This window comes from Lepidochelys olivacea (assembly GCF_965140295.1).
Source record: "Lepidochelys olivacea isolate rLepOli2 genome assembly, chromosome: 2".
In the NCBI taxonomy this organism is placed as follows: Eukaryota; Metazoa; Chordata; order Testudines; family Cheloniidae; genus Lepidochelys; species Lepidochelys olivacea.
This window is the reverse complement of record NC_140412.1, coordinates 125,625,655-125,769,833: the sequence shown is the minus strand read 5'-3', so window position 1 is coordinate 125,769,833 and position 144,179 is coordinate 125,625,655.

The following is a 144,179-nucleotide window of genomic DNA, read 5'->3' as shown; positions in this document are numbered from 1 at the left end:
ATAATTGAACCAGGGCAGTGCTGGATAAGCTGCATCAGTCAACACCTAGGATCTGCAGGAATGGTTTTGCTAGTAGCATTTGTAAAAAGAAAAGGAGTATTTGTGGCAACTTAGAGACTAACAAATTTATTAGAGCATAAGCTTTCCTGAGCTACAGCTCACTTCATTTGTTTCCTTCGATCCTGAGGTCAAAGCCTCACCCTTCATTAAAGAAGCAAGGTAAAAGCATTGTCATTTCAATAGCTTTCCCTATGATAAGTGTCTTCTTTTTCCAGACCTACATCCTTCAAAACAAAGAGCTCCACATGTACTTATTATTCACTGTATGAAGAAGGGGCCTTGCAGGTTGGTTCCACATTGGAGGAGAATTCAGTAATGTGAAGCTGGGAATCTTCATAGTGTAACTTTTATTTATACCTATTCTTGAACTCAAGTGGTCACAAACAACCCCTCTTTCAGGGATCTTAACTGAAATGCCACAAGGAGCAACTCTGACTCAAGAATTGATTCTAAAAAAGAAAGGTTAATGAACAGAGCAAAATGTCCTGCCGCTTGTAACCTCTCCCCCAAAGATACTTCTATGTTTCAAAACTAACAGCAGTATTGCTCTTCTTTAAAAACTATTCACTACTCACATGCTAAGAAAAATAAGTTGTAAGACATTGTGTATAAGTGCACCATCTGGCGACTCCTGCCAGAACAAAACCTAGATGGATAAGAGTAATATGCTGATGGAGTTGCCTTTGGAATGCAGCACAAGACAGATTAACTGGTTCACCGACCATTATAACACTTTGCATGAGTAGGATTCTTGGCTTTGGTGTGCTGGCTAACTTGGTTAATTATTTTCTAACTATATAAAATCCTTCCTACAGAATCTATTGGATATTAGTATTGTTTATTATGCAATTTGTGTCTTAAAACATTGTGCACTGTTCCAGAGTTGCCTTATTTTACAAATGTGAATTTATTTCCCTGGTGGAGAACCCTCTGTAAAGTTCATGTATTGTTTTGCTAATGTGTGAAGAGTTTTTTGAAAAGCTTTTTTTAAAAAAAGAAAAAAAAAGTAAGATATGGGTGGTCCCGCAGTTTTTGTTTGAAACACAGAATTTCTCATCAGTTCATCTTGAAGATGTGAAGGATTGCAAATTGTATTCTCATAAAATGCAATATCATGAAAGATGCTCCTCTGACTCCCTGCAGTCTAGGAATGGGAGAACCTGGAGATATTTTGTGTTGACTAAAATCTGTAGAGCATTTATTAAGTTTGGATTTCATTAATCTGTTTAGAGTTGAGCAAAATATTTTCTAATGTTTTTAAGGAATTATTATTTTTCTTTCTTTGTAGTTTAGGCATCATAGCCAGTAATGCATATTCTGTAACTGAAATTCAAGTAGCAATTCTGATGATACACAAAATGGAATAGAACAAGCTAATACTCCCTTTGTTCTTTTAGCTCTGCAGTGCTAAAACAAGTAAAAAGCAGTAGAAATCTATTTTACATTGACTTGAGCAGATATAATCCAAGCAGTAGATCTATTGACTCAGTGCCATTTTTTCATGGTCACTTTTCTGATTATTATGGTTAAGTATAGACACAGATAAAAGGCATTATTGAACACAAGAGGATACATTGAACTCCATAAAACTTGTGTCAGGGTTCCTTCCCCACTCTGAACTCTAGGGTACAAATGTGGGGACCGTCATGAAAGACCCCCTAAGCTTATTTCTACTAGCTTAGGTTAAAACTTCTCCAAGGCACAAAGTCTTTTGCCGTTGGATTAGATAAACGCTGCCACCACCAAGTGATTTAACAAACAATCAGGGAAAGGACCACTTGGAGTTCCTATTTCCCCAAAATATCCCCCCAAACCCTTACACCCCCTTTCCTGGAGAGGCTTGAGAATAAACAAGATGAGCACAAACCAGCCTTGGATTTTTAAGACCCAAAAAAACCCAATCAGATTCTTAAAAAACACAACTTTATTAGAACAAAAAAAGATAAGAGCACAACTCTAAGATCAGAATGGAAGATAATCTTACAGGCAGTCAGATTCAAAACACAGAGAATGCCTCTAGGCAAAACCTTAAGTTACAAACAGACACAAAACCAGGAATACACATTTCCTCCAGCACAGCGAATTTTACAAGCCAAAACAAAGAAGACCTAACACATTTTCTAGATGAAAAAAGAAAAGGAGTACTTGTGGCACCTTAGAGACTAACCAATTTATTTGAGCATGAGCTTTCGTGAGCTACAGCTCACTTCATCGGATGCATACCGTGGAAACTGCAGAAGACATTATATACACAGAGACCATGAAACAATACCTCCTCCCACCCCACTCTCCTGCTCGTAATAGCTTATCTAAAGTGATCATCAAGTTGGGCCATTTCCAGCACAAATCCAGGTTTTCTCACCCTCCGCCCCCCCCCCCCCACACAAACTCACTCTCCTGCTGGTAATAGCCCATCCAAAGTGACCACTCTCTTTAAAATGTGTATGATAATCAAGGTGGGCCATTTCCAGCACAAATCCAGGTTTTCTCACCCCCGGCCCCACACACACACACAAACTCACTCTCCTGCTGGCAATAGCTCATCCAAACCGACCACTCTCATTACAATGTGCATGATAATCAAGGTGGGCATGATAATCAAGGTGGGCCATTTCCAGCATAAATCCAAGTTTAACCAGAACATCGGGGGGGGGGGGGAGGTAGAAAAAAACAAGGGGAAATAGGCTATCTTGCATAATGACTTAGCCACTCCCAGTCTCTATTTAAGCCTAAATTAATAGTATCCAATTTGCAAATGAATTCCAATTCAGCAGTTTCTCGCTGGAGTCTGGATTTGAAGTTTTTTTGTTGTAAGATAGAGACCTTCATGTCTGTGATTGCATGACCAGAGAGATTGAAGTGTTCTCCGACTGGTTTATGAATGTTATAATTCTTGACATCTGATTTGTGTCCATTTATTCTTTTACGTAGAGATTGTCCAGTTTGACCAATGCACATGGCAGAGGGGCATTGCTGGCACATGATGGCATATATCACATTGGTGGATGTGCAGGTGAACGAGCCTCTGATAGTGTGGCTGATGTTATTAGGCCCTTTGATGGTGTCCCTGAATAGATATGTGGGCACAGTTGGCAACGGGCTTTGTTGCAAGGATAGGTTCCTGGGTTAGTGGTTCTGTTGTAAGGAGAGTGGTCAGTTTGGATGAGCTATTGCCAGCAGGAGAGTGAGTCTGTGTGTGGTGGGGGGTGAGAAAACCTGGATTTGTGCTGGAAATGGCCCATCTTGATTATCATCCCCATTGTAGGGAGAGTGGTCGCTTTGGATAAGCTATTACCAGCAGGAGAGTGAGTTTTTGTGTGTGTGTTTTTTTGAAAAAAAGGAGGTGTGGGGGGGTGAGAAAACCTGTATTTGTGCTGGAAATGGCCCATCTTGATTTTCATACACATTGTGAGGAGAGTGGTCACTTTGGATAAGCTATTACCAGCAGGAGAGTGAGTTTGTGTGTGTGGTTTTTGGAGGGGGTGTGGGGGGGGTGAGAAAACATGGATTTGTGCTGGAAATGGCCCACCTTGATTATCATACACATTTTAAAGAGAGTGGTCACTTTGGATGGGCTATTACCAGCAAACCTGGATTTGTGCTGGAAATGGCCCAACTTGATGATCACTTTAGATAAGCTATTAACAGCAGGAGAGTGGGGTGGGAGGAGGTATTGTTTCATGGTCTCTGTGTATATAATGTCTTCTGCAGTTTCCACGGTATGCATCCGATGAAGTGAGCTGTAGCTCACGAAAGCTCATGCTCAAATAAATTGGTTAGTCTCTAAGGTGCCACAAGTACTCCTTTTCTTTTTGCGAATACAGACTAACACGGCTGTTACTCTGAAACCTGTCATTTTCTAGATGGATTACTTACTAACTTTACAGGAGTTGAAGGGCTTTCATCCTTGATCTGTTCCCGGCAAAGGTATCACACAGACAGACAAAATCTCCACCCTTCCTCCTCCAGATTTGAAAGTATCTTATCCACTCATTGGTCATTTTGGGTCAGGTGCCAGCCAGGTTACCTGAGCTTCTTAACCCTTTACAGGTAAAAGGACTTTGCCTCTGGCCAGGAGGGATTTTGTAGCAGAAGGTTATCCTTCCCTTTATGACAACTTGTATGCAGTTTTCTTTGATAAACTATAATCCCCAGTTAGCCTCTGGAAATCAAAATGTGATACATTTAAAACCCTACCATTGCAATAACCTGCATTTTAACTGATATGTTTGGTTCATAGTGGCTTTTACTTTACCCTGAAAACAGCTTGTGTTATTGTTAATTAAGTCCTCAGTTCGTTTGCTAATGAAAGGGTGTCAGAAATGTATGTAGTTTGTTTACAATTTAATTAAAGTAAATGTTTATTAATGTATTCAGACAATTTACTACAGTTAAAGCACAATCAGCATGGGATAATGCAAAACAAACAGACAGATTTAAGAGAGAGAAAAAAAATACCAAAGGAAAAAAAATATAAAGAAATAATGAGCAATTCAATTAACACAGTAAGCTAAGTTCTACTCTCACTCACTGGAATTATCCTGGATTTACCCTGATGTGGCTTAGATCACAGTCTGGCCACATTTCAAGTTCTGACCTCACTTCTCCCCTAGAAGAGAAGTTATCTCTTCATCACTCCTCCTCCTCCCAAGTACCCTGTTTGAGGTTAGCTCTTAGGTTTGATAGAAGGGTGTCAGAGTCTTTATCACCAGCAGGAGAGTGAATTTGTGTGGGGGGGTGGAGGGTGAGAAAACCTGGATTTGTGCTGGAAATCACTTTAGATAAGCTATTACCAGCAGGACAGTGGGGTGGGAATAGGTATTGTTTCATATTCTCTGTGTATATATAAAGCCTGCTGCAGTTTCCACGATATGCATCTGAGGAAGTGAGCTGTAGCTCACGAAAGCTTATGCTCTAATAAATTGGTTAGTCTCTAAGGTGCCACAAGTCCTCCTTTTCTTTTTGCGAATACAGACTAACACGGCTGCTACTCTGAAAAGAGTCTTTACTGACAGTTTAAGTTTAGTGATATCCTCCCTCCCCCCCCCCCCCCCCGGGGCAGTTACAAACAGTAACAAAAAGCTCCCTGGTTATGGGCCTGATGCAAGTCCCACTGAAGTAAATGGGAAGAGTCTCACTGACTTCACTGGGCTTTAAATGAAGCCCTGTTAGCTTAGGTCCAGATTCAGCATGGTACTTAAGCATGAGAAGTACTGTAAAAATCAGTGTGACTGCTGATTGCATCCAAGGTTACATTTAAGCATGTGCTTTAATTACCTTGCTGAATTACTTTCATAGCCTTTCAGTTTTAGGGCCCGAGTCTGCACCCATTCAAGTGAATGGCAAAAACTACCAGTGATGTTTGAAGAGGCATAGGATCAAATGCAGTAGAGCTATCTCTAGGTAGAAATTTCAAATCCACAAATACAAGACTTTTCTTTCTAAAGGTTTTAGACCGCAAATCTTGTTTCTTTATTATAATAAAAAGGGGGAGAAAAAGTCATAGAGTAGAAAGAAACTTGGGTGCTAAAGCCAAAGAAAGAAAAAGCTCCAGTTAATTTCTTTTCCAAAGGCCATGCAACAGGACCAAATTCTGATCTCATTTATATTTACTTGCTAAAGCCTGATCAAGGGGCCTGATCAAAAGCCCCATAGTTTTTTTTCCTTTGACTTCAATGAGCTTTTGGTCAGGTCCAAAATGAATAAATGGCCAGTATTATTTTTTTTAAAATATGAAGGTCAGGATTTGGGTTTGGGGTTTGTTTGTTTTTTTTTTGAGGAGGGTTGGGGTTTTTTAAGTCTCTTACACTTAATCCCTTGGTGTGTTGTTGTATTGTAGGTAAAATCCTACAAATAGTAGGACATAATGGAGATTTCACTCAGGCTCTATGCATTTAAAAACACAGAAGAATATTTATCAAAGTGTAAAATGTAATGATAACCAATTAGTTGTAGAAATTTATGTCACACTGTTATCAAGACCTATTTACATAGATATATTTGAGATGGTAGAAACCTATTAGGTGAATTAGTCTAGAACCCCCTGTATTCCAGTGTGGATTGTTCCCTGAAGTGCTTTAGCCAGGGTATTTTAGATCTCCCAAGCGATGAATTGCTTCACTCGGCTCTCATGCTGACAGAACATGTTTTGAGATGGGTGCTTTAAATCATCTTGTTGACATCATTGTAATTCCCCTTTTCTAATTGAAGACTTTTTAGAAAATAATGCTTTGTAGACACATGAAAGTTCAAAGAAAAAGTTTGGCCCATCTATTCCATCCCATTTCCAATTGGTGTAATAACCCTGCTCTTCTGTGCTCATGAAAATTAGTAATATAATTGATTTAAAACAGGAATATTGTGGGCAGATACTGTGTAGACTTCTTTAATGTTCTGCCAGTATATTTCAATCCTTACCTTCTAGTCTTCTGTTATTCTGGGGTTGGCCGTTTCTGGATCAGAAACAATGAGTAATGTTATTTTGAGATGTACTTTTAATGGAGCATTAAAATAAGACCATCAGAGCCATTTCCACAAATCCAATGAACATTTGACTCCATGTCATTATCATCATTAGAGCTAGTCAAATAATTAAAACAAATATTGAATGAATTATTTTATTTAATGAGGAAAATAGCTGAATTGCATAGTCATCAAATAATATTAACCCTGCTTTAGTCATTATCCTCATAATGTTATTATCCTTATTTATTGAGTGCTGTCAATGTGCACAGACCTGTATAAAATAGAGGAAGGGAATGTCTCCCATCCCCAGAGCCGGATTTACATCTTACATGCCCCTAGGCACTGCATCTTCAGCCCGCCGCTCCTCCCCCCCGCCAATAGCTGACCTTCATGTTTTCTCTAAAAAAATGAAATATAAATGATAATTTTAAATACTGTAGAACCTCAAAGATATGAACACCAGAGTTACAGACTTATCGGCCAACTGGACAACCTGTGGAACCAGAAATCTTAAGTCAGGCAACAGTGCAGACAAAAAAGAAAAAGGAAATACTATACTGCCTCAGGGCTTTCGCCATGGAGGGTTGGGGCTGCAGCTACAGCAATGCGGGGAGGGGCGGGGGAGGTCAGGGCTCCTGTCTTCTGACCCTCAAGAGCACCAGGACTCGGGGCTTTAGATGGGGTGAGCACTGGGGTTCAGGGCTTCAGTCCCTCAGCTCTGTTTCTGCCTCCAGCCCCTTAGCAGGCTCTGGGGCTCGGGGCTTTAGCTACGAGGGAAGTGCTGGTTTCAGCGCCAGCACTCCCCCCATAGCTAAAACCCTGAGACGTTTCCCCCACTGAAGTAGGGACCAGAGCCTGTGGGGAGCCCCGAGTCCCAGTTCCCGCCATGGGGCTGAAGCCAGGAGTGGAGCTGTGGGGCTGAAGCCCTAAGGCCTGGCATTCCCTGCGAGGTTGAAACTGGGAGCCGATGCCCCAACCCTAGCACTCCCCATAGGTCTAAAGCACTGAGCTCCAGTGCTCCCATAGTGCAGGAGCCCAGAGCCTCCCACCTGGAGTCCTAGTGCCCTGCGAGTCAGAAGCCCTGACTTCCCGTCCCCTGCCCGGAGCCTTGACCCCCTTTCCCCGACCTGCAGCTGCAGCTCCAAGCCCCATGTGGCTGAACTCTGTAACCTCTTCTTCAGAGTTATGGAACATTTCAGAGTTATGGACAACCTCTATTCCTGAGGTTTCCATAACTCTGAGATTCTATTATATTAATATTTAACATTTAACCCACTTTTAGGTGCCTCTAGAATGCCGGCACCCCTAAGCACATGCCTAGTGTGCCTAATTAGAAATCCGGCCCTGCCCATCCCACAGAGTTTACTTTCTAAAACAGACATTTTCAAATAAGAAAAAGCTAGTCCTCTAACTCAATACATACCTCTAGTGCTGGATGTGAGAATTGAAAGAGGCAGCTAATCTGAACTATCATTGTCCACTCACAGAGGATCGTTGGAAATTTCCCCCAAATCCTTGGAAATCATCCAGCAGCATTTAGGTTTGACTATAAGCAACTGAAGAAATTAGCATGCCTGAAATTGTTTAGGAATCTACTCTAGAACAAGAGAGGTCTTGTATGTATTCCTTCTTTCTTGATGAGCAGAATCACAGAGAGAGAGAGAAATGATTCTCAGCCACACTGCTCTTGATTTTGTTAAACTGAATGACCATATATTTAGAAAAATGCAATATAAAATTGTTCGGACTACAGTGAGCATGAATCCCTGTAAGATGAATTTATAGAAGTGTTTCAATCACTCTTCATTTTTCTGTAGTAATTGTGTCAAGATAGATTTCAAGACAAAGTGCAGCTGCTTTAAAATATGTTCCTTGAATCACCACTCCCTGTGCAAATTGTGTGTGTGTGTGTTTGTGAAACTATAATGGCAATTTGACAAATAGATTCTTCTGTCACATTCACATGTTCCCTGGCATTCTTCTGCACAAATAAAAAGAAAAAAATGAGTAAATGTCATCATTTCTCTCTTGGTCTTTATAGTGAGAATTTGAAGAGAAATCCCAGAGTAGCACTGGATATCAATAGATTGATTAGAAAGGGGGTGGAAATGTCATATTCATGTTAGTGATATAGGCTTTAAACAGTTGAAGGTTAGGTCCTGATCTCAGACACATAGCATATATGGTTGTGAATCCAAATAAGGAAAATACACCTTTAGGATGAGAAATGTATACTTGATACTAGAATCTCTTTCAGGATTTAGAAAAATGCTCTGTTCAGTTTTCTTCCTTATTAACATCATACACTCTCATATTGAACCTCCTTTCCAGTACTATAAGGTAGAGCATAAGCACTTTAGAATATATTAGAAGAAAAGACCACATCATGTACAGTGTACTTTTCAAAGGATACAAATGCCCTGTCGTTGCTATTAATTTCTGATACTTTCCTCTACATTACAGTTTAATAAGGCCTGTAAGTGCCTCACAAAAAATGTTTTCCCAGGTCAGTTTGGAGCATGGTGTTTCTCTCTCACTTTCCTTTTGTTCTCCATATTGCCTTGACTTAGTATTACCTTTATAGGAGAGAATTAGAGCCTGTCACTAAAGGCAACAGTAAGTGTGTAATTTAATATTAAAATAGGAATTAAAACAAACAGGTCCAAAGATGGAGGTTAAACTAATTCAGACCATACATAGGTAGTGTACTGTTCTTCATAGCTTCATTGTGCTCTTGTATTACAGAACAAATAAGACATTTGTATGCTCAGGGTTAAGACTATTGTTGCATTAACACAGTACATGTAAAAAGCAATGCCCTCAAATTCATCATCTTCAATCCAGTAAGCATAGTAACCTTTGATTTATTATGATGATCAATCTAGAACAAAAGGTATCTATGAAAATTCAATATTCTATGAATGCTGCTTTCAATGTGTGTTTATAAATATCCAATGACAACTGCCTCTCCTTTGCAAAGCTAAGATATAATACAGTTCTCTCACTCTTCCCTAAGATAATAGAAGTATGTATAAAATAGTCTTAGCAATACAAAGTAGCTTGATGCAGATCAGAATCGATATCTGAGGTCATTTCCCCCCCTACCTCTTTGCCAAAGTAAGATATTTAGTTAGAGCATATGTCACCCATATTAAGGAAAGAAAGAGGGGAAAAATAATTTAATTAATTTAGTTATTTAATGCCAGTGACTATCTTTAAAGCAGAAATTAATTCCTTTCACTTGAAATTGAGCTTTGCTAAGGTGTTCTGCATTTGTTCCTTTTTTGTCTATTGTACTCACCCGGTAAGTTGTTTTTTTATATATATTTCATGTCAGTGAAGTGGAAGGTAGAATTGTGTGAAAAGTTTAGGTAGGTGAATAGACCTTACCGCTTGGCTTCCCATCCCAAAATGTTACCATGGAAACCATTAAATTCTGGATTTCCACCAATTACATTAAAAACATCCACTCTTTGCTGGCTTATTTTCAGGGCTCTGCTAGAAATAAGGACGTTTCCAGTACACACAATCCTTTATTTTGGCACAAATTAAACTCAATCAGCAGTGCACATGAAGAATGATGGGGAAGAATGGTCAATGGGTAAATTACACTTGCTGTAACCCATTGTCCTGAGCTCAGCCCTATACATTTGGGTCAACAAGTTGCTAAATCACAGTAGAACAACTTTGAAAAGAAGGGATTTCTTTTTGAGCTGCTACTCAAAAATTTCTGAGCCCAGGAAAGTAGAAACCCCTTTAAACTTTTCTATATATCCCAAATCCATTTTTATCCCCAGTACTAAAACCCTCCACTTCCTTCCCACTCTCCCACAATGGAAGCAAAGACATTTTTAGGAGAAACTTTGCACCAGAAGTATCATATCCATCCTCCTTCCCCAGAAGACTCTCTCCTGATATTAAATTCTTGAATATTTTGTTGTTGTGCTTTCTTTAGAAAGTTTGCCTTCGTTAGGAAAGTAAGATGGTGGTGATATAGAGTGACTTGCTGATTGTTATCTAAATTGGTGATGGATGAGGTCCGATAATTGGGCAAAAGTTCAGATCCTTAGGAACAGATCCTTATAAAACCTCTTAAGTCTGCACAACATGGCTAGAAATCTCAGCCAAAAAAAAAAAATCTTCTTGAAACAATTTTGATCTTTTTTTTTTTCTGGTTGGTCCAGAGATAGCTGAAGAATATGCTGTTTTGGTATTAAGCACTTCTAACTCCAAACAGAACAAGAAATGCAGAAACACAACTAAAATGTAACAGTCCTACTTGTGTGTGCTTATTTTTTCCAAACTAGTTTACCTATTGCTGATCTGAATCCATCTTTTCCAGTTGCTTGAGACCTAATCTTCTGAAATGAAAAGCGGTGAAGGAGACTAGATCTATGGAAACATTGTTAAAAAGAAATTGGTGGAAGTGGGAAAACTAACTGCAACCCAACCCCAGATTAAATTTTTTTTCTTCCCCCCCCCCCCCTTTCACATACACTAGAGAGCTCAAGAGGCAGCAGAAGGAAAGAAGCATAAAGTCATTGGCAATACCCCCAAACCACAGGATCAGGTACATCTATAGCATTTCCCTCAATTTCTACATTTACTGGAATCCTTGTAGTAATCGACGAACACAGGATCAGACTTTTCCAAATAACAGTGGCTGGGAATGGAAGGAAAAGAGGCACCAATGACTAATGATCAAGGGTGAAATTCTGTTCCCATTGGGGTCAGTGGCAAACCTCCCAATCCAAATCATCTGTCCATCTATGAACCCAACCCAAGTCCCTAATGTAAACAGCCATGAAGTTTACATATGTGTTTGGACTTTGTGACCCAGGCCCCAATCTATTTCTAAAAAGCAGTGATCACTGACGATTACAGTGACATAGCCAGGGTTGTATGGCTTTTTTTTTTTTTAAAGATTTCCTATGACTGGTTAGAACTGTGTGGAACCCAGAAGTTTCAGCTCAAACTTGGTGCTAAACTTTTTGTATACTTCAGTATCCAATGAGTTTTGTTTGAGTTCCAGGTTCTGGATTTCATATGAAAAAAAAAAAGATGATTTTCAACCCGAACCATAAATCAGCCCAAGTTTACTTGAAAATAAGTCCCAGTCAGCAAATATCAGTACACATTTATGCAAACCTGGCCTGTGATTTAGGTTAGCAATGTAAGTTTTGCAGTTGTATTGCTGGATCAGTTCTTCAATGAGCTATGGTGACTCTGTATCTGATCTTCCAGATCAGAAGTGTAATGATTTAGACAAAGGTGCTAACAAGTAGTCTTTACTGAGGCCTTGATTTGGCAAAACATATAAGCCCATATTTAACTTTAAACAGAATTTAGGCAATTTAATTTGGAAGATTAAGTGGATTCAAGCATGTACTTAAGTGCTATTCTGACCCAAATACCAAGAGACTTCACACTGGTATTATGGTGATGGTAGCAATGGTTACAGTTAAGGTTGCCCAACATTTTCCATGATAAACCCCTGTTTTCAATTGCTTATAACTTTTGCCAAACAGTTCAGGTAGAAGTGTTTTGGAAAATTTCAGCAAAAATGGTTCAGAACAGTGCTAGGGAAAAAAATACGTTGCTTTGCTCATGTTACAAAAGAACAGGGAAAAGGAAATCTTACAAGTTTTTAATTGAGGATCTCTAGCTTTCTCTGGCTTTGAACCAGAAACTTGAAAGTTGGCAGTGAGGTCACTGTGATGTTAGGGATGGGCCTTTTATTGTTCTCCTGAATATCTGCCTAAATTTTGGCCAGGTTATTTCCTTTTGCACATGCTCAGTATAGACTTATTTGTGTTTGGCAACATTCTCTGAAGATTCCATCATCACTGTGGATGCTTTATCCCAGGGCTGGAGGGGATAAGAGGGAATTCCCTTGCAGTTGCTCCTCCCAGTAGCCATGGGCAGTTGTTACATACGGCACAGAAACTGAGAGCAGAGAGACAGTCTCACTTGTGTTTTCAGTGCTTCCCTTTCTAGGGTCAAGCAGCAAGGAGGAGGAGGAGAAAACAGCCATGCTGTAATTCAGATGGGTGAGGAGCAAGTCTTGGAGTGCTAGTGAGGGGAAAATTGGGACACAAGGCTGAGGAGATGGGGGAGTAAAAGAGAAGACAGGGACAAGGAATGGGGAGGGGTGAAAGTTGGGCGGGGGGGAGGGACTGGGATTGATACGAGCCAAGGGAGTAGTAAAAGCTGATGGGACTGGAATGAGGACCACCTGGAAGGACTAGTGGGACAAGGAGATATGGGTAGAAGGGTCTGTAATTACTAAAGCACACTCCCCTCAGAACCTGGAATGGAACCCAGAATGCCTGAGTCTCAACATTCCTCTACTGTCAGCAAATAGTGTGAAACCCACAGGCAAAATGTGTGCTTTATCTCCCTCTATTGGCTGGTCCAACTAGAGAATGACAATCTATGACTGCTGTGAATTACTCTGTTAGTTCAGTGGCAGAGGTCTGTGCTGTGGATTTGAAACTTACAACCCTGCTAATGAACCATGTGGAAGTCGATAGAATCCACACCACATTTTGGGTATTTTTTTTCCAGTTTGCTTTTTTTAAAAGCCTAGGAAATTACAGATACAAAACTACATTAATCAAATATTAAGATTACAAAGATGAGCACTCAAAAGCTAGGACATGTTAGAATTTAGGTTGCATTCAGCCCAACTATGCATACATATTATGATACATTAATTACATGTTCACACACTATTTTTATCCACAGGATGGATGGTGCTCAAAGCTGTGTAGTTAATGCAGCTGTTCCCTGCTTCATGTATTGGAGAAGCTGGAAGGTGTGTAGTGAATGAGGCAGGGAACCACTTGAAGAGAAAGGATGGTCTCATGTTTAAAGGAGTTGAATGTCACTCAAGTACTGAATTCTATCACTGACTTTGCTGCAGAGACTATATGTGATTCTGGGAAAGTCACTTAAATCAAATATTTCACAGGTGGTCCCTTGTTTTCTGGGTACCTGGCTTGATATCTTGGTTCCTGATTTGTAGAAGTGCTGAGCAATCATAACTGAAACTGAAGTCAGTGGGAGCTATGCTCTGAACAAATAAAGTTCTATAAAATGCTACACTCCCTAAAAAATAAAATAAAAGGACATGTGGCATCTCAAATTGGGGCCCCAAAATTAATGGGGCACTTTAACATTAATATCTCTGTTCCTCATTTTCCCGTCTGTAAAATGGAAATAATAATACTATCTTAGAGAAGTGTTGGGAAGATAAATTCATAATATTTGTGAAGCACTGAGCTATTACAGTGATGAATACCATAGAAAAGCCCATGAACAAATTAATAATTCTGTATTCAGAGCAAGACTTGAGTTGTGTAAAGTAAATAAAGCATGGACCATGAATTGAATGATAAGGCTAAAATGAAATTTTGAAGAGCTGCTCATTAAGTGAGCACTGTCCATTGTATGCATGGAATGAAGCAGGGGTCTTGTGGAAAAATGGGACGTGATCAACTAATTAAAGGTTGTATGACAATTTAACTTTTGAGTGCTGACCCTTGCAAACGTAATGTTCTTTTAATGTAGTTGTTTGTACGTAATATGTATGAAGGCTGAGCACTCTGTCATGCAAGTACATTAAGAACCATGGGCCAAATTTTGACTTCAGGGGACACTCCAAGGGAGTTCAATGAAAGCCAAGTTTGTTCATCTGAGATCAGAATTTGGTCCTAAAGTTCTACAATGCTGTGCTGAGGTGTGCAAAATAAAAATAAGTACACAACAAGCTCAATCCTTCCTTCCAAACAAATTCCCTGACTATAAATAAATAAATAAAAAATTATGCCAGTGACCAACCTGACTCTGCTAATTTTACTGTATGTTGCAGTACATTTGACCAGCTTTCATCTGCTTTGAAGTGCAAACCTCAAAAAGATTTGGAGTTAGGTTTCAGTTTGAAGAGGCATCCAAGAAAGACCAACAGGTGCTTGTGTTAGAGATTTTAAAGTAAAATTGAAACATTTAAAGCCACTCTGCAAGTAAGTCTCATGAAAAAAGACATGGAAAAAATGACAAAGAAAATTAATTTCAAACCAAAGCAACAAGTACAGCATGATCCTCCAAAACTAGCCAGACAATTATTGCACTTTCACAAAAAACACCAATGTAGTGATATAAAAAGTGTCGGTGGCAAATAATATATTCATAAATTATTACTGTGCAGTATATAATGAAGTTGAGTGGAAGTCGTTTACAATGCAAGAGTAATTGAGTAATAAAATATTTAAATATAGAAGGATGAGGGAGAAAGGAAAAAAATAAAAGCACTTTTAGTTTAACAAGAATTCTACAGTTCATGGAGATTGTGTTCTTTGCCCTCATAATCAAGGTGGTCAATACCTACTCTTCAAAAAATGAAACCTTTATCCATTGCCCTTTTCAGACAATGTGAATCTGTTAAAATAATTCCAGCACGACAGGATTTTTTCAGTTAAATAACTCACAGTAATAAGAATTATTGTGGAAAATCAAGAAATAGTTTTAACTGATCTAACTGATTTTGCTGTCCAGGGATGACCTTAACACCTGGGGGAGAGATTTTTAATTATTGAGAAACAATTCATAATGTGGTGGGATGTTCTATTTGCTGTGCATCAGGCATCTACAAATATATCTGTTATGTTAAAGCGCAGAACTACCTACTGCAGTACACAGGGAAAGAGAGAAGGGAGGTGAACTTAAATGGGCTCCTCCCACAAAAACAACAGGCTCTCTTAACAGAGAGGTAGCAGAGGAGCCTGGATTCCATTTTCACCCGCACTCAACAGCTTCATGGCCAGGCACCCACCTGTTTATAGATTCATAGATATTAAGGTCAGAAGGGACCATTATGATCATCTAGTCTGACCTCCTGCACAGCGCAGGCCACAGAATCTCACCCACCCATTCCTGCGATAAACCTCTCACCTATGTCTGAGCTATTGAAGTCCTCAAATCATGGTTTAAAGACTTCAAGGAGCTGAGAATCCTCCAGCAAGTGACCCGTGCCCCATGCTACAGAGGAAGGCGAAAAACCTCCAGGGCCTCTTCCAATCTGCCCTGGAGGAAAATTCCTTCCTGACCCCAAATATGGTGGTAAGCTGAACCCTGAATATATGGGCAAGATTCACCAGCCAGGTTTCAGAGCAACAGCCGTGTTAGTCTGTATTCGCAAAAAGAAAAGGAGTACTTGTGGCACCTTAGAGACTAACCAATTTATTTGAGCATAAGCTTTCGTGAGCTACAGCTCACTTCATCAGATGCATACTGTGGAAAGTATAGAAGATCTTTTTATACACACAAAGCATGAAAAAATGGGTGTTTACCACTACAAAAGGTTTTCTCCCCCCCCCCCACCCCACTCTCGTGGTGGTAATAGCTTATCTAAAGTGATCACTCTCCTTACAATAAGAAAAGGAGTACTTGTGGCACCTTATGTGTATGATAATCAAGTTGGGCCATTTTCAGCACAAATCCAGGTTTTCTTCCCACCCCCCACAAACCCACTCTCCTGTTGGTAATAGCTTATCTAAAGTGATCACTCTCCTTACAATGTGTAAGGAGAGTGATCACTTTAGATAAGCTATTACCAACAGGAGAGTGGGGTGGGGGGAGAGAAAACCTTTTGTAGTGGTAAACACCCATTTTTTCATGCTTTGTGTGTATAAAAAGATCTTCTATACTTTCCACAGTATGCATCCGATGAAGTGAGCTGTAGCTCACGAAAGCTTATGCTCAAATAAATTGGTTAATCTCTAAGGTGCCACAAGTACTCCTTTTCTATTCACCAGCCAGATACCCTCAAAGAATTCTCTGTAGTAACTCAGATTCCACCCCATCTAACATCCCATCACAGGCCATTGGGCCCATTTACCATGAATATTTAAAGATCAATTAATTGCCAAAATCATGTTATATCATCACACCATCTCCTCCATAAACTTATCGAGATTAATATTAAAGCCAGATAGGTTTTTTGCCCCCCACTGCTTCCCTTGGAAGGCTATTCCAAAACTTCACTCCTCTGATGGTTAGAAACCTTCGTCTAATTTCAAGTCTAAACTTCCCAATGACCAGTTTACATTCATTTGTTCTTGTGTTCACATTGGTACTGAGCTTAAATAATTCCTCTCCCTCTCCAGTATTTATCCCTCGGATATATTTAGAGAGAGCAATCATATCTCCCCTCAACCTTCTTTTGGTTAGGCTAAACAAACCAAGCTCCTTGAGTTTCCTTTCATAAGACAGGTTTTCCATGCCTCGGGTCATCCTAGTAGCTCTTCTCTGTACTCACCCTCTGTTTAGCATGAATGCAGCACAGGCTTTGGAAATGCACATACTAGAAAGGAAAAGGAGGTCTTGTGGCACCTTAGAGACTAACAAATGTATTTGAGCATAAGCTTTCGTGAGCTACAGCTCACCTCATCGGATGCATTCAATGGAAAATACAGTGGGGAGATTTATATACATAGAGAACATGAAACAATGTGTGTTACCATACACACTGTTAACACACTCACTTAAGGTGAGCTGTTACCAGCAGGAGAGCGGGGGGGGGGGAAGGGAAAGTGATCACTCTCGTTACAGTGTGTATGGTAACACCTATTGTTTCATGTTCTCTATGCATATACATCTCCACACTGTATTTTCCACTGAATGCATCCGATGAGGTGAGCTGTAGCTCACGAAAGCTTATGCTCAAATAAATGTTTTAGTCTCCAAGGTGCCACAAGTACTCCTTTTCTTTTTGAGAATACAGACTAACACGACGGCTACTCTGAAACCTGTCATACTAGAAAGGGTGGTGCAGTGGTTAGGGTGCTGCCCTAGGACTTTAGAGACTTGTGTTTAAGTCTTTTCTCTGCAACAGACTTCCTGTCTGGCATTGGGCAAGTCACTGAGTCCTTCTGCCTCAGCTCCCATCTATAAAATGGGATAATAGTACTACCCTACCAGAGGTGGATGCTGTGAGGCTAAAGATTATAAGGCATTCAGATGCTATGCTAATGGGGGTATATAAACATTTAGATAGTTAAATTAATCCTAGCAATATATTCTCTCCCCTCCCACTGGAATATTCTGAGTTTTATGCTGACATTTGTACTGAATACATAGCTCTGCTCTGGCTATGTGGAGAAGAGTCATACACATGAAGCCATACATGGAATCTTCAAATCCCTACCCATAATCCTGTTTAAAGAGGGCCCAGCTGACAACATTGGAAATTTTGCCATTGACTTCAACAAAAGAAGGATTGTACCCAAAAGTACCAATCCTGCAACCACTTAAACATATGTATAACATTATATGCATGAGTAATCTCACCCATTTTTATTACGCTACTCGTGAGTAAAACTATGCATGTACAGAAGAGTTTTCATGATCAGGGTCTTAGTCCTTTATTGTAGTTAAAATACTGGTCCCAATCTGGCTGTCATGTTGAAATCTATGCAAGCACCCTAATCTGACACCAACCAAAAAGGGGAACATGCCAGTTTTTAGTTGATGCTGATTCCTATAACACTGCTAGTCTTGCTTAATACAAGATATATATATTTTAAGTACAATATGTAAAAGTTTTAATCTTGGTTTTATTGAAAGACTCTTTCCTTCTCCCATACACAAAATTGCCAGTTTGTGTCTACCATATGTGTAATCATAACTGTCTGTTTACAGTCACCTTCTGTCTACCCCGTTTTGTGCCTGCTGATTTTTGTCATATTCATAATAGCAGCCTTGGATTAAATCTTCTATTATTTTGAGCTTTTTGTTTCTTCCCAGGAAATGTACTGGCAGGAGTGGAACCATTAAAAGTTTCTAGCGACAAAGAGTTAGTATAATTTGAATTCCATTTCAAAGTTCTCCTAATGATTTGATACTCCTAATGATTAGAGGGGTGTGTAGTACAAAGGAGGTGTTTTCCAATTATTACATTATAGCTTCATTGTCTTCAGTAATTCATTGTTGTCTTTTGGAGGTACTAGGTCAGGTGTTAACTTCGTTTTAGCTCTGTTTTTTTAGTAGTAATTTTGCAAATTACACTTTGGAGGAGTGCTTTCTCTGAGCTAACAAATAATACAGGAGGAGTATAAAGCAAGATACCTACCAAGCATATGAAGTATTTTAATGGGCGTAGCATGTTTCACAACTAGTATCGAAAGGTAAAGCTGGTGACAATGAAAAACAAAAATCCCAAGCCTCCGTCGTCATAAAACAATTCATTAAAATAATTAGAGCATGAAAGAATTTTGGTATCTTGTGAAAATGGACACATCTCCATTCTAAGCTGAACACTTAAACTGGGGAAGACAGCTTTTCTGTGTGGAACTTGACTTCTGTATTGATAGCCAATCCATTTAAAAAATGAGAAAGGAGTCAGCTTCTAAGTCCCTGATTCAGCAAGATATGTAAGCACATGCCTAACTTGAAGCACATGTTTAGTCCCATAGTAGTCAATGGGACTTCTCATTTGTTTAAATTGGACATATAAGTATCTTGCTAAATCAGGACCCAAAATACTAAATTTGTATGATTTCCCTTCACAATTATTACCATGTGAAGAGTGAGGGGTTTTGTTTTGGTTTGGTTTTTACAGGGTACTGAAAGCTTTTTGATCTGTGGGAAAATTTTGTCATTTTCATCAGTGAAAATGAATTCTGGCCTATCATAGCAAGATGGCATTTTTTGCCTAAAATAAATGTCTTTTTTTAAATTAATTCAAAGGAAAAATGTATTTCATTTTCTCATGAATCCACACAAATATTATTTGATGCCAGTGTTCCCTGCATGTGTTAGGTCATTCAATTCTATTGGACTTAAAACCTTCTTGGCACATTTTATATCGGACTGTTATAACTTTTTTATAATTAAAATTCTTAAGGAAGTAGACCATGTAAATTTTCAAATAATCCTGCAGGGATGGTTCAGAACTCACTTTTATACACAGAAACACACTCTGAGTATTTTCTTTATAAATTGTTCTAAATAAGTAATCACAGGAAATACATGCACTATGGATTTCTTTCCTGGAAAATATATTTTATGAAGACAAGAACAATGTATCAATCTACCTTCTTTGTATAATTTGCTGCATCGTATCTGTTCTTGCATGTATACTACCTATTAACCTTGCTCATTACTGTTTGTTTTTCTGCATTTGCATTTTATACAAAGTTGAAGCATATAGATATGTAGATACAGCTAATAGGTAAGTAGTTGACAGGTCCTCAGACTTTCCTGCTTTGAGCGGGGGGTTGGACTAGACGACCTCCTGAGGTCCCTTCCAACCCTGATATTCTATGATTCTATGCTTCTATGACTGCCTGTATCTTCCAGGCAATGAAGCTAGTATTGGAAAGGAGTAAGACAAAGCGCAGTTGAAAGGATAATTTCCCTTAGAAGGAAAGCATCTTCCAAAAGTTGGAAGCCCTCAGTTACAGGACTCCAAATAGTACTTTATTCATTTCTTACATTTGTATTTTTATTGGCACTGCCCTCATTTGCACCTTCAGTTCCGTGCAGTTGGATGGAACTGGATAATTTTGGTGACAAGTAATAAAATAAAGAGCCTTTTATCTCTGGAGAACAGGCATATATATGCCCTTCTATCATACGTGGACGTGATTTTAACAGGTGACCTAAGATAAAAGTCTTTATTATCTGAGCCATTAAGTTCATGTACAGCCTGTCTGTGTAACACTAATCTAGTTCTGAGGATTTTTTATCACTATAGCCTATAAGCAGGTCCACTTTCTCAGACTGTATGTCTACACTGCAATTAGAAACCCTTGGCTGGCCTGTGCCAGCTGACTCAGGCTTTCCGGACTTGGGCTAAGGAGCTATGTAAACATTCGTGTTCAGGCTGCAGCCTGAGCTCTGGGATCCTCCCAGCTCACAGAGTCCTAGAGACTGGGCTCCAGCCCAAGCCTGAATGTCTACATCGCAATTAAACAACCCTAAAGTCCAAGCCGCATGAGCCAGCCACTGTTTCTTATCTGCCGTATAGACATACTTTCTGACAGAAAAAGTGGGCCTGCTTATAGACTACAGTGACGAAAAAATCTTTGTAACACAAATCTAGTTCTACAGACGAGCTATGCAGGAAACTGATGGCTCAGATAATTAAGCCTTTTACCTCCATGTTTGAGAATAGACAGCATCTACTGTCATTCATTCCTCCTGAGTTTTATTTCATCACAATACCCTCTTCCTCAACGGGAAGTTCAAGACAGCCTGTCCAGAGATTGGCCTTTTCTACCATGTTCCTATATATCTAAAGTAAAATCTCCAATAGCGCTGAAGTCAATGAGATTTAGGTGCTTTAAAAATGTTACCCAGTGTCTAAAAACATTTTGTCTCTCATTCATCTTAATTCTACAGAAAGATGTCTGTTAAAATGAAGGTCTACTTTAGCCCCAAATCCATAAGATTCTTGAGTCATTTGCATGAGGTCTAGGATGGCTTCTCACATTGCACTCACATAATTGTTGAATAGTTCATTAGCTGTCAAATCCTCCCTAGGCTAAAAGCTTCAAGTAAGTTCCCTTCATTAATCTCTTCTCTTTTAAGCTCCTAAAATTTATTTCCCATGAATACAGTACATACACACACAAAGCATTTAATAGCTTCCACATTGTGGGGGCAGGTCTAGGTAGCCCTCTGCTGGAGGCAACCCTTTAACCTGCTTCAAAAGGATGAAGGAGTTACCTGCAGGAGTACTATCACTTAACAGAACTCTAACCACTCAGACTAGAGTATTCCAGCAACTCTCCCTCTTCCTCCTCCACACCAGAAGTCCACAATATCCAACCAGAACCCAGGTAAATGTTCGTTCTAACAACCCCACACTCTGCAATCAATGCACCATGAAATTCCCAATAATGCAAGTTCTTAGACAGACTGCAACATCCATTGTGCCAAATAATCAAAACCCTACTATATTATTGGCTTATCTGAAAAAGTACTCAATCGGCTTTTATATCCTTCTGTTACCTGTCCCTTAACTCCAGCTTTTTTAGGAGTTGATCTGAACAGAACCACGGAACCTTTTGAGGTTGACTCATCTCAGATGGATACCGTGCTCAATGAATGTTTGCCCAGGTACGTTTCATACCTTTAGGATATCCCTAGAAATATACATATATCATTATGAAAGTGCACTTTATTCTATGGAAATGTGAATATCTTGATATTTGGGAAATCTGGATATCTTGGTCTTTTTCAATGTTTTAATATGATTTATTTTGCCTCTAGAATCCATTTGTTGGGCACAAATAAAACGAGATCTCTTTTTCTCCCAGTATAACCACCATCCAAATACTGAGACATCTTCAGATCACAAGATCTTGCATAATTCTGGCCACATCACTAGCTCCCTCCCTGAGACATTTTTAGATGCGTGGAAAACAAACACTAATACTAAACCCAAACACCGCTAGCTATGACTAACCTAACTGACCATTGAATGTTGTCAGTTCTCCATACTGATGCAGATGAAAGAGTTATCTAATTAGAAAGCTAAATAAAGAACTGTGTGGTTTGACTGTGGAAGTCTGAGGTGGTTCAGCACTATAGGAAATGCCTTTCAGATTTTAAAATGAGGGTCATGCCACAACCATTTACCCTCAAGGATTTCCTGCTAGTGTAACTTTACCTTTTCAGGGAAATCAATAGACTTTCTTCCTGTTGTACCCTTGGGGGCAGCAGTTTTAGGAAGAAATCACTTGAGACACAGAGAGCTGTAAACCTTAAAAGCAGCCATTTATTGCCACACACTGAACTGACCAAACCAGCCAAAACTGGCTGGGCTATCCCCTAATAATCTAACTCAGTTGCCATAGCAACAACAAGATTCTATTACCACAACAACCAAATACACAACATATTCCTCCCCCCTTAATAAGAACATCCCCTAAATAAAACAAACACTAAACTAGAAAAGGAGGGTAGACTGCCTCTCTTCCCGGTTAAACCCCAGGGATTATTTTGCCCCATACTTGTGGGGTCATCCTAGCTAAAGATCCAGCCATTGAAGAGGCCTTCTGTCTCTAGATGGATGATAGCGGACTTCTGGTGGTGTTGCACCCAAAAGTGTCTTGGGTGCAGGCCTGACGATGAGCTCAGGGTTCATAGCTCTAATGGGTGAGGATGTGGTATCAGCTCATTCCGGGCAGGAGGAATCTCAGCCGCTGGCAGTAATGGAGGGGGAAAGTCAGGAACAGGTAACTCTTGATTCGGTGTCTCGCCGGAAGCGGTGAAGTCAGGCAACTCAACTGAAGATGTGTCCGGAGGACTGGTATGACCTGGCAACAGCTGATCTACATGTCGCCGCCAGGTAAGATCCTCTGCAGATCCTCCTATGTAGGTCCTGTTTGAGCGATGACCGTGGCAGGGACACATTTAGCTCCAAAAGTATAATTTTGAGCCAAAATGGTCTGTCCCGGGCTAAAGGTTCGGTCCTTTGCTCTGGGTGGATACCTGATGACTTGATCTTGCTGCTGACGTTGCACAAATTGTCAAGGTTCAGAAGGTTTCAGCAAATCAAAGCAACTGTGCAGCTGTCGTCCCATCATTAGAAAGGCTGGGGATGCTTGGTCGTAGCATGAGGTGTTTCTGTAGGATAGTAAGAAGGTGTCCAGACACTTTTGAATGGATAATTGTCCCCTTGCTGATTTCAGAGCTTGTTTCATTGTCTGCCCAAATCTTTCAGCTAATCCAGTGGTGGATGGATGATATGGTGCTGAACTGATGTGGTGTATACCATTTGCCTTTATAAAAATTTGAAACTCCTGAGAGACGAACTGTGGTCTGTTGTCACTCACAAGTTGTTCTGGCAGATCGAAACAACTAAAGAGTCCCTGTAGTTTTTGGAGAGTATTTTCTGCAGTAGTGGACTGCATTATAGAGAAAAGGAATACTTGTGGCACCTTAGAGACTAACCAATTTATTTGAGCATAAGCTTTTGTGAGCTACAGCTCACTTCATTGGATGCATACTGTGGAAAGTGTAGAAGATCTTTTTATACACACAAAGCATGAAAAAATATCTCCCCACACCCCACTTTCCTGCTGGTAATAGCTAATCTAAAGTGACCACTCTCCTTACAATGTGTATGATAATCAAGGTGGGCCATTTCCAGCACAAATCCAGGGTTTAACAAGAACGTCTGGGCGGTGGGGGTAGGAAAAAATAAGGGGAAATAGGTTACCTTGTATAATGACTTAGCCACTCCCAGTCTCTATTCAAGCCTAAGTTCATTGTATCCAGTTTGCAAATGAATTCCAATTCAGCAGTCTCTCGCTGGAGTATGGATTTGAAGTTTTTTTGTTGTAATATTGCAACTTTCATGTCTGTAATCACGTGACCAGAGAGATTGAAGTGTTCTCCAACTGGTTATGAATGTTATAATTCTTGACATCTGATTTGTGTCCATTTATTCTTTTACGTAGAGACTGTCCAGTTTGACCAATGTACATGGCAGAGGGGCATTGCTGGCACATGATGGCATATATCACATTGGTGGATGTGCAGGTGAACGAGCCTCTGATAGTGTGGCTGATGTGATTAGGCCCTGTGATGGTGTCCCCTGAATAGATATGTGGGCACAGTTGGCAACGGGCTTTGTTGCAAGGATAGGTTCCTGGGTTAGTAGATCTGTTGTGTGGTATGTGGTTGCTGGTGAGTATTTGCTTCAGGTTGGGGGGCTGTCTGTAGGCAAGGACTGGCCTGTCTCCCAAGATTTGTGAGAGTGTTGGGTCATCCTTCAGGATAGGTTGTAGATCCTTAATAATGCGTTGGAGGGGTTTTAGTTGGGGGCTGAAGGTGACGGCTAGTGGCGTTCTGTTATTTTCTTTGTTAGGCCTGTCCTGTAGTAGGTGACTTCTGGGAACTCTTCTGGCTCTATCAATCTGTTTCTTCACTTCCGCAAGTGGGTATTGTAGTTGTAAGAATGCTTGATAGAGATCTTGTAGGTGTTTGTCTCTGTCTGAGGGGTTGGAGCAAATGCGGTTGTATCGTAGAGCTTGGCTGTAGACAATGGATCGTGTGGTGTGGTCAGGGTGAAAGCTGGGGGCATGTAGGTAGGAATAGGGGTCATTAGGTTTCCGGTATAGGGTGGTGTTTATGTGACCATCATTTATTAGCACTGTAGTGTCCAGGAAGTGGATCTCTTGTGTGGACTGGACCAGGCTGAGGTTGATGGTGGGATGGAAATTGTTGAAATCATGGTGGAATTCCTCAAGGGCTTCTTTTCCATGGGTCCAGATGATGAAGATGTCATCAATATAGTGCAAGTAGAGTAGGGGCGTTAGGGGACGAGAGCTGAGGAAGCGTTGTTCTAAGTCAGCCATAAAAATGTTGGCATACTGTGGGGCCACGCGGGTACCCATAGCAGTGCCACTGATTTGAAGGTATACATTGTCCCCAAATGTAAAATAGTTATGGGGAGAGTGGGTTTGTGTGTGGGAGGGGAGAGAAAACCTGGATTTGTGCTGGAAATGGCCCAACTTGATTATCATACACTTTGTAAGGAGAGTGATCACTTTAGATAAGCTATTACCAGCAGGAGAGTGGTGTGGGGGGAGGTATTTTTTTCATGCTTTGTGTGTATAAAAAGATCTTCTACACTTTCCACAGTATGAATCCAATGAAGTGAGCTGTAGCTCATGAAAGCTTATGCTCAAATAAATTGGTTAGTCTCTAAGGTGCCACAAGTACTCCTTTTCTTTTTGCGAATACAAACTAACACGGCTGTTACTCTGAAACCTGCATTATAGAGACTTCTGGCCATTTAGAATGGGAATCTACCACCACCAAGAACATGCTTCCTTCAAGTGGGCCAGCGAAGTCAACGTGAATACGTTGCCATGGGTTTTCAGGCCAACCCCATGGGTGTAGGGGTGCCCACTGGGGTGCATTCCTCACACCCTGACATGACATACAATCTCTTGCCTTCTCTTCAATAGCACTGTCCAATCCAGGCCACCAAAAATAGCTTTGTACAATTTCCTTCAGGTGCACTATTCCACAATGACCAGAAGGTAGCTGTTCTAACATCTGTGATCTCACGGGTGGTGGGATAATGACACATCTCCCCCACAACAAACTACCATATTGGATCAATAACTCTGTCCTCCTGGACATGTAAGTAACAAGGTTTGGTGATACCAGAGAGGTATGTTGAGATTTTCCATGCATCACCAGGTCCATAACTTGGGACAATACTGGGTCAACGCGAGTTGCCTTCTTTACCTGAGTAGCAGTGATGGGTGTATGGGTGTATCTACCTGTTCAAAGTAAAAAAAATTCCTTCTGGGCAATATCTTGATGTTTGACTGGCAAAGGCAACCTTGAGAGACCATCTGCATTGCCGTGCAGAGTGGATTTCCGATATTTGATTTCATATGTGTGCGCAAAAAGCAACAATTCCCAATGTTGCACATGACTAGCAGCTAATGGGGGAATGCCTGTGTGGGGTTCAAATACTGAAGTCAGAGGTTGATGGTCTGTAAGAGTAAACTTCCATCCGAACAGGTACTGATGAAACTTCCGAATACGGAAAATGATTCCCAATGCCTCACGTTCAATATGAGCATAGTTAGTTTCTGCTTTGCTTAAAATGTGTGAAGCAAAAGCAATAGGTCTCTCTTCTCCCAAAGGCATAATGTGTGACACAACTGCTCCCACTCCATAAGGAGAGGCATCGCAGGCCAACTGCAGAGGTAAGGATGAATCAAAGTGCAACAGAACTTCAGAATTTAGCAATGTACCCTTAGCTTTGTTAAATTCAACATCACAGGCTTCAGTCCACTTACAGGCCTTGTTCTGCCAAGATGTTTGTATAGTTCAATAGTCCTAGAAACGAGCGAAGGTGGCTAACATTTCGAGGAGGGGGAGCCTCCACAATAGCCTTAACTTTTGCAGGGGCCTTACAAAGACCCATGGCATGAATGATGTGTCCCAAATATTCAACAGAGGGCTGGAAGAATTCACACTTGTCTTTACAGACTCATAGGCCATACGCTTCCAGTCTTTGTAGGGTAGCCTCCAAATTCTTTAGGTGATCCTCCTCATTCCTTCCAGTGACCAGGATGTTGTCCAGATAGCACTGAACTCCTGGCAAGCCACACAAGATCTGATCCATAGCCCTCTGGAGCAGATATTATTCCGAAGGGTAGGCGACAGAATCGATAAAGCCCTTTATGCATCACAATAGTCAACAGCTCTTGGGACTTTTCATCAACATGCATCTGTAAATACGCTTGACTCATATCAATCTTACTGAACTTTTGTCCCCCTGCCAGGCCCGCAAAGAGGTCATTGATGCGGGGAAGCGGGTATTGCTCTGCATACAACACTGGGCTGACAGTGACTTTAAAATCACCACAAATCTGGTGGAAGCCATCTTTCTTCACTATTGTAATGATAGGAGTTGCCCCTGGGCTATGGGTAAGTGGTATTAGGACTCCATTTGTGACCAGACTCTCCAGGTCTGCTTCAACTTTCGGCCTGATGGCATATGGCACTATTCTGGCTTTCAGGTACTTTGGTGGGCTGTCAGGTTAAATGTTCAATGTCACAGTGATTCCCTTCATACTTCCCAGATCCTCTCCAAAAACAGCAGCATGTTTCCTTAGTATAGAGGTCAGGCCGGTTTCTTCTTTAGTCACTCGGTGCACTTCTGCCCAGTTCAGCTGGATCTTCCTAAGCCAAGACCTACCCATTAAGGCTGGGTAATCACCTCTCACCACAAACAGTGGCAATTTAGCAGCCTGTCCATTGAGCTCCACCTTAACATCAATAGTGCCCAACATGGGCACAGCTTCTCCCGTGTATGTCTTCAGAACAGTTTTTGTTGCCTGAAGCGGAAGATGCTGTAGTTTTTCTTTATACACAGTTTCAGAGACCAGCGAGACAGCTGCACAGGTGTCCAGTTCCATGCGCATAGGTTTGCCATCCAACAACGGGGTTACCCAATATTCATGTGAGCCCACTGCTAAAGACAAAACATGCAGTGGCTCTTCTTCTTGTGATGAGGTGTCTCCTTGGTCATCCTGGGTCTGCTCTAGAGTATGCAGATTTCTCTTTTAGGTCAGCCAGACCACAGGCCTCTTTTTCTTTTGTTTACAGGCACACTCAATGTGTCCCTTTTTGCCACAGTGTCGACATACCAGGTCCTTACCCCAGCATTCTGATGCCCAGTGACCCGACTTACCAGAGCGGTGACATTCCTGATTCCGCACAGTTTTGTGCGTAGGTTCTTGTGACAACTTATGCACCTCCTTTGTAGCCAGTTCCATGGAGACCACACTATCAGCAGCCTTCTGTAAGGTAAGCTGAGCCTCTGTCAATAGGCACCTCCGTATCGCTTCACTGTGTGGGTCACACACACTAACCTGTCACTTAGGGCGTCATTTAACATCTCCTTAAATTCACAGTATTCCACAAGCTTTTTCAAAGTTGCTACAAATTATACAACTGATTCATCTTCTTTTTGGTCTCTTTTGTGGAACCTATATCTTTCAGCAATTTGGAGAAAGATGGGACCCCAGGATTTCCACAATATCGCTGTAAGATTTGATCTCAGGCTTAACAGGGTGCAGTAAGCTGCATAGCAGGGAGTTGGTCTTAGCCCCTACAACACTTAAGAATTTTGGCACCTTCTTCTCTTCTGTAATGTCATTTGCAATAACAAAAAGCTCAAAACACTCAGTATATATGTGCCATTGCACTATAGTCTCCTCAAAAGGTTCCAGTGGCCCGGTAAGTACAACCATGGTTTTAGTTTCAGTTTGCACAGTCAGTGCAAACAAGCCAGTTCTCACCCCCTTCCAACAGCAAAAAGGTTTTTTTTTGTTTGTTTTTTGTTTGTTTGTTTGTACCTTGACTTCTACTTCCTTTTGTTGCTGGGGCAGCACAGGCATCCCACCCTCATTGCCACTTTGTTGTATCCTTGGGGGCAGCAGTTTTAGGAAGAAATCACTTGAGATACAGAGAGCTGTAAACCTTAAAAGCAGCCATTTATTGCCCCACACTGAACTGACCAAACCAGCCAAAACTGGCTGGGCTATCCCCTAATAATCTAACTCAGTTGCCATAGCAACAACAAGATTCTATGACCACAACAACCAAATACACAACACTTCCTACAGACAATCCATTCCTGTGAAGACTATAGGGTTTGTGCCATTCATTTTAGCTGCGGTGTCTGAAACCATAAACTGGATTATTTTGGTAGCTATAAAACAACATGCTGGGTGAAGTGCAGTTTGGAAGTAGTGCAGTCCTGTAAAGGTCTTTGCCCCTTCCCTCCCCTCTCTCTCTGTCTTTTGGGAAAGTAAAGTGGAATCAAGACATCAAAATATCTCCAGGCTTTTCAAGAACTCTTTCTATGTTTACTACCTGTGCCCTCTGTAAAATTCCCTCTCCAATCCATTTTTAACTTACTAAGCAAACAAATCCAGTAAGAAACTGTGTTCAGCTAAATCTCTAAATGAAAACATCTGTTTTAGGAAAATTCATCCTTGGGTATTTTATCTTGTCTTTCAACTTTAAAAACTAATTGGCTCTTAATGATTTCTGTGGGTAAATATACTTTGTTAAGTGGTCTCTGTTCACTGGCATATAGACCTGGGTGAATGCTACAAGAAATATGTGTGAACATGCTCTACATTTTCAAACAAATTTTCTTTGACTACGTTTATAGCCCTTTTGTGCTGACTTGCCATGAATATTTTAGCAAATGGGCTTACACTCAGACAATACACTGAAATCATGAATTTTAAGTAGGGCTGTTGATGAATCACAGTTAACACACACAATTAACTCAAAAAAGTTAATCGTGATTTAAAAAATTAATCACGATTAATCACAGTTTTATTTGCACGGTTAAACAACAGAACGCCAATTGAAATTTATTAAATATTTTGGATGTTTTTTCTACATTTTCAAATATATTTATTTCAATTACAACACAGAATACAAAGTGTACAGTAGTCACTTTATATTATTATTTTTATTACAAATATTTGTTCAGTAAAAATGATAAACAAAATAAATAGTATTTTTCAATTCACCTCATACAGATACTGTAGTGCAATCTCTTTATCATGAAAGTGCAATTTACAAATGTAGATTACTATTTTTTGCTACATAACTGCACTCAAAAACTAAACAATGTAAAACTTTAGCGCTTAAAAGTCCACTCAGTCCTACTTCTTGTTCAGCCAACCTCTAAGATAAACAAGTGTGTTTATGTTTATAGGAGATAATGCTGCCTGCTACTTATTTACAATGTCACTTGAAAGTGAGAACAGGCATTTGCATGGCACTTTTCTAGCCAGCATTGCAAGGTATTTATGTGCCTTATGTGCTAAACATTCGTATGGCCCTTCATGTTTCACCCACCGTTTCAGAAGACATGCTTCCATGCTGATGACACTCTTTTAAAAACATGTGTTAATTAAATTTGTGACTGACCTATTTGGGGGAGAAGTGTATGTCTCCTACTCTGTGTTTTATTTGCATTCTGCCATGTATTTCATGTTATAGCAGTCTCAGATGATGATCCAGCACTTGTGTTCATTTTAAGAACACTTTCACTGCAGTTGTGGACATGCTTTCAGATGTCTTAAAAGAGCAACACTCTGAAGTGGAAACTACAGAACCTAAGCCACCAAAAAAGAAAAATCAACCTTCTGCTGGTGGCATCTGACTCAGATGATGAAAATGAACGTGTGTCGGTCCCCAGTGGCTTTGGATCATTATCAAGCAGAACCCATCATCACCATGGACACAAATCCTCTGGAATGGTGGTTGAAGCATGAAGGAATATATTAATCTTTAGTTCATCTGTCATGTAAATATCTTGCAACACCAGCAACAACAGTGCCATGCTAATGCCTGGTCTCACTTTCAGGTGACATTGTAAATAAGACGTGGGCAGAATTATCTCCTGTAAATGTAAACAAACTTGTTTATCTGAGTGATTGGCTGAAAAAGAAGTAGGACTCAGTGGACTTGTAAATGCTAAAGTTTTACATTGTTTTATTTTTGAGTGCAGTTTTTTTTTGTACATAATTCTACATTTGTAAGTTCAACTTTCAGGATAAAGAGATTGCTCTAAAGTACTTGTATTAGGTGAACTGAAAAATACTGTTTCTTTTGTTTTTACAGTGTGAATATTTGTAATAAAAAATAAATATAGTGAGCATTTTACACTTTGTATTATGTGTTATAATTTAAATCAATATATTTGAAAATATGGCAAACATCCAAAAATACTTCAATAAATGGTATTCTACTGTTTAATAGTGCAATTAATCTTGCTTCATTTTTAATTGCTTGACAGTCCTAATTTTAAGCAAATATTGCATAAAGATTAATTAAAGTAAGGCCTCAGACCTGCAAACCTTCCTCTAAACGAATCCTCCTGATGTTAACCTTCCTCTAAACGAATCCTCCTGAGCTACCAGACAGTTTCTCTGGCAAGATCAGGGTCTACATTTGAATTTGTAATCTTTTGATTTCAAGGACCACTGTGAAGATTTAGTCTTACCTCCTGCATAACACAAGCTCTAGGACTTCTCTGAATTAATTCCTATTTGAGCTAGAGCGTAGCTTTTAGAAATACATCCAATCTTGATTTAACATTCACCTTGATGGAGAATCCACTAGAATGGTTGGTTATTTTTTCCAATAATTAATTACCCTCACTGCTAAAGATTTGAACCTTATTTCTAGTCTGAATTTATCTAGCTTTAACTTACAGCCATTGGAATCTAGTTTTGTCTACTGGATTGAAGATCCCTCTTGTCACATTTTTGTTCCCCTGGGTAGGTACTTGATCAAGTCCCCCCTTAGTTGTCTTTGTTAAGATAACTAGATTGAGATCCTTGAATCTATCATTATAAAATAAATTTTCCAACCCTTTAACCATTCTTGTTTTTCTTCTATGAACCCTCTTGAATTTAACTGTCTTCTTGAATTGTGGACAAGAATGGACACAGTATTCCAGCAGTGACTTGGTACACCGATACCAAATACAGAGGTAAAAAAAACTTCTTTGCTCCTACTCAAGGTTCCCTTGATTGTGCATCCACATTAGTGCTTTTGGCCACAGCATTACCCTGAGAGTTCATGTTCAGCTGATTATCCACCATGACCACGAAACCTTTTTCAAACCTTTTTCTGCTTCTCAGGATAGAGTCATCCATTCTGTAAGTATGGCCTACATCCTTTGTTCCCAGATGTATACGTTTACATTTAGCCATATAAAAGCACATGTTGATTGCTTGTGCCAACCTTACTATGTGATCCAGTCTGCTTTGTATCAGCAACTTGTCCTCTTCATTATTTGCCACTCCCCAAGTATTTGTGAAATCTGCAAACTTTATCAATATTTTATTCCAGGTCATTGATAAAAATGTTGAATAGCATAGGGCTAAAAATCAATTCCTGTGGGGCCTCAATAAAAAGACATCCACTCAATGATGATTTACAGTTTACAGTTACTTTTTCAGACCTGTCAGTTAGCCAGTTTTTAATCCATCTAATGTATGCCATGTGAATAGTGAATCATTCTATTTTTTTATCAAAATTTTATGTGGTGCGAAGTCAAATACCTTACAGAAGTCTAAGTATATTAAATCAGAATTGTTACCTTTATCAACAAAATTTGTAATGTCATTTTAAAAAATCAAGTTAGTTTGGTAGAATATATTTTCCATAAGTGCATATTGACTGGCATTAAGCATACAACCCTCCTTGAATTCTTTACTAATTGACTCTCATGTAGCAGTCATTTCACTATTTTTCATAGGATCAATGTCAGGTTGATAGGCCTATAATTTTCTGGGTTGTCCCACTTACCCTTTTAAAATATTGGCTTTCTTCCAGTGTTCTGTAACTTCCTTTGTGTTACAAGGCTTATTGAAAATCAATATAAACAGTCCAGCAAGCTCCCCAGCCATCTCTTTTAAAACTCTTGGATGCACATTATCAAGAACTGCTGATTTTAAAATATCTAACTTTAGTGTCTATTCTTTAACATCTTCCTGAGGTACTAGTAGAATGGAAAAAGAATTATCATCATATGATATCACTATGTGACCTTTTTGCCCCCATATACAGAACAGAAATATTTATTGATTTCTTCTGCCTATTCTGTATTGTTGCTGAAATTTCTGCCATTTCCATCTAGTAATGGACTTGTACCATTGTTAGGATTCTTTTAGCTCCTAATATACTTAAAAATCTCCTTCTTATTCTTGTTAACAGCTGGATATAGATTTCTCCTTTATGTCCTTTTACTTCCTTTATCAATTTTCTACAATTCCTAGCTTCTGATTTATATCCACTATTATCAAATTCCCCTCCCCTCTATTTGTTGTATATTGGTTTTGGTTTTAATAGCTGCCTTCGCTTCCTATCTAAGCCAGGGTTGTTGTTGTCTGTTTGTTTGTTTGTTTAAACCAACGTCGCCTGCTGTCTCAATTTTCAGATTGTGGCTTTTAGGGCATCCAGTAAAATATTATTAAACAGCTACCAATTACTATTCAAATGTTTCTGTTTAAATTCTTTCTCCTAACCAATTTGTCTCATAACAGTTTTCAGCTTTGTGAATCATGAATAATTGTACTACACCCCTGATTTTAAGACTTATATTTTACTCAAGTGGAGAAAAGAAACATATCATTTGAACTATGTGTCCACTTAAAAAAATCTATTTTTTTAATATTTAAGGCAATAGGGGAGAATTATTTTAAATTATATTAGCAATGGTACCATGCTTCAAGGAAACACAAAAAAAAACAGATTGTGACACACTGAGGGCATAATCTAGACTGATGATCAGCTGTGTCACCTCAGCTCTCTGACCTGGGGTACATTTTTATACTGATTCACTGTGAGAACTACTACTTCTAGTCTGCTCTCACACAGCCTCCAAGCATGTAAGTTACTCCAATTTATATTGTATGACTGCTGCAGCCAGCCATTCTTGAATTACACTACAGAATGACACTAAACTTCCAGACCCAGATCTTCCCCAGAAACAGCTTGTACTTCCCAGTGATCTCCTGAACAAGACAAGCTCATATAAATCCGTTATTTGATTAATAGAAAATAATATGCACAAATCCTGTTATCCCAAGTGAAGTTTCCCAACATTTTAATCCAAACACACTGGTTTAGATAAAACAATAAACAAGTTTATTAACTACAAAGACAGAGATCTGAAGTGAATACAAGTAATAAGGCATAAAAGTCAGAATTGGTCACAAGAAAAATAAAAGTAAAACATTAGTAATGTCTAACTTAACAAACTAGAGTGAGTTCAAAGCAAGGTCTTTCTCACCACATGTTTCAGTAGCCTTAGTGGTTCAACTTCTTTTAGTCAGGATTCCTCTCCCAGTCTAATGCTGCTTCCTTTGTTCTTCAGGTGTTATAGATGCTATAGCCAGAGAGAAAGGGAGGAATTATTTGCATCTGCCCTCCTTTCTTTTTGTTCTTTCCCTTCTTTGCGATGCATTGCCAGCTGAAGTCCAGGATACAAAAAGTCTGTGTGAACAGGAACCTCCAGCTGATTCTTGTCTCTGAGGATCTGGTTTGGCTGCTCCACAGACTTGGAATATGTCTTAGTAACACCATACAGTGGAATCATATAATTTTATGTACTATGTTGTCATACATATTTTATTAAGACAGTATTGACCAGTGAATTATGAGTTTTCAAATGATACTGCACAAGACATACTTGTATAAAGATTATCATAACTCTGTTCAGGGGTAAATACAGGGGCACAGACCATCGTATGGATGGCATAGGAAGTCAAATGTATTGGAGGAAGTGGTGTATTTCTGTATGTTGCATATTTATATTCAGAAATATTGGGACAAGCATCAGAACACCAATTCTATAATGATAAATGACAACTGCTTGGTGAATCCTTGGGTTTCCAATTGACAATACAGATTTTGAAATGCATAGACTATGTTGAATATAGACTTATTTATTACCATTACAATTCCAGTAACTGGACATTGAATTGTAAGTGTGATGCTGGCAGACCAGTGCTTTAGATCTCAGCCGAGTACTTACAAATTCAGTGCTGGAAACCAGTCCAGTGCACCTATGTGTTAGTATGGTTAAGCTGGGTATTGGACTTACACAGTGTGTTTAGATTTTTTGAAATCCTTGTAAATTGCTGCATGCATTGATCTCACTTATTATTTCTTTATCACATGCAATAAGGTAATATTTAAGTTTTTGTTTTGTATCTGTAAAAAATGTTTATGCTGAAACTGTGAACCCAGACAGAAGGGATCATCTCCTACCCATTGAATAGGCCTATAAAAATTAATTGGGCCATTGTGGAACATCACAATATAGAACACCCTGAAGAGGCTATGTGTTAAAGGGCTCATCCCACCAACTTGAATTCTGGAAGAAAAATAAAAATCATTGACAAGAAAATATTTAGTCTTTCTTGCAGTTTGGACTCTCACAAGACTGGACCTATGAAACAGAAGCAGAGATCCATATGATCAGCCTGGGTTAGTCCTAAAAGATGTTCAAAGCTGACAAATTACTACAACTCTGTCACATTTTAAAACCATAGACTGTAACTCATTTGTGTATATATCTTTGCTTGCTTTAACCTCGTAATAACTCTATCATTTATTTTCTTAGTTAATAAATCCTTATAAAGTTTACTATGGGATTTGTCTACAAACATATTTAGTGTGAGATCTAAGGTACAAATTGACCTGGGGTAAGTAACTTGTCCTTTGGGACTAGGAGTAACCTGAATATTTTGTGATCTTTGGCAACCATCTATCACTAAGACTAGCTTGCCTGGGTGGCAAGATAGACTAGAATGCCTCAGGGAGATTGTCGGTAACTGCATGGTAAGACTGTACGGTGCTTTAGGTGTTCACATTTGTTACTGGGTTGGTGAAATCTAATTATAGAACATACAGCCAGTGTGGAGTTTCTGCTCTGCTTTTTTGACAATCTGTCCTGAAGCTGGCACTCACGATCATGAGCCACTCCAGACAGTATGACCGTAAGATCTTTGGGGCAATGCATGTTGTTTATTATGTGTTTGTACAGTGTCCACAACAATGGGGCCAAACCTTGTTGTGGCTTTTAGGTGCTGCCATAATACAAATTTTATTATAATAATTAAAAAAGGGAAATATTCCTCACTATAGACAGTTGGTATAATAAAATCTGGGAGACTATGGTGATGGATAAATTGGCTCACTAAATAAGGACACAAATATCTGGATTCATCATAGTTTTGTAATCTTATACTTTAGATTTGTAAAAAATTGGGTTAGCAACTAGAGACTTACTGTCTCCATTGAACTCAATAGGAGTTTTGCCATTGACTGAAAAGGGACCAGGATTTTACCCCATGTTGATAGAGGTGTTGGTATAATAGAAAAGTCCTCAGTCATGATGGGGGGGCATCTGGCTGCTCTCAAAATATGAATATTAATAGTTGCAAAGTGTCTTTCATGTACTGGGTTTTCAGAAACAGAGCAGTCACCTGTAATAAAACCATAGAACTCTCAATATTTTTTGAATATTAAACTTTTAAATGTAGACATGGTCCTCCTTGCAGATTTGTAAGATAAATAATGAAGGACTAGAAAAAAAAAGAAGAAATTGGAACACTCAAGGGTGGAAAAGAAGTGCAAAAGATGAGACACTGAAATGCAAAGAAGTAATCTAGATTCATGTAATGGTAATCCTTATATTCGTATGTTGGATAATACCCTTAGATGTGAATTCATGTATAATGGATACAATATGTACCTGGTTCTAAAGATCTTAGAGAGATTGAGATTTTCAAAAGAGCCTATGTCAGTTAGGTACCTAGCTCCCATTAAAATCCCAATAAAAGTTAGGGACCTAACTTTCATAGATGCCTTTGGAAAATCCAGGACTTGAGACCTCTATGATAAAATTGGAAATCCTCTCTTCTCCGTGAGATATTATCACAGTTGTGGTCCGTGGAGACACCAGAACTGAAGATCCATTAGTATAAAAGAAAGGGGTCATTCTCTGCTAGAGCCCTGCCTCTTTGCGGCTCGCTTTACCCTCAGTCTGTAACAACCACGTTTCTTAACCTTCAGATCACACTGCATATCTTATCTTCTGTCCCTGGCCTATAAGGAGTTGGGAGATGGGTGAGGCAAGGGAATAATAGGAGGAGACTTACGGTGATTTTATTGGTGTAGTTTATTTAATTTATTATATTTATGTTGCTGCTGCTATATCGTGATCTCTGGGTAATGGGGGAGGGATTCTGTTTGTCATTAAGTGTACTATAAGAGAATGTCAAGCGTTCCCAGAGCTTAGGATGGACACATTTGTTTAATGTATTAGAAATCTGAATAAATACATATAGCTGAGGCCTGGCCTGACATGAATAATTAACACATGGAGGGAGGCCTCATTTCTTGGAGGATAGGATTAGGGAGGGAAACAGATCATTAGGCTGAAGTAAATGGGTCAGTAGGCTAAAAAGACAGAATGTCTGAGCCAGCTAAGTTAAAAGGGAGAACACCCAGGGAACCCTTTACTAACAATGGACAAGATAAGTTAGGAATGTAAAGAGGAGGTCAAGCATGGACAGAACATGCTGCACAGGGCCTGATTCCTTCAAAGCTAAGCCAACAATGTGTGATGTAATGTATAGTAAATGTATTGAGAGGTGTAAATATATATGAAGAGAGAGGGTTTCTGTGTAACTTTGGAAGTATGGTACACCTTATACCCACCCCCCACACTTGAGTCTGATCCGCTCAGCATAGTGTTGCTATACGCCGGATAAAGGAACCTGAGTGATGAAATCTGGAGTCTGAGCATTTTGGATTCCAGAGAACTGGATGAAGTGTTCTCTCAGACCTGGAGAAGGTATTTTGGATAAACTGAGTGGAAAAGCTCTCGGAGGGAATCCCAACAATAACTGAAAGAAAAATAAAAAATCATAAATTCATTATTCTACATAAATGGCCCCAAACATTACAGTATCACTCATATAGAACTTTATTATTACTGCAGAATATTTGTTTAATAATGTCATTTTCCCCCTTCTTATACAGCAGAATGAAATGTATAATGCCAGATCTCCTTTAAAGCTCATAATCACTCTATACATGAGGTATTGGAATGCAACAAAATCTGATACTTGGAAAATTGACTTTCTCTGGAACTGAGCTCCGAAACATCACCACAATGTACTAGGTACAGTATATTGCAGTCTTTGCACAAAATGTTCTGGTAGTTACAGGGCTGGCTCTAGGTTTTTTGCTGCCCCAAGCAGGGGAAAGGAAAAAAACAAAAACAAAACCTGCCAATACGCCACTGGTAGAGAGAACAGGAACATCGGAGGGAGCCGCGGGAAACAATGGAGAGGGGCTGCCGCCGAATTGCCACTGGGGCTGCTGCCGGAGTGCCACCCCAAGAACAGCCAGAGTGCTGCCCCTTTAGCAGCTCCACCCCAGGCACCAGCTTGCTTAGCTGGTGCCTGGAGCCAGCCCTGGGTAGTTACATGTGGTAGAGTGATCTCTTTATCTGTGCCTTCCATTAGGTTTGTGGATGGGATTCTTGTTAAACAAAAACACTTTGAGCAAGATTGAAAGCAAAGAAATCTCTGTTTGAGCTCATTCCAGCTCCCAGGATTAGTTGAGATTTAGTTTTATTACCTTTTCAATCAGTCTCTTTTTATTTCTCTTTCTAGTGCATGTTTACATTCCTTTTCCAGTTTTCTGTTTTCATTGACCCCTAGCCACTCTTAATTTTCCCTCTGTCTACATTCCTTTTTGACTCATCATCTCCTATTCAAGTCTAACATTTTACTTAATGGACTTATCCATCCTCTCCTTCCCTCCCTTAGGTGTTTCACTTTCTTCATGGTTCAGAACTTGCTTCCTGTCACTGCTTTACTGATGCTTAAACTTAGTCTCTTTCTCCCTTTAAATAGTTCTACATTCTCACAGTTGTTTGCTCCAGGCTTTTCCTCTTTAAATATTGTTCTTGAAGGCATGATTGAAGCTGTCATCTCCATGTGGCTTGAGATACCCATTAGTAGAAGCAGAAAAGGTTATGTCTGAGTAGTCAAAGAGACAAGATAATTAAACAGAAAAGAAATAGAATGGTGGAAATAATGAAGTTAACTAAGTAGCTCTGTCATTAATCAGCTTTGTGTAATAAACAAATGCTATGAGACTAGACCTCAACATCTAGATGGCTAATTTTGACTACGGTTATATAAATCCAGCTAGCAGAAAAAGACTATTTTTTCCCCACAGGATTTTTTAAATTGTTTTTGTTTGTATTCTTCAAAATCTCCTGTGAATGTTTTCATTTTCTTTTTTTGGTTGAAAAACTGAAACCAAAACCTTTTTGTTTGTTTTTGTTTTTAGTTCCTATGGGGTTTTTCCCTTTGTTTACAAAAATGGTAAGTTTAATTAAAAATGGAAATTTTCTGTGAAAATTTGCATTTTCTGAAAAAAAAAACATTTTTGTTAAAAACTGCTTTTCAGTGAAAATATTTTGACCAGCTCTAAATACAAAAATAATATCTAGATCTCTAATTTGTCCAAATGGTCACTGTAAATTGTAATATTTCATGTCCTTAAGAGTAACTTCAAAGAAAATCCCTTTGCGGTACTTATGCAGTTTCTAAAGAACACTTTATATTTGAGCACTAGGGTTACTCCAAGGACAAAGTAGTTGAAAAGGTCTAGGGAAGGCTATGGATATGCTACTTCTACAATTTCTGCTTTATGATACATTGGTCACCTGGTTATGATTTAACTTTTTCTGTCTGATGTTTCCACATTGCTGAGTTTGCTGGTGGAAAGTTTCTGCTCCACAGTTCCCTTGCCAAAACCCTAGAGCCAACATTTCCAAATGTGGGTACCTAAAGCAAGGCTCATAAATCTAGATTTAGGCTCCCAAATAAGTGGTTAATTCTCAAAGGTGAAGAACATCCAGTAGTTCCCAGCTGACTTATCTGGGATTTGTGGGTGCTGAGCACTTCTGAAATGTCCTCGTCCCAGTTTCTCAGGGTATGTCAACAGTTTCACAGCTACAATGCTGCAGCTATGCCACTGCATATGCATATGCATCCCACTGGATGGGATTTTTCCATTGCTGTAGTTAATCCACCCCCTCGAGAGGCAGTAGCTAGGTCAATAGAAGAATTCTTCTTTTGATGTAGCTACATCTACTGTGGAGAGTGGGGGGTTAGATCAGCCTATGTGACACAGGGAATGAAATTTTGCAAAGCCATGTAGCTAGCTCAACTTAAGTTTTAGGTGTAGACCAGGCCTCTGATACAAATTATTCTATTTTAAAATGCTATGCATGTGTAGGTGTGAGATCAGATTAAAATTCTAGTGTCTGTCATTCCTTTCTTTGTGGTACAGTAATGTTTTCTTCTAGATAGATTTCACTATAGTTTCATTGCATGCTTATTGAATAACCTTCTCTAAATTACTGGCTGGTTGTTGGCTTATTTAATTACTATTCTGAAAGACATTTTAGTGCTTGGCATTAACATTGTAAATAGCAGAAACACTGAATTGTGTGATATTGTATATCACTTGCATCCCAGAATTGTAATTATGGTATAATGTGGAGGATTTGCAACTCAGGTGGTCAGGTAATAAAAGCACATTTGTTCACAACACAAAAGCTTAATTCTCTGGCTCACTTTGTTCTGTATTTAAAAGAAATAATTGAGAAGCTTCATGTTCTTGCTGATCTCTCTGAATAAATATTAGGCATACATTTGTTAGTTAGGAGAATGGATTGCCTTCCTGGATGCAGGATGGGGGAAGGCTGTCTGGTCAACAATAAGAAAAAAAAGAAAAACAACAAAACACCATGTTTGGATTTCTTTCAAACATTATTTTACATACTAGTGAATGTATGTAAAAGACATGTTTACAACAGTCAGATATCAAGAAAAACAAGGAGAATTCAATCTCTGCAAGCAAGTTATCATAGCAGTAATTACTTTGAACTGTACATAGCACCTTTCACTTACAGATCTCAGATCACTATACTAACTTTTCCAGTATCATCCACATTAGAATTGGAACAAACACATTCAGATTATACTGTGTCATCCCTTATCTAACACTGCAGGGTAGGTTAGTTTTAAGCACAAGAAAACATTGAGAAAAAAGGCTTCCCCATCTTAAAAAAAATAAATAAAAGAAGCTAGCTCTTGGCACAGAGAGTATTTTAATATATTTCTGACTAACTGTAACATCTAACTAGAGTCAAACTAGATTAGGCAGAACCATATTTAAAAATAGTTTATGCTAGAAAGTTGGTGAAACTTATTTAAAACCCAGTCCTCAAAAAAGCAGCCTTGTGGCTGTCTTCAGGTGCATGCACAAGGGGATGCGGAGGGGGGGGTGGAGAGAAGGGACACAAGCCCAGCCAAAAAGTGGTGGGGGCACAGAGCTCCTCTGGCCCCAGGGCTGGGGCAGGGAAAGAGAGAGAGCTCCGGGGGCCAGAGCAATTCTATGCCCCAGCCATAGCCAAGTACTTGTGGATACATTTATTCAGATGGCTCCAAGGCACATGAATTTTCTTTGAAATGGTGAGTATACTGGTGTTTGTTTCTATGCCTATTCTATATGTGCATGTATTGATACAGTTCAGTGTGTATAATATGTGTGTGTTTAACGTGCCTCCAAAAGCAGTCAAATTTAAATTCCTACACACATCCCTGGTGGTCTTCCACAGTACCTGTGTGTGACAGGTTCAGTCAAAGAGACCCCCTTGGGACTGTCACCTGATGTGCTGAAACTACCGCTGAGTCCATTTTCTTTGATGGCTTGGGACTCCAGAACCCAGTCTTGTTGAGCCAGACATGCTAGCCTGCTGCAACACAGACACAGGGTCTGATCCATGCCCCAAAGCTGCAGACTTAACTTCAAACAGCTCAGCAAGAACTTCCAGCACCCAGACACCCAGCTCCCAATGGGATCCAAACCCCAAATAAATCCATTTTACTCTGTATAAAGCTTATACAGGGTAAACTCATAAATTGTCCCCCCTCTATAACACTGATAGAGAGATATGCACAGCTGTTTGCTTCCCCAGGTATTAATCATTTACTCTGAGTTAATTAATAAACAAAAGTGAGTTTATTAAGTATAAAAAGTAGGATTTAAGTGGTTTCAAGTAATAACAGAACAAAGTCAGTTACCAAGCAAAATAAAACAAAACATACAAGTCTAAGCCTAATACATTAAGAAACTGAATACAGGTAAATCTCACCCTCAGAGATGTTCCAATAAGCTTCTTTCACAGATTAGACCCTTCCTAGTCTGGGACCAATCCATTTCCCTGGTACAGTCCTTGTTAGTTCCAGCTCAGGTGGTAACTAGGGGATTTCTCATTATTGGCAGCCCCCTTTGTTCTGTTCCACCCCCTTTTATAACTTTGGCCCAAGGCGGGAATTGTTTATGTCTCCGGGTCCCTACCCCTCCTTCTAAATGGAAAAGCACCAGGTTTAAGATGGATTCCAGTATCATGTGATGTGGTCACATGTTACTGTAAGACCTCATTCTTTATTACCCATGTCACATACACAGGAAGGCTTGCAGGTAAATAAACCTATTCACAACCAGTTGTCCTAGTCAATGGGAGCCATCAAGATCCTAAGCCACCATTAATGGCCCACACTTTGCATAATTACAGTAGGACCTCAGAATAGTACTTCATATGTCTAGTTGCAGATACAAGAGTGATACATTCATATAAATAGTATGAATATATTCAGTAGGTTATAACCTTTGTAATGATACCTTACACGAGACCTTTTGCATAAAGCATATTCCAGCTGCATCATATTCACATTCATAAAGTATATGGAGTGCAACGTCGCACTGTGCAAAGGAAATCCTCCTCACTTTATGCAGCTTTGGCTGTCTTCCATAACATTCAGAACAAAAAGCCTGAAGAATGGATGAGGAGCTCACCTTGGTTTATTGTGGACAAAGAAGCTGGAAGATAGAAAGTGGTTGAAATTTGGATTCCAAAGTACAGACCTCTACTACAGAAGTCAAACAAGTAACATTAATAGTTGGTAGCAGTAGTAGATTCGTATCTTCTGCGTGGATAGTCCATGGGAGGGGAACACCACACACACTTAAGCAGTATGTAAAATGTTCATAAAAACTCAGCTCCATATGTTTTCATTTCCTTTTCTGTTCAGCTGTTGATAGAAATTAGTGTAAGCTTTGTACTTGACTGTAGCTGCATCACAGTGTGTGGTTACTAAACTACTATTTTATGCCCAACATTTTTGCTAATGGGTGCTCAGTAGGTTATCCAATATTTATTTATTTATTTATTTGCAGCTGTCTTTTTCTAGTTAGCCAAACAATCTAAGTAGCGTGTAATAAAGTCTTTTGTTCTGAAAGAGGAATTTCCAGTGACCCTAACTTGGACATAGCACATTTGTGGGTTGTTTCTGTTTTGTTTTTTTTACTGAAGGTCCATGGTAAATAGAACAGAAAGCAGAGCTGAGCAAAGAACGCAAAACCTATTAAGTTAAAATTTTCCATCTTGATTCTGCTGCGCTTGTGTGCCCTTGTGTTTACTTTCTGTGAAAATCTTTTGGTTTTCATTAATCTTCTGGTGAATCTCTGTCGAGCAAAAAAAATTCATAGAAAACAGTTAAAAAGTTTGTAATATTAAAGGAAGGCAAATTTCATCGTGAAATGTAAGTATTTTCAAGAGAGAGCAGATTCGTAGTGTTTTACTCAACAACTTGAGTAACAAAAACAATACTGTGTCTAGTCAAAACTAATGATCAATATAATTTGAATTTAAAATATTCAGAGGGGAAAAAAGCATAAATACACTATTATTCACTAGCAAAAGCAAAAATTCACTCAAATTGCAGTCTATAAGCAGACAAGTCACAAATGTGGGGAAGGGGGTAACTAAATTAATTGAATTATCTGCCTTGAAGAAATAGGAATGATTGCTAAAAACAAGAAAGATGTTTATGTCCTACCCCTACATATTTCAAGCATAGTTTGTCTTAAAAAAAAATAATAATCAGCAAAGGCTTTGCTGTATTTGTCTCAGAACCTATGAAAACTCTCACATTTCATGTTATTCACTATGACTAGTCACATTGCATAAGGTTCAACATATATGTATGTCTTGAAGGATTGGGGGCTTAGTTTAGGCCTAAATGTCCAGTTCTCTTTGACTTTTTTTTTTTTACTACCTACGAACATCAAACCACTTGGTGATGTTAAATGAAGGGAACCGTAGTGATTTTCCCACACACTAGTCTCTTTTGAAGAAAGCAATATCACGAAGGCCTGGTCTACACTACGAGTTTAGGTCGAATTTAGCAGCGTTACCTCGATTTAACCCTGCATCCGTCCACACAACGATTTTTTTTTTTTTTTTACTTAAAGGGCTCTTAAAATTGACTTCTTTACTCCACACCCGATGAGGGGATTAGCGCTGAAATCAGCCTTGCTGGGTCGAATTTGGTGTAGTGTGGATGCAATTCGACGGTATTGGCCTCCGGGAGCTATCCCAGAGTGCTCCATTTTGACCTCTCTGGACAGAACTCTCAACTCAGATGCCGTAGTCAGGTAGACAGGAAAAGGCCCACAAACTTTTGAATCTCATTTCCTGTTTGGCCAGCGTGGCGAGCTCATCAGCACAGGTGACCATGCAGAGCTCATCAGCACAGGAAACCATGCAGTCCCAGAATCGCCGAAGAGCTCCAGCATTGTCCGAATGGGAGGTACTGGATCTGTTCGCTGCATGGGGAGACTAATCCATGCTGGCAGAATTTTGTTCGAAAAGACAAAATGCCAAAATATTTGAAAAAATCTCCTATGGCATGAAGGACAGAGACTATAACAGGGACCTGCAGCAGTGCCGTGTGAAAATTAAGGCGCTCAGGCAAGCCTACCAAAAAACCAGAGAGGCAAACGGCCGCTCCGGTTCAGAGCCGCAGACATGCCGCTTCTATGATGAGCTGCATGCCATTCTAGGGGTTGCAGCCACCACTACCCCAACCCTGTGCTTTGACTCCATCCAAGGAGTGGGAGGCAACATGGAAGCGGGTTTTGGGGGTGAGGAAAATGATGATGATGATGATGATGAGGTTGTAGATAGCTCACAGCAAGGAAGCCAAGAAACTGGTTTCCCCAACAGCCAGGATCTGTTTATCACCCTGGACCTGGAGCCAGTACCTCCCGAACCCACCCAAGGCCCGAACCCTGACAGCAGAGAAGGGACCTCTGGTGAGTGTACCTTTGTAAATATTATACATGGTTTAAAAGCAAGCATGATTAATGATTAATTTGCCCTGGCATTTGTGGCCAGTACAGCTACTGGAAAAGTCTGTTAACGCGTCTGGGGATGGAGTGGAAATCCTCCAGCGACATGTCCATAAAGCTCTCCTGGATGTACTCCCAAAGCCTTTGCAAAAGGTTTCTGGAGAGGGCAGCCTTATTCTGTCCTCCATGGTAGGACACTTTACCACACCAGGCCAGTAGCACGTCGTCGGGAATCATCGCAGAACAAAGCATTGCAGGTCCCAGTGTTTCCTGGCATTCAAACAACATCCGTTCTTTATCTCTCTGTGTTACCCTCAGGAGATTGATATCATTCATGGTCACCTGGTTGAAATAGGGTGGTTTTAGTAAGCGGGCATTCAGAGGTGCCCATTCCTGCTGGGCTGTTTGCCTGTGGCTGAACAGAAATCTTCCGTGCTGTTAGCCACGTGGGGGGGCGGGGGGTAGGGGTGAAGCCATCATCCCAGAGAATTGTGTGTGGGGGGGTTAGTTGGGTTTCTGGTGCACGTGAACCCAGAAACCGCAGCCCCTCCTTTTAAATTGCCAACCCATTTTAGATGGCCAACCCAACAGCTACTTTGTATGGGAAATGAGAGTGCTGCTGTTTGAAACCATTCTCACATGTTATGGGAGTTAAAGAAGCCAAAAGACTGTGGCTGACCATGGCTGCCTGCAAGCCGAATTCTGTTTTCCGGCCCTGCATGAGTGATATCTCCTAACAAACTGGCATACCCTCAATAAGAGGCAAAATGTGACCTTGTAATGAAAGCACATATGCTATGTAATGTTAACAGCAAGGTTTACCATGGAAGAGTGTACCCATTGTTCTATAAAATGTCTTTTTAACTACCACTCTCCCTTTTTTTCCTCCACCAGCTGCATATGTTTCTCCTTCCCAGAGGCTAGCGAAGATTAGAAGGCAAAAGAAACACACTTGCGATGAAATGTGCTGTGACCTCATGCTGTCCTCCCGCACTGACAGAGCACAACAAAATATGTGGAGGCAGACAATCTCAGAGTGAAGGAAAGCATAATATGAACGCGAGGAGAGATGGTGGGATGAAGATGGTAGGTGGCATCCGCTTGCTGAAAGAAGGCAGGAGTCAATGCTCAGGCTGCTGGAGGATCAAGCTCATATGCTCCAGTGTATGGTTTAGCTGCAGAAAAGGCAGCAGGAGCACAGACCACCGCTACAGCCCCTGTAGCACCCTCCTCCAACCGCCCTCCTCCCCAGGTTCCATAGCCTCCTCACCCAGATGCCCAAGAATGTGGTGGGGGGGCCTCCGGCCACCCAGCCACACCACCCCAGAGGATTGCCCAAGCAACAGAAGGCTGGCATTCAATAAGTTTTAAAATGCTGTGTGGCCTGGTCCTTCCCTCCTCCACCACCCCACCCGCTGCTTCCCTCCTCCACCACCCCTCCCAGACTATCTTGGCAGTTATCCCCTTATTTGTGTGATGAATAAATAAAGAATGCATGAATGTGAAGCAACTATGACTTTATTGCCTCTGCAAGCGGTGATCGAAGGGGGGAGGGGAGGGTGCTTAGCTTACAGGAAAGTAGAGTGAACCCGGGGGTGGAGGAGGGTTTCCATCAACAAGAGAAAAACAGAACTTTCACACCGTAACCTGGCCAGTCATGAAACTGGTTTTCAAAGCTTCTCTGATGCGCACCATGCCCTCCAGTACTCTTCTAACCGCCCTGGTGTCTGGCTGCGCGTAATCAGTGGCCAGGTGACTTGCTTCAACCTGCCACCCCGTCATAAACGTCTCCCCTTTACTCTCACAGGTATTGTGGCGTGCACAGCAAGCAGTAATAACAGTGGGAATATTGGTTTTGCTGAAGTCTAAACGATTCAGTAAATGGCACCAGCATGCTTTTAAACGCCCAAATGCACATTCTACCACCATTCTGCACTTGCTCAGCCTATAGTTGAACAGCTTCTGACAACTGTCCAGGCTGCCTGTGTACGGCTTCATGAGCCATGGCATTAAGGGGTAGGCTGGGTCCCCAAGGATAACTATATTCATTTCAACATCCCCAATGGTTATTTTCTGGTCTGGAAAGTAAGTCCCTTGCTGCAGCTGTTGAAACAGACCAGAGTTCCTGAGGATGCGAGCGTCATGTACCTTTCCCGGCCATCCCATGTTGATGTTGGTGAAATGTCCCTTGTGATTCACCAGTGCTTGCAGCACCATTGAAAAGTACCCCTTGTGGTTTATGTACTCGCTGCCTTGGTGCTCCAGTGCCAAGATAGGGATACGGTTCCGTCTATGGCCCCACCATAGTTGGGGAATCCCATTGCAGCAAAGCCATCCACTATAACCTGCACATTTCCCAGAGTCACTACTCTTGATATCAGCAGCTCAGTGATTGCGTTGACTACTTGCATCACAGCAGCCCCCATAGTAGATTTGCCCGCTCCAAATTGATTCCCAACTGACCGGTAGCTGTCTGGCGTTGCAAGCTTCCACAGGGCTATCACCACTCACTTCTCAACTGTGAGGGCTGCTCTCATCTTGGTATTCATGCGCTTCAGGGCAGGGGAAAGCAAGTCACAAAGTTCCATGAAAGTGCCCTTACGCATGCGAAAGTTTCGCAGCCACTGGGAATCGTCCCAGACCTGCAATACTATGCGGTCCCACCAGTCTGTGCTTGTTTCCCGGGCCCAGAATTGGCATCCCATGCCATGAACCTTCCCAATTGACACCATGATGTTCACATTGCCGGGGCCTGTACTTTGTGAGAAGTCTATGTCCATGTCCTCATCACTCTCATCACCGTGCTGTGGTCGCCTCCTCGCCTGGTTTCACTTTTGTTGAAGGTTATGGTTTTGCATATCCTGCTGGATAATGCGCGCGGTGTTTATAGTGCTCATAATTGCCGTGGTGATCTGAGCAGGCTCCATGTTCCCAGTGCTATGGCATCTGCACTGAAAAAAGGCGGGAAACAATTGTCTGCTGTTGCTCAGATGGAGGGAGGGGCGACTGACAACATGGCTTACAGGGTTGGCTTACAGGGAATTAAAATTAAAAAAGGGGGTGACTTTGCATCAAGGAGAAATAGAATGGCCCCCTCAAGGATAGAACTCAAAACCCTGGGTTTAGCAAGCCGTTGATTTCACAGAGCGAGGGAGGGAGGGAGGAGGGAGAAAATGAATACAAATGAAAACAAAACAAATCTGGTCTATTTCTTGTTTTGATCCACTTCATCTATCTTTATAGATTTTAGACTGGCAGCAGATGGTGCAGTATGACTGCTGGTCATAGTCATCTCCTGGGTGCTCACCAGAAGATGGTGCAGTATGACTGCTGGCAGGATTGAATCTCCATGAGACGAAACGTAAAAAGGGAAATGACGTGGCTGAGTCACTCCCATGTCTGCCCAGGTGCCCCTGACCAACCTCAACGAGGTCGGCTAAAAGAGCACCCAGGAGTACAACGACAATGGCTACCAGTCATAATGCACCATCTGCTGCCAAATGCAATGAGCTGCTGCTGTTTAGTAATGCAGTACCGCGTCTGCCAGCACCCAGGAGATGTACAGTGACAGTGAGCTGAGCAGGCTCCATGCTTGCGGTGGTATGGCATCTGCACGGGTAACCCAGGAAAAAAGGAGTGAAACGATTGTCTGCTGTTGCTTTCATAGAGGGAGGGAAGGGGGTCTGACAATATGTACTGTGACAAAGCTCTGTCCTTGCCTCCATGGGTCCCGCTTTGCTGACAGATTTCGCTAGCCTCAGGGGCTCACTGTGACCCTCCACGTAACCCTTCTTTCTCTAGAGACAAGGGTCATAGTCTACTGAGCCATTTTCATCATAAGCCAGCAAGGGAGGTGAGGAGAAGTTATCCTTCCTTGCACAGTCTCTGTTGTCTCCCAGTCTAAGTGATTAATCAGAGGGTAAAAGGTGGTGGGGGGGAGCCCAGGCCCACCCTCTACTCCAGGCTCCAACCTAGGGACCCTAATAGTATCAGCTATGGTAGCTGACCTTTTAGAAACATGACATGTACAATTCCCTGGACTACTTCCCCCACAGCAGCCCTCATTTCTTCAAGCTCCACTTCACCCTTACCTCAGGGCCTCCTTCCTTGTGCCTGATATGGTGTGTACTACTCAGCCTCTCCAACAGCACAACTTCCTTCCATAGCTCCTGACATGCACACACTCCTGACTGACTGGGAGGCTTTTAGCTAGTTTCAGCCAGCCCTTGATTGGCTTCAGGTGTCCCATCAACCTAGCATTCTCCCTGCCTTCTGGAAAGTTCTTAATTGGCCCCAGGTGTCTTAATTGACCTGGAGCAGCTTCCATTTCACTTAATCTGGTACCAGGGATTTGTTTAGCCTGGAGCTAATGTATCTATCTCCAACTACTTTTCTATAGCCATCTGGGCTTGCCCCATCACAGTACCCAGAACTACCTGCGACAATGTTTTTGCCCCATCAGGCATTGGGATTTCAACCCAGAATTCAAACTGGCAGCGGAGACTAAGTGATAGCTACCCACAGTGCAATGCTCCTGGAAGTCAATGGTTGCTTCTGTACTGTGGACGCACTCCGCCAACTAAATGCACTTAGAGCATTTGTGTGGGGACACACACAATCGACTGTATAAAAACGCTTTCTAAAAAAAACACTTCTATAAATTTGACCTAATTTCGTCGTGAAGACATACCCTAAGTCTCATTGTGAGGTATGTTTATTATGGGAGAGACCTTGCATGTCACTGCACTGTATTGTTCTCTCAAAAGAATCAAAAAAACCAAACAGTGCCAAACCTAGAATTACTAGGTCTTACAGTTGCCACCAGCTTATTCAATTCATGATACTCAGCCACCCGATATATTATTTACTTGCATAAGTGATTCATTCAACAGCTACATCTTCCTGATCATGTTTGTTTTTGTTTTCCATTGGTGCATTTCTTTCTGCATCTGGAGAGTTTTTAAGGCTATCTATCTTCACCTGTGTAGTAACCAAGCTTTGTCATTACCTATTTATATATCCAGAGTAACATTTGTGCTAAGCGTTCTGATGAATGAGCAGGTGAGGTGTGTGAAATCCAATGTTCTGCCTGAATGTATATTTAATGCCTGAAGATTTTTCTGTATGTGTTGAAAGTAAAACCTCAGATTTCTTACGATGTGTATTAAATAGGGGTATGATGAGGACTGGGGGGAGGATTGTGAAACACAAGCTTTTCCTCTAAAATACTTTAATCTGCAGCAACATTTACTAGAGTTTTCATCATGACTGGTCTACATTTTCCCACATTAATAAAATCTATTCATTTAAAAAAATATGATCTCTGCCGACACAGATTTATGGCATTCAATATATGTGCCATAAAGAGTAATCCATCTTTTAAAAAAATGTTTACCTAAAAATTAGAGCTGGAGAGTAAGTTGCTGGTGTGTCTCCCCACTGCTTTCCTTTATCAAAAATAACCTAACACTATGTGTTGGTGTGTGAAACATCAACAACGTGAGACCTGGGACTTCAGAAAACTTTTTGCAATATAATATAAATATGTAATAAAGGTGTGGGGGGGAACAAAGGCCACATAATTTATATTGTAGCAGATACTTTAAGAAGCTTGCTATGAATTCACTTGTTATCTGTTGAAATAGCACCAATTGTGAATTCATTTTCAATTCATGAAAGATTTGCATTCATTTCCCAATCTCTCCTTGCTCTATAAATTAGCATAAGGGTGCTATGGCTTTCAAGGAAGAGTCTTCTTCCAGGCCCCGCTCAAAAGGAAATGAGAGACCTACCACAAATTCATTATGAGAATAGCCATTTTTTTCACCTTGAGATGGAAATGCAAATGTACCCTAACCAGTTGCTTTAAAACCTGCTGAACTCAAATATTGCAAGGATGGTTTGGGAGATCACCTTATTATATTGTTGTCACTAGCACTGCACAACATACAATCAGGACACATTTCAGCATGCCTGTAGTCTTCTCCTTTGGTAAAGAAGAGACAGGATTCTGATACAATGCATGTAAAAGTGAGTCTATTTATATTGTTGTGCACAGACAAGAATGTGTAGTTTTCTTTGGCTCTCATATGGCCTCAGTCTATGGTGCCAAGTGTTTCACACAGGACCTCCTCAAGTCCTGGCCTGGACTTAGCAGTTCATAGAATGGGCTGCTGACTACGCTACACTGTCCAAGCCATGTTTGTACAGCCATCTCAAAAAAAAAACAAAAAAAAAAAACATGGAGCTCCAACAGTCCATTCCATGAGGAGTTTGAGTTCACCAAACTTTGCATTCAACAGCCAAGGCTGAATTGTGCTGAGTTTGTCAAGCTCAATATGAATCCCGTTAGCTACTTCCTATTCTAAATGACCAAAAATAAAATGCATTCCTTGACCTGGAAAGCAGCTGCCTTCTATAAAATAGAAAACAATACCACAGATCAACCAGCAGGAGGAGTCAAATGCCCATCAGACGTCTTTGTGGAACCTAAACCATGTCCCATCCAATGACACTGCCGAGACCCAGAAACTGAATGAGCAAGCACAGTTGCAAGCATCTGAAATGTGTTCCTAGCGATAATTCTTCAAATAAGCTGGGGGCTGTGTGTGCAATTAGGTGATTGTTATCATAAATATGATTATCAGGACTTTTAAAGCTTTCTTTTTATTTGGGATATAAGTGAGGGGTAAGGAGGTCCAGATAAACTTCCACAAGTTTAGATGCTTATCTGTAGATGCAAGCAAACCTCTTCCCTCTCGGCAAACCCCTCCAGTATCTTTAGGGAAAGACTTCACTTATGTTCAGCTCGGTAAAGACAGCAGCCCTGTTCTCTCTATACTGTCCCCTTATCTCTTTCTGGAAGATGGAGTGTGTGGATCCTCTCCCCTATTTATGTAGAAGATTTCACATTTCTCTTATCTCTCTGTGTCTCCTTCTCCATCTTTGTCTCCCTTTTTTCCTATTTTGCCTGTCTTCCCTTCCCATCTCTGAAATGACTAACTGGAAGGAGATGGCTAGAAATGGGTGATATCTACATCATTGTACCATAAGTCTCTGCAGCAGCTTTCTGCTGCAGTCTGCTCCTCAGTGATCAGAGCCTCTACTCTAGAGGTCAAAGTGACTGAGGTAGGGGGACAGGAAGCTGCCATGGGACTTTTACCCTCTATCTTCACAGTGGCATGAGATCAAATATGGTCGGTGACCTAAACCAGCTGACCATGCTTTTGGCTGAGACTACAGACACCCTAAGATGTGACAGCTGGCAAGTATGTGTAAGATAAACTTCTGTTGCTTCCAAACATTAGCCCAGCAGTATACAATGCTGCACTTACTTAGTACATTAGACAAGTTAATTAGGTTAAGTGGGAGGGATTGCAGAGTTACTGTACACTTTCTACCAGTTAAAAGCCTCCCTTAATTCTGTTGTTATTTCCTTCAGTAGTTCTTTCTACTGAAATGCATGTGGAAAGGCATTCTATTTTTTTCTAGTAAAATAGGAAATATATAAAAAGTAACCAGTAAATGTCTGGCCTGGCCGTATATTGGCAGTAAAACTGAATTCAAATCCTGAGCTCTTCAGCTGGCGGGTCACTAATCTCCTGTTATCCCCATTCCCAAGATTTCCATGGCTCTGGAAAAGCTTTAAATTAAGGGTTTTAACTGACAACATGTGCTGCTCATTAGCATTGCCTCTGGCACACCTGTGCTGCTGTATCTGTTTAACTGTCCTGTGCTCAGGCTGGACCAGTGGATTTCATTGTGTCTGCTGTTGCCGCAGCAACTGTGAAGGGTGGCCTTTTCTTTCCTCTCTCCCTGCCTTTTTTTAAAGGAACATATAGGGTTTAGAGGAAAAGAAGCCAACTGGGAGAAAAATAAAGGGAAGGAGAAAAGATTTGTTGACTTGCAGGGGGAGGGTGAATTGAAAATTTATGTTTATACAAATTAATCTGGCTGCCAAATACTCACTTCAAGTGGTTTTCTCCTCTGAAAACCTGGGAAAATGGGATTGGGGAGTCCTCTCTTCCCTGTTTCTTAAGGGCTTCTAGATTAAAGTCTATTGCCTGACAATTTAGAGTCATAGATTTTATTGTCAGAACCGACCACAGTTCATCTAGTATGACCTCCTGTATATTATAGGCCACCACCACAATCCAGCATCTGCAAACTAAACCCAACAACAGAAATTAGACCAAAGTATTACAATCCACAGGTGACTAGACTATTATGTGTCATAGGCAGAGAATAGGAGGGACTGAGGTGCACTAATACCTAAAGCCCCTGCAATGGCAGGGAATTGATTAAATGAGATATACCCACATAGTCCCAGCAATTGACCTGCATCCCACACTGCAGAGGAAGGTGAAAAGCACTGCCATTGCCAATCTGGCCCGGGAGAAAATTCCTTTCCAACCTTACATATGCCTCAGGCTGATATTAACATTTATTATTATTTATTTTAAACTCAGCAAAAACACTTCAGCCATTGCTGAGAATGATGCTAAAGAAAAATGTTTTGCCCATGTTCAAAAAGTGTGGTGACCTTTTCTTTGAGAACCTTAGGCACTCCCCAAGCTTTGGATCAGGGGCTTAAAATTTGGCAGAGTGACAAAGGGGTAACCTGTCTGTCAGAGATGTCTTTTCACATCCTAGAGACAAACAACCCAAATTTGGCCAAGTTTATAAGCCTTTGAAAAATTGTAATTCACATATGCTCAGTAGAGACTTGCTATATTGTTGCTTCTTAATTCCCCAAAGATTCTGTCCTCACTGGGCATGCATTAGCCTGGTGCTTCAGAGGAGCTTGAAGAGGAGTTTCCTTGTAATTGCAGCTCCTGGATGCTTTGGGTACCCAAAGAGAGAGCAGGGAGCCTGCCTTTTCTAAACTCTAAATGCCTCCTTTCTGGTACTAAGGCATTGTGTGTAGTAATGTACATAAAACTAGGAAGGAGAAGCACAGGTTACAAGAGGGAAAGTTTGGAGGAGGTGTGACATTTATGACAATTTCCTGAGGTATCCTGGACAAACCTTATTGAATTAAATTTCAGTTTTTTAGGAGTTCATTGTATTAAAAATGAAAATATTTTGTGTTTTATTGTGAGATTGTGTGTGACTTCTTTAGGAAGAAGACAGGATTAATGCAATCTCTGGAAAGTTTTGTGAGTGCCAAAAGAATATGTTGAACAATGTAACAGACACATGATCTTTTGGGACAGTATGTGTGAAGTGGAATTCCTAGGAAGTACTTGGGAGGAGAGCATAGGCCAACTCCTACTTAGGGACTCAGGCTTTGAAGCTTCTTACTGAGGGGGGCTTCTTTTGTTTGCTGGTCACCTGTTACATGAGCACAGTTCTGTATAATGCAGTAACTGATTGATTCAGCTTTATATAGACAATATGATATTTTTTGTTTTATTATCTACCCCTTTCCTAATGGTTCCCAGCATTCTGTTAGCTTTTTTGATTGCCACTGCATATTGAGCAGATGTTTTCAGAGAACTATCTACAATGACTCCAAGATCTCTGTCTTGAGTGGTAACAGCTAATTTAGACTTCTTCATTTTGTATGTCTGGTTGGGATTATGTTTTCTAATGTATATTACTTTGCACTTACCAACACTGAATTTCATCTGCCATTTTGTCGCCCCATCACCCAGTTTTATGAGATCCCTTTGTAACTCTTCACAGTCAGCTTTGGACTTAACTACTTCGAAAATTTTGTATCATCTGAAAATTTTCCCACCTTACTGTTCATCTCCTTTTCCAGATTATTCCTGAATATGTAGAACAGAACAGGTCCCAGTACAGATCCTTAGGAGATTTGCTATTTACCTCTTTCCATTGTGAAAACTGACCATTTATTCAAACCCTTTGTTTCCTACCTTTCATCTAGTTATTCATCCATTATATGCCTACATCCTGAATACTAAGTGCAGTTCTGGTTGCCTAATCTGAAAGGGAGGGAAAGATGTATTAGAACTGGAAAAGGTACAGAGAAGGGCAACAAATATGATTAGGGGTATGGAAAAAACAATAACTATTCTCCCCACTTTAACATAAGTTCCAGTAGAAAAAGTTAAACCCTACAACAAATATCCAACCTTTTCCCATCCTCTCCCTAAATGGCTAGGAGTAAATATGGGTCATGCAGCAGTTCCTGAAGGTAAACAGATTTGAGCTGTGGCAAATTAAACTAGGGTGCAAATCCCAAAACAGATGATTCTCATAAACAATGCTTTGATGACAGCGATTCCATATTGCAGCACCACATAACTGCTACATTTCAAAGCAGGCAAGAGAACCCAGTTTAAGAGAGAATGCAACCGTCACAGTTCAGGGCAATTTCCCCACTCTGGTCCAGTAAGAGCACCCATGCTCAAGTTTCTAGCTGCCCAGTCATTGCCTTTCTTGGGTGGAGACCTCCACCTCTTTCCTTCTGACCAGGGTATCTCCAGGATGACCTGTCCATTGTGTTATTCCCAGCAACAGTCTGCTAAGCAGCCCTGTTTTGTTTCTCTCCTCAGAGACAGTACACTGTGTAATTGCAACAGTTATGTTACCACACACTTCTTTCCAAGCAAGAATGTTTTATTCTTAAAGCAAAAGCACAACAGAAAAGACATTAAAAACAATAAAAGAAACTACATGCATGCTAATGAGCTTACCTGAGATCATTGCCTCAATCCAGTAAGGGCTCTAACGGGAGCTGTCCTTCAACACACTTCCTGTGGTTTCAAGGTTATCACACCCTTTGCTCCCAACAAGACAACTCAATAAAAGTTTAGTCCATTCTTTATATAGTTTGAAGGTCATTTGAACTGGAGTTTCTAGGGGCAGGTAATCAGTAGAAAATCAGTTTATCTTCCCAGGCCATAGCTTTGGCCATGAGAATTTTCATTTACCTCCTCTTAAGTAACTTGTAGGAAACCCGCTTTAAACTCATTGTCCTAAACAGTTCTTTGAAGGTTATAATGCTTCCCAGAGAATGCATTAATCATGTCTTCCTCCTAAAGGAGTTCCATAGAACTCCATAACTGTACATATGTAAATGCAATGAACTCTAAAGATGTTAAACTTAATTCAACAAAATTTAATTTAATTCAATAAGATTTGTCAGGATATTGTCACATCTGTCACAGCAACATGGCTGTGAAAACAACAATGAGATCAGGTGCCTTTGTTCAGAACCCATGGAATAGGACTGATTGGCAGATAACTCCTGATAGCAAATTACCTACGTTAACTTGCATCTGTCTGTGGCAAGAAAAATGTTAGTCTATGCACCAGCTATTCATCTCCAAATGTGGTACTGGCTTGCCATCAGGGCCGGCTCCAGGCACCAGATTTCCAAGCAGGTGCTCGGGGAGGCATTTAGAATGGGGTGGCAGTCCGTGTCCCGCAGTGGCAATTTGGCGGCAGCTCCGCTGCTCTGCCCACCGTGGTGGCTTTTGGTGGCGGCAATTCGGCTGCAACTGCTTGGGGCGGCAAAATTGGTAGAGCCGCCCCTGCTTGCCATTTCATCGTGTGTGGAAAGTGCTATAGAATAGCTTTTAGAATCTTTAAGAGAGGTTTGTAACCTTCAGTACTATGCTAACAATCTTGTTCTCTACTGCCAACATTCCTGTAACGATGGAAGGTAAGTAGTTCGCTTTCTGTGACTGACATCAGCAGGGAGAATAAACCTCTATATGCACAGAATTAAGATCTAACTGTGAATTTTATTGTACTTTCTAGAATCTGGCCAAGCTTTCACTTGAATTCTTAGAGCACTAAGCACTAAGCACTTCCTTTACTTAAGGAAGAGGGTGGGAAAAATCTTCTCAGTGCATCTATTCCACTCCCTCTTGTCTTCAGAGACCTGTGTGCCTCTTACCCACCTTTTCTCTCCCATAGTTCCATCTTCCCACTCTTTCACTCTGTCAGCTCTGTTCTTATTCAGACGGACACCTTCCCGCTTCCTGACTCATCTGCAGGAGCATCATCATCAGGAATTCACAGTAAGAGCTGGGTCACACTGGGAATGTACAGCAGGAACAATACACACTGGAATATATGGATATTCTCCTCTGTCATGTGGCAAGGGCATTAACCTTTGTAACCCAGATACGTGTTGGCTGACTGGGGCCAGGAAATAAATAGCAGCATCTTACCATTATTCATACCTTTACTTTTGGGAGGACCTGTGGGAAAAGAGTGGGGAAGCGATATCAATATTAAATCCTCCTAAGAGTCCAGACCCTGTCTGCCTTCCCAGGGGCCACTCTTTTTCCCTGCTGCCTGACCTAAAGCCCCCCACTGGTCACATTCTATATTTTTGCCAACTAAGTGAAATGTTTAGTCCTTCTGGGGTGGGCAAATATCCATTTGAAATTGCTCCTGAATCTGCAACCAGAAACACGTATTAACTTTGAAACATAATTATCAGGGACAGCAGCAGTGACCTACTGCATTCACATAATACAATGGGCCATGGGAATTTAAATTACCAGCATAATAAATGCTATTTCCCATATTTTTCTTGGAGCAGGGGAATGAACTTAGATCAGGAAACTCCATCTGATCATTACATCTCTGCTTTCCTAGGTGTTTGTTTAATTCACTGTCCTCTCCATATTCCTCCCTTCCAAAAATATATTTAAAACACTCTCCAAGTATTACTCCTCCCTCTGTTGCTCTCTGAGACTGAAAACCTTATTTTTGCCTTTACCTTCACTACCCCTTCTGATGGCTCCCACTGAGGTAGGTAGTCCTGCCGCACCCCTGATGGACATTATCTTATCCCTGGGACACCCATCCTTCCTCAAAACCTGTTAATGAATCCTCATGGATCGTGTGCTGCTCCAATCCACTTCATCTGGAATTCCCATAGGTATGTGGACATTAGTTCTACAACAATAAAATCCAAAACCTCCATTTTGTAAAGTCCAATCTTAGCGACAACCTGTTAAATGAACCACTTTTCCCAACTGGAAACAATCTGTGTGCTATGTGATGAAAAAAACAGTTCTTGGTGTGTGTCCTTGTATTAAGTTGAAGTTTTGTTTTGTTTTGGTTTGGTTTGGTTTGGTTTGGTTTGGTTTGGTTTGTCAAGTGTGAGAGCCCTAAAAGACAAAGAACATACACATGACCCCATAAGGAAGCAGAGGCTGACACAGAGGTGCTGCCTAGGCATTGACCTGGCTCATTTGGCTTGAGACTCTGTCAAATGCCGAAGTGCTGTATGTTTCTAATGCTGTTCAAAGAAACAGGACTTTGTGTGTTTCTGCATCTAAACTGGTTATACCAAGGATTACCCTCTTGTTACTTAATTTTAATACAAATGAAACTATCCCACAAGACCCCAAACTTCAACTTTCTGCTCAGTCTAAGGGGTAACTATACACATAAAACACAAAAGGAGCTATGTTAAAATAATATTAAGGCTTCAAAGTCAAGCACCCAAAAGTTAGGAAACGCCAGTATTGAAGCTGTCCAAGAAATGTTAGTTTAGTCCATTTGTGGGTATTCATTACGATGCAGTCTTTAATTATATAATAACATTATTTTCCACAGGACCATTGCCTCATCCAGTACCTAGAAATGCTAGAGCGCCTCAGGTAAATGGTTGAATAGATTTTATTTTATATTGGCTAATCTTATTTTTTTCTGATCCCATCATCAGAAGCAACGGAATCATTTTAGCTGAAACTTTCCAAAAATATTCAGCTTCAGGTAGGCGGGCAGCAGGGAAAAGTTCAGCCCGACCAGTTGAAGTTTAGCAACATTATGAGGAATTAAAAATAAGGTATTATGATGGGAAGTGTTGGGCAACTTTAAGTATAGGCAGCACTACCGGCTCTACCTATAATAAATGATGGGGCTATGGAAACATTGAGACTCAGCCAACATAAGTAGGTTAAATGCAGAGGCCAAAACTGTATTTAATAACTAACACCTAACAGGGGTACAACACTCTACATTACCCAGCATGATTGCTCTGGTTTAGATCTGAGCGGGCACCAATGGCACTATCATCCTGAAGGTGAATATGAAGACTGTGCCACCCCTGTACCTTCACATCTGCCAGGGGACCTTGAATGGAAGGCAGAGTGTTTGTCTGCTCCCCTCCTGCACAACAAAGGGAGGAGAGATTATATGAGAGGACCCACAAGCTGTATCATAGAGACAAACTCCCTCACCATACCATGTGAGTGCCCAGGACGAATACCCAGGAACCCATGGGGTTTTGTGCCCCCCCCCCCACACACACACCCACTCACACTCTCTCAAGCCCACCAACTGCATTGGAATATGTCAAAGTTATAATTTCTACTTAAACTCTCCAAAATCAGACCCTCTAGATGCCAGGCAGAAGGTGGGACAAAAACTTACACAGTACTTTGCCAATTTTTCTGTACGGAAACAATCATTTCCAGACCCCAAACTGGTGATCAACCAAGGTCCCTCCATCACAGGCATTTAGCTGAAGAGTTCAGCTGAAACAGGAAGTCAACAATGGCTACTATACACAAGAAGCAAACTCTATCACTCTCCACCCACCCGCCAGTGGAGTATAGCTAATCACCTAGTCTCACCCCACCCCCACCGTCCAATGGCAGCAGTGGTGGGTAGGACCAAACTCAGAGTCTGGACATGGGTGCAGCATGTAATCCCCAACCTCAGTGACATGCAGCATCAGAAACAGGATAAAAGAAGGAGAGGAAGGGATATGAAGTAATAGGCCCCACTTCCTGGAAGGAAGGAAAGGGCATATCGAACATTGCCTCAGTTCCTGCCAGTTACTCCCAGCCAAGATCTTTCCTCCCTCAGTAGGATATCTTCAGTGCTCTTTGCATCACCAAAGCCCCACCACAGCTAGTGGTGAGTGGTTTTGTGAGCCCAATTCACAAACATGACTCTTTGTTCTGAGACAATGTCTGTGAAATATTACTATGATTCTGCTTATCTAGTTCTGTATCATTCTTAGTTTAGAAATTTCCTCTTGAGCTTGCACAAAAAAAGCTCATTGTCTTCATTGTATATGCTTCAAATATTGCTTTCCTGAGATAATAACATAGTCCTGCTTACTTACTCATTTATTTAAATCAGGAGTTACAAAGAGCAACTACTATAGAAGTTAGGTAATTGATTCTGAATTTCTGACCGTCTTTTCTTGATAAACACTTAACTCTGAATACAAGTGTGGCGTGACTATTGTGGATACTTATTCTACAAGGTATCAAACAAAAAAAAAACAAGGAAAGCTTTTATTCTAAAGGAAGCATTAAACACACTGATTAAATTGCACAAGGCATTCAGCAGCTTTTGTCTGAAGGAATTTATAAGTGGCTTCAGTTATTTTGAGAGAAGTGACAGTGGTTTCTTGGCCAAGCTGCAGAAGGCTTTTAAAGGCCAAGACTAAAGCAATGAGAATTCACGTCTGAGAAAGTTACTTGGATAACATCAGAATATGATACATCCATGAGGGCTTAGGTATGACTAAACTTTTGAGAACCCCATAAACCTCTGGTTTAAGATTCAGGCAGTGATTGTATGTCTCAAAGCTGCTGTTATTTTTTCTAGAGAATCCCTCTAAAGAAGCAGGGCAAAATTAATATAATCTGTCTTGTACTTTAACTTTTGTTTTGTCTTTTATTTTCAGTCCCTGAAATTTCTGGTGCCAGGAATAGGCAGGCAGGTGGTGGCTAAAGCTTCAGTGAAGATTGACTTGACTCACAGGAATGCCATCTCCTGCTGTTTTATTTTCCTATTGGTTGGCTATTATTAAAGATAACTAGGCAACAATAGAAAACCAAAAGGAAACCCTAGGTGGAAGTCAATTTTTCTTTGTCAGCTCAAATTCCTCTAGTTTAAGATTCAGTTAGTGATTGTATGCCCCATACCGGCTGTTATGTTTCTTTCCTCCACTAATGAATCCCTGCAAACAAGCAGTGGCAAAATTAATTGATTTCTTGCATGTGTTCCAGGTTTTGCTACCATATTTAAGATATCTGTTGTATGGAATGTAGTGTTTCTTTGCTATATGTTTTACTGGTATAGCTTTAACCAGCTCCCGTTAAGAATTTCTATTTTAAATACACACATACTGCATTTCTATGCTAGGAACTGGTAGAAAGAGGGATTAGAGGTCAGGTTTTTGCTAATTTAATCCAAAAGGTTCTGGGATGGGGGGGAAAAAAACTTTTTTGAAGATGGCAGTGGAACTTTCACCACAGCAATAATAGGATGAAATAATGAGTATTAATATGAAAAATGTCAAAACCTTCTACATAGTTCTGTCTTTGCAGGTTTCTGTATTATTCAGTGTACTCCCGGCATAAGTGTACCACGCTGGATGGATTTGTTTTAGTCTGAAAGCATACTCAAAAATAGTAGCTCTACTGTCATTTTAAATCAGATATCTTATCCACATCACTTAGAGCTTTTATATGTGTTGTGGCTTAATGAGGCAGGAGTGGCTGATGGTTAGAACAGGGAACTGGGCTCTAGTGGTTCTGATGGTTAGAACAGGGAACTAGGAGTTTGGACTTGACAGATTTACATGCCTGACTCTGTCATTGACTTACTGTGTGACCTTGGGCAAGTCCCCAAACTCCCTAGTGCCTCACTTTCCCTCTTTAGAGCATGGAGATAAAAATAACTAACTAGCAAGGGTGTTTCTTGTGAGACTCAATTATTTGTAAAGTGCTAGACGATGTTTTAATGATATGACATTGTCTGTGTTGTGCCTTATTTTTAATTGAAAAATAATATAAGAAGCCCTTTACATTAGGAAAGTTGTTCTCTCTCATATCCCTCCCCGCAAAAACAAATAATAGGAATAAGGGAGAAAATAGCCCCCTGCAGCCAGAAGCAGACTTAGCCATTTTGCTGGCCAGGGTGCAAAAAAGTTTTCGGTGAATACCTCCCAGCCAACTGGGAGCAGAGCTAAAAACAAACAAAACAAGACTGGCTAATTGGGAGCAGAGGAGGGCAGGGGGAGGGGTGGAGCCAAATAGCACAGCTGTTTGGTGCCAGGGCAACCGCCCTGCTCTCTGAACCCTAGAACCAGTCATGGGTTCAGTTTTGCTAACTGTACTACAATTAAAAGTGTACGTGTAGGGGTGGGGTCAGTATATCAGCTAATGTCAGAGAAGTCTTGGTCTTTTCACTGATAATTTAGCAAGCTTCCATAAACATGGACATTTGTCTGTTTCTATTTACAAAACTAAAATGAGGTAAAGGGTAACATTTACAGTTCTCTGTTTGATCTTTAACATGCACATCATTTCAAGTAACCAATCAATTTGAGTTTGCACTATTGCCAATGAAAATACTGTAGGAGGCATTAGCTACCTTAGAAACTAAAAAGGACAACAGAAAAATAGGGGAAGCAAAAAGAATACAAAAGAACTGGAACAGGCTAAATTAGACAGCCTGATTTGAAAAGAAAGGGAGCCTGGATTATAACAATGGAAAGCATAAATTTAAAATAGAGTAAAATAGGGAAAACAGGAAATCTGATGATGCAGAGATTGGTGGAAAATATCCAGTGCTTGTTCAGATTCACTTGATTCTTGGTCTCACAGTGATGAATCACTCAGAATGTATGTTTAGTCTCGTCACTCTAAGAAGGACAAAAAATAGAAATGGTGCAAGGCAAAGAGGTATGGGAAAGTGAAAGAAGAGAGAAAAGAAAAGAAAACTTTATATCATATTGATCTTATTCCCTGAGGTCTCAGGTCTCTGGCTGTCACCTCTCTATCGGCAGGGACCCATGTCTCTCTCTCTCCCCAGAACAGGGATTTAGTCTTGCAGTCTCCCTGTAATTCACTGTGACCATCCCAGTAGATCTGACTATAGTGCAGTCTAACTGATGCCCTGTTTTCTCCCAGGGGCTATGACAATGTCTACCAATGACCAGCCATTTTTCATAAAGCACAGTACATTTATTTTAGGGCAGAAGCATTACAAAGAAAACATACAATAAAAAGTCTAAACACATGTGAATGCTTATCAGCTGGCACCCATCTTCCACATGGAGACCCTGACATGTTCCAGTCCTTCAGGCCCTTTCAGCAGAGTTTTGCCCTCTTGGTTACAACCTCATGTTAGTTTTTATATCAAAATGAGGGACTGTTATCCAGTTCACCCTGGCCCTTTATGCCACAAGCTCTTTCCTTGGCTCCTAGGCCTCTTGAATCTGGTCTGAACCAGCATGTGTGCAATTCACCCCATCGGATGGTACTTCTCGGGAGTTGTTTACCTGTCCCGGGAGCTGCAGTAATTACAGTCCTAGGACCCAAAGGTACAGATATCATTTACAGATACAAAAGTCTGTCACTAATCCCAGTGCCTATTGTGTCTAGCATATTTCAATATAATAGTCTTTTGAAGTTTCCAGGCTTCCAAGGTCTTGCATCTGTCACAAAGTGTTCATTTATTCCTGCTGTATTTATTATATAAGGTCATAAGGGCAATTCCTCAAGTCTTGTAATACAGGACTGGGGAGTGGTCCAATCCTGGACTGGTTGTTCAGTCCTTGGCACAATTTATAGCAACCCTTAGGCTGCTCTAAATTATGCCTGGCTAAAAATAATCCCAAGGAGTTGTTGCAGCAACCAGGTATTCTGAAAGTATAGGATTACTTCAAATTTTCCTCCTGTCCCTTGATCATTTCCCCCTCTGCTAAGGATTGGGAGGGGCAAAAAGCCACTGCATCAGCTATATGTCATCAGAGATTTCCTTCACGTGAGAGGAAGCCCCAGTTAGTCAAATCCTGGCAGAAGGCATGATCTCCCCAAGAGCTATTAGTCAGTGGATAGCACATCTTCACCTTCGCAACTCTCTGCTTGTGGAGTTGCATTGAACATGTAGCATTACTGATCTTCTAATTACCAGTGTGGACTGTTAGAGAGCTTATTCCTTCACTCTCCCACTTCCCTGGTCCTTCTCACATGAACAGAGAGCAACAATACTTGAAGTCCGAAGGTTCAAACAATTTGATGTTTATTGGGGTGAACTTCCTGCAAGCTTAAACACAAGTTCCTTTTTCCTTATTTTCGAATCCCAACTTACTTCCTGTTTGCCCCTAATTTATATAGTAATATTCTTAGCTATACCTTAACCAATCATTCTACTGAAATTTAACTAACCAATCCTAACATATTGTAACATGATTAGAGACCAATTATATCCCACCACCTTAATTAGTTTACACCCAGCAAAATTAATTAAACAGCAGACAGAAACAATCACAGAACCAGACAGAGACCATGTCAATAAACAATAGCAAAGTGGGAACTATAATGACAAAACAATACAGAAGTGAGGATTTCACAACTACATCTATAAAGACATAAGAGTTTCCCAGCTGTGTCTATTGATAAGTGAGTTCTTACCAGACAGAAAACTATCAACCTCAATTTCCTTGTACATCTTCTAGGCACTTCCCTTTCTCTGGAGGAGATAGGCACTATCAGGACAGGACTGTATTCCTAACAGCCCAATAGCACCTTCTTTCAATGTGACTAGTTTGGAATGTGAGGATGTAACCGGTCGCTTCCCAGCGTATGGCTGCCTCTGTCGCTTAGCCAAAGGCCTTAGCCTAAGAATAGGGGAGGGACTTACTTCTGAGTAGGAGATCACCCATTTTCTCTGATTAAGCACATGGAATCTATCTGCTCACGCTAGTTTCTCAATTCACACACTACAGTACTGGCAATAGCTTAAAGCCACATATACCATAACCCTAAACTAAAGACTCTGTATTCCTCTAAATGTAGGTATTATTTAATGGTAATATTTGGGCCTATAACCTTATTATTGAAAGTGAAGCTGTAATTCTAGAGTATAGGGGGAAGAGGAAAAGGATCCATATATAGTCAACAAACCTTGTAAAAAAAGAGAGAGAGGAGGTAGAAAAAATATGATTCATTCAAAACACTGGGGAAGGGCACTTTACAACTTTGCCCCACTGTTTTAGCTTTTCTACTATAAATTGTTATTTATATTGGAAGGATACATTGGCTATTATTATTTCACCATTTGTTTAAAAGACATGTTAATAAAAATATGAAAATAATCTATCCTTGGATACCAATAAACCACAAGAGGGTGTTATTGGTAGGTAAGTATTCTACTTCCTGGTTAGTTGAACTCATCAAGAATCTGTTAATGACATGCCCTCGTGGTACATTGATTTTAACATTCAGTCCCAGTTTATAATTATTTTGTGAGTAAAGCTGATTGAAATTTTTCTCACTAAACATTTGTTGTCAAAAAGACCTTTTTTAAATAAAAAAACCTTTTTATGAAAAACTGTTGATGTGAAGTTTCTAAACTAAATAGATTAGTTGAAACGTTATCACAGTCATTTTTGAAAGTTTTCCTTCACCAACAGCCTGGTTTCAGGAATAAAATGCAATTTTCAGTAAACAATTTAGAAAAAATATCAAACAATTTCAGTGAAAAAAAAATTTAAAAATTGGCATAGGATATTTCAGAAAAAAATTAAAAGGGTCCATTTCATAGAATCATAGAATATCAGGGTTGAAAGGGACCCCAGAAGGTCATCTAGTCCAACCCCCTGCTCAAAGCAGGACCAATCCCCAATTAAATCATCCCAGCCAGGGCTTTGTCAAGCCTGACCTTAAAAACTTCTAAGGAAGGAGATTCTACCACATCCCTAGGTAACGCATTCCAGTGTTTCACCACCCTCCTAGTGAAAAAGTTTTTCCTAATATACAAACTAAACCTCCCCTACTGCAACTTGAAACCATTACTCCTTGTCCTGTCCTCTTCTACTACTGAGAATAGTCTAGAACCATCCTCTCTGGAACCACCTCTCAGGTAGTTGAAAGCAGCTATCAAATCCCCCCTCATTCTTCTCTTCTGTAGATTAAACATCTCCAGTTCCCTCAGCCTCTCCTCATAACTCATGTGTTCCAGTCCCCTAATCATTTTTGTTGCCCTTCGCTGGACTCTCTCCAATTTATCCACATCCTTCTTGTAGTGCAGGGCACAAAACTGGACACAGTACTCCAGATGAGGCCTCACCAATGTTGAATAGAGGGGAATGATCACATCCCTCGATCTGCTGGCTATGCCCCTACTTATACATCCCAAAATGCCATTGGCCTTCTTGGCAACTAGGGCACACTGTTGACTCATATCCAGCTTCTCGTCCACTGTCACCCCTAGGTCCTTTTCCGCAGAACTGCTGCCTAGCCATCGGTCCCTAGTCTGTAGTGGTACATTGGGTTCTTCTGTTCTAAGAGCAGGACCCTGCACTTATCCTTGTTGAACCTCATCAGATTTCTTTTGGCCCAATCCTCCAATTTGTCTAGGTCCCTCTGTATCCTATCCCTGCCCTCCAGCGTATCTACCACTCCTCCTAGTTTAGTATCATTCGCAAATTTGCTGAGAGTGCAATCCACACCATCCTCCAGATCATTTATGAAGATATTGAACAAAACCGGCCTGAGGACCTACCCCTGGGGCACTCCACTTGACACCGGCTGCCCACTAGACATGGAGCCATTGATCACTACCCATTGAGCCCGACAATCTAGCCATCTTTCTACCCACCTTATAGTGCATTCATCCAGCCCATACTTCTTTAACTTGCTGACAAGAATACTGTGGGAGACCGTGTCAAAAGCTTTGCTAAAGTCAAGAAACAATACATCCACTGCTTTCCCTTCATCCACAGAACCAGTAATCTCATCATAGAAGGTGATTTGATTAGTCAGGCATGACCTTCCCTTGGTGAATCCATGCTGACTGTTCCTGATCACTTTCCTCTCATGTAAGTGCTTCAGGATTGATTCCTTGAGGACCTGCTCCATGATTTTTCCGGGGACTGAGGTGAGACTGACTGGCCTGTAGTTCGCAGGATCCTCCTTCTTCCCTTTTTTAAAGATGGGCACTACATTAGCCTTTTTCCAGTCATCCGGGACTTCCCCCGTTCACCATGAGTTTTCAAAGATAATGGCCAATGGCTCTGCAATCACAGCCGCCAATTCCTTTAGCACTCTCGGATGCAATGCGTCCGGCCCCATGGACTTGTGCACGTCCAGCTTTTCTAAATAGTCCCGAACCACCTCTTTCTCCACAGAGGGCTGGCCACCTACTCCCCATGCTGTGATGCCCAGCGCAGCAGTCTGGGAGCTGACCTTGTTCGTGAAGACAGACGCAAAATAAGCATTGAGTACATTAACTTTTTCCACATCCTCTGTCACTAGGTTGCCTCCCTCATTCAGTAAGGGGCCCACACTTTCCTTGGCTTTCTTCTTGTTGCCAACATACCTGAAGAAACCTTTCTTGTTACTCTTAACATCTCTTGCTAGCTGCAGCTCCAGGTGTGATTTGGCCCTCCTGCTTTCATTCCTACATGCCCGAACAATATTTTTATACTCTTCCCTGGTCATTTGTCCAATCTTCCACTTCTTGTAAGCTTCTTTGTTATGTTTAAGATCCGCAAGGATTTCACCGTTAAGCCAAGCTGGTCGCCTGCCATATTTACTATTCTTTCAACACATCAGGATGGTTTGTCCCTGTAACCTCAATAGGGATTCCTTGAAATACAGCCAGCTCTCCTGGACTCCTTTCCCCTTCATGTTATTCCCCCAGGGGATCCTACCCATCAGTTCCCTGAGGGAGTCGAAGTCTGCTTTCCTGAAGTCCAGGGTCCGTATTCTGCTACTTACCTTTTTTCCCTGCGTCAGGATCCTGAACTCAACCAACTCATGGTCACTGCCTCCCAGATTCCCATCCACTTTTGCTTCCCCCACTAATTCTTCCCAGTTTGTGAGCATCAGGTCAAGAAAAGGTTTTGAATTAAAAAGGTTTTGAATTAAAAAAAATCATAAAATAATTTTCCTGATTTTCCAACCAACTTCCTTCACAATTTGTTTATGGAAAACTTTAATCTCACCACAGTTGTTCATACTTTTGTCACTTCCCATGTGGACTACTGGAATACTCTACTTAAAGCTGCCTTTGAAGCCTATAGAGAAGTCTGCCACATGAGATGATGGATGTTACAAGCTGTGCAGGACTTGGGGCTGATCTGTTATGATTACTGCATCTACATTGATATAGTTACTTCATAGCTATACTGGTGTATTGGGATGTTTACTTTACTAATAGTTTGATTTAGTTCAACAGCAAGGCTGGAGTATGTCTACGCTGCCCACAGTAGCAAGTCTCCACGCCTGGGTTGACGGACCTGCGCTCGTGCTAAGGCACTATAAATAGATGTGTAGATGTTGTGACTCGGGTTCTGAAGTCTAAGGCGGGGGTAGGCTTCAGAGCCTTAGATCCAGCCTGAGCAAAAAATGTTTACATGGCTATTTTTAGCAAGGTAACACAAGTGTGAGTCTGTCAACCCAGGCTCGGAGACTCACTACTGAGGGCTGCCACTTGCTGTGTAGACATACCCATGGAGACCTATCAGGAAGGCACAATAATGTCTCTAAGATAAGTAACTTCTCAGTAAACACAGCAGTGGCCATTAAGAAAGAAAGCCTGAGCAATTAAGCTCTGAAGATGCTACTTTCAAGCCCCAGCAAATTATAAAACTTAATTTCCCACCTTGCAAAACAACAGATCAAAAGGACGTAAAATGGTTAACAAGTCACACTCCAGAGGGAGAGTGAGGCACTTGTCAGGGGCTATTGTCATCGATCAAACTGACACACACAGGCCCTGTGGAGGGGTCTGAGGCTGTTAGATCTTCCTAAGCTGTGTTCCGCCTGTAAAGATTAAACAATACTTTGTTTTAAGAAAGTGATCTGGTCACTGTATTAACCTCTGGTCACAGCTCCTGAAGGGAAGACTTGCAGGTGCCAAGCCCAGTTGGACATGCTGAGCCATCACGGTACTCAGTGAGCTGTAGCCCGAGACCTGCCCTAGGAGTGGAAGAACTGTGGGATTCTACCTCAGGCCTCTTGCCTTCACTTGTCCTAACACCTTGAAGGAGTGCACTTACAGAGACCAAAGTGGAAACATAGGACCAGCTAGCCCCGTAACCATGAACCAAACATAGGATAACAGTGCTCTGTGCTAGTTACCTATTCGCTTCTAAATAATCAATTCAGAATTCTGGTTATTATTTTTAAGGCCCTACCCGAAAGACTCCTTCCCTCCATCCTGTCAGTCAACTAAGACTGGCTAAAGCATGCTTGCTGTTGGTCCCTGGAGTCACTATTCCAAGACCAGTGGGAGAGCATTCTCAGTAGAGGGCCATAACCTCTGGAATCTGAAATTTATCATGGTCCAGACAAAGGCCAAATTTGGTAACTCTCAAGGCACAATGTAAGGCTTACCTGTTTTATTGGGCTTTTAAGTAATTACTATCCAACTAGCATGAGGGCCAGTGGTAGGAAGCAATTTTGTTGTCCTTTAGATACCACAGGGCCAAATCTCAGAGTCTTGCTTATTCAGAATTCCCAATGAGTTTGTTTTTGACTGTCAGCTTTGACTAAGTAAGGACCCTTACCAATTTTGTACTTGTACTGCAACCAGAGCCTGCAGAATGGATGCTGTAGAAACACTGAAATAAAGTGATTACCAGAACTCTTGTCTGAATGGTTCCTTGCATACTTCATTAACACTCAATGTTAATTAATGTCTGTCACACCGTAAAGAAAATTGCAGTGTTGCATATTTTATTTGTATACTTAATGTTTAGTCAATACCTCATTCAGCAACATGTTTTTATAGTTGTTTTTATAATAAGTTCTTAAAAAATACAAAGAGAATTAGATTAGTACACAAGAAAATCATTAATTTAGTTAATAAGCAGTCTGATAAAAGCTAAAATCTTTTCAGACTATGCTAAATAATAGCATATATCTGATCAATTGTGAAAAATCCTCTCGTGTTTCCCTTGTTATTTTGTAAGCTATTCTGCTAGATGGTTGCATCATGTCACAGTCCCTTGATATAATGTAGTACTATAGAAAGTTGTATCCGTGCTGAAAATCCACTATTCCAAAACTGATACTAGCTAGAGCTTTGTGAAACATTCACAGCAGAATGGAAAATGCATAATTCAATTGTGTCACAAAATAAAAAAAACCCTGATTTTTGCAAAAAGATGTTAATTTTCTCAATGTTAATTTCAGGGAAATTAAATAATCTGAAGGTGGGTTTACAATGAAATACAAACTCTTTTTTTCCCTTTTTTTTTAATGAAAGAAAAATTAATGAGATTTCTTCGAAAAAGAGCAAAAAACACTTCATGGACCAAAAGTTGTCTGAAATGAAATTATGAAAATGTCCTAAATCCATATTTAACAGTAATCCAGAAAAAATCATTTCAAAAGTGAAGCAAAGAAGATATGGATCCATATATTTTTCTGCAATAATGAGAAAAACAGATTTTTATGTTCCTTCAGAATAATTAGGAGAAGGCCATTTGAAGAGAAACTCACTTATGTGCAGAGAATCAGCAAAAGGCTTCTGTATACCTTAGGTACTACCTAAGAACTCATAATAGGATTTGGGGTACATATATCTTTTGCTCGTTCTCTGCAAAGAGGTGAATTTCATCCTTATGGAACAGGAGAAAGCATAACTTTCCAACAGACTCATGTGCCAGCAAAGTTTGTATTATAATCTAAAGACCATCTGAAAATCTTATTAATCTTAAACACTGCCTTTCTGTTAGACAAAAGGTCAACCATTGTTTCAGCTGACATTCTTAAAATAGTCATATTTCACAGCTAGTAATTTGCAGCTTGTGATAGCCAGAGGTGCTTTTGTAAGGCGAATTTAGGGCATTTTAGCACTTGTGAAAGTGAGAGACTGATAACACTGGAAAATGTAGACTGGTACACACAGCTCAATCCAAGTCACGAAACTCTTTAGTATTCTAGAACTCTGTTTTTCCAAAGCCAAGATTGTGCCTGATCATATGATGGATTCTGATAAAGGACCCATAACAACTGATGCTAACTAAATTCATTTTGCTTGTGACTTCTGCCAGATTTAAACCACAGCTCCCAGAGCCCAAAGCTTACCCACTCTCTGGGGAATATTTATTTTGAGATTTTTCTGCAATTATTGTAATTATTTTGGCAGAGCTTTATTTGAAAACATAGCCTCATTCTGCAGGGTCTCTCTGGTCCTTTATCTGAGCGAAACATTTTATGTTCAGATACTAACGTCCTGAGACTTCAGAGTGTTGGAACAGAAGCCAATGGCACAGAGTGGGCAACATGTTTGCAGTAAATAAAATTGGTCAAAAAAGATAAAGATAAAAATGGGGGAAATGAAAAACATGTTTACTATAAGCATCTGTGCATTTACAAATCCATATTGCAAGACTATCTAAAATTGATATTAAGGGAGGCCATCCCTAGAAAATGAAGAACTGCCAACATGGTAATTTCCAAGCTTGAAAATTTTATTCTGTGTGTAACATTTTCACTGAGCTGTAATGGATCAGGAGATGGCACAAAAATGATTTCACAAATTCCCTTTAAACAGAGAATATGGTATTATTTTGGGCAGAATATATTAGAGTGTGGCATGAGCTGCAAAGATCTGGATCCAAACTTTCCCAAAGCTTGGGGTTCCAGTTAAGACTCATTTTATAGAGACTAAGGCACCCATGACATCCAGGTGTAGATCTAAATGTTCCAAAGGTTGGAGGGATTTAGATTTGGGCCCATCTCTAATATATATGCACATTAGGGATGAGTGAAACTTGAGAGACTCAAATGTCACTAACTGTTATTTATATTCAAACCTAGGGATGAAATCCTGGCCCCACCAAAGCCAGTAGAAATCTTGCCATGTACTTTATTGTGGCCAGGATTTCACCCTAGGCAATTTGTAAACCTTTTCCCTATAACTTGACTAACAATATGTTTATTGATAATTTTAAATGAAAAATATTTTCTTACTAAACAGAAACTTTGTCTCCCTATTAAGGATAAAAGGTACTCCTGCCAAGAGCTAGCTCAGAAATTTTTGATAAATCAGGGACTTGATCCTGAGTTCCAACATCTTAGCTACTGGGATATTGGCTATTCTGGGCTGGGACTCTCTCTTATTTGTGAAATGGGAAAATCTTCACTATCTCAAACAATTTCAGGGAACGCCAAACTATTTTCTGCCCAGCTCTATGAGTCCCTGACCCCAAAACAGAGGTCAATTGACAGAAATGGCTAGTCCAAATGCAGTATTATGGAAGTGATATAGCAGCTCCATTGTTAAAGCTACACTGAAATTTGCACTTAAAATGGGGACAAGGAGGTTTGTTATATGTCAAAAAAGTGTACCATCCTCAATCTCACAGTCCTTACTCTTTGAAAACACAATGAATTTCCATGTATGTCATTTTAGTTTAAGAATTTTTTTAAAAAAGTTTTAATCAGTCTAGTCTTTTTTATCCCTCTCCCAAATAATGTCTATATTTGTTTTTCATTCTGCCAGCATTCTGCTCCATTTTCTGCCATTTTCTTTTTTCCATAGCATCACTGAAACAAAATATAAACCTAACTATATTTAAGTCTGAGTCAAACATTCAAACCCATGATGTTCAAGTGGTAATGAAAATTAGGGGGGAGGGAAATTGCTCACCCATAGGTATTCCATGCAAAAAAAAAAAAAAAAAGAGCATTCATGCAACATTAAATATGAAAAAAGTCAAGAGCTCAAAAGAAAAGGAATTTGTATACAGTCAGTATATATAGACCAAGTATGTGGTGGTGTTGGTGATCATGCAATAAATAGTATTTATTGCATGCAACATTCTCTTCCCTCCATGACTACTTCTAACATTCCAAACTTCTAAGCATCTTAAAATGGCTGCTATCTATTTTATTTTTTTAAACCTGTCCAACAAATGTTTCTGTCCTTTCCTCAAAAACTTACTCTAGTCTGAGACCCAGCTCAGGGAGTCCTGGTGCAGTGACTGTTTTAAATTCCAATTACTTGCAATGTCTCAAGGCTATTCTTATTTAGCTTGGTGACTTCCAAAGGGCCCCATTCAGGATCAAAGCCCCATTGTGCTAGGTGCTGTATAAACATAAAGAAAAACACAGGCTTGGTATCAAAGGCCTGCAGCCTAAATCTACAAGGGCAGACCCCTGCATTCACATAGCATCACACTGGGATTCTGCATGGGTATATGGATCCCTCTGAGCAGAGCACATTGCAGGATTGGGGCCTAAAAGTGAGCTCCATTTTTCACCATTCATCATTGATCCATTGGTAAACAAACATTTCTAAATTTTAAAGTGTGAATGCAAATAAGAAGTAATATAATTTATTTCAGCATTCTGTATTTTGTGTTGAAAATTGAAGGGACTGACTTTCAGTACTCGGTACTGGTTAAAATAAGGGTGCTTTTTGTTTTTCTCTCAAAAGATTAGCATTTCATGAATGTGATTAAAGAGATTTGAAGTAAACAAATACTCCCTTGTTGGATGATAAATTTACATAGTTTCAGATATTGTTTCCTGTTACATTGTTATTTGTTCCTTTCTGACACACTAAGAAAGATAAAGACTCAGAGTCTGAGGGAATTATATTGAGGTATTTTGCATTAATGACATTAGAGAAGCTGACTGCTGTGGGAGGTTACTAATCAAGCAAAGCATATCATCTCCATTACCCAGGGAAGCCATGTGTGAGAAAGAAAACAGGAGGAAAACATGCAATATTTGCCACGATAGGAAAAAGTACAGTAGCATTTTTATGATGCCTCATTTATGAAAATAGAATTTTCATTTGTGTGCAGGTACTGCTGACTGAATACTTTCCACTGTGCTAAAAAAATCAACCAAACAAAAACCAAACACACAAAAAATGAAACATGCCTGGAAGCTTAAGATTTGTAAGCCCAGAACTCTAGAGAAATTGGTTGTACTGTAGGTAAATTCCTGTCCCAATGGGGGTATGATCTCTGAGATGATGTAGCCATAAAGTAAATTTTTCTCAGGATGACAAAGACAGAGAGATTATCAGCAGGAAAGGAACAAAATCTGTTTGTACTCAAGGACATTTTTGTTATAAATTTGATCTATTTATGCTTCTAAAAGGTTGTTAAAAAGCCTAATTAGCAACCAGAAATCAGAAGGACATCAACTGCAATCTATTGTTTTGTTTAATGTGGAATATGATGTGAATCTAGCCCAAAGCCTCCAAGTCAGCAGTGGGAAAGCTGCTTGTTCTACACAGAATAAAGTGAAATGTCTGTTGCCCTCAAACTTGTTTCCCCTCCACCCCTGCCCAAATCTTTATGTTAAAGAACTAACTTGAACTAGACAGAATTGATTCATTTTACTTAACTATAGCTCAGAGGAAGTGAGGTAAAATGGATAATAACTGCATCTGGAAATCTGGAATGGTTATTTATACAAAGAGTGCCTAGCAAAACTCTTCCTAACAAATGTAGATAGTGCTAGCCAGAGGTAAATCCCAGCGGTTATACCTACTGTATTTAAGTAGGTTAGCATACACTGTCATCTTAAATCAAATTAAAGTAACATTGAATGTGTAAAAAACCACCAACTCCTGTGAAAGCTGCAGACATTGGAGAGGGGTTTATATACTAGTTTTCATGAGGATTTGATTAGTAAATTAGATTGGGAAGGGAGAGTGCAGTATTCTAGTGTAGAATGCTTCAACATTTATTCCAGTTCTAGTTAATTGACTACCTAATGAATCACTTCTAAATTCATCAAAGAAAAAGAATTCCCATAGATACTTATGGATTTCTTGGTCCTGGCCAACTTAGAAACGTGTATATGATACTGAGGTACTGAAAATTCTAGTGACCAGGAAAAAGAATGTCAATGGGAGACAAGAGAAGCTAGCCCTTAACATTTTTTCTATCCCATAAATCTGTCCCTTCACTCCACATGAGCTTTCACAGAACAAAGAGAATAGGAAGTGCTCTCAATATAGCCTACATCAGTAACCAGGGAGTACACAAAATGGATTGACAGTAGTATTAATTATGAAATTGTTAGAAAAAGTTATCGGATTACATATATAATCTAAAATCTTTTTAGGGCCCTTAAAACACTTATGCATGCACATATAAACTTAAAGTTTATTCTCCTACTTATTATTTACACTTTGCATAAATTATTTTCTGTCACCCTAACATTCCCCTGCATTGTTGTGATCCTAGATAAAATAGCACTGCAGTTGTGCACTAGAATCAGAAATCAAAATGACTCTGCTACTAAGAAAAACTGGCATGTATAGCTCACCATCCAAGCTAAGTGAAATACAAAACCAAAAGGAAACACACTATAAATGGTGAAAATAAATAAGATTGTAAAGTCACATTTGTAATGATTTAAGATGTTGTTATTAATTACACAGGTAAACATACTTAGCCTCATCCCCAGCTGGTGTAGAGTCAACTGGGCTCCAGCATTTTACACCAGCTGTGGATTTGGCCCATTATATTTTAATTATTTTTGTCCCCCTTTATGTTGCATCATCTTTATGAAAGACCTGTGCAGACAATGATCATATCATTCCTTCTCATTCTCTTGTTTCACTGTTTTTAATGAAATATATTATTTATCAGTCTCATTTAATTGATAGACTTAGTTTGAGTTATTGTTTGGCTCAATGGAGCTGATTCAGACACACAAGTTGTATGTAACAGGAAGGAAGATTAACTCAGTTCCTCCCAGGATTTTTGTCCGGAGGTGCTTGTGTCACGAGGATTTTTACAGTATGATTAGCCCTCTTTCTTCACCCTCCTATTTGGCACTGACCCATCAGCACCCATAGCAACATGTCCCTTGCTACAACAACGGTGTTATTCTACTGCAACTTATCGCCACTCTGACCTTACAGTTGCAGACCAGTGATCCAGCAGCATATGCATGCTCCATGATGTAACTGTCCAAAACAGAGTGGTATTGTAATTACACAGAAACGTGTTTCATTCCTTTAGATGATTACTTCTTTCAAAGTCTAGACTAGCTATAAAACAGGCCCATATATGGGTGGTGAGAGTGGCAAGAGAGTTAATTTAAAACTGGAGAAAAATGACACATTTCTTCAAATAGGTCAATGCAGACTGAACAGCAGGAAACACTTTGGAGGGTACATTCTAAGAGCTGATGTAAAAAGATGTCAAAGGAAGTCATTTGCAGTGCACAACATCAAGTTTGATTGGTTCTGCAAAACCCAGGAACGACAGTAAATGCTTTTCTGAGTGCCTTCTACTAGCACTACTATTTATATATTCATAACTATTGAGCCCTCCTCTAATGGTATGTTAGTAAAGTGGGTAAAATTAAAAGTCGGGCATTAGAGAAACTGCTGTCCAAGTAGAGTCGGTAAATTATAAATTGTCAAACATTATTTGACGAATTAGGAGAATATTCACTGAATGATATATTTAAATATTTTATTTCTAGTATCTCACCAATTCTCCCCCTGAGGAATATAGAAGACAGTGCTGTCATAAAAGGATCCTAGAACTTCTTAGGCTGTGTTCTATCAATGCCAATTGTGCTTCCCTCCCATTTTGTTTTAAAGGGGAGGTAATTCAATGATGATTTTAGAACAGAGCGCATATTAATCGAACAACAAATAAGTGTATGGCAGCAACAATTGTCATGGGTTTTTTAAAATCATTTCTGTGTGGCAAGAATGTTGTAGTCTTTTCTTTCTGATGTAGCCCTTAATTCAGCTTTCCATGCCTTCATCATGATGAGGTTGGATTATTCTAAACCACATTAAACTATTAGTTCAGAATACACCTGCCCACTTATTAAGTGATGTTTCTCAAAGGGAGTACATTACCTCAGTACTCAGTGATCAGCACTTGCTACCAGTTGATTTCCAGATGAAAAGCAACATGTTGGCTTTGTCCTGGAAAGACTCTTTTTTGATGTCATGGCAAATGCAATCAGCTGAGAAACTTGAGCTAAGAGCCTCCGGCTTGAAGCTGGTCATCCATCAGTGTTGCTAAAGCTATCTCCTGTACCATGATCTCATCTGTATCCCGAGCAGGATGATTCTGGTAACTGATACTTTTTAATGATTTTGCTTAGGAATGAGACAATGAAGATGACATGAAGGTCCATAACTTATGAGGAGACGCTGAGGGAACTGGGATTGTTTAGTCTGTGGAAGAGAAGAATGAGGGGCGATTTGATATCTGCTTTCAACAACCTGAAAGGGGGTTCCAGAACGGATGGATCTAGACTGTTCTCAGTGGTAGCTGATGACAGAACAAGGAGTAATGGTCTCAAGTTGCAGTTGGGAGAGGTTTAGGTTGGATATTAGAAAAAACTTTTTCACTAGGAGGGTGGTGAAACACTGGAATGCGTTACCTAGGGAGGTGGTGGAATCTCCTTCCTTAGATATTTTTAAGGTCAGGCTTGACAAAGCCCCAGCTGGGATGATTTAGTTGTGGATTGGTCCTGCTTTGAGCAGAGGGTTGGACTAGATGACCTCCTGAGGTCCCTTCCAACCCTGATATTCTATGATTCTATGATAAGAACCTTAGCAACCTGTTTATCTTCCTGATCTCTCTCCCTCCTTCCTTCCTCATTATCCAGGATTTGAGGAGAAATGGCCCTACCTAGTGGTTCCTGAGAATACAGAAAGGGAGAGCAGACCATCCACTAAAGACCTTCAAAGAAGATTAGCAGGCAACTAGTCATACTCTGAAGGAAGAAACTAGCTACAATTTTCAGAGTGGTCATCTGTTAGTCTGTATCAGCAAAAAGAACGAGGAGTGCTTGTGGTACCTTAGAGACTAACAAATTTATTTGGGCATAAGCTTTCGTGGGCTAAAACCCCACTTCATCAGATACATGCAGTGGAAAATACAGGAGGAAGATATATATATATATATGAGTACTTGAAAAAATGGGGGTTGCCATACCAACTCTAACAAGACTAATCAGTTAAGGTGGGCTATTAATCAGCAGGAGAAAAAAAAATGTGTAGTTGAAGTGTTCTCTGACTGGTTCTTGACATCTGATTTGTGTCCATTTATTCTTTTGCATAGAGACTGTCTGGTTTGGGCAATGTACATGGCAGAGGGGCATTGCTGGCACATGATGGCATATATCACATTGGTAGATGTGCAGGTGAACAAGCCTCTTGTGGTGTGGCTGATGTGATTAGGCCTATGATGGTGTCCCCTGAATAGATATATGGACACAGCTGGCAACGGGCTTTGTTGCAAGGATAAGTTCCTGGGTTAGTGGTTTTGTTGTGTGGTTGTTGGTGAGTATTTGCTTCAGGTTGGGGGGCTGTCTGTAAGCAAGGGCTGGCCTCTCTCCCAAGATCTGTGAGAGTGATGGGTCGTCCTTCAGGATAGGTTGTAGATCCTTGATGATGTGTTGGAGAGGGTTTAGTTGGGGGCTGAAGATGACGGCTAGTGGCCATCTGTTACTTTCTTTGTTGGTCCTGTCCTGCAGAAGGTGACTTCTGGGTACTCTTCTGGCTTTGTCAATCTGTTTCTTCAGCAGGTGAGTGTTGTAATTTTAAGAACGTTTGATAGAGATTTTGTAGGCGTTTGTCTCTGTCTGAGGGATTGGAGCAAATGAGGTTGTATCTTAGAGCTTGGCTGTAGACAATGGATCATGTGGTGTGGTCTGGATGAAAGCTGGAGGCATGTAGGTAAGTATAGTGGTCAGTAGGTTTCCGATATAGGGTGGTGTTTATGTGACCATCACTTATTAGCACTATAGTGTCCAGTAAGTGGATCTCTTGTGCGGACTGGTCCAGGCTGAGGTTGAGGGTGGGGTGGAAATTGTTGAAATCATGGTGGAATTCCTCAAGGGCCTCTTTTCCATGGGTCCATATGACGAAGATGTCATCAATGTAGCAAGAGTAGGGGCGTTAGGAGATGAGAGTGGAGGAAGCGATGTTCAAAGTCAGCCATAAAAATATTGGCATACTGTGGGGCCATGCGGGTACCCATAGCAGTGGGTTTTAGCCCATGAAAGCTTATGCCCAAATAAATTTGTTATTCTGTAAGGTGACACAGGTACTCCTCATTCTGCTAGCTACAATAGTTGACAGGGAAGGGTTTGTTGGAGTGTCTGTTTGATGAAAAGGGAATTGTGTGGGCACAGAAAGCTGCATGGCCTAATGAAGTCCTTCAATAAGTTAAGGTCAGAACCCAAATTCTCCACTGTTTGCTCCACTGCTAGATTTATATGGAGTTTTGCAATGTGGAGGCTGATTTGCTGCATGCTGTCACATGTAATTTGGCCATATTGCTGCTGGAATTTGCACGTTTTTTATTTTATCTGAATCTTTTTTGTGGGGAAAGTGGCCCAAAATCTCCTGCTGCCAAATTTCCAGGAATGTTTGCTAATTCAGTGTATGCCTGTTTTGGGATGCTGACTAGGGAAACCTTGTGCCCAATATACAGAGGGGATAGGACAAAGGTACCTGTGGAAATTTGACACTATAGTTCTCATAGTTAGGAACCTCAGTATGGAGGCACACAATATCAATGAATGCTTCTGGAACATTTTAGCCTAAATCTGCTAAGTTCACTGATCAGAGAAATAATCACATTTTTGTCTGTTCGTTTGTTTTCTTAATAACGATATTGGCTACATTCTAGTTGGAAAATACTTTCTGCAAATCTAAGATTTATGTAGTCCAAAACTTGAAAGTCTTGGTACCACAAAAGAAAGTGCTATGGGCTAAATGAAATGAACGAGGGCCTGTTCTACTGAAAATGTACAGCTGTCTTCTTGCTTACAGTTTGGGGCATTTACATGATTGTGAAGGTTTGGCAAATCTGCCTACGTACATCTTATTAATTCTGACTGGTACTATGTATAACTCTAACCCTCAGTGTGTACTGAATCAGCCATTTGCTGATAGGGACCACATAATGTGTCGACATACTATCTGGAAACAGCTACAGGACAATCAAAGAAGTTGTTAATGTGGAATGATTTTGCTCTGGTTGAACAATGAAGATGCTAAAGAAATTGGCCAAGGTGTAGGAAACTGTTTACCTCAGGTAATCTGCAGGGAGAGAGGTTTGGAGCAATGGAAACTCCCCAGGAGAAAAGGAGAACAAAGGAAAAGTGTTAGATGCTGCTGCTAAAAAGGGACATGCTCGCTGAGCTAGAGGGAACCTGCTGATTACCTTACCAGCCCTAAGCAAGCTAAAGAGCGCTTATTCCAAGGGCAGAGAGAGAGAACCTGAGCAGGAGGAGTGGAGGATCTTGGGACACTGCAAGGATTGACCAATACCTAAAGGTTTCTCAGAGCAGTGAGGAAGGAAGGGTTTGTGTGCAGGTTTGATTATGTTTGCATAGATATATAAGGCTCTGTGCTTGCTCTAGGAATAATGTGTGTATCTGTGTAAGTTGTTACTTTACAAATTGTAAAGCCTCTGAGTTCCTTGTTGCAATGCTCACATATCCCTAAAGAAGAGTTAAACTGTCAGTTGGAGTAACCACAAGGGTGCAAGTCTTGGAAAGGGGGTGATAGAGCTACTGGGGAAACTTGGGGAATTCAGCACTGAGACTGGGGTGTAGGCAGCTAGACTGCAGGGACCCACTTTTAACAAGGGGTCCAAGACAGGGACTGTGCACCCCAAGAGTGATCCTGAGATGCCAGAGACCAAGAGAGTGCCTGGATATTGCTCAGACTCAGTGGGCTTAGAAGCAGATAGGATCCAATATTTGGATCCAAACAGTTATCTGTGGGGTGTCCACAAAGGGGAGCTTGATCAGGGCTGTGGCAGAGAAAATAAAATTCCAAGTACCTTAGCCCTTCATAAAAACGATTTTAAAATGCAGAGTGGCACTTCAAAACACTCTAGAAAAACTATAGAAGGTTTCATAATGTAATGTTATTGCATTGCTATGTAAAAACAAAAATAGATGACCAATGTAATTTTCATTCTTAAAGTAGTTAAAGAAGCATAGTAAGGTGCAGTGAAAATTTTCACTTGGATAAATAATGTCACAGTGTCCACAACATATACTGCAGTGTTCCAAATATTTGAACTATAACTATCAACATCTACATATAAAATCAAGACACGTTGAGAGGTTCACATAATATTATTCATGCATAATTTCCTGCTCCTGGTGTTTTATTTCCCCACTTTTCGGTGACTATTTTTATGTTTATTATGACTTACTGTTTTAATATACACTGTGTAGTTAATAAAATAAAATCTTTCATTAGTGCTACTTTCAGATTTTTATGTTTGCTTTAGTTATAATAAGATTTTTATGAAAGTGTGTGCTTCCAATGAGATATTGCAAGGCTTGAGATGGCTTCTATTAACACCTGTCTGGAATTTTGTTTGGTTGGTTTCTAATGATAGTGACTGGCTTGTATACTGGTCACTAAAGCACAGTAATTTTTTTTCTAAAAATGTCACCCGGAAATGCATTCTGAAGTCCAGGAAGGGGAGTCAAACATTTAGAAGATTTCCAGCTTCAGACAAAGGGCTGGATTTCAACGGGACTATTTGAGGAGTAAAGCCTGAATGCACAAAAGGAGTTAGGCTCCTAAATCCCTGTTTTAGGTGCCTAAATCCTAGTTTGGGGACCACTGTGCTGCACAAAATTCCTGCTTAAACCCAGTAGGCACCTAAACTCACTCAGTGTCTAAGTTTTTGCAGGAAAAATTCCCTAGGCACCAAGGTTTCTGCCTCCGAGTGTGCATAGCACTGCCTCCCTATAGGTGTCTGGGTATCTATCTCCCATCTAAACTTCAGAGCAAGTTACAGACTAGTGGAAGACAGGTACTTGGCCATTGAACTTGTCGGAGGCATGCTCAGAGGCCACATCAGGTCAGTTCATGTGGCAGCAGCAGCAGCTCCCTAGTAACCTTTAGCCCAGCGGTTAAGGTACTCACCTGGGATGTGGGAGACTTTTTGTTCACAAGTCCTTACCACTTACTGATGAGAAGGGATATGAACAGGGATCTACCACCTCATAGGTGAGTGTCCTAGCCATTGGGATATGGGATATTTTGATGTGCGGAAATCCATCAGTCTCTCCTATTGAAGTTGTTGCTCTGTGGATAAATAATTAAAGTCATTAGAGCAGGGGAACAGGATCCGAGGTCTCCCACATGCTGAATGTGTGATCTAACCACCAGGTTATAGAGTCATTCTCATGCTTGCATGTGCACTCATGTGCATTCTCTCTCTCTCTCTCTCTCTCACACACACACACACTCTTATGCACACAGTCAGGCCTAAGGCACCATTCAAACTGAGTTAAAGGAATCAAAGTCTCCCAAAAAGGGGTGGAATTATTTTGCATAAGGGTTATTATCCTGTCCCCATCACTTCTGACTATGATCCCTTTAGGGTGACCAGGTGTCCGGTTTTCGACTGGAACACCTGGTCGAAAAGGGACCCTGGCGGCTCCGGTCAGCACCGCCGACCAGGATGTTAAAAGTCCAGTTGGCGGTGCTGCGAAGCTAAGGCAGGCTAGTCCCTACCTGTCTTTGCTCCGCAATGTGCCCCGGAAGCGGCCAGCAGGTCCGGCTCCTAGGTGGCTGGGGGCTACATGTGCTGCCCTCACCCCAAGCACCGGCTCTGCACTCCCATTATCTGGGAACTGCGGCCAATGGGAGTTGCGGAGGTGGTGCCTGCTGGTGAGAGCAGCACACAGAGCCACCTGCTGTGCCTCCGACTAGGAGCCGGACCTCCTGGTTGCTTCTGAGGTGCAGCATGGAGTCAGGACAGGCAGGAAGCCTTCCTTAGCGCCACTGTGCATCTGAGCAGGAGCCTCTCGAGGTAAACCCATGCCCCAACCCCGAGCCCCAACCCCCTGCCCCAGTCCTGATCCCCCCAAACCCAGAGCCCCCTCTTGTACCCCAAACCCCTTATCCCTGGCCCCAGCCCAGAGCCCGCACCCCAATCCAGAGCCCATACCCCCTCCTACACCCCAATTGTCTGCCCCAGCCCAGAGCCCCCTGCCACATACTGAACCACTCATCCCCAGCCCCACCCAGAGCCAGCACCCCCAGCCAGAGCCCATACCCCCTCTGTACTCCTACCCCCTTCCCCATCCCAGAGCCCCCTCCCATACTCTGAACCCCTCTGCCCCACCCCACAGCCTGGAGCCCCCTCCTTCACCCCCAAACACCTCATCCCTGGCCCACCCCAGAGTCCGCATCCCAGATGGAGCCCTCACCCCCCAACACACACCCTAACCCCCTGCCTCAACCCACAGCCCCCTCCCACATCCTGGATCCCTCATCCCAGAGCCCGCACCCCCAGCTGGAGCCCTCACCCCCTCCTGCACCCCAACTCCCTGCCGCAGCCCAGAGCCCCCTCCTGCACCCTGAACCCCTCATTCCTGGCCCCACCCTGGAGCCTGCACCCCCAGTTAGAGCCTTCATCCCCTTCTGCACCCCAGCCCAGTGAAAGTGAGTGAGGATGGGGAGAGCGACCCACCGAGGGAGGGGGAATGTAGTGAGCCTGGGGCAGGGCCTCGGGGAAGGGGTGGGGCTAGGGTGTTTGGTTGTGTGCAGTTAGAAAGTTGCCAACCCTCGATCCCTTCAGCACATGTTAAAATCTTGCCACCCGGTTCCTCTACTTGGCCACCAGTGCACACTTTTAAAGAAACAGGAGCTGTTTGTTTTTTTTTTCATTCTCTCTTGCCATTTGTGTGGTTCTGATCAGCTAGTTTTAAAAAAAAGTTAGTGTGAAGGCAATTGCATTTAATAGGATTTCAGAAAGATTACCTATTACGAACCTGGATTAGGTTTAAACATGGACACTGTCAGCAACCCAGGTTAAACAGAATCTTTGTGAAGTTTAAAGGTGACCTGCAAAGGAATGTTAAAAAAATTATTCTGACACATCTCCCTTTTATTTTTGGTTCTTTATGATATATAAATAATATCTGATTTTTAATAATAATAACATTAACATAAAAATAAATAAATAAAATTAAAATTAATAATTAATAATAATAATAATAATAATAATTTCCTTTTTGCATTTGCCTTAGAAATATCAGGAATTCCACACCTTGTATTCCCTGGTTTTCTAGAGGACTTCTTGGGGCATGGGGAGAGTCTCCAAAATGTGGTGGTAGAGTTTGTTGGGGGAAAAGGGCCGTATTCAGTCTTTAACAAAAGCATCTCTTCTCCCAAGTATACACTGTAGTTCAATAGGTGTCAACAAAAATGATCAAATACAAATAATCTAATTAAAAATTCCTCTCTCAATCACTCAGTTTTCACCCTCGTGTGATGTAATAGGCTGTATCTGCACTATGGAGACTATACCAGCATAGCTAGGATGACATAACCCAACAGTGCAGATGTCCAAAGCCAAAGAAAGAAGCTTTTCTATCCGTGTAGGGACACCACCTCTCCAAACAAAGTCAGCTGCATCAACAGAAGCATTCTTTCCTCGGCATAGTTGCATCAACAAGGGGGTTAGGTTGGCCTAGCTATGTTGGCCGGGGATATGTTTTTTTCATACCCCTGACTGATGTAACTATGTAAGCCTAAGTTGTAAGGAAAGACCAAGCCTTGGTTTCACTAGTTCTCTGGTTGACACAGAACCCTGAATTTTTAATGTAAACAATGAGCAGAATTTTAAAAGAAGCCCACCCCTCACATTTTCACAAGCTCTGTCACTATGCCTTTATATATCATAGAATATAGAATATCAGGGTTGGAAGGGACCTCAGGAGGTCATCCAGTCCAACCCCCCTGCTCAAAGCATAACGAAGAAAATTAATAGAAGGAAAAATAAAGAGTCTATCAGCCCCCACAATGAGGGTGTACGACTCCTCCTCCTGCAGCTTCCACCCTTGATTTGTCCTCTGACCCTAATACACTCCTCCTCTTCTTTTTGAATTACATCATCAACCTATACATTTTTCTCCCCATTATCTACTGCTCCCTGACTCCACCCTCAATCCCTTCTGCTTCGAGTTTAATATCTCCCACCCCTTTTTCTTCTCTTCTTACTACCCCAGCCTCAACCTTGGTGACTTCAATTCCTATGTTGTTGTCACATCTGATTTAGCTGGGTGACTCCTTTCCCTCATCTCCTTCTTTGATTCACTTTTGCAATCACCAAAATGGCAAGAATGAATTTTACTATTATATAAAGTTTTACCCCTTTCTTTAATCTCTGAATACTTCTCTGTCCTCATACCACAAGCTTCTTGGGGCAAGGACCCTCCTTTCTGCATGTTTGGAGCTGGGCAAAAAAAATGTTGACAAAAAAAAAATGGGGATTCGAGTTAGCCAAAGTATTTACTGAATTCATGTGGAATTCACTGAATATTTCTGGTTAAAATATTCTGAAAAGGTAAAAATTAAATGTTTCAATTTTTCTATTCAAAACAACTTTTTATTTCGCCCTTTATTTCAATGTTTCTTTGTAAAGTTTTAAGAAAACAAAAACTAAAATGTTTAGTTCAATTTCAAGCAATTTTTTCTCTGGTTTACTGAAAAAAAATGTCTTTTTGTCAACCAAAACTAAAATATTTATTATTTGTTTTTTAATTTTAATTTTCTATTTTATATATATATAGTGCTGAACCAAAAAGTAGGTTATTCCCACAACTGTAAGTAAATAATAGTAATTAGCTATTTTTCCCTTTACGGGTCCACTTTAATGCAACATTTTTAGGCTTAGGGTGGAGTTGGGGGAAGTAGAAAGAGAGCAGCATAAAATTTTCTTATAAAATAATCTACTGGAGTCTTGTCTAATTTATCCAGAAAGGAAAACAAAAATGACAAAAGTGTTATACTGTCTCAGCAAGAGATTTACTAATTATATACTCATTAGTCCATTTACCCATCTCTGATGTTTTCAATGACAGGGCTAAAAATTAGGGGTTTCCTTATTTGTATTTGTGGTACTGTTGGTGATATTGTGTCCCTTTAGAAATAGAACATGTGTACCTTCATCCTACAACTGAACCTAAATATAGTTTATAGTACCTCAGATGAAATGATGATGATGATGATGTTTCAGTCAATCTGCAGAGGCTTTTAGAAATTAACTTAAAGAATTTCCCATGGCATAGAATTACTTTTTCTGCATCACTTAGTGAATCTAAGAAAAATCAATTGCATAAAACCCACTGTAGGGAAAACTCCTGTTTTGAATGACTGCAAATGTAAAAAAATTGTATACACCTACTGTATAGTACAATGCTAAATAATATCTCAGTTCTGATATTTTAGTCTTTTTTCCTTTTGTTTAGATGGAAAACAAACAAGGGATAACATTGCACATCAGAGGTTTCATATGTTTAACCATATGATTAACCATTGCAAATGATCATTCTATGACCTTAATTCAATTTAAAATATAAGTAGGAGGTGATGTTCCCCCTTCCATACTAAAGCAATAATAAGCTCATATGTTTAAGTATCTAGCAGGATATAATGTTGTTTAAATCTGATTATATTTTTCCCCCTGTGCAAGCGATGTTCATTGAATTCTACATTAAGGGAAAATTAAGTTCACAGCAATAACTATAAAAAGCTTTAGGGCAAAAACAATAATCAATTAATGTTAACATTTGGTGACCTATCAGTTTAAATCACAATACACATTCTCCCATAAAACTTGCCTAAGGGAAACATAGGGCCTCCACAGTCACTAATGCAATGTTTACAAATTAGTGAATGATTCTTAAAATAGGGTCTCAACCATTGTTAATCTCCTTAAATCAAAATTTGGAATTTCCTATAACCCTAATTTGTCTCCTGGCCAGTGAAGGACCTTTTATGCAGTGTATGGTGATAGTGTCACATCCCAATAATTCACAAAAGGTTGCTTCTACCAGAAAATTCTAAATGCCAACAGTGAAAGTTCTATAATACATTGCCCTGAGAATCAATAAACAGGGTAACTGGGCTCAGAGTTCCTTTTCTGTTCCAGGTGTGCCTTGCTGAGCCAATTTAGAGGGAGAGGCAGCACCTGGGGAACTGTAAGAGGCCTGGTGAGAAAGAGTACTAGAAAATCAGAGCAGACTGGTTCACACAGGAAGTGTAGAAGATAAGAGCCAAAAGGGAGAGAAGATGGTTTCTGCAGGAAGGCTGAAGGCAGGAGAGTTGTAAGAAGGGTTTGCTGGCTGGTGTTTCTGAGCCAGAACTGATGGCAAAAGGACCGGAAGCAGGAAAGGGAGTTGCCTGTGGGGTCTAAGCTGAAGACCTGGAGTCAAGGGCTAGGGAAAGCTGAAGGAAGGGGGAGTAGTGGATGAGTAGCTGCTGGCATCTCCATGCTGAAGAGCTGGCCCCAGAAGAACTGTGGAACGATCAGGGAGAGTGAAGGATACTCCCCTTGCAAAGATACTTCCAGCAGAAAGGTTGTGGGAATTCCTATTGGGGAGAATGGTGTCGCAGAAGAAAGTGCTCAGGTGACTGTCCTGGCAGAGGAATAGATGTGGATTGACAAAGATTCCAGGTGTGATGAAGATAAGCTTTCATGAGATTTCTGGGGACTTAAAGGGAAACTAAGATGAGGGGCTATGGGAGGGCTGCCACGAGGAGGTGTCTGAAGGTGGTTGCTTATTGACAAACAGACTGAGCAATATGAGGGGAACCATGCTGCTGTCTATTCTGGTTCACTATTAAAGTTTTTAACCCTTTAAAACAAGGTAGGTCAAAGAAGAGTCATATATTCTGTTCCCTCATGCTTTCCCACAGAGATTACGATTACATCAGAGAGGTCTCCAACTGTCAGGGCACATGAATAGCAAAAGATTGCCTGATATTGCAGCCTTTATTAGAGTGAGTAATCTATATTCAAGCAAACAGTCCTATTTGCTTCTTACTTACACCTCACTGCAACTGCTCAGGCAAGTAATCCTTCTCCTACTCATATGAGTAAAGGTTGCAGGCCTGGACATGCCATTAGATATTTGTGTAGTCCTTATCCAAAACCTTCTTAATTTGCAAACTGGACCAAAAACGTGTCTTCATGTTTGCTTGTTTTGTTTAGTTTGGGTTTTGGTTTTTTTTACTTGTAGTCAGGTGAGAAATACAGAAAACATAGTATTTCTAAGTGTTTTCCCACATTCACTTCCCCCTCAGGAAGTGAAGAGGTGCACAAGAATGGGTAGGGGGAGGGAAGAATAAAATATGTTATGGTAATTAGGCTTTTTTGCCAACTTCATAAAAGATCCTATTAGCCATGATTGGAGTTTTGAGTTAAGCTATAAATCTGCTCTTACTTTATCAGAACCATTCTGCATATCCCAAATGAGCTATCCTTGAAATGCCCTATTTATACCAATCGTTGTGCCGTTGGTAAAGTTATTACTTTAATTCGGTTTTTGATATGCTACAACAAGAACTTGATATCACTTTCATGTAAATTAGATAGTCCTATGTGGTTCCTTTCCTTTTGCAATTGCTATTTGGTCTATACTAAAGATGACTGGTGAAATTGTGGCTTAGTTTCAGACCATGGGATTTTTATTATTTGTATTGTGGTAGCATCTAGTCCTAGTTATGGATTGGCCCATTGTGCAAGGTGCTGTACAAGCTCGGGGGGTGGGGAGAGAGTGTCTGCTCCAGAAAGCTGGATCATACAAGTAGATATTACCCCCCCACCCCTGGCCCCAATTTTTTTTTTTTCTCTTCTACCTTGGTTGAGACCTGGAGTTTTGTGGTACACTGCATCTTTTTGTCTTCCTTTTGCTGCTATGTTCTCAGACAAGTCCATTTTAAATCCTCTAACTGCTATGATAAGGAGAAACTGTGGTGCATCCCCTTTTCCTTCCCTTTAGCCCTAATCTTAAAAACACTTCTGCTCATGTGTAACTTTCCTCACCGAAGAAGTTCTACCGATAGTTTTAGCTTCCATATACTTTGTCAGATATTTTGACTACAGTGAGAACTCTCACATGAGTAAAGTTACGTGCTTGCTGGATTGGGCCTATGATTTGAAGCAACATTTGCATAATCAGAGTTTCTTAATGTAGTGAATAGAAAAAGCAATGGTTTCTCAAATAATGATTGGGTTTTCTTTGTCTTGATCAACATTAAGCTTCACAGCATAAAAAAGACTTGGACTCCTGTGAAATCCACACATGCTTTCCAATGTCAAAATATTTATAATACAAGTACTGGTGTTCAGTGAATCAGGAAACAATACACTATCAAAACTAAGTGAACTCTGAATGCTTTTTTCCCCCAGTTAGTTCAGAGTACTAGTAATATTTTACATTTCTACAGTGCCCTCCATTTGAGGATCTCAAATCACTTTTTCAAAGGTTCAGGTGCTAGTCCAGCTCTGACTTGAGCTTTGAAAAATAAGAGAGGTTTGTAATGATGGCTCAATGCACACATAATGTAGAAAAAAGTATGTTTTGGGGATGAGGAGAAAGCTCATTGCAGTTACAACTTCATCTGCCACACCATGTGTGATGATCTTGAGAGTTAAACACTGCCATTTTTCCATTGTGGCTTGTAAAAATTGTGCACTGTGAAATGAAGTGTTTACAGAGAACATAAAACCTGTTAGTTTACTGGAAGAGCTTGTAAATGCCTAAATTCTGATTCTATTGCAATGTATATTGGTGTTTCGTATGGAAATTACAAGACGCACACAGGTGGGCCCTTACAATCTTCGAAATCACAGCCTGGTAAGAGTTGTGAGGGATCCATCATAGTAATGACACATCTGAGACTTTGCAGGCTTCATAAGCACAATAGACAATGAAGACATGAGGACTTTGTAGGCTTTACAGGTAGGATGCTTATTTACAGTATTTGACACTTTGGCAATCTGTCTATACAAATGCCTGAATTCAGGTTGAAGTGTTATGCAAATTGCTGTATTGCACATTACACTGTAATGACAGCTGGGATCAAACCTGGGACTTCTGTGCATAAGTGTCTGTCTGGCCTGCTACAGCCTTAGCTCATGCAGTAGAGTGTCACACTGACCAGGTCTGGGTTGCAACAGTATTTATATATCTCTTCCAAGCTGCAAACTCCAGCTGCACCTTCAAAGTGCTTTGCCATCTCTGTCTGTTTCCTCTTGTTCTGATTTGGTACTGTCCTAGCAATATATGAATACTGTATGAGACTATGAACTTGGAAAGATACATATATAAACAAAGCTGCCAACTCCAGTTTGAATGTGCTTCTTCACAGTCTTTGTCCCTTTCTTCCACATTGTTATGTGTTGGGACTTCAACCCATAGAGCTGACAATAGAGGGTAGTTGACTTAAATATCCAATTGTTGGAAATCTAGTCACTCTCTGACAAAAGATTGATTCCCACCCAGAGGAACTTGTTTAGGAAGGAGAAAGGTTGCTTTGTCAAAAAAGTCACCTGGCAAGAGTTTGTGTTTATATGGGGAAGTTGGCATGGGGAGTCTCCTAACAGACAAGACTGGAAGATGTTAGTAAAAATATTAATCTCTTGTTAGTCTTTCTATATTAGACTCGGGGTATGTCTACACTACGAAATTAGGTCGAATTTATAGAAGTCGTTTTTTTAGAAATCGTTTTTAAATATTTGAGTGTGTGTCCCCACAGAAAATGCTCTAAGTGCATTAAGCGCATTAACTCAGCGGAGTGCTTCCACAGTACCGAGGCTAGAGTTGACTTCCAGAGCGTTGCACTGTGGGTAGCTATCCCACAGTTCCCGCAGTCTCTGCTGCCCATTGGGTTGAGATCCCAATGCCTGATGGGGCTAAAACATTGTCGCGGGTGGTTCTGGGTACATATCGTCAGGCCCCTGTTCCCTCCCTCCCTCCATGTCTGCCCTTGCTTTCAATCGTTTCGTGCCTTTTTTCCTGACTTACCTGTGCAGATGCCATACCACGGCAAGCATGGAGCCCGCTCAGCTCACTGTCACCGTATGTCTCCTGGGTGCTGGCAGACGTGGTACAGCATTGCTACACAGTAGCAGCAACCCACTGCCTTGTGGCAGCAGACGGTACAATACGACTGGTAGCCGTCATCATCATGTCAGAGGTGCTCCTGGCCACATTGGCCAGGAGCGCCTGGGCAGACATGGGCACAGGGACTAAATTTGGAATGACTTGACAGGTCATTCTCTTTCATCCTGCAGTCAGTCCTATTGAACCATCTTATGGTGAGCAGGCAGGCGATATGGATTTCTAGCAGTCCTATTGCATCATCTTCTGCAGAGCAACCATGAGATGTGGATGGCATGCAGTCCTTCTGCACCGTCTGCTGCCAGCCAAAGATGTAAAAGATAGATGGAGTGGATCAAAACAAAAAATAGACCAGATTTGTTTTGTACTCATTTGCTTCCCCCCCTAGCCCCCCGTCTAGGGGACTCATTCCTCTAGGTCACACTGCAGTCACTCACAGAGAAGGTGCAGTGAGGTAAATCTAGCCATGTATCAATCAGAGGCCAGACTAACCTCCTTGTTCCAATAAGAACAATAACTTAGGTGCACCATTTCTTATTGGAACCCTCCGTGAAGTCCTGCCTGAAATACTCCTTGATGTAAAGCCACCCCCTTTGTTGATTTTTAGCTCCCTGAAGCCAACCCTGTAAGCCGTGTCGTCAGTCGCCCCTTCCTCCGTCAGAGCAACGGCAGACAATCGTTCCGCGCCTTTTTTCTGTGCGGATGCCATACCAAGGCAAGCATGGAGGCCGCTCAGCTCACTTTGGCAATTAGGAGCACATTAAACACCACACGCATTATCCAGCAGTATATGCAGCACCAGAACCTGGCAGAGCGATACCGGGCGAGTAGGTGACATCAGCACGGTAGCGTGAGTGATCAGGACATGGACACAGATTTCTCTGAAAGCATGGGCCCTGGCAATGCATGCATCATGGTGCTAATGGGGCAGGTTCATGCTGTGGAACGCCAATTCTGGGCTCGGGAAACAAGCACAGACTGGTGGGACCGCATAGTGTTGCAGGTCTGGGACGATTCCCAGTGGCTGTGAAACTTTCGCATGTGTAAGGGCACTTTCATGGAACTTTGACTTGCTTTCCCCTGCCCTGAGGCGCATGAATACCAAGATGAGAGCAGCCCTCACAGTTGAGAAGCGAGTGGTGATAGCCCTGTGGAAGCTTGCAACGCCAGACAGCTACCAGTCAGTTGGGAATCAATTTGGAGTGGGAAAATCTACTGTGGGGGCTGCTGTGATGCAAGTAGCCCATGCAATCAAAGATCTGCTGATATCAAGGGTAGTGACCCTGGGAAATGTGCAGGTCATAGTGGATGGCTTTGCTGAAATGGGATTCCCTAACTGTGGTGGGGCCGTAGACGGAACCCATATCCCTATCTTGGCACCAGAGCACCAAGCCTGCGAGTACATAAACCGCAAGGGGTACTTTTCAATAGTGCTGCAAGCTCTGGTGGATCACAAGGGACGTTTCACCAACATCAACGTGGGATGGTCGGGAAAGGTACATGATGCTCGCATCTTCAGGAACTCTGGTCTGTTTCAAAAGCTGCAGGAAGGGACTTTATTCCCAGACCAGAAAATAACCATTGCGGATGTTGAAATGCCTATAGTTATCCTTGGGGACCCAGACTATCCCTTAATGCCATGGCTCATGAAGCCATACACAGGCAGCCTGGACAGTAGTCAGGAGCTGTTCAGCTACAGGCTGAGCAAGTGGAGAATGGTGGTAGAATGTGCATTTGGACGTTTAAAGGCGCGCTGGCGCAGTTTACTGACTCGCTTAGACCTTAGCGAAACCAATATTCCCACAGTTATTACTGCTTGCTGTGTGCTCCACAATAGCTGTGAGAGTAAGGGGGAGACGTTTATGGCAGGGTGGGAGGTTGAGGCCAATTGCCTGGCTACTGGTTACGTGCAGCCAGACACCAGGGCGGTTAGAAGAGCACAGGAGGGTGCGGTACGCATCAGAGAAGCTTTGAAAACCAGTTTCATGACTGGCCAGGCTACGGTGTGAAAGTTCTCTTTGTTTCTCCTTGATGGAAACCCCCCGCCCCCTAGTTCACTCTACTTCCCTGTAAGCTAACCGCTCTCCACTCCTCCCTTTGATTACCGCTTGCAGAGCCAATAAAGTAATTGTTGCTTTACATTCATGCATTCTTTATTCATTCATTACACAGATAGGGGGATGACTACCAAGGTAGCCCAGGAGGGGTGGTGGAGGAGAGAAGAAAATGCCACACAGTACTTTAAAAGATTACAACTTTAAAATTTATTGAATGCCAGCCTTCTTTTTTTGGGGCAATCCTCTGTGGCGGAGTGGCTGGTTGGCCGGAGGCCCCCCACCACCGCATTCTTGGGCGTCTGGGTGTGGAGGCTATGGAACTTGGGGAGAAGGGTGGTTGGTTACACAGGGGCTGTAGTGGCAGTTTGTGCTCCAGCTGCCTTTGCTGCAGCTCAACCATACACTGGAGCATACTGGTTTGAACCTCCAGCAGCCTCAGCATTGAATCCTGCCTCCATCATGCTGCCGCCTCATTTGAGCATCAGTCCTGTCTTCAGCCCGCCACGTCTCCTCCCGGTCATTTTGTGCTTTCCTGCACTCTGACATTATTTTCCTCCATGCATTTGTCTGTGCTCTGTCAGTGTGGGAGGACAGCATGAGCTCAGAGAACATTTCATCGCGAGTGCTTTTTTTTTTTTTCTTTCTAATCTTCACTAGCCTCTAGGAAGGAGAAGATCCTGTGATCATTGAAACACATGCAGCTGGTGGAGGAAAAAAAAGGGACAGCGGTATTTAAAAAGACACATTTTATAAAACAGTGGCTACACTCTTTCAGGGTAAACCTTTCTGTTTAACATTTACATACATAGCACATGTGCTTTTGTTACAAGGTTGCATTTTGCCTCCCCCCACCGCGTGGCTACCCCCTCAACCCTCCCCATGGCTAACAGCGGGGAACATTTCTGTTCAGCCACAGGCAAACAGCCCAGCTGGAACGGGCTCCTCTGAGTGTCTCCTGAAGAAAAGCACCCTATTTCAACCAGGTGACCATGAATGATATCTCACTCTCCTGAGGATAACACAGAGAGATAAAGAACGGATGTTGTTTGAACGCCAGCAAACATACACTGCAATGCTTTGTTGTACAATGATTCCCGAGTACGTGTTACTGGCCTGGAGTGGTAAAGTGTCCTACCATGAAGGAAGCAATAAGGCTGCCCTCCCCAGAAACCTTTTGCAAAGGCTTTGGGAGTACATCCAGGAGAGCCGTGAATGTCAGGGCAAATTAACCCTTTCACATGCTTGCTTTTAAACCATGTATAGTATTTTAAAAGGTACACTCACCGGGGGTCCTTCTCCGCCTGCTGGGTCCAGGAGGCAGCCTTGGGTGGGTTCGGGGGGTACTGGCTCCATGTCCAGGGTGAGAAACAGTTCCTGGCTGTCGGGAAAAGCGGTTTCTCCGCTTGCTTGCTGTGAGCTATCTACAACCTCCTCCTCATCATCATCTTCTTCGTCCCCAAAACCTGCTTCCGTGTTGCCTCCATCTCCATTGAAGGAGTCAAACAACACGGCTGGAGTAGTGGTGGCTGAACCCCCTAAAATGGCATGCAGCTCGTCATAGAAGCGGCATGTTTGGGGCTCTGACCCGGAGCGGCCGTTTGCCTCTCTGGTTTTCTGGTAGGCTTGCCTCAGCTCCTTAAGTTTCATGCGGCACTGCTTCGGGTCCCTGTTATGGCCTCTGTCCTTCATGCCCTGGGAGATTTTGACAAAGGTTTTGGCATTTTGAAAACTGGAATGGAGTTCTGATAGCATGGATTCCTCTCCCCATACAGCGATCAGATCCCGTACCTCCCGTTCAGTCCATGCTGGAGCTCTTTTTGCCATTCTGGGACTCCATCATGGTCACCTCTGCTGATGAGCTCTGCATGGTCACCTGCAGCTTGCCACGCTGGCCAAACAGGAAATGAGATTCAAAAGTTCACAGTTCTTTTCCTGTCTACCTGGCCAGTGCATCTGAGTTGAGAGCGCTGTCCAGAGCGGTCACAATGGAGCACTCTGGGATAGCTCCCAGAGTCCAATACCGTCGAATTGTGTCCACAGTACCCCAAATTCGACCCGGCAAGGCCGATTTAAGTGCTAATCCACTTGTCAGGGGTGGAGTAAGGAAATCAATTTTAAGAGCCCTTTAAGTCGAACTAAAGGGCTTCATCGTGTGTACGGGTGCAGGTTTACATCGATTTAACGCTGCTAAATGCGACCTAAAGTCCTAGTGTAGACCAGGGCTTACAAACATCACAAAATCTCTTCTTTGTTAACCAAAGGTGCTGGCTAAAGTATAATGTTAGAGGGCTATGTTTTGGATGAATGAATGTCTTTGTCCTAGTAGGCCTGTATTTTATTAACCACGCTGAATTTTCACTGATCCTAGTGTGTTATCAATAGGCTGAATTTTAACTGTACATTTTAGCATTTTAAATAATGAGTTGTGTGTCCTTTTTTACTCTAAACTCTTTGGGAAATGTCCAGAAAGGAACCACTTGTAACCTATATGGGACTTAACTAACTCCAAGTTTTATTTGACAGCATATTTTATTCACTCCAAACACAGTACAAAGATTTTAAAAGGGCAGAAGCAGTCTTGTGATAGGGTCACTTTCCAGGAGTGGGAGAGACTACCCCGCTTGTAACAGCTGGCATAAGGCAGGGAGCTGCCTGTCTTCCTGGACCCAGATGGTTCCCCAAGAACTCAAAGGGAAGGGTGAGCTTGAAAGTGAGGGACACTTGGTTTCAGATGTTTGGGTTTTTTTGTGTGTGATCTGTACTTTCCTGTGCTTCACATGATTAAGTGTGAAAGAGCATAATGGCATCAAACATTTTTGCCCAGAGCCTCTGTATGTTACATGATTCATAATTAGTGTGCCTTCAGAGAGAAGTAAATGGTAAACCAGAAGAGTAATCCCTTCTGGGGGAGAGAGGTGTGTTTAAATACAAGGGAATCTGAGAGTTGAGTGCTCTTCCCAGTGCCTAGGCAGATGGACAGCAGGCTTCAACTCTCAGGAGGGGATTCCAGATAGTGTTCTTATGGACCCCCGGGATTGGGGTAATAGATGGACTCCATTCAGGGTCTGTTAGCTTAAAGCACTTGAGAATCCAGGGACATGAAAGCTTGGATGCATCTCACGGCAGGTGTGTGGCTGGAAGGGAGTGCCCAGCTGGATCCATGACACTACCATGTTAGAATGAAATTCCAAAGGCTTGTGGCAAAAGAATAACAAGCAAGGGTTGTTTGATGTCTAGAGCTATCCCATTTCAATGGGAGAGCACTGAACAAATAGAATGGCTCTCCTTGTTGGGAACTGGTTTAGTAGGGGAGATGTTGGGTTAGCAGCAGTCACTGGCAGGGTTTGAGATCACCTGTTGATGCTGGAAAGGAGGGCAGTCATTTGACAAAGGCCACGGTGGGATGGGAGGGGTGGAAGAGTGTAAAAGTAAATGATTGTCTCACTTTTTATATCTGAGTGTTTAGCCATCTTCCTCCAGCTCAGGGGAGAGAAGCATCCCAGAGTATAGGGGCCTATATGAGGCAGAACAGTGGTGGGGGGGGAAATAAACATGGGGAAATACTCTTATTTCCCCCACACACACTGTTCCTCACACATTCTTGTCAACTGCAGGAAATGGGCCACCTTGATCATCACTACAAAAGGTTTTTTTCCCTCTCCTGCTGGTAATAGCTCACCTTACCTGATCACTCTCCTTACAGTGTGTATGGTAACACCCATTGTTTCATGTTCTCTGTGTATATACAATCTCCGCACTGTATTTTCACTGAATGCATCCGATGAAGTGAGCTGTAGCTCACGAAAGCTTATGCTCAAATAAATTTGTTTGTCTCTAAGGTGCCACAAGTCCTCCTTTTCTTTTTGCGGATTTACAGACTAACACGGCTGCTACTCTGAAACCTAGCACAGGATAGCATACTCTGAGCATAAGACAAGAATGTAGCAATAGGAGTGAGCTAGTTTCTATTGTCTTTTTAGTTCCTTTTTAAATATAGCTAGGGCCTGCAAGTCCACCAAACAGGAGGACAACAGAGGCAGTACATAGCAGAGATTCCTAGAGCTTATGTTTTTATAAGGCAAGTAATTTTATGTCTGCAGCATTGATCAAAGAATAAAATCTAGATCTAAGTCACCTTTCACTGTTTGAATAATTTAACCCTCCTGTACCTTTAACTGGTTTATTTGCCTGGACACTTTTTTTTTTTCCCTCACCAGCCTTGTGAAATTACATAACCAGTTGCTTAATGTGGTAATGAGTAAAACCTTTATTTTATCTTTTTACTTCCTTATGAACTGATAGCATAGCACATCAGAGGAGACAGTCAGTGTCAGATTTCAAGGGCAATTTTATGATGCTTAATCGTCTTTCCAGTGGTTAACCACAGCACCCCTTTGGTAACAAACAAGCAATTATCATTTTAATTATTTTTTTCTTTAGTCATTAAGATCGTAAATGAAATGAATGGCTTGTTAATACCAGACTGTGGGAACTTCTTGAGAGCCAGCATATTATGAAAAGAACGGATTAATGTTCTTTCTGCTGTCTTTCTATGTAGCTCACAGATGATACCCTTGAATCTGATTTGTTGCAAAGCAGTGCAGATTAATGTAAATTAAGCCATACAGATAAGAGAAGCTCTAAAATAAAAATATTTTTAAAGAGTCTTTGTCTGGCAAAAGAATGTGCATTCCCTGGCATGTTCCAGCCTTTTTAAAAGGTAACTTTGCTCAGCCCATCAGTGGTGTGTGTGCTTTTCATTTATTTTATTTATTTATTTTTAACATTGAAAAGGTAAGAAGCATTTAGGTTTTTATCATCAAATACATTTCCCAGATAAAGTTGTAATTACAGTTGGCAGATCTGACCCCGTTCTTGGTGGCAGCAGTTTACAAAAGAAAATAAGTTACATATCTTTTTCATTTTTTGTACATCACTGTCCAACTTCTGCGTGGTGCTTTTCAGTACAGTAAAAGAGAACTGGGTACAAAACATTGCAATTAGCCCAAATAAATTTTTGTGGGTTTTGTGGAAGGATGAGAAGAGTATAGAAACAAACATAGTAAGATTTAGTATTTGCTTGCATTATAGTAACCACCTAAAGTCCCTGACCAAGACTGGCATCCCATTGTACTAAACATTGAACAAACAGCATAAGCTCTTCAGGGTGATGGCTTTCTATATAAGGAGACAAAGCAGATAAAGGCGGGGGGAACATTCACAGGGTGGCAAAGTGTCTTGCCCAGTTTCACATAGCAGAGCTCTGAATAGAGCCTAGGTCTTGAGTGACAATCCACTGCCCTGCCCATAGGGATAACATGGTTTTCTTCCTCTCCATGGATTGTTGGAAGAATGGACTCCTCTGGAACCCTATCCACAAGTTGAAGGTTCATCCCTGGGCCAGGTTGGTGAAGCAAACATTTCCTTTCCTAGGTTTAAATCCTCCCAGGTTTGAAATTGCTCTTCATATTCTCACAGGCTTGGATCAAACAATATTTTTTAATTTTAAGTTTGAAATGTTCTTCAATATGAAAAATACTGCTGACTTTCGGAGCTTCTGATGGCTGTTGCTAATTTGATCCATACAATTAACTTCAGACACTGCAGAAAGTTACCAGATGTGGAATGCTGTTTCCAATAAATGGCTATCACTTTGTGCAAAATGGGACAAATGGTTTTAAATCCATGTTTAAACTTGGCTTCACTATTTTGTGTGTTTACATGAGACTTGAAGGAACATAAATTGTTGAACCTTTCTATTTTGGTTAATAATTGATATCTAAATCACTTTGCAAGCTAGTTCCTCATCCTTTCCCAGGAGCAGGCACTGTGGGTTGTGTCTGTCGTCCATTGCTAGGTCCACCTCTACCCCTCCTGCTCCACTATCTCCAATTTGTGGATATAGGCCTCAAAAAGACCTCCCTTGGATATACCCTATGTCCCACCCCATGGGGCATGTGCCCTGGGTTTTACTGTCTGGGGTAAGACAAAACCCTGATCCCTGAGATACACAAGAATTTATTTACTGCTCGGAACAAAATTGGAGTCATAATATGCAGTGGTCTTGTCAGAACTCACAAGCTGTTGAGGGAAGGGCTGTATCGGTGGCTAACTGGGAGACCCCAAGGAGAACCCAGGATACTGCAGGAAGTTGTACTGATGATTCAGTGTGTGAGACACATCCTTTAAGTCCTCACTAAACCATTACAAGATCCTGGTGTTGGAAGATCATGTACTGCAGAAATGCCATAAAATGTCAGCAATCCATATAATTTTGATCTGGCATACCAGTGTTTCTATCTTTTTTTTTTTTTTTTAACTCTTGTTAAAACCCCAGGGTTTGTCTACACTCAAAATGCTACAGCAGCAACAGGAAAGATTCTCCCATTGTTGTAGGTAATCCATCTCCACAAGAGGTAGTAGCGAGGTTGACAGAAGAATTCTTCCATCAACCTAGCTCAAGCTACATGGGGAACTTAAGTCAGCTCAACTACACTGCTCAGGAGTGTGGTTTTTTCAGACCTCTGAACAAGGTGTTTACAGTGAACTAATTTTCAAGTGTAGAGAGGTCTCAATCCTAGTTGCACCAACAAACTCCTAGGAATAGGGGTGGTAAGTGGCAGAAAACCTATTGTGTGGTTTTGGGAAGCCATTTAAGTCTAAGTGTGGACACCAGCTGATTAGAAAATTCCTGCTGGAACTTAATTTTAAAAATATGGAGGGCAGAGAGTTTATCCAAAAAAATTTCTGGATAGTTCCACAGCTGAGGGTACGTTTCTTGCAGGGACTGCAATTGCACAAGCACACACGCTCTCCTCTCTCTCACAGCAGAGACTATCCTCTCTTGCACTTCTTGACCTTTGCACATTTTTTGTTCTGGGTGAGCTTAGTATCCCAATAGCCCCCTCTCTTTTCCTCATTCCCTCTGCTTTTGTCCTCTGAGAAGTGCCATCTGGTCAGGTCATGGATGTGCATTAAACATACCAGTCATGCAGCCAGATAGTGAAGAGGATTAAGCCTTCAGTCTGTTGGGTACTTTTTGAATAAACACATGTATGTACTGTTGTGGGGGAGGGAGGTAGGAGGCTTTATCCATAATTCATCAGCTTTCTTTCTCCACCATTCTGAGCCTCAACCACTCATACAGAATTCCCTCTTTCCTCAGTCTTGGATAACCTTTAAATGGCAGAAAGCACTCTGTTTTCAGTCAGGGTTATGTTTCACCTTCCTTCCTTCCCCATCTCTTTCTCCCCCTCTTTTAATCTTTCTGACTTTCAGGAGGAAGGGGAATTAAAGGTGTCTGAGCTTTACCCATTCCCTTCCTCCCGTCAGGTTTCAGTTTCACCCTGCATATGCCCCCCAAAAAGCTATGACTAAGACCATGGTGCATTGATCCTGTTGCTGCTTCAGAAGCTCCCAGAGGCTTTTACACTTGAATCTCATACCAGTTCTGCTGTGATTATATCTGAGGTTTATTGTGTGTGTGGTTTTTTTTTTTTTTTGTTTTGTTTTTTTGCTTGCCTCCCTATTCATCAGGTGCCTACCAGGCACTTTGCACAGCTCACTTTTCATCATGAAGTTGAGACAAACATCATTAAACTTGTGATCTTTAGGACTTTGTTCATCACAGTTTGAAACTCTGGCAAACCTTTTCCTACACAGATAGATGGATAACGATTAATACATCTTGAAATTCAGCAACAAAATGGCCTGCTGCTCTCAGACTGAGGGAGGTTGTGGATCTTTCCTGTGTCTCAGTAAAACTCTCACATAAGGAAAAGCGATAATAAAAAATAGAATAGTATGGGGTAATCCCTGCCAAGGCTGAGGAGGCAATTTTAATAGAAGTGGTAATCGGCTGTTAAAGGAGTAATGGTCGTATTTCTCTTCTGTGTGGGTTCAGATGGATGCCTACAGAAGGGCCTTCATGTGGCAGGACAAAAGGATGAGTGATACTGAACCATGTGAGGATTTGTCTCCTCGAAGCTTGCAGGTTCTGTGACATTCAGTGCCTGTGATCTGGCTGGTTACAGTAGAAATGTTCAATGGTTAAATATATACTGGTCAAAGATCATGTGATTTTGATTTCTTTTTCAATGCCCTTTTCATTTCTAAGCTTCATCCCCAGAGAATTTCAGTTCTTCACTCTGATTTGTCCTTTATAACAAGGATGGTGAGTAGTAGATACCACAGGATGAATGCAAATATGCGCTGGGGAAGAATGAATTCTTGGAGATGAATTCTTTGAATAGGAAGGTGGTGTGGGGAAGTGAGTCTCTGAGCATGGTTTGAAAACTGAACCCACCAGTAAAGAAAAATGAGGCCTGAATCAAGGAGGTGTCCCTTTTTCTTGAGGAGGGGGAATAAGAGATCTATGTTCTAAAAAATGATTCTCAGAAGACCCTAAGCTGTTTACTCTGCTTCTCTGGTATCCTTTTGTCCTGGAAGGAGATGGGATTTTTGTATCTATCCTGAGGTAAAAATGACCTTGCCAAGGAGTTTATTCCCCAAATCCTGGGAAATGCTGCAACATATCCCATTATAAAAGGTATTTCCCCTTCCCTCCCTCTTCTGGAGATCCATTCTTTTGAGAAGAGAGTGGATGGGTGTGGGTTGTGTTTTGTTGGTGTGGCTTTATTTTATTTATTTTTAAAGCCATCAGCGTATATGCTAAATCACCCATGTGGATCCTACTGGAGGATTAGGACTAATCTGTCTCTTTCAGGTCACGTCTAATTTTGGCTGATGCGGGTGAATCATCATACAGCCACCAAAGTTTATGTATTGCTTGTACACATGCATACTTGGTTGATTGTATCAGCAGAAATGCTTGTGTCACTTCAAAATGTGGTGTACCACAGGTAGGCATCCCAGTGCGCCACGCACCACCATGTGGCACAATGCTGTGGGAAACTTTTTTGCAATGTATTATGGCATAGAAATGACTTGCCCAAAGATCTCTGGGAGCAAGGGGTTAAGTTCCCAGCATGCAACTTTCTCCATCCCATAATATCATCCCCATCCCACAATTTTAGCACCTTTTTTGAAGGGGGGGAACCTCTCAAACACATGAGGAATTTTCAATGTCTGCTGTCTGTCAGAAGCATGGAGCCTGCAAAGCTCTGCAGTATTTTCATGACTGTTGCAAATACAGGGCACATGATTCTCCTATATATGAAGACCCACAGGAAGTATTGCAACAATGGGGGACATGATGATGTGTCTCAGGACAGTTTGCTAAGGGACAAAATGAAAAATAATTCAAGGTCATTGGTGGCATTCACAGAGCAGCTGCAGACAGAGAAGCACTGCTTCTGAGCCCAAGAAATGGGCACTGACTGGTGGGATTGCATCATTAATGCAGGTTTTGGACAACAAGTGATGGCTGCAGAACTTGCTATTTGAATGAATTACAAACTTTTTGGAACTATAAGCTACTAAGCATATTTTTAGGCTTTGAAAAATGCCGTCCTCACCTTGGGGAATTTTCCTAGTTGAGGTAGGATTGTCCAGGCACTGCAAAGGCTGATCTTCCTTTGAGATCAATGGGAGCTCTACAGGTGGAAGGTTTAGGGATTCGCCCCATCATCTATAGTATTGACGTGAGCACTGACACCTGGTGGCTACACTGGATAAAGTGCATAAGATAATAAAGGGGTAAGGAAAAAATTAAAGGAAGGCAGGATCACTGCAGTCTTGCCATTCAAATGTTTGTTTGACCTAAAAATCTGGAGGATTTATTTTTATTTGCCTTCTTTTAGAAATGTTAAGTCTTATGTTTCCAAGCTTTCCTCCACAGCCATGAGGGTAAAACTTTTCCGATGATGATAAAGGAGATTCTCAATCACATGACTGCAAGATCATGGGGGAATATCCCCAAAATCACAAGACTCAAATCCATTCTTTCTCCCTATTTTTTTTTCATTTTCTCCCCCTAGGGTCTCTTCGGGGCAGAGTTTCTCTGTTCTCTCTGTGTGTGTGGCACCTAGCACAACAGGGTTCTGATTAGAGCTGATTGGAAACTTTCTCAATTAAAGGTTTTTACTGGAGAAAAATCTGATTTGCTAAATCCAAAACTGTTCATGAGAAAAGGTAGGATTTCATGCATCTCCCCAAATCTTCAGAATACAAAGTTTCATTCTCCAAACAGTCATCTTGAACTGAAATTTTAGTTTAAACCTTTTTGTTATATAAAATAGAAGGCTTAAAATTGCAACAATGTTTTGAAATGATCAAAATAAAACACTTTACCATGATCTGATTATATTTTGGATTCTCAGTTTGAGAAAACTCTCCAGATGTTGACTTTTCATCCTGATTTGGTGTATAGGAAACATTCAATCTCAAATTTTCACAGGGCGGGAAAACCATTTCCTGCCTAGATCTAGTTATGATCCCCAAATGTGGCCTTCAGACACCATTTTAGTTCAACTACCACAAAATAAATTGGGCAGTAGAAGGCATTGTAAGTATGTGAACAAGCATGTTTTTAAGCGACTCTCGGGTGCTTACACTGTGATGAAGCCATCAGAACCAGGTAATTGGCCTTCATCCATGTTCCCTTTTATCTGTAGTACTGCATTTGTTGGTTCCGAGCTATGTCTCTCATTTAGATTGTATCGGGTGCCTCTGAGTTGGGGCATATATTCTCTGTATTACCAAATAGCCTGTTAGCAATGCATATTGCAAGCTATGGTATCTTTAGATGTAGCATTGATGCTATGGGTTTTTTGTTTGTTTGTTTTTGTTTGTTTTTTTTTTTGGTTGGTTTTTGTTTTTCTCCCAAGAGATCAGCTTTTCTTTAGATAGTTCCCAAGTGGCATACAGCAGCAGTGGAATACATATCACCCACATGATGCTTCTGTAACATAGCTCTGGTTGATGAGCCAGAACCTGCATAGACTGTGCAAGTAGAAATGATAGCAGTGGCTGTGACCATCAAATAGGTCTTTTTCTTTTTCTTTTCTCCCCCTCCCTTTTTAAAGGCATTTGTCTGTACTAGGCTTTGTTCCAAACAAGTAGCCTAAGGCAATGAGCTGAACTGATATTTAATACAGAAAAAGAACACATCTGAAAATCAAGTCCCTTATTTAGGTGCCTAAATGGATTTAAGTATGTCTTTACACACTGAAATTTGACAGTATGGACTATATATGTAACTTTATTTCTTACACTATCTGCCTTAAGTCACATGTGCTTTAATTACATAACCTATGAACAGCCATACTGGGTAAGACCAAATCTTCGTCTTCCAACAGTGTCCAATGCCAGGTGCCCCAGAGGGAATGAACAGAACAGGTAATCCTCAAGTGATCCATCTCCGTCTCCCAACCTTCTGGCAAACAGAGGCTAGAAACACCATCCCTGCCCATCCTGGCTATTACCCATTGAAGGACCTATCCTCCGTGAATTTATCTACTTCTTTTTGTGAACACTGTTATAGTCTTGGCCTTCACAACATCTTCTGGCAAGGAGTTCCACAGGTTCACTGTGTGTTGTATGGAAAAAATACTTCCTTTTTTTTTTTTTTGAAAAAAACCTGCTGCTTATCAGTTTCATTTGGTGGCCCCTAATTCTTGTGTTTGAGAGAGAGTAAATAACACTTTCTTATTTACTTTCTCCACACTAGTCATGGTTTTATAGACCTATCCTATTCAGTCTCTTTTCCAAGATGAAAAGTCCCAGTCGTCTTAATCTCTCTTCATATGGAAGCTATTCCATACCCCTAATTATTTTTGTTGCCCTTTTTCTGAAACTTTTCCATGTCCAATATATTTTTTGAGATGGGGTAACCACATCTGTACACAGTATTCAAGATGGAGGTCTAGCATAGACTTATATAGAGGCACTATATTTTCTTTCTTATCTATCCATTTATTAATGATCCCCAACATTAGTTTGCTTTTTTTTTTGACTGCTGCTCCACATTGAGTGGATCTTTTCAGAGAAATATCCACAATGACTCAAAGATCTCTTTCTTGAGTGGTAACAGCTAATTTAGACCCCATCATTTTATATGTGTAATTGGGATTGTTTTCTAATGTGCATTACTTTGCATTTATCAACATTGAATTTCATCTGCCGTTTTGTTGCCCAGTCACCCAGTTTTGTGAGATCCTTTTGTAGTCAGTCTGCCTGGGACTTAACTATCTTGAGTAGGTTTGTAACATCTGCAAATTTTGCCACCTCAGGGTTTTCCTTTATTCCCGATCATTTTATGAACATGTTGAATAGGACTGGTCCCAGCACAGACCCCTGGGGGACATGATGATTTACCTCTCTCCATTCTGAAAACTAACCTTTGGTAACTGGTTAAAAGATAAGAAACAATCCATGAGAGAACTTTCTTTCTTATCCTATGACTGCTTACTTTGTTTAGGAATATATCACTTTTCCCTCTATTTTTTTTTAATTGAACATGAAATTGGATGCACTACTGTCAAAAAAAAAAAAAAAAAAAAAGAGTCCTTGTAGCACCTTAGAGACTAACATTTATTTGGGTATAGGCTTTCGTGGGCTAGAACATACTTCATCAGATGCATGGAGTGGAAAATAGAAGAGCAGGTATAAATACACAGCACATGAAAAGATGGGAGTTGCCTTACCAAGTGTGAGGTCAGTCTAATGAGACAATTCAATTTAACAACCAGATACCCAGGGAGGGAAAAAAACTTTTGTAGTGGTAATGAGTGGCCCATTTCAAACAGCTGACAAGGTGTGACTAATGGTAGGGGAAAATTAGTATGGGGGAAAATATGGTCTTGTTAGACTGACCTCACACTTGGTAAGGAGAGGACTAGAGACCTGACTTGGGCACTCCTGAAATGGACTAAGGAATAGGGAATACAGGTGTAATTACTGTGAAACTGACAGTATTGCAACAGGTTTCAGAGTGGTAGCTGTGTTAGTCTGTATCAGAAAAAAAATATGAGGAGTCCTTGTGGCACCTTAGAGACTAACAAATTTATTTGGGCATGGCAAATATTGTGTGTGAAGTAGCCAAATTGTTTTCTGTATCCTTAGGAGAGGAAAACATTTTCCAGGTGGTCTTGTGCTACTCTGGCTCTCTTGTTCTACTGAAGGTTCCTAAGCTGTCCAAGTTAGAATTGTGAAATTCCAAAAAAGACTATAGCTAAAGCAAAGTTAAGACAAATAAGCGCTTTAAGAAAGTCCCACTCTTCTTTCAGAGAAGGTTGTTTTTCTGTATTTGCATCAGAACTTAACACTGCATAATGTTTTCAGATGAGCAAGAATTAATTTTTGCACATGCAACAAGCTTTCATTTTTTATACCAAGCAAAACAACCTGGGGTGAAACAAACAACCAAAAATTGCTTCTTCTCAAACCACCTAAAGCATTTTTGTTCACTGATTTGTGTAGCAGTTCATTTCCTCTCCCCCAATAGCTCTGATTCTGTGATGTAGCTAAACTTTTGATATCTGGGCCTATGTCTATGCTAACACTTTTTTCGGTATAACTTATGTTGCGTGAGGTGTGCGCGCCAACTCCCCCTTCCCCCCAACCAACATAAATTTCAAAGATAGAAGCACCCGTATGGACAGCCGTAAGTCAGTGGGAGATGCGCTAACATTGGGGATGGTTTAATTATGTCAATGGGAGAGCAGGATTTGGTCCAATGTGGTTGTTTGTGTTTTAGTAAATGTACCCTGATTTTATAAATAGAAAAAATAATCAGAATACAGAGGAATTAGAGTTTGAATTAAAAATATTGGAAGTTCAGCTTCAGGTATTGTCTTGAAATATTTGTGATGTACCAGTGATATCTATACTTACCTTTTAGCCTGTAAAAATATATATTCTTGCTAGTTGTTTCCACAGAGGTCATAGGGGTTAGTTGGCTTGTGCATTTGCTTTTCGCTTCAAGAGACCTGGATTTAATTCTTGGCTCAACTTGCATGTTCAGTGATCTCATTCTGTTCCCCATTTGTACTCATAACAAACCAAACATGCATTGCAAAAGGACATGATTGACAAGCTTTGCTCTGCAGAGCCCTTAGACTGGACTAGCAGATGTCTTGAAGGTGAGGGCTGAATCAGATTGTCAAGGCTGTGTGGGGAAGCTTGTACAGAGTCAGTGTCTATTGTCAGATTCAAGCTGTGGCTGCTATTTTCCTTACTCTCTCAAGTTCAAGAGGTACTTGTATGTTCATTCTTTAAAAAAAAAAAAAAAAAAAGGCCTGAATATATTCCTTATATTTGAAGCTGGGGGGCATAGAGGTTTTGAAATTTATCTGTGTTAAATCAAATCTCTGATATTAGCTTTAGCAGTCAAGAAAGCACTGTCATTTTGGATCCATTAATGCTGTCAGCAGTAATACTTTCCCTGAAGTGTTCATTGGTATGTACCAATCTAAGTTTGGCACATGAAAGGAAGGATGGTGAGTTAAGGCACTGGATAGGAACTCTGGAAATCTGGGTTAAATTTCCAGCTCTGCTGTACACTGTGTGTGACCTTGAGCACAATCATTTTATTTCCTTGAGTGTTAGTCAGTTCTCCTGCTGTAAAAGGGAGATAATTACCTTGCAGGAGTGTTGTGATTCTAAATTCATTAATGTATCTGAAGTAAGCATTATAGACATGTCTACAAGTAATGCCTACACTTCATGTTTACCCTGGCTCTTGGAGAAGGTAATATTTATTCAATTACAGAGTTATGTTCCTGCTATGCATATGAAAAGTGTTAGTAACATCAACAAACGTTAATACTTTGACTGCTCTGAACCTTTTGCTAATGGCTGATTTCCTGCTTCTGATTCAGATTTAGGAAGTGGGACCTCAGTCCTATTCTTGAATCCATACAAGCAGATTCCTTAGCATTCGTGGTGTCCCATTAACTTCAGCACAGGAGTCATCTTGGGTGCAACTCATTGGAGGATCATGGCCCAGATGTGTATCATAAAGATTATTCATTGTGCTCACAACATCCTTTTATTGACCTGTCTGATACGAGTGTCTGATATTTCTGATATCATTCTCAAATGATTGCAACAATATAGTATTTATCAGGCTTAGAAAGAATGTTTATGGGAAACTGTTGCTCTTCAGTTATGTTCATCTCCTTTAAAGTGTGCCTCAGGGCTCACTTTATGATTCCCAATTCTTCTTTCTGATACCTCTAGGCAAGACGTCTGTTTCTGTGATTTTATTTTGAAATTGCTGTATTCATAGAATATAGAAATATTTTCCACTAACCTATTTAACCATGCATTCTTATTCACTTACTTTCGGGGGCGCAGTCCTAGATATCTAGCAATACAGAGATGTTGATTAATCCATTTTATTGTTTCCTTCCTTCCTTCCTTCCAACACTCCTAAGAACAGATGTATGAATTAGAGATTAACAAAGCCCGGGGTTTTTCATAAGCAGAGGTGATGCACATCTAGACTCAATTTAGCCCAAACCTCCATATTCCTCAGGTTTTTTGGGGGGAGGTTGGATAAGCTGTTCTGGTTTGGGCTGCTCTTAGATATTGCTCTGACACTGTCAAAGATACTTAGTTCTTGTTCCTATGTCACCACTTTTCTATATTTTCTTCTATAATTGTAAAGTGGCTTTTCATGTCCTCATTTGGGGGACTCAAACGGAGACCTGTAGATCTTGATTATTTCGAGGTGCTGACCACTCCCGTTTGACTCCTGTCAGAGTTGCAGATACACAGCAAATCAGCTCAGGATGTCTCATGTTGAGCACCCGAAAATCAGAACCTTAAAAATCAGAGGCTACTTCTGAAAATGTTGACCTGAATTAACTGTCCATCAAAAATCTCCCACCTTGATAGCTTCTGGTGAAGAATGAGTGCTTGTCTGTTAAAAAAAAAAATAAAATCAATTTAAGCAGTGCTATTTGTAACTGCTTTAGTTGCTAGCTTGTGTATAGACACTTCTGTTTCAGTTTAAGGATTTTTTTTTAATTAAATTCAGTAACAACCAGTAAACTAAACTGAAATAAGGCCTTCTTAATCTGAATTCAGAGTGTCTACATGCAACAATACCATCATAAAATCACATCTTAAAGTCTAATATTGAAAGCACTGGGAACTGGAGACTTTTTGAAGATATTGTAAGGTAAATTAAGTGACAAACTGCTTTGCTTTGCTTTGATTACATTAAACAATATTAATGTAACAATTTAACTACAAAGTTTTAAAAATACAAACCAAAAACCCCACAGAATCTGAACCTTCCACTCCTGCTTTATATCATGAAACGTCAAACATTTTTTTCCTGTTTGTTAATTATTCTTTATAATCAAGATTTTTAACCATATTTAGTGATTAGATGGGATTAGAATATCTCTTAGTTTCCTATGTAGAAAGGAAAGGTGCTATTTCTCTGTTAGAATAGGCTTATCCATTTAGGTCAATCACTTTCACTTGCTATCTGCATTTTCTCTTTGCTCCATTCTAACATTTGTAATATCCAGATATATAATTTTATTTAGTGAATACTTAAACTGTTAGGTAAATATCCAATTCTGCTCTGACATACGTGCTATGCAATGCCACTGAAGTCCTCGAAGCTCTGATAAGTCAATATGATTGTATGGTCACGACCATTTGACAGAACAGCACAAATTAAAGGAACCTAAAATTAAAGCCCCCTCTTGAATTTTAAGCCCTAATAACTAATCAGTGACATTTTTCATTGAGCTGAGACTGGCCATGATTAGTTGCAGCATTTACGTCACTAGCTCATTCTGATTAATACAACAACCAGCTTTATACTTACAGGAGTCTTCAGGGAGAACAAAATAAAACTTGAATCAATGGAGCTGCGCTCCCTCTTCTTCCAAGAGGATAAAATGTTAACACATCTTTGCTTTACATTCTCATCGGTTACTTTTGAAATATATATGTTAATGTTTTAGATTGGAAGTGGAAAGATGGTGTTCTGGTTAAATCACTAGTTGGGGACTGACAGCCTCTGGAGTCACTTCATAACTCTCCCATAAACTTCCTGTGTGGTCATGAGCAAATGATTTAATCTCTTGTACCTCAGCTTCCTCCCAACTGTAAAATGGGAATAATCGTCCTTCCCTACCTCATGGTGTGTTGTGTAAATAGATTTGTTTGCAAGGTGCACAGAGATTCTATAGTGACAGGGTCTATGTAAATAGATTGCATTAATAGTCATATCTTGTCTCTGTCTGACTCTCTTTCAAGATGTAATTAATTCCCATGTATCTTTTGCCCTTTGAAGTCTGATTAGCCAGGATACCTTAATTATGCATTCTTTATGGCTGGGAGTGCCCTTGTCCTCAAGCTAAAAGAGTTAATGTTCCTAAGTATGCCGAGCTTCTTGCCAATCTATATTTTCCCCCGTGGATGAGATAAAAAAACTGATTGACACTGATTTGGGAGTAAACATGTACTTATCTTCCCACTTCACACAATACACCCCAAAGCAAAGCTTATGCCAACTTTGTGTAGGCTAAATTGGTTACACCTAACTGGGTAGATAAACAGAGTGACAGGAATAGTGCATTCCTGGTCATGTTGAGCTGAAACCACACATGCAGGGCTGGGTCTCCCCTTGTCTCCACAAAGCCAGATTGCATTTGACAGCTAAGCTTTTCATGGGATGCTGCCCAGAAGCTTTCCCCAAAGGATCCTTGTTACCTTTGAGTTCTGCAGGTTCATTTAAGGAGATACTTAGAGAGGGAGCTTGGCTGTCTCTTAACCCCATTTCTATGCCCATCAGTGTTCTTCATAGCGGCCATCACATTTTTCAGCTTAGAGGAAGAAAGACCATCTCATATTTAAAAAACAACAAAAAAAACACTTTGCATTTTTATATGTGCCTTTTATCTGAAGCTCTCAAAGTACTTCAGAAAGATGAACAAGTACCATCTCTGCAGCATAGCCACAAAAATGACTTGTCTGAGGTCATGCAGCACATCCCACTTAGAGCTAGGAATTGAACTCTAATCTCCTGATGGATACATATGCCTCTGTGCAAAGCATTACATAACATTACTTCCCACATTTTGAGATTTGTTTCCTGTGCTCACCAAGCTGGTCCATTAGGGGCACAGCTCCATCTATGTCTTCTCTCTCTTGAAATGTGCTGTTTAATTGAATTGCTTTCTTGCTTTTTGCCCAATCCTTCTTGCAAGCTTGTGTGTCCTTGCTCTTCTTCACTCTTTTTAGGGCTTCACATAGACGTCACAGAAGTAGATCTTGAATAGTTAACAAAGGTAGCTAGCACTTTCCCCTAGATAACCAGTCATGCCAGTTCCCCGGGTGTCTCTCTCCTCTAGAAGAGTGTTTCTCAACCAGGGGTACATGTACCCATGGTGGTATGTAGAGATCTTCCAGGGGGTACATCAACTCATCTAGATATTTCCCTAGTTTTATAACAGGCTACATTAGAAGCACTCACGAAGTCTGTAAGGGCCACAATTTCCCACAATGACTTATTTCACACAGACTGTTCTATGTACTATACACTGAAATGGAAGTACAATATCTAATATTCCAATTTATTTTATAATTATACAGTGTAAATCAGAAAGTAAGCAATTTTTTCAGTAATAGTGTGCAGTTACACTTGTATTTTTATATCTGATTTTTGTAAGCAAGTAGTTTCACCACACTTAAACTATCTGCACATGGGAAGGCTTACTTTGAACCATATCCCTTGACTTGTGAAAGACCAATTTATTACTCTAACCACAAAGAGCCATTTGTATTTTTTTTTAATGGAGAAGGTTGTTGCTTTTAGATGACAGTATTGGTAAAGCGGGATCTCCATGTTCTCTGAACCAATGTGTAGGTATAATAGTGTATGATTGTTTGGGTATTTTTTTTTTCAAGAACTCAGCTGGTAGAAACCAAAACTTTCTCTCCACTGAAAAGCTAAATGTTTCTAATCTGGTAAAGTAAGGAAGAGGAGAAAACCTTACATAATCAAAATGCTTTCATTTCATGCATGAAAAAACAAATACCCATGATGCAGAATGTCCTTGTGCAAAATGTTCCAAATGAAAACTAATAAGCTAACAAGACTCTCAAAATGTTTCAAATTATTTATTTAACAAGAATTTCCATGGTAGATAAGTTAAGGGTCCCTAACACCAAGAAAAAAAATCAGGACCTGTTCTGTTTTGAGGCAGCCATGGGAGTGTTTGTTCCCTCAAGTGTGAGGAGTGGTAGACAAGAGGTGGTAGAATAAGGATAAACAGCAGGAGATCTGGGGACCTGTAAGTTAGCTGAAAGAGGATCTGAGCAGACAGACAAATCACAGGTGTCAGCATGTGGAAGGAAAAAGGGAGATGGATGTCCCCTTGCACCAGCCTCCCAGACAGAAACTGCTGTCCATGCCACCTTCAAAGTAGTTTGTAAAGGTTTCCTTGGTATAAAATGTTCTCCTAGCACATTCATATTCTGTGCTCCAATCCATTCCCATTCCAAAACCTGACACTTAAAAAAAAAATCTATCAAACTATTTTCCAAATGAATCAAAAAGAATATGGTTGCTTTCATGAAGTCAAGAAATCAATATGATAAGTGAGGAGCAGGAAAGGATTTTATTTTCAAACCCAGAAGAGGTTCATATTTTCAGGGAAGGGAACTGTTACAGAGGCAAAATTGACCACTGCTGGCCTTTGGTGGTGGAGTTAAATATTAAAATGATTCAGGCAAGTCTAGTCACACAGCTGGAAAAGAGTAGTGGGGTCTTTTCTTCCTCTTTTTACAAGAAAGGTGAAAGGATAACATTTTTCTAAAGCACTGAAGAGGTCAATAAATTGTACCCACTGGCAGTCTGTGTACAGCTTTAGAGGCTGATGACAAATGATAAGTTATTTTCTTGGCAATCTGTCACCAGTGTAACTAAACACATGGACACCAGCGTCCCAACAGTGAGGGAAGAAGAGATTAACTGACTGGCACAGGCCTGCGTGGACTTCATTTGATTTTTCCTTTTATTCTCCCCCACTTTAACAAATACTGGCACCCCGGAGTTGATTCTCTATTGCTTTGTACCTTAGGTGGTCACTTATACTCACGAAAAGTGAGGGGAACAGCAGGTAAAAAAACAAATTAGTGTTTATACCTATGCAGAGAGAGCAGTGTGTTTGTAAAGGACTTTATAAGGTAGCAGAGATGAGGTTTTGGGTGGCTTAGAAACCTTACTTGAGAAACTGAAATAGCTTAGATCCTAATATGTACTGTATCAATTTGTGGGACAGTACTGGTCAAGCTGAGGTTGAAGCTTAGAGGGCAGGTGCTTCTGAATAAGGTGCATGAGTCCATCATATAAGCAGCCCATAGGGGAAGTTCTTCTTTGCCCCAATCACTTCGTGGCTGCTTTATTTCCTGAAGCTGGAGGACTTTCCTATCTCACAGCCACTCTAATATAACTGTAGAGATCCCCATTATCCATGTCTTATTGTTTTCCTCCTTAATTCTACTAAGCTCTTGGTCTCTCCGGATTTTGTGGTAGAGTTTCACAACATTGTCTATACTACATTTTTTAAAAAGTCTTAAATTTCACTCCCTTCAATTTTATCGAGTTCTTCAAACTAGAAGGGAAAAAGGATAGATAACTAGGAGTACCCTTTCTATTCTCTAAACCCTAATTATTTTACATTCCTTCAAGCTAAGCTTTTTTTTCCATGGGAGACTGCCCAAAAGCAGCATGTTGTTCCCCGTCTAATTTGTCTCGTCTCTAAATAGTCCTAATCTTCTCTTCCCTCCTCCTATGGAAGTGATTCCATATTTTTTAGTCATTTTCATCTCCCCTTTCTGAATTCCTTCTACTCTCTTGCTCTATTTTTCTTTGTGGTGGTGAGTGACGAGAGCTGAAGGCACTTTTCCAGATGAATGTGTACTATCTATGTATATTACAATATTGCCAGTATTTTCTGTCAATTTTGTCACACATCTTAACATTTTGGTTGCTATTTTGACTATTGCTGCACACAGAACAGATGTTTTCAATGTGCTTTCTGCAAAAACACCCAGAATAGCTACAGATAATTTAGAACTGTGGTGGAAAAATTAACCACGTGTTGTGTTTGGATCAGAACCAAGCCTGAGGCTCCTTTATTGATTACAAACGCAGGGGGGTAACAGCTCTAAGTGGCTGCCCCCCGATGCAAAGCGCACACAGCTTTTTTAAATCTTAAAACCACAGACAAATTACACATACTTTTGTATTAATTACCTTATTTGGAATATAGCAGAACAAGCTTTTCCTGTTATTGACAGGTGTTCTTTTGTGGTTAACGCTTTTTAAGCTGTGCTGCTGTAATTGCCTTACAATGGAATTTTTCCACACTCTTTTCTTATGCTTCATATGCACTGTTAGCTTGACCAAAGTTTTGGGCCTACTTGGGAAGTTTAGGGCCACTTGGGTTCACTGATTTTTTCCTTCACAGAACCTAGCAATGCGTTTCCTTGCATTTGTCAACACTTTTCATCTGCCACGGTGTGGCACAGTCACATAGCTTTGTCAGGTCCCTCTGGGCTTGACCAACCTAAATTTCGTGCCCTTTCAAATGTTGCCATTTTGCTGTACATCCCTTTTTATTCTCATTTGGAATTCTGAGGCATCCTATGTTAACCTTTTGTCACATTGAAAATTGACAATTTATTTAAATAGTTTCTATCTACCTTGGTGCCTGTTAGCGCACATAGTGTTTCACAAGTATCTGCTATTTAACAGTGTTCTTTCCCTTCACATTTGAGGGGGTGGGGGGAAAGCCTTAGAGATGAGGAAAATAAGACAGACAATTAATCTAGATAATGTCAGAAAGGGAGTCAGATGAATTAGGAGTTCCTTGTTTTCAGCTCTGTGCGTAGCTCATCCATCAGCCCGCGCCGCTTTCCGCAGCCCCCATGGCCTGGAATGGTGAACCCCATACAGTGGGACCTGCGATAGGCCAAAACTGTGGACACGGCAGGTAAACAAACCGATCTGGCCCACCAGGGGGCTTACCCTAGCGGGCTGCGTGCCAAAGGTTGCTGATCACTGGTCTGAGCAAGAAAAAGGACTGATTGGACTTGTAGGCACTAAGGTTTTGCATTGTTTTGTTTTTTAATGCAGTTACTTTTTTGTACATTAACTTATAAATGTAAGATTAACTTTCATGATAAAGAGATTGCACTACAGTACTTTTATTAGGTGAATTGAACAATATGAATTTTTGTTTTCTACAGTGCCAATATTTGTAATAAATAAATATAAAGAGCACTGTACACTTTGTATTCTGTGTTATAATTCAAATCAGTATATTTGAAAGTGTGGAAGACATCCAAAAATATTTTAAATAAATGGTATTCTATTATTTAACAGCACGATTAATTGTGATTTTTTTTAATTATCTTGACAGCCCCAGTGGAAATATAATGCATTGTGTTAGAGATAAATATCTATTATTTGACTTTATTGTGTTGTCAGCTCATGTGAATGATGATTTATTAAGAAACTACCCTTCATTTTTCAAGCAGTGATAAAGAACAAAGATCCTGGAGATTTTTTTTTTAATTTCCATATTTCCTAAATCTAGATTAGATTATTTCATCACCTTCTCTGGAAATACTACAGTAAAAGTGATGGGCCCAATTCTCCTAGGAATATAAGATCATACTAGTAGTTCATCTAGCCCAGTATCCTGTCTCTGACAGTGGCCAGAAGCGGATGCTTCAGAGATAGATGTCCTGTAAGTAGGCAGTAATGGGATAACATGCTACCAGTGAAAGCTTCCTTCTCCTCCTCCCCACCCCTTTCCTTCCCCTAATAAGGTTGGCTTATGCCCTAAAACATTATACACCTTTCCAAAGCTTGTGTTCTTATCCCTATAAATGTTCTAATCCTGTTTTGTTTTGTTTTTGAATACTGCTAAACTCCTACCCTGAATATCTTGTGGCAAGGAATTCCACATCACATTGTGTGAAAGTGTTTCCCTTCACTAGTATAAATTCTGATACCTCTCATTTTCATTCAATAACTTCTTTTTATATTACAAGAGTGGATGAAGGATGTTCTTGATCTCTGTACTTATTTTTTAAAATATTCATTGTAAATCAAATCATTGCAAGACCATGGGTTTATGATGGTATAAAATTGTTATAAGTGGGAGGATAATCTGGCTTGCTATCTATTGTGTTTGCTTTATTAACTGTCTCTCAGCCCTGTGTTTCAAAAACATCTCATGCTTCTAAGTGAATTACCATAGTTTTTTTTTTTTTTTACTTTAAATCAATTCCCTTTCCCTACAAAAAAATGTTCAACCACTTGGACTGACTTTTTTCCTATAAAAGGGCATAGACAGGAAGAAACTCACCTATAACTTATCTCAAAAGGTAGAAATAGATTGATCAGAAATGAGGCATCCAATGTTTCCTCTAATTACAGGACCCATAATAGTAACTTTTTTATAATCATCTGAAGTCTGTTTTTTTTTTTAAATCACTCGATAATAACAGCATTTGCCTAGTAATTATTTGATCAGTAGGTGGTTGAAGAGTTTTTATGTTCCGCCTGCATTCTGTTTTTTAATTTGATTGAACTTTTGACATTAACTTCTCATATAGAATAATGTAGAAATTTTTGCTGCATGCAGGATTAGATTAAATGAAGAGGAGGGCGGAGAGAGCCAGGATTTTACTTGCCTTGTTATTGTGATACATTCTGAATAAATGTACAGTGCAGCACTCTGCAGTAATGAATTTATTGTGACACAAGCAAGTTATGCCAGAAAACTACATATACAAATATTTTTCAGAGATCCTTAGGGCCATATTGTGCTACTGATTTATAGATCAAAATTCCTGTCAAACTCAATGGACATTTCTGCCTAAAGAGAGTCATAATGCAGGCCACATTCTGGACTAAAATACTCCTACTCAAAATACTCAAACTATGCAATGTTCAACTTTTGTTAATATTTCTGCCATTAATGTAGTATCTATGGCTTTCATTCAGTAAAGTAGTGTATACAGGCCTTCAGCATCTCTTGTTCCAACTGAACGAATTTCTGCAACTTTTATTTTGTGTGTGTATAAAATGTATTCTCTTTTTGTTACACTACTCCTCAGTGCCTTTACAGAGTATTGTATTTCTGGGCACAAAACAAAGTTTTGCCACAATTAAAAAAAATCTGGTGAAAATATTGTGCCTCAGATAAACCAATTATCCCATGATAAAAGTATGTATATTGGTTATACTTTAAAAGATTCTTCAATTTGGAGGTCTCGGCTCAGACATTTAAATTTAGAGCAATTAAGAAGGTGCCTAAGTGCTTTTAATCAGGGACTGAGAAATTACCTGTTCCAGAGACATTCTACACTTTCTCAAACCAGCTGAATCTTTTTACTGCCGGTTTTTTTGTTTGTTTTGTTTTTTGTTTAAAACATTTTATTTACCATTTTAAGATTATCAAAAGATAAAAGTAAACATTTCATATAAAGGTCAACAGCATTGAGAGAATAAAGTAAAAGGGTAGAGAAACTTTAGGGTTATATTTAAGTGGTACAATATATTTTAAAAAGAACATGTCTAATGGAAATACAACATCAGTAATAGCATAATAAACCAAGTTCCATTGTAAAGTCTTAGTCTGATCATATTGCTGATTTCTAGCAAGGATTCTACTAATATTGACAACATTTTAAGTAGGATCAAATGCTGTCAAATTGGGGGGCCAGTGAGCTACTTTACTCATCTTTAAAAGAGAACCATCAGCTTTGTGAAAACTAAAAATAGGTGTTTTCCTCATGTTTAATATCTATATACTATAACTGCAGTGAAATTACTGAATTTGGACTAGGTAACTGAGTTCAGAACCTAATCTGGTGAACTCGGGGATTTTTTTCATCTACTCTGGGATGCCCGAAAGATGTCTCAAACCTCACTTATCAAGTGAAGGCTAATTGAACCAAATCACTGGATCATTGTTGCCACATCCTACTCAAAGCCCAACTGTATGCTATACTGTGTGTGTACTTTTATGGTCATCATGGTATAAATAGGATGCTATGACTGTGTGAGTATCCTTGTATCGTATGAAGATTTCCAGCTGACTGTCTTATAGTTCTGGGTTTAATGCGTTGTCATCTTGGATGAATGGCTAAATAAAAATTTATAATGGTTCTCATTTTCAGCAGAAGGAAAAACTCATTCCAAACTGCTTGACTTTCCCTCTACAGCCCATAAAATAGCAAAAGTCTGCAACATGACATCTGAGGGTTAAATTAATATAATTCTTGAAATTTTAATTTTTCAATCACCTAATAACAGCGGTGGTACCACAAAGCTGCAGGAAAATCTCCATGAATTACTTAAGGTTTTTAATGGTGTCACTTTGCCTTTTTATGTTTATTCTCTGACTGTGTACATGGCTGAATCTAATTATCCTCAGTGGTCAAAGGTGACCTCTTTGTAATCAATTCATAGCTATGTAAAGTGATCCAGAGTTTGATAATTAAGTCTGTTTTTTCACGTTCAACTGCGGTTGGATGGAAACTTTAAAATCTAATAAAGAAATGAAACAATTGTTTTAAAGGGGGGGGATGCACAATCAAATTTGAAGTGAATTTTAAGCAGTTTGCAGACCAGATTTTGGAACCCTATTATATTTTTTTTTTAATTTATTTCCTCCACTAACTCAGATTGTATTCTCCTCCTTTGCTGAATTGTCGCCTCTCAGAGGGAGTACATGCCTCAGATACTCTTAAGTGTATGTTGGGATTAAGGGGTCTTCAGAAAGTCTTTGCCCTTCCCTTCTATGTTTCAGACTTTTTTTTCCCCTCAACCAACAAACTTTCTTTTAGTTTACAAACCTTCAGCATGTGTCAAGTGCAGGGAGATAGGTTTTAAGGATCTGGTGAGTTTCCAGCTCCAGAAGCTAAGTAGTTTTGCTTGGCCTAGAGACCAAGGCTTTTTCCACATCAAAAATGCAAGTGGCCTGAGAGCAGATCCTCCATCTGCTACCACTGTGTACTACAGTGTCAGGCAAGAGGGACCTCAAGCACAGAGGTACACATTGAAAGCAATTTCCTCTCTCTATGATATGAACCATCTTTACAAAATCTTTTTGACTTCAAAATCTGGTTGCTGGAAGCAGGATAGTTGGTGGTGGCTTTTTAAATTTGTTCATATGTATTTTATTTATGTGCTTAGGTGCTAAAGTGCTTAGGGATCAATTAACCCTTAACTGGGGGCAGGGCTACTCGGAGCACAGGGATTTAAAAAGCTAATGGGAGTTTTACAAGGGAGTTTAGAGAGGGACTGGAACAGCTAGGTACGCCTGATTAGTATTCTTTAAAGTTGGACAATGCACCCACCCACTGGGGGGAGAGACAAACTCCAACAAAAAAAATCTGCAAGTCTATAAAATCATGACTGGTGTGGAGAAAGTAAACAAAGTGTTATTTACTCCTTCACATAACACAAGAAGTAAGTGGCAGGTTTTAAACAAACAAAAGGAAGTACTTCCTCACACCATGCATAATCAATCTGTGGAACTCATTGCCAGGGGATGTTGTAAAGGCCAAAACTATAACTGAGTCTTAAAAAAAGAATTAGATACGTTCATGGAGGATAGGTCCATCAATGGCTATTAGCCAAGCTGGTCAGAGCTGCAACCCCATCCACTAAGTGTCCCTATCCTCTGATTGGGAGTGAATGGCAGGATGGGTCTCTTGATAATTACCTGGTCTCTTCAGTACCTCTGAAGTACCTGGCATTTGCCACAGTTGGAGTACAGGATACTGGGCTAGATGGACCATTGGTCTGACCCAGTATGGCTGTTATGTATGTTCTTACATTGGGGAAACATGTTTTCACAGACACTTTTACCCAACCTCATATGAAGAATCCTAGGGGATCATTACTGGTATTTAAAACAAACAAACAAACCCTACAACAAAGCATGCCATTTGTTGCAAACTGATCTATTCATAAAGGGGAAAATTATAGCTATGCAATAGTATTTTTAGGAGCCAAGAACAATTTGTTTTCAGATGTGGTGTTCTGAAAGGTGGTGGGCCTACAAGACTGGGAAAATACCTCCCTCCACCTATTGCATATGTGTCATGGATAATGTGTTACGTTGCACATATATAGAACAAATATGCTGTAATGTGGTATAAGATGTTCTCTGTGAGCATGAGTTTGGGATGGCTACATTATTCACAACTGGTGAAGTCATAAGCAGGCTACAAAGATCCATCCCAAATGAATGGCCACATTTCTTTCCTCCTCATTTTGTTCCTTTCTCTTTCTTCTCCTTTCCTTTTCTTATATTCTATACTTCCCCCTTTCTGATCTCCTTCAGATTTTATCAGTCTCTTGCTTCTCTGACTAAAATTTCTTGTTCCCCACTCTCCCAACTTTGCTCATTCCCTTTGATCTCACTGTTCTACCATAAACTCTCCCTCCTTTTTTCCCCAATCCTTATCAATATTACCTTTTAGTTTCTACTGACCTGCTGAGTTTATTCATCTTCTCCCAAAGTCTGTCTCTCTCTCCCTCTACCTTAACACAATGGCAGCTGAAGTACGATCATTTGTAAGAAGGCTGTTAAGATCTTTCTATGGAAGGCTATGCAGCATAACAAAATGTTGTACTTTTCACATCCCCAGTCTACTCACCATCAACAGACACTTCAGTTCATCCTAAAATCTACCAACTTCAACTGCTCATCACTCTCCATTGTCCATAAAGGGATTACCTGGTATAATAGAATTTTTAAAACATCAAATATTTGGAATACACCGCATAAGTGTATTTAACATACTATATATGACATTTTTCTAGACAGTATCTCCACTATCAAAGATTTTTTTCTCTTCAGCTCTATCCTTGATTCTAACTATAATAGCTTTTGTTTGATTCAATTATTTTGTCTTAAAATAATATGTAAGAAAAGTTGCTGATGCAATATGAAATTTGCAAATGTGATACCAAATTTGTTTAACCTGTAGAGAATTAATGATGTGATGACAATATGGTGGAATAATTGCTTTAGTTGGGTAATTTACACAGTTTAAACTGGGCAACCTCTAGACTTGAAATCAGTAGAATTAACTCATCAGCTGCTTGTTCCATTTTAAATTTTTTCTAAACTTACCATAGTGTTAATTTTGCAGGGGCAGCTGAAATGATGTTAGATTTGGCAGCCATTCAAGAAATAAGTGTAGTTACCTCTTTCAAAAAAAAAATAACTGCTTAATTGCATTCACTAGATATTTGTATAGATGTCTAGCTGTATTCAGATCTCTCCCACTTTCTCGATGGAGAAAGATCTAATGACAGATATAGATAGTTGGTCAAATTTTCAAAATGCCTAAGTGATTTAACAACATAAATCTCATTGATTTTCAATGAGATTTAGTCTTCCAAGTGAGTTTAAGCATTTTGGAAAAATGCTATCGAGGGTCAACGGATGCGTCCCTTTACCGCTGACATTGGCATATAGTGTATCACTTTATATGGAGGAAAATCTTCAAAATTTTTAAACCTGAGTGGCTAATGTTTGGCTCTTAAATCCATAGGCTCCTAAATTGAAGTAGTCTGCTATTCAGAGCTTCTGAGTGCCCACACTTCCTATTGAGTGAGGAGGTTTGAAAGTCAAGCCACTGAACTAGCTTCAGATTGAATATTTCAGTCAATTTTTTTTTCATTGTTGAGGAATCAAGCACATATATTTTAGGTCACGTAATCCCAACCACCTTGAATTTGAGATGTGGACACCTATAGCTCCCATTAATTTCAGTTGGTGTTGTGAGTATACAGCATTTCTGAAAATCAGTGTTTTAGTCCCATTTTTACTCCTCGGTTGAAATGAACGCTCATAGATATTCCTCTCCTGCACTGATTTCACTGGCAAAGTGGGCAAATTATTTCATCAAATGGAGGCTGAGTTAAAATACTATCTGCTTTTATTGAAACACCTGCAGTTCCAGCTAATGAATGAGGCTAGAATATGTCAACCAGGTAGGGACAACAAACCAGCAAATCAAAAGTTAAAGCAAATTATTCTACCCATTTGCCATGAAATATGTGGATTTACTCTTTGAGCCTTGAATGAGATCTAAAAACTTTTGTGGCGAATGAGGCATGAAACATATTGTCAAAACCTCAGTCTCCCAAATACAGTGGAACTCCATTTTAATTTTATTTCACAGGCTAAGTACTACACAGTACAAAGTTTATATTCTCATCATTGGAGAGGTTCCACTCTGGTTTGAAAAGGGGCCTTGGGCAACTTCCTGTTTTGTAGTTTGGTTGATCAAAGCTTTCTTCTAAATAGAAAATTATTCTAGCCATAAATACAAGAATATCTGCAATATAACCTCACACATTTAAAAAAGATTTGCTTCTACAGTAAGCTAGTGTGAGCAAAAGGAAACCTTTTTCTGCATCTAAAATGTTTAAAACCTCAGAATAGACTGAAACCAGGTGAAGATACTTTTTTTTAAAATTATTGTTTTATAAGGATATTTACAGGTAGGTGCACATAAAAACAGGTTCATAGGTAATTGGAGCAATTTCACTCTGCTTAAGAATATACACAGGAATGTGTTGAAATATTGTAAGAGGATAGGTCTACAAATAACTGGTGTAGAATTGATAGAGAGGAAGAAACAGGAGTATTTTAGCTAGATGGTTCTACTCTGGTAAATATGTAGGTGTTTTAAGTTATTTGTAAATGTAAAATATCAGTCTATAACATTGTTGCAACACATAGCTATGTATAGTTTTAAAAATACTCAGCATATGTATTTTGATAAAAAGCCAATATAAGGAATTGGCATCTTGTTGGATGTAATAGAGATTGAGGTAATTGCTATCTTTGTGTGTGTGTGTGTATTACAAATAACTCTGGCTAAGGCTACACACTCCTCTAATCAGTCTTAAAACAATCGAATTTAAACTTTAAATAATTACATATCTCCTATTCCTTGTCATTATTTTGGCCCCTAGTGATTGTTTGATTTTTCCCCCCCTCTTATGAATCATTCTATGGTGATGATATTTTCTTTCTTCTATTGTTTAGTGTTCTGAATATATATCTTTTTGTTTGTCCTTTTTTGTATGTTTAAGGGTATGTCTCCAAGGATGCGCTTATGTCAAAATGCACACCAAAGGGTCTCAGGTGTGATTTACTGGTCTACATCCTGTGTGGCAGACATTGACCCTGACTGAGTTAATTTTGTTTGCAATTACTGTGGTCCAGATGCAACAATAAGAAATGTACCAATTGCCTGGGAAGTGAGAGAGGTTCCATTTTGGAAACAGAATGGAAACTAGGACCTATGAAACCACTCCTTTGGTGTAGTCAAGCCAAAACAAGGCTGCTGTTTCTAATAAGGCCTAGAGTAATAAAGACAGCTACTCCTTGTTCAAGGGGATTTACGAGCTCAGAACTTTACTAAGAAAAGGATAGACAGCGGAGTCTTTGCAGGAAACTCTACTGCTAGATTTGGACATTGTATGGCTTGATTTAGAATGGCTGCATTGGATTATTGGTCTGACCTCCTCAAAGGCAGGGGGTAGTTTAAGCAGCACATTAACTTCTTCTGTTCCTGTTCTTGTACCAATGCACAGTTGTCTTGAGATGAGGGATTTTTGTGACTCTTCTCCCCCATCCCCATCCCTTCAAAGACAAAAGACTTTTTGATGATTGATGGGGACTGAACACAGCCGCTGCCACATCCTTCTATAATCTATGCTTTGTATGTGTGAGTCATTGTGTTGCATAATGGCTAGTGATTTGACTGCAAATGCAAAAAATGGGGGGGATAAAAGACACCATTGTCTGGCTTCCTTGTAAAGCTGACAAGGTTTTGAATTTAAACCATTTGTCTGGACTGTGGACAAAGGGGCTGAACATAAAGGGATTTAATCCATATAATTAATATTTATAGCTCATGTGTTGAAACACTGCAAACAGATATGTCCAGCGCCTCCTGCCAAAAGTTTTTTTTTTTTCTCCAACTAGTAAAAGAGCAAAAGGGCCATTTGTGAAATGTATCATCTTAGTTTTCCTGTTTTGGTTCTGGAACATGAGGTAGTTCACTTTTGTGGTTGGGCAAAGAGCATTTATATTGGTGAATTTCATTTTTTTTAATAATCTGTAGCTAAAATGAAGATGGTTCTGTACAATGCACATTGGGTTAAATTCCTGCTTCCTTTTTAGCAGTACCAGAATGCTTACTGTTTACCCCTATGGAAGGAATTGTTCTGAAGCTAGTATATGTATGGGTATTCCCCACAGGGGATCATATATTTGTTTCTGGAAAGGTTTTTTAGAAGTTTATTGAATACTTATCAGACTTTTGTGTGTTCTAAGGCTTTGATACCGCAGAGCACGTGCTTAAGTGCTTAACTGTCTTAAATTTAAGCACCTGAGCAGCCTTTTCATGTTAATGGATCCACGGCCTCAATAATAACCATCTACTGCTTGCATTCACAATTTTCTCTGAGAGCTGTGAATTTTTTTTTTTTTCAATAAGAATTATTTGGTCTTTTACAAGAAACTCCTCATTCTGGTGGGGGGGATGAAGGGGTTCCTCATGCTCAGCTAATGCTTCCTTTAATGGTAAGTAAAGGCTTCTGATCTGTTGATTATTTCGTTCTGGGTTGAAAGCCCAAATGTTTGCTATTGCTCTTGATCTATTTGTTTTTATAATGCCTCCATCACCATAGTGTCTGGGTGCCTGACAAATCTTAATGAAGAACTAAGTGTAGTCAAACACCTATGAGGTACAGAAGTACTCTTATCCCCATTTTACAGACCAACTAAGGCCTAGATTCTAAAAGTATTTAGGCACCCAACTCTTATGACTTAAGCACCTAAATACCTTTAAATGGTTTGCAGAGAGGAATATTAGCAGTTGACTTCTTGTAGTATCACATTCAGAAGGGGTGGGGGGATACATACATTTTTCTCTTGCACGCGCACACACGCACACACACGTACTAGTATCTATACTCTTGGCTAGCTTACAATGGAAGAGCAAGTATAATTTCTGCTTCCAGCATTTCTGTCAGACTTCTGGTCAGGCCTAGTTCTTTTATTAGGTTGCAAAGTGAGTTTAAGCATTTATCTAGTAAATGGTAGGGAGTCAAACCATTACATTTTGGTTCAGTTCTGCTCCGGTTTCATCAATATTTCCTAATTCTCCAGGCTGGTCCCGGTTCAGGCCCCAAGGTAGAATGACGTTTCAGCAACACTACAACCACTTTGATGCTGTTTTGAGTCAGTTCAGATACATTTCTTGCAGATTAATGTCACACATTTTCATGCTTGCATTGTAATTTCTAGCACAAGCATACAATGATAAATATTTTCACTGTAGAAAAAATATTATTTTAAAACCACTTTTCTCCATGCACTAATACAACATACTCCAGAGTTCTGTCATATTTGATCACTGAGGACATAGGCAGACTTCCCAACTTTCCCCTGGGTGCTCGAACCTCCTTCTCCCCCTAGCCCCACCCCCACTCCACCTCTTCCATGAGGCTTTGCCCCTTCCCCAAAGTCTCCGCCCCCTCCCAGCCCCTATTCCAACCCCTTCCCAAAATCCCCACCCCAGCCCTGCCTCTTCCCCGCCTCCTCCCCTGAGTACGCCACATTCCTGCTCTTCCCCCTCCCTCCCAGCATGCCACCAGACAGCTGTTTGGCTGCAGCTGCGGGGAAGCGCTGGGAGGTAGGTGGAGGAGTGGGGATGTGGCGTGCTCAGGGGAGGAGGTGGGGGCGGGGGGGTGCTAGCCCACTAATTTTTCCCTGTGGGTGCTCCAACCCCAGAGCACCCATGGAGTCGGCGCCTATGACTGAGGTGACAAAATTTATTGACACCCAGAAAATGACCTTTCTATGCTGATTTGTGCATCAGGAAAGGCAAACCTGATGTTAAGTGCCTCGTGGATCATCTGTCTCCTTGCAGGGTTCAGGGCACAATTAAACTCCTTTTCCAAGATGCTTTTAGGGATAGACTTGGTAGAGATCCAGTAACTCTTGTAGAACCCCTTCAGTTTATCTTGTTATGTGTAATCTTCTGACTGAAATATGGGTGAGTTGTGAATGAAAATCACTATTCCTTTTTCCCTGCATGTGAAGACCAGGAAACTGATGTTTAAATAGTTTAGTGACTGAGTCTTCTCGTGTTACTGCCACAGGGCCTGATCTGCTTCATGGTCATGTTGTGCTAGGTACTGCATAAACACAAGGGCAGGCACAGTCCCTGCCTATTTCTTTTGAGCTTTTTTGTGTTCATGGCGTTTACAAAGGTGTTTTTCTTTTCCATATAACGTGACAATGGAGAAATGGGTCTTTTTCAGATAACTTAATCTGTTTTTCTTTTTAAATAAATACTATGACTAATTTATTTTACCTCTATCAATGGAAATGTAACTTGTTAATTACACATTAGACAATAGGATCTACAAGGTCAGAATCCACCCTTTGGCTATGAATAGCTTTCATACTTATGTGTGGGGAAAATTCTCAGCTAAGGAAAAAGGGGCACACCTGTTGGGTACAGCTTGTCAGGAATTTTTCAGTGAAAAGGGTTTGTGGTTTTTTTCCCCTTTGGTCAGAAAATGCTGATTTGTTGAAATCTAAGTTGTTCACAGGAAAGGGCAGGTTTCAAGAACTTCCCAGTTTTGGAAACTTTTTTTGGCGGAGGGAGAGGTGGATTGGGGATTTTCAAAATGATCAATGTCCCATTTTCAAATTTTCTAAATGAAGGTTTTTATTTTCCGGGTTGAAAAGACTTTTTTATTTCAAAATCTGTTAATTATTATAGTTATTTAAAAACCATTGAAATGAAACATTGCAAAATTATGGGAAAAAAGTTGATTAACTCATTCTGATTTTTTTTTTCAGTTCAGAAAAAATATCAAGATTTTTGACTTTGGAATCTTGGAAATTCTTGCAGGATGTTTCTTATCCAGCTCTACCCAACGGGTGTGCCACTTTTTTCTTAGCTCAGAAACATTTCCTCGTGTAAGTATGAAAGCTATTCTTCGCCAAAGGGTGAATTCTGTATCGGTTGATTTGCTTTCATATTGCTTTGATATTGTCTGTCCTTCTTTGTTAGGGATTTTTGGTTGAAATTTTCAAAAGTATCAATTAGGAGCACAAGTCGCATAGGCTTTCATTGAGACTTGTGCTTCTAAATTGCTTAAATGCTTTTGAAAATCCCATCTTTAAACCAGGCATCAAATGGGAGGTAACCTAGGACTGATAGCTAATTTTGTGTGTGTATGTTTCAATGCAATAAAAATTGTATGAATCTTATGGAAAAAAAGCTATGTATTTTAGAAAGACAGAAAATTTAAAAGTTGAAGTCAAGGCCACTTGAAATACACCTCCTACAACTTGAGTTATACTTCAAACAAGCTGAAGAAGGCTTTAAATTGTCCCTTGCTGTCTTTTGCAGCTCATTATACTGGATGAAGATTTAATAAATTATAATCAAGCTGCAGAGTGTGACCCTGAAACAAATGAGTCTTGGCAGGCTTACAAAATTGTTGAACGTTCTTGTCCTCTCTTTTTTTCCCCAGAGTCCCCTCGCTCTGAGATTGGAGGGCTCAGATAGGAAAGATCACTGTGGGCACAGGATAAGTGGACTAGGTAGTTCAGTCTTCCACCCCGTCTTGTATTTTACTGCCCTTAACTGTTTGCTAAGTGAATTCTCCTTTGTCAGTCTATAAGCTTTTAACTTATTCCTGTTCACATGAACTCTACTCTCTCTGGGAATAATAACATCTTTGACCAGAGATACTTTTATTGTAATATTTCAGATAACTAGATTAGATAATAGGACTGTTTAAGTATTACTTTATACACATGCATGCATGTACAGGAATACTGGGCTTATCTCATTGGAAAGGAGGAGAGTGTTTTTTCTTAAGGCTGTAGAGAGGGAGAGAGCATATGCATCAAAGACACTCCTCATGTCTGTAAAGAACAAAAAACCTAGGGGGCATGATCTGAAGAGAAGGGTACTGAAAGGAGAAAGGAGTGAGGCTGAGTTACTTTTGCAGGGGCATCTTTATAGTTACCTGCAATGAAAGCTGTACCTTCCCTCCATGCTTGCCAGACAGTAACAGAATTTGGACCCCGTTTCTAGGTACTTTGGATAAAATTGAGAACACTTCTATTCCACTGAACTCCTGCTCCTTTTCTCCTCCCCCACTCTTCCAGTCTCCTCCTTCTCTCCTCTCTCTTCATACTTATCTTCTATTTTGTTTTTATCACTACCCTAACACGTTATGTCTATGTAGCATTGCCTGGTCTCAAAGCTTTGACAAAGTTATCCAATTTCATGATTCCATAATTCTATCGGAGATCCCATGATATATGCAGTATTTGGAATCATACACAAGCTGTAAGTCATTTACCTCTTCGTTCATTTCATTGTCTGTTTCTATATAAAAATCAATTTTTTAAAAACTCCATAGAGTATATGGACTTTTTTATATTAACAAGAAGAGCTGACAAATCCCAACAGTTCTTCAGTCATTCATTATTGAACTGAGGTAGTCGGTGTCTCTTTTCAGAATAGCAGCCGTGTTAGTCTGTATTCGCACAAAGAAAAGGAGTACTTGTGGCACCTTAGAGACTAACAAATTTATTTGAGCATAAGCTTTCGTGAGCTGTGTTCTACAACATAATGATCTTCATTTTGTTTTACTTCCATCCCCATTACTGCAAGCATCTCTCTAAACTCCTCGGAATTACTTGAGTGTTGTTGTCATTTCCCTGGGCTATTTCCCTGGGCTAATCTAGACCTTTTACTTCTGAGCTCCACTTTTTCACAGCCCCTCCAGACTCTTTGTACTTTCCTTGGCAGCTCTTTTTCGACTATTTACTTGACCCATATCTGAAGACTTGGCCACTTTTTTGGTGTGTTTGTGCAGACTGATATATACATTGTCATTCTGGAGAAGTAGGTCAAACTGATCCTGATTTGGTAGTGGTTGAAAATTGTGACCACTTGCATGACTTGTTCAATGTCCTATCTGTAACCCAGGGACCTCCTTGGTGTCAGCAGGAAGAGGGCACAGGAGTACTTAAGGATTACAGAGAGCCCCGGGTCTAGTATCTACATTCTAGATGCAAGGACTCTACTGGGTCACACCAGTCCTCACAATCTCTGTGCAATGAATATATAGATATATATGTAATTATGTAATTATGTATGTGTATCTATACTGAAAATTGTATATTATTATTGTCTGTAACTTGGGAGGGGTCACCAAAAGATAAGCATGTTTTATTTTGGGCAAGATATTTTTATCTGTCCGGTTAGATGTAAATTAAGTGTTGTATGGTTCACAATAGATGCCTATTTACAGCCTAAGCCGAATGCTATTGAAGGGATTGTGCAATCTTTGAGATAATTTATAGGAAGAAATAAACCAGCAGGAGGGAGTCGTGTTTGCATGTGAAGACCATGGTTTTTTGGACTCTAACAATACATACAGGAATCCATTCTGGACCTTCACCTTGGCTGTAAACGTACAGTATGTTTTGTGTTATGAAAAAAGAACAGCCAGCCTTTTAAAAACTCTGGAGAGACTGTGTGCTGAGCTAGACTTAACTAGACACCCTCTTGTTTAATAAAATCAGTCTAGGTTCTAAAATGCATATTCTGACCTTTATTTTATATATAGCCATGTGTTTCCAGTATTTCTACTTGCTAACACCTGCATCTCCGTTTGTTCTATAAACTTCTTGCTTTTGCTATAAAGGTGTCAAAGTTCTCTGTGGTAAAGAGGACTGTGCTTTAAGATATAACTGGTAAGCTGGGATATACTGCCACTTTGGGAGCAGATGCTCTGAGAGTTTTGTAAGGTGTCTAGTGGATCAGGGGCTGGACATTCCCTCGGAGGGCTTGGGGTTAGCGTTTACCTCTCATTGACCTTTAAAGAGACAACTGGGCCTGTGGAGCCTAGAAGGCAGTGTTTGTGTTGCCAGAGGCTGGTGGAGTTGGGGAACTGACCCACAGCAGGTACAGACAAGACATAGTCACCTGCTCTTAGTGTGAGGAAGATGTGCCTCACAACACTGGATACCACAGGGAAGTATCACACTAGTTGAAATTATTTTAATGGTCTTAGTACAGTTCCCGGTGGACCAATGTGCATATAGAGGGTGGGGGAGGGAATACTTTAAATAATATTAATTATTTTGATTTAGGTTACACCTGCCTGGTGCAGGATGCTTTCCAAACACACAGGAAGAAACCATTCCATACCTGAAGAGTTTACTGTTAAAGACGAACAGAAAGTAGGAGAAGGGGACATGACGTACATGCAAAGTGGCCAGGATGAAGTAGGACATGTATCCTATTAGTTACATTTTTTTAAGCTGAATTCAGTGGGTGTTGAAGTAAATGGCAAAACTCCCATTGTCTTCAGTGGGGTTGGGACGTCACTCATTGTTTCCCTGACTCCCCCTTCTCCTTCCACAATTCAGCAGCTTCATCTGCTCCAGGCTCTAATTCCACATTCCCAATTTCTTTGTGACACTGCCTCCCAACATATAACTCCTTATCTCCACATAAAGAGCACTTCACTTTAAATATCTAATTAAATAGTTAAGTAGAAAACTTAACACATTTCTTGAATATGTCACAAAAGAAATAATTTGTGAACTAAGGATCTGCAAGTATTACAAAGAGCACAATGATTGAACATCAGTGCACAGTATTTATATTATACATAATCAGGGATCGGCAACCTTTGGCAGGTTCGGGCGCAGGTTTGCTTGCCGTGTCGGCAGGTTCGGCCGATCGCAGCTCCCATTGGCCACGATTCGCCACTCCAGGCCAATGGGGGCTTCAGGAAGTGGCATGGGCCAAGGGATGTGCTGGCCGCCCTTCCTGCAGCCCCCATTGGCCTGGAGTAGCGGACCGCAGCCAGTGGAAGCTGCAATCAGCTGAACCTGTGAACGCGGCAGGTAAACAAACTGACCTGGCCGGCCGGGGGCTTACCTTGGCGGGCCACATTCCAAAGGTTGCAGATCCCTGTAATATATAATCGCTGTTTAAGGATCTGATCCCATAAACACTAACAAATATAGACTTTACTTACCTAGGTAGTCTCACTGGCTCACGCAAGAAAGGATCATAGGCTCAGACACTGAATTTGCAATACGTCTATTAGAACAGCAAAGCTTCCAGGTTTTTGCAATATTTTTCTTTCAATTATCTCTAAATTTTTCAGAATGTTTGCTGCTGCTATTATGATTAAACATTTTTCTGGGTATTTTATTGTTTGGATAGAAGGGGTTGTGCAATGTTTCTGATAGCTGTGTCCATGGAATCAAAGGCTGAGCTGAGCATTTCATTAGAAGCCTCAATTCGCAGGTAGGCAATGTGATTCATTTTCTAATAATTATGAAAAATAATGGGGTGAATCTTCATATAATGAGTTCTAATCTCTTTATTTTGAAACTTTTTATCTGCTCCGATCATAATTAATATAGTGACTCAGAATATTGAGATTCCTTTTATAATAAAATATACTGAAAACAAATATTTCATTATATTGGTTTTCTCTCTGATTTAATTTTAAAAGATAAATTTAGTTACGTTTTACGCAGTTCATTGTTTTTAATTAAAAAAATCATTTTTCTCTTTTTGAACTGCTTTCTATTATTCTGTATTTGCTGTTTTAAAAGATTCCTCCTGCTAACTGTCATCTCTTTCCACCATCCAGCACTCTTCAGAGAGGATGGTGGAAACAGCCATTTTGTTGACGTCCATATTTCTTGAACTCTTTGTAGATTGGGTCAAAATTAGAAGTCACAACTCAGCAAAATTCTATGCAAGGGAGTCAAAGTGTTTGGAAATCCTCATGGTCTTCTGTGGGCTTCCACATAGGGGTGAGGTAGGTAACTTCTTATGTATAGTGTCTTTTCTTTGAAAAAATGCAAAGATTTTAACAAATTTAAACTGTTATACAAAGTTGGTCAATCACTGAAATACAGCCATCTCTGGAATAAAACAGTTGATAGTAGTAGAGGGCGACCTGAGGCCTGTGGGCCACACACAGCCCATCAGGGTAAGCTGCTGGCAGGCTGCTAGACCATTTGTTTACATTTGCATGGCCGCCCGCAGTTCCCAGTGGCAGCAGTTTTCTGTTCCCATTTACAATGTAAACAAATGTAAACTCCTTGCCAGTGACTTACCCTGACAGGCTGCAGGTTGACCACCACTAGTTTATAGGTACATAACAATGCTATGCAAAAGCTTAGGACAACTCCTATATTTGGTTATAGCTGTGGAGGGATGGTAGCTTGTAAGAATATAGTTGTTCAGGTTGGAAACTGGCAAGGACACCAGGAAAAAGCACTACCTACCACATCGTTAGCATTAGCTCCTGCAGAATATACATATTACATTTCCATTCAAAGACTAACTCCTACCACCATGAAATTTGATATGATGGCAGTGCAAAAGGCAGCATTGCATAACAGTGGGAGAAGGATGGACACTTTGGAAATTTAGGGCACTGCAACAAGAAGCCTCTGGGCCAGTGAACTGAGCCTAAGGCTGGGAGCCACAAACCTTGGTTCTGTGACTGACTCACATCACCTTGAATAAGTCACTTAACACTTCTTCTCTTCATTTCGCCAACTACAAAATTTAGATCATGTTTATCTGCCTTCGTGAAATACTTCCAGAACTGACTGAAAAGTGATATATGCAAGGTTCCACTGTACATATATTTTCAGTGATATTGACACCAGTGAGACACATAATATACAAAGCACTAATGCTTCTCTGTTTTTTCCTTGGCAAAAGGCAATGAGATAGAATATACCATCGTGCTTATTGTCTGCATAACAAGTACTATGTCTGGTATTTCATTTCTAAACATTACCACGTTTCTTAGTGCACTATACAGGAAATCTCAAGAAATGAGAGTAGAGATAAAGCTGATTGCTTTGCAACTTCCACTCTGAATTATTTTTATTTCACTTTATAGGGCTTTGGGTACTAAATCTGCTTGCCATTTCAAAAGTTTTGGCATTGTAAAATGGCTAGAGACTGTTACTCTTTTTGCCTCCATGGCCATAGTTCATGCATTTAGTTAAAAATGTGAAACTAGGGAGTGTGTGTGTGTGTGTATGTATGTAATATATATATATATATATATATATATATTTGTTTTTGTTTCTTCTCAAAACCCTTTCCTCTACACCACTTGAATTCCCTGCATGCCTCCAAATTATTAGCATCATTGCTTGATATTGAAATACTTTCTATTGTTGACAGCATGTATCAAGACACTTGCACAACTAATTAAAACAATTGTATTGTAACTCTGTCCCCTATTATCATTACTTGTCATAGTTGCAGTTAAAAGCATTGGGATAGATCTGTGTTGTCATTGTGAGAAAAATGCCTGCATCTCCAATGGCTGCAGAAAAGAACTAGATATTTGGGGCCTAATAGGGAGGGGGATGGGGTTTTCCAAACCCCAAGCAGGCTGGTGGGAATTTGGAACAAACTTTAAAAACTGGGGGGGAACCCTACTACAATAGATTACAGTACATACTATGCTGAACAGGGATTATCGCTTGCTGTGTAATTTATTTCTGGAGAGAATTCACCATGGGGACTAATAGTGGGAAGGCAGAACTTCAACTGGTGTAAATTGTCATAGCTGCATTGGCTTCAGGCTTGGAAGCTGAAGATCTGCCCTTGTATCTCTGCATAATGACCTACCTTTGAATTTATGGAACTTCTTTATAAACAGACAAATCTCTTAATTCATTCTGACTTCTTTTAAACACAATGGTGTATCAGGAATTCCTCCTAGTTGTCTTTTTTTTTTTTTTTATGGCTGTTTTCCTTTCATTGTCAAAACATATAGGTATCAAGAGAAACACTGAAATCCTAAGAGGGAAAATCAAACCACTCATATTGTTCAGTGATTTCCAGATACTATAGTAGCTTTTTAAAGTCTGAAAAGACAAGTATTTGGGGTTTTATACAAGAAACGATACAACCAGGCTTTGTTTGAGAGTCCTTTTTCATCTCTATTAACAAATGAAATGTAGCCTTGCACTGTAGAGAAGAGTGTCTTTCATAAGAGAGGGAGTTGCAGATAGAAAGAACATTAAGCTAATAACTGTAAGTGGCTCTGATAACTCTATGGCATCCAAAATCCAGGCTGATGATGTTATAGAGGGCACTTTAACTGTGTATAGTCCATTTCCCAGTATTCCCATCCAGTTAAATAAAATATACATTTAGGCTATTGATGATCAGAAATAAATCATGCAAATGGTCCATTCCCCGAAGATACCATTGTTCATGCACCTTAATACACAAATAAACATTTCTTTACTTCCTTGTTTGGATTTATTAGTTATGGATCTGGATACATTGTACTCCATGATGACAATCATTTCATTACTTAATCATCCGTGGCGTATATCCCTGACCCACGTAATGTGATCATTCTAGAGTCAGTCAGCTGAAGACAGGGAAGCATTAGACTGTGTACAGTCACATAAGGACTGTCATTTCCAACTATTCCCATAGTTTCACCTTCCTAAAGTGGAAACCGGCCCATGGCATAATTGCCGTTCATCAGTGCAATAGGACAGTGTATATTGTAACATACAACCCTTTGCCACCTAACTTTTATTTTAACTTGAAATGGAACCAAAATCAAAAACCCCCTTATTAGTGCTGCATTAGTGTTGTTTAAGTCTACAACAATTCTGCTCTTGCTTGTTTGCTGGTAACATAAATGATTTTTTTAGGAATAACATTAGAATTGTTCATTTTGTAAGTTATTTTCCTTACTGTATTAGTAGCAGTAGTTGTTGCATTACCTCCTACATAATATATATCATATGCATTATGCATGATTCAGAATTCTAGGTACTAAAACGAGAATAACAATTTGAATACTTCCTTTTCCCCACCCTTTTAATCGATATTGTCTGTTAGATTGTAAATTCTTTGGGGCAGGGATGGTCTCCTGCTATGTGTGTGCACAGCTTCTAAAACAATGATGTCCTTATCTTGGTTTTCCCTCTGCAGTCACTACCACAATAAAAAATAACCAGCCGTAGTTACTATTTATCATTTTTAAGAAAAGAACAAGTTGGAAGGTTGCTACACATAGCCCACCATTCTGGTTTGCTGTTCATCTAACCACAGTTACCAATTTCTAGTGTAGCTGCTGCTGGGTAATGGTTACTCTTCTTCACTCAAATAAAATAAATAGTCCAAAGTATGTTTGAACTAAAAAAGGGAACTTAACAGGACCTTTCAACTTTTGAGTTCATGTTCTCTGATTCCTAATACTTATTTCTGGTGTGGTAAAAGAATCTTTTTGGAAGTGGCTGGTATTTTATTAGCTCTTTTTTCATTACTCAGAAATAGCTAGAACAATCTTATAACTCAGAGGGAACTAGCCGTTGTTATAGAATGAGAATACAGAAAGAGCATTGTTGTCCTTGGGTACCAAATGCTTTAGCTACCCAAAAGTGCCACAAGAATATATGTTCAGGAGAGCTTTATATTCATTATTACTTAGAAGATCTATATTAGATGAACGCAATTTCCTAAGAAGGATGACTAAGGCACTCAGTAACTAGCACATGTCTAGGAAGAGAATCCTTGCTCAAGGACACTTTCTCTTCTCTGTTTGCATGCATTACTTTCTGTATGGCTCATATAACCCTGAGAACTATACAAATCATTCCAAGTTGAGTGTGGAAGAATGTTTTTGTGCCATGATTTGCTATCAAAATTTCCTAACTCACTCAGTGATACATGTGGCATTCCTTGAATAAAATACTCCTCTATCCCACCATAAGTCTATCAATTCTATAGTCATTTCCCAATCCAGAAAATGCTGGCTATTTTCCCACCCCAGCTCAAATTCATTAATCTAGCGATCCCCTAACCCTGGCTCAACACCTCAATCTGGCATTTGTTCCTACCTCATGATGGTCCCCTTATCTAGCATGTGTTCCTAATAGCATTGATAATGGCAGGCCGTTGCCCTTCTGCCTCTGCTGGGTATATTAGTGACAAGCTGATCAGCCCACAGTCTCTGTCTCTGGGTGGGTTGGTTTGGTGTGGGAGAGAGATCCTCTGAGAATGATGGAGAATCAGTTCCTTCTGGTTTAGATGAGTGAAACTTTTTGAAGAGGACAGTAATTAATTGTAAATTGTGACTAATTTATGTGAAAAAATTATGCAAAAATATCCTTGTTAACATGAGAATATGGGTGTATATATATACAAGGAACACCCCTCTATATGAACAATTTCCCACTTACAGGAACCTGGGTGAAAAGCAAATTAAATGAGTCACAAACCTAGTCAAATCGAAAGTGTTTGGAATTCAAATGAATATACATGAACACTTTTTGCAGTAGTCAATCATCAATTGAGACTCAGAAAGAGTATACTAGATTAGTGACCTGTAGGTACTGGCAATAATTGCATAGTACAGAAAATATTTTGAAAAAATAGATTTTTGATTCCTACAGAATTATTCGCCTTCTAAGCCCTGGTCTACACTACGAGTTTAGGACGAATTTAGCAGCATTAGATCAGTTTTAATCCTGCATCTGTCCACACAACAAAGCCATTTTTGTTTATTTAAAGGGCTCTTAAAATAGATTTCTGTACTCCTCCCCGACCAGGGGATTAGCGCTGAAATCGACATCACCGGGTCAAATTTGGGGTAGTGTGGATGCAATTCGACAGTATTGGCCTCTGGGAGCTATCCCAGAGTGCTCCATTGTGACCGCTCTGGACAGCACTTTGAACTCAGATGCACTAGCCAGGTACACAGGAAAAGCCCCAGAAACTTTTGAATTTCATTTCTTGTTTGGCCAGCATGGCGAACTCATCAGCACAGGTGACCATGCAGTCCCCCCAGAATGTTTCTACGCTCCCCCTATCCTCTCCATCCCTGAGGTTACCACAGATTAAAAGGCGAAAAAAACCGCACTCGCGATGACATGTTTTCCGAGCTCATGCAGTCCTCCAGCACTGATAGGGCACAGCTCAATGCATGGAGGCATTCAGTGGTAGAGGCCAGGAAAGAATTGCTGTGTTTGCTTAACAGCAAAAGTATCATGCCTCGCTAGCGATCCTGCCTGAACCAGGTCGCTGTGTCACATGCATTCCGCTCTGTCAGCCTTGGGCGGGTGCATGACCCCTTTTTAAGCAGGAAGGCCATAGATATAGACATTGCATTAGGTAGCTTCTGTAGCTAGAGAAAAGATTCCTGTGCACTCGGCAAAGTCTGTGGCAAAAAAAGAGAAGCCCTGTGGCACACCAAACTGTTAATATACAACTACACATTACATAAAGTATAATAGGGACCATGCGAGGGATACATTCAAGTTGGGTTTCTGTAGTGTAGTGGTTATCCTGTTCACCTAACATGTGAAAGGTCCCTGGTTTGAAGCCAGGCAGAAACACGTTACTGTTCCTTTTTCTGACTCCCCTCCTGCATTTTCAGTCGTAGAACAGACCGAGCTGTGAAATTTTACTTTATTTAACTCATAATTGATATTATTCAATGTGGAAGCTCTCTCTAAGTTAAAGTCCCAAGTTCCTTACCCTTTCAGCTGCTCTGATAAATTTGACGTTTTTGTTAGGGGCGGGGGAAAATTTTCATAAAGCCTTTTATAGGGACTAAATGCTATCTAGGACTCTGAAATAATCTTAACGTGGCCCACAGAGTGCAATCCTTCGTTCTGGATTTGTCATTCCACAAGTTGAACTGCTCCTTACTACTGTCCAGGCTTCATGAGCCATGGGAGCAAGGAGTAGGCTGGGGTAGTTGTGACCGCATGGTGCTGCCAGCTGGAAGAGCAGCCTGAGGCAGAAGCCTCCAGCTCGCATGATATTCCAGGCAGGACTGAATCTCCATGAGACGAAACTTAAAGAAGAGAATGACCTGGAGTCACTCCATTTGGTGCTCTAAGAGGAGGATAGCCATGTCTGTCCAGGCGCCCCTGATCGACCTCACTGAGGTCTACCAGGAGCACCCAGGGGACGTACAATGGCTATCATTCCAACTGCACCATCTGCCGCAAAGGCAAGGAGCTGCTGCTGTGTAGCAATGCAGTACCGCGTCTGCCAGCAGCATCCAGGAGATGTACGGTGACGGTGAGCTGACCAGGCTCCATGCTTGCCGTGGTATGGCAAGCATGGCAGAAGGCTGAGCAGGGCTGGTGGACGGGACCCCGGCTGGCAGAAGCCGGCAGATGGAGCACCGGACCAGCAGCGGGCTGTGCCGCTCAGCCCGCTGCCAGTCTGGGGCTCCGTCCGCCGGCCCTGCTCAGCCCAATTTCTGCCTGGGGTTCCAATCATCCAGGCAAGCAGCGGGCTGAGCAGGGCTGGTGGACGGAACCCTGGAAAAAAGGCGCAAAACGATTGTCTGCCATTGTTTTCACAGAGGGAGGGAGGGGGGCCTGACAACATATACCCAAAACCACCCGCGACAAAGTTTTTGCCCCATCAGGCATTGGGAGCTTAACCCAGAATTCCAATGGGCAGTGGAGACTGTGGGATAGCTACCCACCGTGCACCACTCTGTAAGTCGATGCTAACCATGGTAGTGAGGACGCACTCCACCAACTTAATGCACTTAGTGTGGACATATGCAATAGACTGTATAAAATTGAATTCTAAAAATCAACTTCTATAAAATCAACCTAATTTTATAGTGTAGACGTACCCTTAAAGTTCTCTTAAGACCTTTTTGAAAAACAAGCTCCACACCCATGATTACAAAATCTGTAGGAACAGAATACAGTATAAATGTGTCTTTAGGGATCAAAATTCAATATCTGAATCTGAGGATCCATGAACAATGGGGAAATTCCAGAGGACTGGGGAGAAAAGCTAATTTTGTGCCAATATTAAATATAGTATTCAGGATGAACTGGGTAACTATAGGCTGGTTAGCTTGACACTGACACTGAGAAAAATCGTGTGAAGGCAGTAGAAATAAAATAAAGGATCGTGGCATAATTAATTCCAATCAACATGGTTTTATGGAGACTAGGTCTTATCCAACAAATGTTTGTCATTTTTGTATGAGGTTACAGTTTTGCTTGAAAAAGGTAACTGGCCTGTTGACATAATATTCTTTAAGTACTGAGTGAGTTTTGGCACCTACAGGGCTCCAAGGTAGCTGAATGAAAGTTTTGTGAATCCCTGTGGGACCTGGTTCTCGGCATCTAAATCCTGATGTGAATCTAACCCTCTGTCTTTTGAGTGAGACATTTGACTGCATGACATTATGATGAAAAAATTAGCACAATACAAAGTCAGTGTATCACATATTCAACAGATTTAAAATTAATTGATCAGTCTCGATAAGTATTTATACATGTGGAATCATCACCTAATGAGGGTATTTCTAATAGAGTCCCACAAAGATCTATTCTTGGTCCACTGTTATTCAATATCTTTATCAATGATCTGGAAGAAAATATAAAATCATTACTGATAAAATGTACAAATAACACAAATTGGTAGTGTGATAAATGATGATAAAGACAGGTCAGTTCTACAGCATGACTTGGATTGGGAAAATCACATGGCATCATGTATCTTCACAAACCCGAAACTCTGACTTTTTGTCAAAAGGTTTACTAAGAGTCATGTGCCTTTTTGGTGAACTTGAGTTAATTTATAGTTTGACAACAAAGTCACAGGAGATTCACAGGTAGTTGCTAGTCACACTTATAGGAGGAGGGGCTGTATTTTAAAGCAGTGATTCTGGAAGAGTCCCTTCATATCACGGTAGATAACCAACTGAACATGACCCTGGGCAATGAAGTGGATAAAAGACAAATGCAATCCTTGGATTATAAATGGGGAAACATTGAGTAGGAGGAAGGAAATAGTACTACAATTGTATATGGAATTAATTAGGCCATTACTGGAACACTGTGCATATCTGGTGTATTCAATTTTAAAAAGATATTGATAAATTGGAAGGGGGACAGAAAATGCTACAAGAGTGGTTTGAAATCTGGAAAGCCTGCTTTCAATGAGAAACTAAAGAAGCTCAATCAGTTTAGTTTAACAAAGAGATGAAGAGGCACTTGATCAGACTGACTAAATTTTTGATAGAAAAGGTCTTTTTCATCTCGCAAAGGCATGATGCGATCAGGCTGGAAGATGAATCTAGATAAATTTTGGATTAGAAATAAGGTACAATCTTTAACACTGTGGGTAATAAACCTTTGGACCAATTTACTTTGGCATATGGTAGATTCTCAGTCATGTGAAATCTTTTAATCAAGTTTTGGTCTATTTCTAAAAAAGAGGTTCTAGCTCAGCCAGAAACTTTGAGCTTAGATTCAAGAATCACTTGGGAAAATTATATGGCCTGTGTTATGCAGGAGGTCAGATTAGATGCTCAAATGGTTTCTTCTGCCCTTGAAACCTATGAATCTATTACATATTTGATTCCTTCCCCCCACCCCCCCATTTTAGATTGAATGATTGTACAAGAGTAACAAGGGGGAAAAAAATCTTGTCTTGGTTCTGGGATCACAAATGAAGCTTGGGCAGTTTGTACTGTTATCAGAACCCCTCAGTTGTATTTTCTTGCTACACACCACAGGCCATCCAGTATGACTTCAGTGGGAACTGCTGGATATGCAGCACTTCTGAAAATCAGCCCTACTTATTTAGAAAACTAACTCAGGATTTAGGATCCTACTTTTGAAAATTGTGTCTAGAATTAGTAGCAGAACATAGGGCTTTTGGACTTTGGACTCAAAGTGCACTCTATATCTTAAAGTGTCTCTAGGGGAAAAAAACGGACTAACCCAAATATAGGATGCCCACCCCCCGCAAAGAAAAAAGTGCTAAACTAAAACAACTTTTTCAACTGGGAAGACACAATAATGTGAAGATTTTACTCCCATCCTAATATGGAGTCTGACTACATCTCAGGCCTAATTTTCTACGAAAACTTGGCGTAATGGTCAGTACGTCTTAATAGGCTAATCACATTTTGTTAACTTGGGAATAGGGTTTATTATTTAACTATCCGTATGTATTTGTGCTGTGATAGTGCTTCAGAGCTTCAATCATAAGAGCCCCACTGTGCTAGATACTGTACAAACGAAAACAAAGAAGTGACCCATGTCTTAGAGAACTTGGGGAAAAAACTGAGCCGTAGCAATAGGGAAATGTGCACAAATTAATTGAAATTGTATTGAAACTGAATGGTTCATCTCTATTAAAGTGTAGGGAACTTGTGTCCTACAACAGCACAGTTATTAGCAACTGTGCATTGTGCAAATATGCTTCACTCTGTCACAAATCAGCTGTCAGAATTCCCTAGCCCTATGCCAGGGCCAAACAATACGGCTCCCTCAGATTCTCATCCCTCTCCCCAGTCTATCCACTGACCCCTGCCTCGTTCTCTCAATCTCACCATTCTTCCTTGCCCTTGAGGAAGACTTAACCATCTCCTCACACTGCTTTTGAATAACTTTTTTTATTTGATTTACAAACAAATTTTGTTGTTCACACCCATTTCTCTCCCTTCCCCATATACCTTTCCTTTCTCACAATTACTAATATAGTTTGGTTATTTGCTGTCATAAGGAAGAGGAGAAGTTAGTTGATGTGCTTCTACTGATCTCATGTCTGCATCTCTCTCTCTCCCTGGGTCTGTACTGATCCTGAAACTCAAAAATAAAGTGCTTTGGAATTAATCTTGAATTCTACACAGTAAATGCAAGATTATAGTCTAATCTCGTTTAGCCAATTTACTATTGAACTAGATTTTTTTCCTTATGGCCTTGTATGGGCAAAAATTATTAAATAAACTGAGTGGTTTGCCTACTTGCCACTTCTGTGAAACAGGTTTTAATGGCCACTCTATAAAGAGCTGGTCCTACCAAAGAGTGACCCATATAGACAAATGTGGCTCCCCTTTAACAAAGCTACAGCTAGTGGTAAGCAGACCGCAGAGCTAATGCGGGATTTGCTACATGGTCCCAGAAGTCATAGGTGGCACTGCACCTTCTGAATAATTCCCACTCTTTTTTTAGAGCTAACAATGGTCTCCCTTTGTCAGGGATCGGCAACCTTTGGCATGCAGCCCATCAGGGAAAGCCGCTGGCACGCCGGGACAGTTTGTTTACCTGCAGCGTCCGCAGGTTCAGCCAATTGCAGCTCCCACTGGCTGCGGTTCGCCATTTCAGGCCAATGGGGGCCGTGGGAAGCTGCAGCCAGCACATCCCTCAGCCCACGCTGCTTCCCACAGAACGGCAAACCACGGCCAGTGGGAGCTGCAATCAGCTGAACCTGCAGATGCTGCAGGTAAACAAACCATCCTGGCTTGCCAGTGGATTTCCCTGACGGGCCACATGCCAAAGAGTGCGGGGATCAGCAACATGTGGTATATATGTGAATGTATGGAAACGAGATCCTTTCCATTTCTGTGTGTGTTGGGGAAAATTGGAACTCATTCTATACTAAGGTTCCTTTTCAAGGAGATGGGGAATGAGGATGCCACTGAATCATATGCTGACAGTCATTGGAGGTGTCTCCAGAATTAAAGTTGGGTGAGTAATTGCTTTTTCAGTTCAGTCAGAAAACCAAAAATTCAGGGGGAAAATATTTCATTTGGTTCCAGAAATGTTTGGCATTTGTCAAACATTCTGTTAGGGCAAGCTTCAGAACATGAATATGTACATTTATCCTTTTATAACCTGTAGCCTAAAGGTTACGGCACGTGCCTGGGATGTTGGAGTACCAGGTTTGAATCTCCACTCTGGAGCAGCTGCTTGAAACCAGATCTCCTCCTCGGTGATCATTCTAGCCACCAGGATATAGGCTACTCATAGAGTCCAAGGCCAGAAGGGACCATTGGGATAATTTAGTGTAACCTCCTATATAACACAGGCTATAGAACTTGCCCAAAATATAATTCTTGTTTGAATTATTCTGGAGTAAGTTACTGTCTGTTTCTCCTGGTGAAGCTGTTCCGTCTTGCATAAATACTTGCTAGGCCAAAGAGACAGACTGGTAATTAAGGCACCCAGATGGGAGGTAGCAGATGTGGTTTCAAATCCCTCCACTGAATCTCGGGGAGAGAGAGAGAATATTTGAATTTATATCTCCTAACTCCCAGGAGAGTTCCTTAATCACTGGGCTTGAAGGTCCTTCTCTCTGTCTTTGCCCCACCAGTGAATATTTGTGTATTTATATAAAGTGGAACAGCTTCAATGGGACAGACTGAATACAGATTAGGTTGGTGGTTAGGGTACTCACCTGGCTAGAGGAAAAACTCTCTAGTTTCAGTCCCCGTGCAAATAAATGTTGAAGTTTTTATACAGACACACACACACTTTTCTGAAGCTGGCCCTGAACACCTTTTCTCCTCTCCCCCTACCCCCCCACCCCTACCCCTCCACCAGCTGAAATTTAGGTTAAATTCACAAACAGTTTGGGGTCAAAAGAAAATGTATTTTTCAGTAAACTATTAGTAAAAAAAAATTTACCCAGATCTACCCAGAATACACGAGTCTGACACATACATTCTTCCAACTATATTTTAAACATCTGCAATTCTTGAACTTCCAACTTATTTATCCAAAGAAGATCTTGTAGCTAGTGGGAAAAGCAGATCAGCTTGTTTGCCATATTCAGACCTTTCTGTGTGTCCATTAGGAATCATACTGGTCTTGACTTGATATGGACTGCAGCAGAAACTTACTTAGCTCTCTTAACTCAATTACCTCTTGTCCTGCTGCAATAACCTTTTGGTTTTAGAGTCTACTCACACCTGTACTTCTGAGCAGGTTTGTCTGTGCCTGTTCTTAATTATCTTCACTAGTGGATTCAGTAAGTTGAAAGATCCAGCCTGACATTTTAAAGTTTCAGACTCATGAAATGCAAACTGATGTTCATTGTCATTCACTAGATTTTCAGGCATGTAACAAAGATTAAATATTTCATACAATTTCTGGATAGTATATCCATGATCTGAAGGTCATACTTTTGAGTATACATCCGTGACCACGACACACATGGAAAAACCATTCAAAGGCCATGTAATGTGAAATAAACACCAGTTATGTCAAATAGGCCATATGTTCTTCTGACTGTGGTCCCGACCAAAGGAGAATACTAGATACACCAGTGTTTTCTTGCTTATAAAGCTATCCTAGGTGGAGCTTTTTCCTACTTACCCAAAATAAAAATGTCAGTTGGTGATCTTACTTGATTGAATAGCCAAGGTTATCTTTACAACCCCCTGCCTTGCGGTGTAATGCAATTTTTTCTGGGCTTCACATCATAGGGCAGATAGGTACAACATAGCACACTTTTGCATTCTATTGGCAGATCAATAAAATAGCCAATGTGG